Source organism: Mesoplodon mirus (genome assembly GCF_964341445.2).
Source record: "Mesoplodon mirus genome assembly, chromosome: 3".
Classification (NCBI taxonomy): Eukaryota; Metazoa; Chordata; class Mammalia; order Artiodactyla; family Ziphiidae; genus Mesoplodon; species Mesoplodon mirus.
Window position 1 is genome coordinate 52,878,692 of NC_138978.1, and position 144,179 is coordinate 53,022,870.

A 144,179-nucleotide genomic window follows, 5' to 3' on the forward strand; every position below is an offset into this window, starting at 1 on the left:
AATTCAATAAATTGGAGCTATTTTTATTATGTTTGGAGCTCTAGACACTGTGCTAAATGCTTTCAGTACATCATTTCCCTTAATCATCACGTCAACCTATAAGGTAGGATTTATCATCCCCATTTTGCAAATGAAGAAATGAGGGTTAGAGGGTTTAAGTGACTTGCCCATGTTACCAAGAGACAGAGATTTCACCGGGTATGATTATTTCTTTTTTTAAAAATCTTTTGACTAGATGATGTTGAGTGTACATTATCAGTAAAACGCTAATATGCCAAAAATGGTTAGGTATTAGGGACATAGCAGTAAATACACATATTTTCTTTGAGTTTAGTTTTAGAGGATACAGTCTTACAACTATCTGGATTATAAGAGATTAGATTGAATTTGTGCCTTGGATTTACTAGCATCATGTTTCTTACAACTAAGCTAACAAGCCAATAACATCTAAATCTTACAGGCACGTAAAAAGCACTAAAAGTAAGTTATGCAACTAAATGCAGGACATACAGAGGTCGTTTCCATGTACAACTTAAAGCATACATACACATATTACATTCCAATTGTTATTTAATTTCTCCTAAAACCCTGAGCTGAAATGTAACATTTCTCTTACATTTATTGATTCCATGGGTTAAAAAAAAATCTTTTTCATATGTACTATAAAGGTATTATCTCTATATTTTCTCTGCTCTTTCTGACATGATGTCAACTTGTATGGGGTTCTAGGAAGTCTGAACAATTAGACGTGATAATGGAAGAAAAAAAAATAGACTTAGGGTCTCCACTACACTATTTTCTTAGGAAACCTACAGGGAAATCTAATGGTGTGTTTTACTGTTTACCTGTAGGTGACATTCTCCAGATGTCTTTGCATGTCATGGAGTGCCTGTGACAGAACATCAATCACTAGGGAGAGGAAAGAACAACTGTATGGAGAACAGTTAATCTGAACCTCTGCCTTACAAGTGTTGTCTTGCGGGCAGATCAGGAAATTCCTTACAAGCAATCTATAGTGAGCCCCGAGAAACATAAATAGGCTCTGGACTTGTCTTCTTAACAACTAGGTCAATATTTTGTCTAAGAAAATGTAATTGTGTCAGGGCACACCGCAAATGAGAAGTCACAGGCTTTCACAGGCAGGGCGAGAGGTTCCACTCCTATCCTGCCTCACTCCAGGCTTTTGATGTGAAGTTAGACAGAAGGGTCTGAGAGGAGGACCCGGAAAATCGTCCTAGAGATAATATAAACGATCCTTGATTTTGTACTGAGATTTTTACCTGTATCAAAGTCATACATGAGGAAGCTAACAAACAACTGAGAATAGAGTTTGTTCTTTTTCTTTTGTTTTGTTTTGTTTTGTTTTTTGCGGTACGCGGGCCTCTCACTGTTGTGGCCTCTCCCGTTGCAGAGCACAGGCTCCGGACGCGCAGGCTCAGCGGCCATGGCTCACGGGCCCAGCCGCTCCACGGCATGTGGGATCTTCCCGGACCGGGGCACGAACCCGTGTTCCCTGCATCGGCAGGCGGACTCTCAACTGCTGCGCCACCAGGGAAGCCCTGTTCTTTTTCTTTTGATAGCTTAGTTTTTAGATACCGAGAGTGTGGAAGTGGACAGACTTGTAGTCAGACAGATCTAGCTTTGCTCTTTCTAGATGAGAGACATTGAGTATATCATTTAACCACTCCAAGCCTAATTCTCATCATAAAATGAAAATGCAGGCATACCTTGTTTTATTGTGCTTCACTTTATTGCAATTCACAGATATCGTGTTTTTTTACAAATTGAAGACTTGTGGCGATCCTGAGTCACAGTTTCCCAACAGCATTATTTTTTAAGTAAGGTATGTACATTGTTTTTTAGATATAATGCTATTGCACACTTAACAGACTACAGTGTAGTATAAACGTAACTTTATATGCACTGGGAAGCCAAAATATTTTTGACACTTGATTGTGATATTTGCTTTCTTTCAGTGGTCTGGAACCGAACCCACAGTATCTCTGAGGTATGCCTGTAATAAAACCTGCTTCACAGGGTTGTGTAATACATGGGCACAGCTCATAGTAGAAACTCAATAAAAGGTAGTTTATTTCCCTTTAATTCTAAGAAATGATTTATGTGATTTAATGCCTTGTAAGAAAAATGTCTTAGAAATATAACCTCAACATCACTGGACTTCACCAGCATGGGAGTACTAATAATACATAACTACTAATATATTTTTAAAACCTATTTCCACATTTAACTAACACAGTAATTCCTGGGTATCACTAGGGATGTGTCTTGTGCATCTCTCATCTTCATTCAGCCCTTTGTCGATGTCTGCTGCCCAGGAAGATCAACTTGGGGGCTGCGCCGCGCCCCTGCGTCTTCTGGTCCTCAGTGAGAATACGGTGGTTGTCTTCTCTGAGAACCCTAGCGATACCCAAACTAATACCGCCAGGAGGCCAAGTTGACCTGACTTCCTGTTAAGACGTCAATGCAACACAAGCACGCTATGTATGCAGAGATGATCCTCTCTCCCCATTTTCTCCCTTGGCCACTTGGATCACAAACAGCACCGCTTGTACCTCCCCATGAAAAAAGCTTCTTCAGCTTCTTAATCCCTCATCGGCCATAAGCAAGTACCAGGAATCTCTCTCTCTCGAGGTCCCCTATTCCATATAATCCCACCCTAATGCAAACCAATTTCTGCATATTTCAGACTGTCAGTTTCCCAGTTGATCATAACCACCCAGACTCTGAAATGCAGTTTAGGCTCAGCTGGAACCCTCTCGACAGTAACAATTACTGCACATTCTGATATTCGGATTTTTCATCCACTAGAGTTCTGCCCTCCAACTCAAAAGTACACAACAGAGTAAAATGTGTAATATGAATGTATTCTGTGACATTTTCCTCATTGAAGATATTTTTAAATAGATTAAAATGTATCAATATTTTATGAAAAATAAATACCTAGTATAAGAATTTAGATAATACCTGTAATATACATGATTTGACCCTGAGTATCCTTTTTTTCTAATTTCCAACAATATTTGTAAAAAAGTAACATGAAAATGATAAGGATTACTGCATTCTTCATATACCTGGTGTCTCATAAATTTTAATTCAACTGCCAGTTCTTTACTCAACTATACACGTTAATGGTATTTGCTTCTCGTTTTGAATGGGAAGAGTATCCATTTTTGGTTTAACAGTGATATTTAGGTCTTCTTTCTTTGCTTCTTCAAGAAAATTCTTCATGCTGAGTTTGAACAGTAATCGAGGGTCTGGTCCAGAAAGTGGTGGGCAATTACAGGTCTCTCTAATTTTGAGTGCCTATAAAGAAAGAATACAACACAGAATATATACACATATATAAATTAATTAAGGTCATTCCAGTAATTCCTAATATGCTCTATGTAAAACAATGAAATATAAGAATACATTCTGTATTTTTGCAATAAAAGGTAACTTAATTACAACATATGAAAGAGAACCATATATAAATTCATAGTAAATAGTTATATTTACATGATTTGTTCATATAATAAGATATCTGCAAAAAACAACTGTATTTGCAATGACTGCCCACTGTCCTGTTGGGGATAAATAAGCCTTCTTGGAAGTATCTCTATGATTTGTCAAACTCGAGCCAATCCTGAGAACATTATTCAGATTAGAGAATATCTGAAGACGCAGAGAGATTTTTTTCAAGAGAAAGAAAACAACAGAAAACAGATGTGAACATACTGAAAGAAGATATACATGACTGGGGTGGAAATGATGCTAACAACCTAGAAAAGTAAGCAAATCAAAATCATGACAACTTTTAACTCCAGGAAAAATAAAATGATGCAGGGAAAAGAAAAGTAAGCACAGTATACGACATGGCTCAGCTGTGATTAGTGTTTACAGTTTTTAAAAACTGCATATTTATCTAACCAAAATCACAACTTAACCATACTGGGAACAGGGAGAGCTAGGTACATCTGTGTGTATGCACAGGGTGTGACAGTGGTAAGGGAGAACTCAATTCTCATCCTCTCTGGGGGAAAAGAAATAGATAATACCTAAAACCGAAAAGTTAGGAAGTAGCGATATAAGCACGTTATACAGATAAGGTGGGAAATACCAAAAGAATCATTTAATAGAGTTGCAAATCGTTACCCTTGAAACTGAAGGCAGGATAGGGAGACTGCCGCTTTAAGTACTAGCCTTAGAGAACTATGTGCTTCTTCAAAGCGGGTACATGAATGACTTTAAGACATGAAAACTAAAATAGCAATTTTTTAAGAGAAAAAAGTCTTAATACCTAAGGGGTTTTAAAAGAAAGATGTTTAAGGGGAAAAGCTAGTTTAGGTTTTTACTACTTCTAAATGTTTGATTGATGCATGTTAAGGGAAGAAAAGCAGGGGAGGGGAGAGTCAGTGCTTGGGGAGTAGGAAAGTTTCAAAAATATAAGTTCTCACTGATAAAATAATGACTTGGAGCAGTGGGGAGAAGACCTAAAGGACAAGGACCTGAGGGAAGAGGTCGCATGGGTACCTAGAAGAAGAGAATTCCAAGAAGCAGCAGTGAGTGCCAGAACCTGAGAAGGGAGCATGGCTGGAGTGCTGTGGAGGAAGCCAGGGCAGCTGCAGCAGAGGCGGGAAGGAGGCAGGAGCAGACTGCGGGATCTCACAGGTCACACTACGGATTTTAGGTTTTCCTCTGAGTGGGCCTGCTCCTGATATTTGTGGGGTCCATGGCAAGAATGCAAATGGAGGCTCAGATACCATATATTTAAACATCTAAAATGACTACATAAAAAAATGTTCTATTCTACTTTGAGGAACAGACAATCAAAATGACTGTGACGGGGATGTTCCTGGTGGTCCAGTGGTTGAGAATCCGCGTTCCAATGCAGGGGACGCGGGTTCGATCCCTGGTTGGGGAACTAAGATCCCACATGCCACAGAGTCAACTAAGCCCGCGCACTGCAACTACAGAGCCCACGCCCCACCTAGAGAGAAGCCCGCATGCCACAACAAAAGATCCTGTGTGCTGCAACTAAGACCCAATGCAGCCAGAAATAAATAAATAAATAAATAAATAATATTTTTTTAAAAAAGTAGCTGTACCTTTTTAAAAAAAACAACTCTGACAGCCAAGTACAAAATTAGAATTCTTTAATTTCACGTGTAAGGTTGCAGGGAGCCTACCCCAGCCGCTGCCACTGGCCTGCTGCCTACTCCCTTCTCCTCCCACCCCTGGCTTACCTGGCACAGTGAGGGACCTTGTGTGCACGCGTCCAAAGGAAGAGGTCCATGCAGGCCCTGAAAGTGGGCTCCGAAGTGTTTGGGCGAGGAATTCCACTATCCCAAATAGCAGAGTGCCATGTGGTGAGGGCACAGGCTCTTAAAAGGGACTACTCCCTTAGCTCCCACGGGAGAGGGGGGCATGCAACCAGCGGCAAGCCAGAAAAGGGTCTTTTTAAATGCTCGAGGCCAGGGCAAGAGCTTGGGTCTAGGAGACCTTCGACCCTGAATGAGGCTATAAGTTACCAAAATAAACTGAAGAGGAAAAAGCATTAAAGTGAAATTCTTTGGTGATAGAGGCCTTGTCTGAAGTTTCTTTGTATCTCACAATACAGTAGATTGAATATGTATTGAGTGTTAAATAAATGTTTGCTAAAGTAAATTGAACTGAAAAAAGGAAGAAAATGTTTCCCAACTATAGCACTAAAGTAAAAAGAAATTCAGACCCTCAGCTAAATGGTGACCTACTGTCCAAACAAGGATACCTTTGGGAGTGAAAGGAAATGCTATTAAAATAAGATTTACACTGAGACATCAGGCATAAACTGAGACTGTCCTGTCAAAACTGGGACGTACAGTCTACTCTTGCTTTAACTCCTCTACAACCATGTTGATGTTCTTTTCCAAGTGAGAAGCCAACCTGTCACGGCTGCTACATCACATGCCTAAGGCCTTCACTGGTATCAGTAAAGGGCCAAGTGTGGAGTTCGGCAGGTAGTAGCTGGCACAGCTGAATTTAGCAATGAGAGATGCAAAGCAGCAAAAAAGAAAAGAGAGTGCCATATCCTACAATCTTTTATATTCAGTAAAAGCTCCTCTCTTTCCCTTAAATTATTTTATTCAGGACTTTTACATTCAACAAATATTTAGAACATCACACTGAGTAAGGTGCTAGGTACACACTGATTAGAACGAATAGTCATGATCCCTGCCCTCATGCAATTTACTTTGCGTTTCCCCATGACTGGGCATTTGAATTGCTTCCATAGTTTTGTTTTATGTGGCTTTTATAAATTACCCTGCTATGAAAACCTTTGTTTAAAAAAGAGATGTTATTTTTTAACCCCCATTTGGGTTTACTTGAGGGAGACCCCCTAAAATAGAATGATCTAATCAAAGAGTAAGAATAGAGTATAATTTTTGTTATATAGGACCAGACTGCTTTCACCAGAAAGGCTTTACCAACTTATAATGTCATCCGCGTACATACACAGCTGAGTTATTCATAATCAACAGAACATAAAATTTTATGATTTCTATCCAGATAACCACATAATTTCAAACCTCAGAATCCTTAGAAATCATCAGTTAAATTTTACAGAGAAGAAAATTGAGCCCTAAAGAGGTTAAGTGACTGGCAGGAAACAAAAAACTGCTTAGCGTTTGTTTATTCACTTGTAATTGCCAAAATTGGAAGCAACCAGGATGTCCTTTAGTAGGTTACTGCATAACCTGTGATGCAAGCAGACAATGAAATATTATTCAGCACTAATAAGAAATAGTGCTGGCTACTTTTATGGCTTTTACCAAGCCATAAAAAGACATGGAAGAACCTTAAATGTATGTTTTTAAGTGAAAAAAAAAAGCTAATCTGCAAAGGCTACATAGTCTATGACCCTAGTTACATACATGACATTCTGGAAAAGGCAAAACTACGGAGACACTAAAAAGATCCATGGTTGTCAGAGGCTGGGGTGAAGACAGGGAGGAACAGGCAGAGCAGAGTGCATTTTTAGGGCAATGAAACTACTCTATGTGGTACTATAATGATAAACACATGTCATTATACATTTGTCAAAACCCATCGAATGTACAACACTAAGAGTGAATCCTAATGTAAACTATGGACTTTGGGTCATAATAATGGGGCAATGTAGGTTCAACTACTGTAACAAATGTAGCACTCTGGTACAGGATTTTGATAGTGGGGGGAGCCTGTTTCCATATGGAAGCAAGAGGTAGATGGGAAATCTCTACCTTCCACCCAATTTTGCTATGAATCTAAAATTGCTCTTAAAAATAAAGTCTGTTTTTTAAAAAGCTGGCATGGAAGTACTGATAAAAAGGCTTAGAAAAAAGGGATTAGAACACACTTTTGTTGTTTTTAATACTTTTGCATTACATGTACTAATGTGGTTTTTTGTTTTTTGTTTTTGCACCACATTATATGTTTCTTGAGTAAATCTTTTACTGAATAAAATGCACTTTGGAGATGTCTGAGCTACATTTCCTTAATTGCTAGAAAAACTATACATACTTTATAAAGGTTTTCTGTTACTATTTGTTCATCTGTGAACTGTTTTTCTCCTCTACCTATCAAGCAGAATCCTGTTACAGACCATACATATTTCCATCAAATCTTCATCTGTTTTGCATAGTAAGATTTTATTGCATATGTTGGTAAAATATTCTTTTTTCACTTTCGTTTCCACATTAATTTTATTACATTTTGCCGTGTCAACATCTTTTATTTTTTATAAATTCAAATCTTAGTAAATATGCCTTCATCTCTTTTAAAGTAAGCAATGTTTTCCCACTCTACAGCTAGAATATGCCTTTCTATTTCCTTTGTTTTCTGTGTTTAACTTCATGCACTGCACATAATAGGTACTTAATAAATGCATGCTTAATTTTAAACATTTATAGAACACAAGCTATAAATAAATGGTTATGATAAATGTCATAAGAAAAACACTCTTAAGAGTTTACAGTCTAAGAGAAAATAGGAACACACTCTCATAATAAGAATATACAGTTCTAAGAATCCCATGGAAGATCTAGAGTTAAATATGGGATTACCAGCCTAAAGATTCCAACTAGGAGTAAAAGGAACTAACATTTACTGTTCATTTTCTATGTACCTTGCACTGTGCCAGGTATTTTACCTGTTATCTAAATTGGTATTATGATATGAACCACTTTTGAAATCTTGGGTTCAGTGTTGAATACTTATCATTAAAGTGTCTTATAAGGGAGGGAGGGAGGGAGGGAGGGAAGGAGGCAGGACCTTACCCCGCAAACATACAAGTACATACATAAAACATCCAGGACTTATTGCTATCCTAATATTACAGATGACGAAAGCTGAATGTTAGATTAGGTAGCTACCTCAAAGTTAGGTGAGTGGGTCAGATTAAAACCCCAAACTCCTTAGACCACTGCTATTTTTTCATTACTTCCTATAAACATCCTTTTTTCCATCATCGACTATTAATCTGCTGCATGCTAAACTTCTGAGAGAATGTAACTGTTATTCAACTGCATTGCCCAATTTTTCTATTTTTAACACAATATTTTATTACTTACCTTTCCTATTATTACCATCATGCAATAATTTAACAAATATTCGCTAAGTATCTCAGAAATGGTCTCAGGCCCTACGGATATAGCAGTGAAAAGGGGCCTTACATTCTGGGGGAGGAGATAGATAATAAGTAAACAACGGAACTTTAGTTAAGTACCCAAAGAAATTAAACAGTAAACTGCATTACAGAATGACTGCATGGAAGAGAGGCTATTGGAGATTGGGGGATGAGGAAAAGCCTCCCTAGGCACATAACGTTTGTGTAAAGAGCTGAGGGAAGAATGTTCCAGGCTGAGAAATCGACAAGTAGAGGGGTTGTAAGGAGGAAAGAGGCTTCACGTGAAATAGCTGGAATCAAGGAAAACCTGGGGAGAGTGGCACATGAAAAAGCTGGAGAGGCAGGCAGTGGCCAAATCACATGATTTAAAGACCAAGTAAGGAGTTTGGATTTTTATTCAAAGTTAAATGAGAAGCCACTGAAAGCATGGAAATGACATTAAAAAGAGCATTCTGGCTACTGTATTGAAAATACATTGTTAGGGATTGAGGTGAAAAGTGGAACAAGAAGATTAAAATAGGAGATGACTGCAGTTAACCTAGGGAAGAGATGATGGTGACTTTTACCAGGGCAGTAGCAATGCTGACGGAAAAGGGAATACATCCCTAATGCCTTGTGGAGGCAGTCAACAAAATTTTCTAGTTGTCAAGATACAGAGAGGAAGGGAAGAGAGAAATTAAAGATGAGTCCTAAATTTCCTCCTCTGTGTTAATAGCTTCTCTTTTATTATGCTACCCATGCATCTGAGGATAATTTACTTGCTCACTGTAAATCATTATTGTTAAGCAGTATTGTATCGTTGGCTGGTTAATGACACCAGTCCATAAATTCTTTTAAAGGCGTTGTTCTTATCAAATTGTCAAAACAAAATCTTTTTACTCACAAAATGATTAACATTTTGCTCATCAAATAATTAACAATGCCCCTTTTATTTTGAAGCTAGAATTAATTATTCACCAAATATTTGTTCTTTGAACTTAAAAAAAAATTCTCCAAAGTTAATCCCCATCAGGGCTAGGTGTCCTTTTCTCTACTTATTTGTTATGATTCTTTGGGTTTCTAATACAGTTGTTTTTATTTATTTGATTTAATTACACCTTACCACTTTCCTCAAAATTTAATTTGAGGAGGTTCATTCTAGTTATAATTTCTACTTCTAGCTGCATCCACTTTGGCAATACTCACAAACACACACACACTCATGCATGCATACACTTTATTTCTGATTTTGACCTGGCCCATTAACTAATATCCAACTAAAAATAACATTCTTTGAAATATTTTTGGTTCTCCTGTATGTTAATTATTGTAGCTCCTCTCCTGATCATATTTACATTTCATTCTTTGTCTAACTAACCAATGATTCTCGCTTTGACTAAATTTTCCAAAGAAACAACTATTGTAATTTTGCTTATTTCTGCTTAATTTTATTAATGGTATTTTCCCTATCTGGGGCACATTACTCTATTTCTTTGCTCTTCTTCTGTCTTATTAAAATAGACATTTAAATTGATAAAATTTCCTTTACACATCAGTTTGACAGCAACTGATGAAAACATAACTATATCTCTGCTCTTATTGTTTATGGATTTCTCTCTTGCCTTATACACAATTTTATTTTAACTTTCACCCATCTTTTAATTTTTGTTATGCTAATTTTAATGTACTGTGTTCTGACAATTTGAAGCCTAACATTTTTTATATTACATACACATATTTTTTGTCCAAAAAAGTTGTATGACCAATATTGCTATAAAAGATCTATGCACATTTAAGAAGAAAATATACATCTATTTCCAAGCATTTAGTCTCTAATGTCGGTTAAATCTTATTTTTGTCCTATTCAACTCATTTCTTTGTTAATTCCTTTACATGATCTGTGGTTTTCTAAGAACAGCAGGGTGCAAGCTATAATCACAATCATATATAAACAAACTAAACTATATATTTTATCTAATTCTCGATCGTCAGTGGATTCTGTAAAGAGCACTACTGCTACTGAGCACTTCACTGACATATTGTTTTATGTGTTTCATTTATTAAGGGATGTTCCACCTTAAAAGAAAGAAAAGTTGGCTTGGCTAGATACCATAGCAAAGCGTATTAGTTCCACTGGTTTCTGTTTGGTTGGTTGATCTTGTTTCTTTCCCCCTTAAACTCTTACAGTTCTCCAAAGTCTGAAAAGTAAGATCCAAAGTCATTCTTACTATTGTTTTTAAATTTTCTCTTTATACCTTGGCATCTTTAAGAGCCTATCTTTGCAATGACGATTAAACACTTGATAAATTTAACTACCTAGGGATGTTCATATCAGGCTTCTCATGCATGATGCTCTGGGATTCTTCTAAAAACCTATTTTGAGAAATGTTATCTAAATCAAAAAATGGATATAGAAACCAAAGTCAAAGAAATAAAGACATGAATGAATCCTTACCACTGTTACATGCAGTTTGGATTTCCTTGTGTCTTCAATATGCTTCCATTGTTTAGATACTTTTTAGCTTTGGATGTTTTAATTTGGTTGTGCTATGTTCCTCTATCTCCAAGCATCAATGAGTCTTTGTTCTGGAGCATCAATTCTTCTCTTTACAACCTCCAATGAAAGTTTTACAAGCTTCTCTGCTGTATTTGCAAGTTTAGCAATTTTTTGAAATGGATGTATCTTACATTTGTGAAGTCATTCTTCTTCTGTCACTTTCAATGTAGTTAAATCAGTCTTATCATGCCAGCTTCACGTGGTGCTGCTTCTGTAGTTTTCATCACCTAGGCTGTCCTCTCCAATGAAGTAACATTTTTAAATTAGACTGAGATTTGAGATTTGGTTTTGTTTTTAAGATTTTTCTACTCTTTGAAGCTTATCTTATTGGGGGAAAATGGGCATTTCACGGGCTTTGTTTTTTGGTCGTTATTGTTGGATTTAGTTTAGACGAGGGTCTTTGTGGTGGTATTAGTTAAGGACACTCAGACACTACTTAGTCTTTTAAATACAATTACCTATGATCAACTTTCCTTTCTTGCCAGCTCTTAAGCACTCATCATCATTCTGATTTTTTTAAAAAATCTGTCTTACCTACATCTTAAATCTATTCTTGAGTAGGAGAAAAATATGGCTGCAACATCTTTTATTCCGTTAGAGTTGACTTGGCTGGTCTGAGTTCTTCTTCACTGTTCTATATAGATTCCTCCTGAAGACACACATTTAGCTAAGCCTTTAGAGACAGAGGAGGATGATATTTCCTTAATCAAAAACACTTCTCAGTTTGCTAAAGAACTGGATCTTTTGCAGAGTGCCAAATCACCACTCCACAATCACTTGCTGGTCATAAGGGGGAAAACCACATTTCCAAAGGAGGCGTTAAGGCCATCACCATCCAACCCCCCAATCAAATGTGACATCACTAAACATGGAGCAGCCAGATTAAGAGAATCCTGATGCGAAGCAATATGAAGCACAGCTGCACAACCTATAAAATATTCTTGCCAAAAACGTAACTTTCATTTATAGGTATACAGAGAAACAAGTTGGTCAAAATCACAAAGAAGCAATCAGATAAATCTAGAATGTGGGACTAGATTTATTCAACACGTCAACATGTTTAAAAACAAACAAAACAGAGGGGAGGGGCACTGTTCTAAAGTCAGACTTAAGGGACATAGCAACCAGATGCAGTATATGGATATTGATGGATTATGATTTGAACAAAACAATCAGAAAACTATAGTTTGAGACAGAGAAATTTGAATATGCACAGGATACTTAATTTTGTTGAGGAGAATTACTTGATTTTCTTGGCTATGATAATGGTATGATTACGAAAGAAAATGATACTACTTTCTAAAATACATACTGAAGTAATTAGGAGGGAAAGCCCTCATGTCTAGAATTTGCATTAAAATACTTCTGGGCAAAGAAATAAGAGAAGAGGCAGATGAAGCAAGTGTATAAAAAGGTTGATACTACTGAATGTAAGTGAAAAACAGGGGTTTATTAAATTATTCAAATTATTCTCTATCTTTACATACGTTTTTAAATTTTTATTATCAATCGGTAAACTAAAACATTTTTCTTTAGAACAAAGCTCCTCCCTCTGTAGCTTCCCTTTTCCTCTGTCATTTTTGCATTTCTATAACTTCATTCTTGATGTTACATCTACATCTTTAGTTCTAAATGGCTCAAGAGAGGTTTAAATGTTTCTTCTGAAAAATGAAAGCAGTCTCTTTACACCCTCTCAATCTCCAGCTCTTTCCCTTGATTTCTGAAGGTTAAGCATATACTTTTCAAAAGATCTGAAATTTTAGCATCAATAGTCTCAATGCAAAAACTCACTAGGGACCGCCTGGAGGGGTGGGATGGGGAGGGTGGGAGGGAGGGAGATGCATGAGGGAAGGGATGTGGGAACAGATGTATATGTATGACTGATTCACTTTGTTGTAAAGCAGAAACTAATAAAAAAAAAAAAGAAAAAAAACTCACTAGAAACAAATTTAACAGAAAATAATGAGAATAGTAGGTTATCACTTTAAGAGACAGAAAATACAAGGATAATGTCTATGTGGCTACTTAAAAATAACAAAACAAAACTTCTGTTTATATATTAGTCTGACATGATGATTTGATTTGGTATCAACTTGAAAGGCTAATGGAAGACAACAGGAAATAAAAACAGAGAAAACTGTGAAAGAATTTGAAATGGGCATTAAAAGATCATTTGGTATCCTGTCAAATGCATCCTTTGGTATTATACTAGCCTTTCATGGCTTTAGAGAGATTTTACCACTCTGTAAGTTGTAGAAAACTTAAAACAATGTAAATGATACATGTCCACAGAAAAGGAAATGAACTATGTCTGGTGAAATGTAACTGATTATTGCCTTATGAATGCAGCAGTTTTGCACCTACTTGTACAATCATCTGAACTAGTTGTAAGATATTACTGGCTCCCTCATTAATAATAAGTTAAATAAAATCTCAGATGTGGTTCATTTTATATTTGTGTATGTCATGATTTTACCTTTAAATTTATTTTTTCTCCTCTAACTCACTTCCTTTCATAAACTGCAATGGAAATTGGAGTCTAATTTTTTAAGTGGTCTAATTAAGTAACTAAAACTTTGAATAGATATAAAAAATTAAAAATTAAGGCCACCTTGACACAGGTCAATTATCCTCTGGAATGATAAAATAATATGGAAAAGTTTTCAAATAAAATTTTACGATCAACCACTCCTAACATATGAGAATCAGGTATTAAGAAATGGCTGTATTTATTCCCAGTAACAATAGAAATATTTATAAAACAACTGCTGGTACATATCAGGATTCTTCTAGGTACTATATATCAAGTAAGACAGCAATTATTTATGCATAAAAATATAAACTATAATAATTAAGCTCAAAAAAGGAAAAAAGACAGGAAAAAAAATTAAAGCCAAAGAAGCCTCATAATTAGATTAAAAGCTTCCTTTGAAAATAGAAACCAAGACATTTCAAGGAAAAAAAATCACCTCAATTTTTAAACATATTTTTCTAAAAATATCATTACTTTTCTCCTCTTTCCCTATAAAAGCAAGTTTTTTCTAATAGTCCATTCATTTCAGCCTCAAGTAGATACACATCACATGCACCATAATATTTTTTTAAGGTTTTAGACAATGTTACTGTCAGGCTTCCTGGCTTTATATGATTCAGAGGCCAATTCAATTACAGTAGCTGCTATGATATTTGCCTTTTCCTCAACACTCTTCTTGTCAGACAAAATGAAATTCTGCAAGGTGAACAGTGTATGTTTGTGTACATTGGCCAACAACATTTCACTTCAATGTTAAACACACTCGTATTTTCTACTTATGAGATGTATAATATTAATGATTTATGCATTTACTTTGTCCAATTATAAATGTGTAAGAATGATTTACACATGAGTTAAAATCCCCAGCTTCCTGAAAGTTTAAAGAATTTGAAATAAAATGAGATTAAAATGAATTCATTTGTAGTCTGCCACTGATTCTCATGTCTAAATATTAAATGTAGTAACTTTGAAACTCAAGATTTAAAAAACAGTTTACAAATAAAGCTGACATTGAAAGTTCTAAGAACGTTAAAAAATAAATCCTATTCAAAATTATGATTACAATAACATAACCCAAGACAACTAGTAAGTCAAATGAATCATTTTTCCTACATATTCTGTTATTCTCCATCCCCTTCCTCCTCACCAAGGAAAGGATGGCATAGAGTTGGTGAGAGAAGAAATAATACAAAATTCAGTATAAATGCTTTCAATTGTAAGATAAATCTTTCAAGTAAATTTCTACCCTGGGTTATCATACAGTTTCTCTTATTCACACCTATTCATATTGTATAATGATACTTACAGAAGGAAAATTAAATAAGGTCTTTCGAGGACAACGTATGGTATATATATATATACATTTAAAATCTGAACACTGTAACTATAATTTCAAAACTGTCATACTATTAAACATCAACAGGTTGATATAACATCTGTTCTTCAGGTTTTCTCCCAAGTTGTTATGGTAACCGAATATGTGGAACATGTGTTTCCTAAATTTAACTGATTATTTCAAGTAAATAAAATCATAACATATCATATTCTTAACTACAAATAATATTCTTACTATAACCCTGTAGTTATCCTTTTTAAATGCTAGTGGATCGCAGGATTACATTTAACTAGGCATTTACACATGCTTTATCTCAGAATTCACATTGTTTTTAAAAAAGGACATTTATTTTTCTAATTTGGGGGCGTTTTCTTGATTTAGAAACAAAACAGGAAAGGAACTAGTCTATTTTCTGAACAATATACTATACTAAAATATTCCAAAATTATATGATTGTACTGCTTTGTAGGAGCCGTAGATCACATTCTTTTCAAACATAATTCAGATCCTGTTACTCCTCTAGTCCTCAGCTCAAAACCCTCCAGTGGTGTTCCATCTCTGACAAAAGCCACCCTTTTTTTTTTCTTTGCAGGGCTGTAGAGCCTGCACCCTCCACCTTCCCTTGCTTACCCCATCCAATTACACTGATTTCCTTGCTGGTCCTCAAATACCAGGCTCACTACTGCCTCAGGGACTTGTACTTACTATTCCCTCTGCCTGCAAGGTTCTTCCTCCTAGGAAGCTACATGGCTCACTATTTCACTTATTTCAAGTCTTCATTCAAATACCATCTTCCCAGAGAAACCTCCTCTGACCCAACCCGATTTCTTTTTTTCTTTTTTTAACATCTTTATTGGAGTATAATTTGCTTTACAATGGTGTGTTAGTTTCTGCTGTATAACAAAGTGAATCAGCTATGCATATACATATATCCCCATATCTCCTCCCTCTGCATCTCCCTCCCACCCTCCCTATCCTACCCCTCTAGGTGGTCACAAAGCACCGAGCTGATCTCCCTGTGCCATGCAGCTGCTTCCCACTAGCTATCTACTTTACATTTGGTAGTGTATTATATGTCCCTGTCACTCTCTCACTTCATCCCAGCTTACCCTTCCCACTCCCCATGTCCTCAAGTCCATTCTCTATGTCTGCGGTTTTTTTCTGTTTTTTTTTTGTTTTTTTAAACATCTTTATTGCAGTATAATTGCTTTACAATGGTGTTAGTTTCTGCTTTATAACGAAGTGAATCAGTTATATATATACATATGTTCCCATATCTCTTCCCCCTTGTGTCTCCCTCCCTCCCACCCTCCCTATCCCACCCTTCTAGGTGGTCACAAAGCACCGAGCTGAAAAAAAAAAAAAAGGTCATAGAGAACCTAGGGGTAAGACGGGAATAAAGACATGTCTGCGTGTTTATTCCTGTCCTGCCCCTATGTTCTTCAGAACTTTTTTTTTTTAGATTCCATATATATGTGTTAGCATATGGTATTTGTTTTTCTCTTTCTGACTTACTTCATTCTGTATGACAGACTCTAGGTCCATCCACCTCCCTACAAATAACACAATTTCGTTTCTTTTTATGGCTGAGTAATATTCCACTGCATATATGTGCCACATCTTCTTTATCCATTCATCTGTCGATGGACACCTAGGTTGCTTCCATGTCCTGGCTATTGTAAATAGATCTGCAATGAACATTGTGGTACATGACTCTTTTTGAATTATGGTTTTCTCAGGGTATATGCCCAGTAGTGGGATTGCTGGGTCGTATGGTAGTTCTATTTTTAGTTTTTTAAGGAACCTCCATACTGTTCTCCATAGTGGCTGTATTAATTTACATTCCTACCAACAGTGCAAGAGGATTCCGTTTTCTCCACACCCTCTCCAGCATTTATTGTTCGTAGATTTTTTGATGATGGCCATTCTGACCGGTGTGAGGTGATATCTCATTGTAGTTTTGATTTGCATTTCTCTAATGATTAGTGATGTTGAGCATCCTTTCATGTGTTTCTTGGCAATCTGTATACCTTTCATGTGTTTGTTGGCAATCTGTGTATCTTCCTTGGAGAAATGTCTAGTTAGGTCCTCTGCCCATTTTTGGATTGGGTTGTTTGTTTTTTGGATATTGAGCTGCATGAGCTGCTTGTATATTTTGGAGATTAATCCTTTGTCAGTTGCTTCATTTGCAAATATTTTCTCCCATTCTGAGGGTTGCCTTTTTGTCCTGTTTATGGTTTCCTTTGCTGTGCAAAAGCTTTGAAGTTTCATTAGGTCCCATTTGTTTATTTTTGTTTTTATTTCTATTTCTCTAGGAGGTGGGTCAAAAAGGATCTTGCTGTGATTCATGTCACAGAGTGTTCTACCTATGTTTTCCCCTAAGAGTTCTATAGTGTCTAGCCTTACATTTAGGTCTTTAATCCATTTTGAGTTTATTCTTGTGTAAGGTGTTAGGGAGTGTCCTAATTTCATTCTTTTACATGTTGCTGTCCAGTTTTCCCAGCAGCACTCATTGAAGAGGCTGTCTTTTCTCCACTGTGTATTCTTGCTTCCTTTATCAAAGATAAGGTGACCATATGTGCATGGGTTTATCTCTGGGTTTTCTATCCTGTTCCATTGATCTATATTTCTGTTTTTGTGCTAGTATCATACTGTCTTGATCACTGTAGCTCTGTAGTATAGTCTGAAGTCAGGGAGCCTGATTCCTCCAGCTCTGTTTTTCCCAACCCCATTTCAAACAGCTATTCCAGCACCATGACCACCTCTGCTCACACATTACCTATTTTCTACGGAATGTACTGTGTCCTCCCCAAATTCATATGTTGAAGCTCTAATTCCCAGTGTGATAGTATTTAGAGATGGGGCCTTTGGGAGGTAATGTTTAGATGAGGTCATAAGGGTGTGGCCCTCAGGATGGAATAGTGCCCTTATAAAAAGAAAAGACACTAGTGCAATCACTGTCTCCACCAAGTGGGACATAGGGAGAAGGCAGCTAGCTGTCTGAAAGCCATGAAGAGAGACCTCACCAGAAACCAAACAGGCCATAACCTTAATATTGGACTTCCAGCCCTCAGAATTGAGAAAAAGTGAATTTCTGTTGCTTAAGCCAGAATCCTGACCTTGTACTTCTAGCCTTCAAGCCTGTGAAGAAATGAATTTCTGTTGCTTAAGCTACCCAATCTATGGTATTTTGTTATGGCAGCCCAAGTATATTACACTACTCCTCCTCCTTTATCTTCCTCCCTAACACTTATTACTGACTAACATACAATATATTGGTGATTTATTCTGTACAGTACTAGTTTATTCTATTCATTGTCTGTCACCCTTTACTACAGAATAAGCTTCCTGAAGGCAGGGTGTTTTGTCTATTTTGTCACTGAACCTACAATTCCTACAATCTGGCAAATAACAAGTAATCAATAAATATTTGTTGAATGAATAAAATACAGATTTAAAACATTTCAAATGTTGATATGGTACGGTAAGAAATAATACATTTCTGTGATGATATTCAAGGAAAACATTAAAGAAATATTCAATCTTTAATAAGTTAAATTAAAAAAAAATCAAAGTTACCAAGATTTGTATTCTCAGAGGACCAAAGAATCTTTCCTGATTTTCTTGACCTTTTCTCCTCCTATGAACCTCATCTACTACAGGCTCTGTCTTCCTCTTACCAATTCAATGTGGAATCCACTTAATACTGCTAACTGTCTAGGATTATTTTCTTTGCTTATTTCCTAAGTGAACTCACTCTCACTGCTTCAACTATCACCTTTTTTTGGTGACTTTGAAATCCTCACCTCTGGCCTAGACACCTCTGTACTATGGTGCTCGATTCCCAACTGCCATAGAGGTATACATTACTTTAGGCATACTGTCAGGAATGTCGAAGGACATGAGCTTTAGGTAGAATATAACATTGTCCTCACTTAAGTAGGAAAAAACCTTAAATAAAATCTAACCCAAAACAGGTAGTCTTTAGTAGTATACAGACTCACATAATCCTATATATTGCCTGAGGAATCACTTTCTTCCATTACAGAAATTAGACCTATGATAGTAGGGAATTCCAATCTCTGAATTATGACTATGTGTTCTAATTAACAATATACTCACGCCTTAACTATCAGTTTCACTTCAACCACTGAATTATTCCCAATATTGTAGTAGAGCTTTATTACTTTCAAATTGAATTTAATCACTTGGGGGGAAAATATAAGAAATTATATGAGTTTTTCAAATTAAGTTTCTGAACTAGCATAGTTTATTTTTAGAAGAAAAATATCTCTCAATTTTTTTCTTTGCCATTGGCTTCCAAATAACATATCAGTTTCTCCAACCATTTTTCTTCATACTCACTAATCGATTGATTATTATTTTAAAGACTTTTCAAAGCACATTTTTTACTTCTTTAAAGATCCTTAGTTATCTGATAATGAAATGAAAACTTGGAATTTAGGACAGGCATCAGATAAAAGTTGGGTAGAACTTATTATCCATTTTAAGCGAACCATATATTTTTAGAATTTCACTAAGCAAAAATAAAAAAGAAAGGATATTCTAAGAGAAAACCATGTGGTTATTATGGCTTTAGAGATAGGTTAAGCCTCCCAGGGTAGTATGAGGTCCCTGGGTGTTGGATAGCACTAAGAAGACTCTCAGAGTCAGTGCTCTTCAATATAAACCAGTTACTAATGAAACATGTATTGTCCCAGTCCTATGTTGTCTTTTAAGACGAATAATTACTACACATTATATCAAGTAAATGTCACTGCTGTTTCTTTCTCACATATTTTTTCTTCAAATTAAGAGTATAAGTGAAATATATTTAGGATAGGTCTCAAGAAGCTATTTCTGGCTGTCCCCAGTGTTCATAAAAGGCACAAAGTATGCGCAAAATATCAACAAATCTTGTCATCATTCCTTTCAAAATAAATACAAAATCTGACCACTTCTCTCCTTCTCTTCTGCCTCCATAATCTCTTACCAGGATTATTGCAAGAGCCTATTAACTAGTCTTCCTGATTCCATCCTTGCCCCACTACAGCCCACACAGGAGCTCCAGTGATCACTATAAAACACTTGAGTCAGATCAAGTCCCTCCTCTGCTCAAAACCCTCGCTTAGCTTCCAATATCACTTGAAATAAGAGTCAAGTTCTTACAATAGTTTAGACGACCCTTTACCGCCTGGCCCCCGTACACCTCAATCATTCTCCCCTCCCTTACTACATTCAGCCCCAATGTCTTCCTTGCTATTCCCTGAACACACCAAGCATACTTTCACTTCAGGTTCTGTGATTTGCTGCTTCCTCAGCCTAAAAGATTCTCCTTCCACATACCCACAGGACTTGCTCCCCTGCTTCTTTCCAGATTCTGCTTAGTGAGGTCTTCCTTGACAAACGAACAATGACTAGTACACATTCTCTGCTTCCCAGCCTTCTCTCCTACCTTTAACCTGCTTTATTTTTCTGCAACGTGCTTATCGCTGCTTGACATACTGTATATATGTTTGTTTGCTTGTTTATTGTTTGCATTACCTAACTAGAATGTTAGTTCCAAGAAAACAGAGACTTTTTTGCTTCTTGCTCATTCCCCAGTCACAGAACACAGAATGGTAGATTAGCAATGAACATGAATAAATATTCATGAATGAACTAATGAATCTTATGGTAGTTTCTTATCCCAAATGAGATGCAGGCTATTCTTCCTTCAAAATGTATACCACTGTATTTCTACTTTTCTTATGATAATTCATATTCTTTACTATATTAAGAATCATTTTGTACTTATCTTAGCATCTGCAAATATCAAGACCACGTATTATTTCTTTTGTATCTTTCTTATAATAGGTAGCCAATGTTTCTTCATCTGAATTTGAAGACATATTTAAAGATAGTTTTATAATACATATGTATTTGTGGTGTTATCCTTTAGCAAATAAGCCCAAAACCAGTTCTTAAATTGGTAAAGAATATTCTGCTTTTATAACCAACCAGCAAATTTAATGCAAGTGAGACAGAAGAGAGCATGTAACCTGGCTTAAAGATGTCTGACATTCATTTTGTACCTATGTGGAAAGCACAGAAAACATTCTGACTGATGTTAAATCAAAAGGTTTTTAGAAGATAGTGAATACTACTTGGGATAAAGCTGCTTCAGCTTGATACATTAATGAATTCTACAAAAATAAAAGAGTAAAAGAAGGGCACATAGCACATGCTTTATTCTATCTTTTAAAAGAAATAACCAGAAAGCAAACTAATAAGGAAGGATTTTTTTTTTTCTCTAAGAAAACAAATTCCAGTGTCACTACTGGAATTAACACCCAGTTGACCCAAAATTTTTGCAGAACTCATTAACTGGTATGTTTAATGATAAGCTTAAATCACTAAGAAAAGATTATGATCAGTATGATGAAAAATATGCCTTCAGTTATAGACTTTCACCAATTTTTTTAAAGTTAAAAAGTATGATACTAAAATGGGTAAAGCTTCACCATCAAGAAAAGTCAACTAGGGGAGAGGGGGAAGATGGTGGAAGAGTAAGACGTGGAGATCACCTTCCTCCCCACAGATACATCAGAAATACATCTACACGTGGAACAACTCCTACAGAACACCCACTGAACGCTGGCACAAGACCTCGGAGCTCCCAAAAGGCAAGAAACTCCTCACGTACCTGGGTAGGGCAAAAGAAAAAAGAACAGAGACAAAAAGGATAGGGACGGGACCTGCACCAGTGGGAGGGAGCTGTGAAGGAGGAAAGGTTTCCACACACTAGGAAGCGCTTCCCGGGCGGAGACTGAGGGTGGCAGAGGGGGGAAGCTTCAGTGCCACGGAGAAGAGCGCAGCAACGGGTGCGGAAGGCAAAGTGGAGAGATTCCCGCACAGAGGATCAGTGCCGACCGGCAACACCAGCCCAAGAGGCTTGTCTGCTCACTCGCTGGGGTGAGCGGGGGCTGGGAGCTGAGGCTCGGGCTTCGGTAGGAGCTCAGGGAGAGGAGTGGCGGCATGAACACAGCCTGAAGGGGGTTAGTGCACCATGGCTAGCCGGAAGGGAGTCCGGGAAAAGTCTGGAGCTGCCGAAGAGACAAGAGACTTTTTCTTCCCTCTTTGTTTCCTGGTGCGTGAGGAGAGGGGATTAAGAGAGCTGCTTAAAGGAGCTCCAGAGACAGGCGCGTGCCGCGGCTATCAGCGCAGACCCCTGAGACGGGCATGGGACGCTAAGGCTGCTGCTGCCACCACCAAGAAGCCTGTGTGCGAACACAGGTCACTATCCACACCTCCCTTCTGGGGAGACTGTGCAGCCCGCCACTGCCGGGGTACCGTGATCCAGGGACAACTTTCCCGGGAGAACACACGGAGCGCCTCAAGCTGGTGCAACGTCATGCCGGCCTCTGCCGCAGCAGGTTCGCCCCGCACTCCATACCCCTCCTTCCCCCCGCCTGAGTGAGCCGGAGCCCCCGAATCAGCGGCTCCTTTAACCCCATCCTGTCTGAGCAAAGAACAGACGCCCTCCTGTGACCTACACGCAGAGGCAGGGCCAAATCCAAAGCTGAGCCACGGGAGCTGTGCGAACAAAGAAGAGAAAGGGAAATCTCTCCCAGCAGCCTCAGGAGCAGCGGATTAAATCTCCACAATCAACCTGATGTACCCTGCATCTGTGGAATACCTGAATAGACAGCGAATCATCCCAAATTGAGGAGGTGGACTTTGAGAGCAAGTTTTATTATGTTTTTCCCTTTTCCTCTTTTTGTGAGCATGTACGTGTATGCGTCTGTGTGAGATTTTGTCTGTAAAGCTTTGCTTTCACCATTTGTCCTAGGGTTCTGTCTGTCCGTTTGTTTGTTTGGTTGGTTGGTTTTTTTGGTTTTTTTTTTTGCAGTACGCGGGACTCTCACTGTTGTGGCCTCTCCCATTGTGGAGCAAAGGCTCCGGAAGCGCAGGCTCAGCGGCCATGGCCCACGGGCCCAGCCGCTCCGCAGCATTTGGGATCCTCCCAGACCAGGGCACGAACCCACGTCCCCTGCGTTGGCAGGCAGGCTCTCAGCCACTGCGCCACCAGGGAAGCCCTTGTTTTTGTTTTTTTACTTAAAAAATTTTTTTCTTCTTAATAATTATTTTTTATTTTAATCACTTTATTTTATTTTACTTTATTTTCTTTTATCCTCTTCCTTCCTTCCTTTCCTTCCTCCCTCCCTCTCTCTCTCTCTCTCTCTCTCTCTCTCTCTCTCTCTCTCTCTTTCTCTCTTTCTCCTTTTTCTCCCTTTTATTCTGAGGCGTGTGGATGAAAGGCTCTTGGTGCTGCAGCCAGGAGTCAGTGCTGTGCCTCTGAGGTGGGAGAGCCAACTTCAGGACACTGGTCCACAAGAGACCTCCCAGCTGCAGGTAATATCAAATGGCGAAAATCTCCCAGAGATCTCCATCTCAATACCAACACCCAGCTTCACTCAACGACCAGCAAGCTACAGTGCTGGACACCCTATGCCAAACAACGAGCAAGACAGGAACACAACCCCACCCATTAGCAGAGAGGCTGCCTAAAATCATAATAAGGCCACAGACACCCCAAAACACACCACCAGACGTGGTCCTGCCCACCAGAAAGACAAGATCCAGCCTCATCCACCAGAACACAGGCACTAGTCCCCTCCACCAGGAAGCCTACACAACCCACTGAACCAACTTTAGCCACTGGGGACAGACACCAAAAACAACGGGAACTACGAACCTGCAGCCTGCAAAAAGGAGACCCCAAACACAGTAAGATAAGCAAAATGAGAAGACAGAAAAACACACAGCAGATTAAGAAGCAAGATAAAAACCCACAAGACCTAACAAATGAAGAGGAAATAGGCAGTCTACCTGAAAAGGAATTCAGAATAATGATAGTAAAGATGACCCAAAATCTTGGAAATAGAATAGAGAAAATGCAAGAAACATTTAACAAGGACCTAGAAGAACTAAAGCGGAAACAAGCAACGATGAACAACACAATAAATGAAATTAAAAATACTCTAGAAGGGATCAATAGCAGAATAACTGAGGCAGAAGAACGGATAAGTGACCTGGAAGATAAAATAGTGGAAATAACTACTGCAGAGCAGAAAAAAGAAAAAAGAATGAAAAGAACTGCGGACAGTCTCAGAGACCTCTGGGACAACATTAAATGCACCGACATTTGAATTATAAGGGTCCCAGAAGAAGAAGAGAAAAAGAAAGGGACTGAGAAAATATTTGAAAAGATTATAGCTAAAAACTTCCCTAATATAGGAAAGGAAATAGTTAATTAAGTCCAGGAAGCACAGAGAGTTCCACACAGGATAAATCCAAGGATAAACATGCCAAGACACATATTAATCAAACTGTCAAAAATTAACTACAAAGAAAACATATTAAAAGCAGCAAGGGGAAAACAACAAATAACACACAAGGGAATCCCCATAAGTTAACAGCTGATCTTTCAGCAGAAACTCTGCATGCCAGAAGGGACTGGCAGGACATATTTAAAGTGATGAAGGAGAAAAACCTGCAACTAAGATTACTCTCCCCAGCAAGGATCTCATTCAGATTTGATAGAGAAATTAAAACCTTTACAGATAAGCAAAAACTGAGAGAGTTCAGCACCACCAAACCAGCTTTACAACAAATGCTAAAGGAACTTCTCTAGGCAAGAAACACAAGAGAAGGAAAAGACCTACAATAACAAACCCAAAACAATTAAGAAAATGGGGATAGGAACATACATATCGATAATTACCTTAAATGTAAATGGATTAAATGCTCCCACCAAAAGACACAGACTGGTTGAATGGATAAAAAACAAGACCCATATATATGCTGTCTACAAGAGACCCACTTCAGACCTAGGGACACATACAGACTGAAAGTGAGGGGATGGAAAAAGATATTCCATGCAGATGGAAATCAAAAGAAAGCTAGAGTAGCAATTCTCATATCAGACAAAATAGACTTTAAAATAAAGAGTATTACAAGAGACAAAAAAGGACACTACATAATGATCAAGGGATCGATCCAAGAAGAAGATACAACAATTGTCAATATTTATGCACCCAACACAGGAGCACCCCAATACATAAGGCAAATACTAACAGCCATAAAAGGGGAAATCGACAGTAACACATTCATAGTAGGGGACTTTAACACCCCACTAGCACCAATGGACAGATCATCCAAAATGAAAATAAATAAGGAAACACAAGCTTTAACATTAAACAAGATGAACTTAATTGATATTTATAGGACACTCCATCTAAAAACAACAGAATACACATTTTTCTCAAGTGCTCATGGAACATTCTCCAGGATAGATCATATCTTGGGTCACAAATCAAGCCTTGGTACATTTAAGAAAACTGAAATTGTATCAAGTATCTTTTCTGACCACAACGCTATAAGACTAGATATCAATTACAGGAAAAGATCTGTAAAAAATACAAACATATGGAGGCTAAACAATACACTACTTAATAACGAAGTGATCACTGAAGAAATCAAAGAGGAAATCAAAAAATACCTAGAAACAAATGACAATGGAGGCACAATGACCCAAAACCTATGGGATGCAGCAAAAGCAGTTCTAAGAAGGAAGTTTATAGCAATAAAATCCTACCTTAAGAAACAGGAAATATCTCAAATACACAACCTAAACTTGCACCTAAAGCAATTAGAGAAAGAAGAACAAAAAACCCCAAAGTTAGCAGAAGGAAACAAATCATAAAGATAGGATCAGAAATAAATGAAAAAGAAATGAGGGAAATGATAGCAAAGATCAATAAAACTAAAAGCTGGTTCTTTGAGAAGATAAACAAAATTGACAAACCATTAGCCAGACTCATCAAGAAAAAAAGGGAGAAGACTCAAATCAATAGAATTAGAAATGAAAAAGGAGAAGTAACAACTGACACTGCAGAAATACAAAAGATCAAGAGAGATTACTACACGCAACTCTATGCCAATAAAATGGACAACCGGGAAGAAATGGACAAATTCTTACAAATGCACAACCTGCCAAGACTGAACCAGGAAGAAATAGAAAATATAAACAGAGCAACCACAAGCACTGAAATTGAGAGTGTGATTAAAAATCTTCCGACCAAGCTTCCCTGGTGGCGCAGCGGTTGAGAGTCCGCCTACCGATGCAGGGGATATGAGTGCGTGCCCCGGTCCAGGAAGATCCCACATGCCGCAGAGTGGCTAGGCCCGTGAGCCATGGCGGCTGAGCCTGTGCATCCGGAGCCTGTGCTCCACAACGGGAGAGGCCACAACAGTGAGAGGCCCGCGTACCACAAAAAAAAAAAAAAAAAAAAAAAAAAAAACCAAAAAAAACAAAGAATACAAAAAAATACAAAAAGAAATACAAAAGATCATGAGAGATTACTACAGGCAACTCTATGCCAATAAAATGGAGAACCTGGAAGAAATGGACAAATTCTTAGAAATGCACAACCTGCCAAGACTGAATCAAGAAGAAATAGAAAATATGAACAGACCAATCACAAGCACTGAAATTGAAACTGTGATTAAAAATCTTCCAACAAACAAAAGCCCAGGACCAGATGGCTTCACAGGGGAATTCTATCAAACATTTAGAGAACAGCTAACACCTATCCTTCTCAAAGTCTTCCAAAATATAGCAGAGGGTGGAACACTCCCTCCCAAACTCATTCTATGAGGCCACCATCACCCTGATACCAAAAACAGACAAAGATGTCACAAAGAAAGAAAACTGCAGGCCAACATCACTGATGAACATAGATGCAAAAATCCTCAACAAAATACTAGCAAACGGAATCCAACAGCACATTAAAAGGATCATACACCATGATCAAGTGGGGTTTATTCCAGGAACGCAAGGATTCTTCAATATATGCAAATCAATCAACGTGATAAACAATATTAACAAATTGAAGGAGAAAAACCATATGATCATCTCAACAGATGCAGAGAAAGCTTTCAACAAAATTCAACACCCATTTATGATAAAAACGCTGCAGGAAGTAGGCAGAGAGGGAACTTTCCTCAACATAATAAAGGCCATATATGACAAACCCAAAGCCAACATCATCCTCAATGGTGAAAAACTGAATCCATTTCCACTAAGATCAGGAACAAGACAAGGTTGCCCACTCTCACCACTCTTATTCAACATAGTTTTGGAAGTTTCAGCCACAGCAATCAGAGAAGAAAAAGAAATAAAAGGAATCCAAATCGGAAAAGAAGAAGTAAAGCTGCCACTGGTTCCAGATGACATGATACTATACATAGAGAATCCTAAAGATGCTACCAGAAAACTACTACAGCTAATCTATGAATTTGGTAATGTAGCAGGATACAAAATTAATGCACAGAAATCTCTGGCATTCCTATACAATAGTGATGAAAAATCAGAAAATGAAATTAAGAAAACACTCCCATTTACCATTGCAACAAAAAGAATAAAATATCTAGGAATAAACCTACCTAAGGAGACAAAAGACCTGTATGCAGAAAATTATAAGACACTGATGAAAGAAATTAAAGATGATACAAATAGATGGAGAGATATACCATGCTCCTGGATTGGAAGAATCAATATTGTGAAAATGACTCTACTACCCAAAGCAATCTACAGATTCAATGCAATCCCTATCAAACTACCACTGCCATTTTTTACAGAACTAGAATAAAAAAATTCACAATTTGTATGGAAACACAAAAGACCCCGAATAGCCAAAGCAATCTTGAGAATGAAAAACGGAGCTGGAGGAATCAGGCTCCCTGACTTCAGACTATACTACAAAGCTACAGTAATGAAGACTGTATGGTACTGGCACAAAAACAGAAATATAGATCAATGGAACAGGACAGAAAGTCCAGAGATAAACCCACGCACATATGGTCACCTTATCTTTGATAAAGGAGGCAGGAATGTACAGTGGAGAAAGGACAGCCAGCCTCTTCAATAAGTGGTGCTGGGAAAACTGGATAGGGACATGTAAAAGTATGAGATTAGAACACTCCCTAACACCATACACAAAAATAAGCTCCAAATGGATTAAAGATCTAAATGTAAGGCCAGAAACAATCAAACTCTTAGAGGAAAACATAGGCAGAACACCCTATGACATAAATCACAGCAAGATCCTTTTTGACCCACCTCCTAGAGAAATGGAAATAAAAACAAAAATAAACAAATGGGACCTAATGAAACTTCAAAGCTTTTGCACAGCAAAGGAAACCATAAACAAGACCAAAAGACAACCCTCAGAATGGGAGAAAATACTTTCAAATGAAGCAACTGACAAAGGATTAATCTCCACAATTTACAAGCAGCTCATGCAGCTCAGTAACAAAAAAACAAACAACCCAATACAAAAATGGGCAGAAGACCTAAATAGAGATTTCCATTTAGATAGAAATACAGATATAAAGATTGCCAACAAACACATGAAAGAATGCTCAACATCATTAATCATTAGAGAAATGCAAATCAAAACTACAATGAGATATCATCTCACACCAGTCAGAATGGTCATCATGAAAAAATCTAGAAACAATAAATGCTGGAGAGGGTGTGGAGAAAAGGGAACCCTCTTGCACTGCTGGTGGGAATGTAAATTGATACAGCCACTATGGAAATCAGTATGGAGGTTCCTTAAAAAGCTACAAATGGAACTACCATGTGACCCAGAAATCCCACTACTGGGCACATACCCTGATAAAACCATAATTTAAAAAGAGTCATATACCAAAATGTTCATTGCAGCTCTATATACAATATCCAGGACATGGAAGCAAACTAAGTGTCCATCATCGGATGAATGGATAAAGAAGATGTGGCACATATATATATAATGGAATATTACTCAGCCATAAAAAGCAACAATACTGAGTTATTTGTAGTGAGGTGGATGGACCCAGAGTCTGTCATACAGAGTGAAGTAAGTCAGAAAGAGAAAAACAAATACCGTATGCTAACACATATATATGGAATCTAAAAAAAAAAAATGGTCATGAAGAACCTAGGGGCAAGATGGGAATAACTATGCAGACCTAATAGAGAGTGGACTTGAGGATACAGGGAGGGGGAAGGGTAAGCTGGGACAAAGTGAGAGAGTGGCATGGACATATATACACTACCAAACGTAAAATAGATAGCTAGTGGGAAGCAGGTGCATGGCACAGGGAGATCAGCTTGGTGGTTTGTGACCACCTAGAGGGGTGGGATAGGGAGGGTGGGAGGGAGGGAGATGCAAGAGGGAAGAGATATGGGAACATATGTATATGTATAACTGATTCAGTTTGTTATAAAGCAAAAACTAACACACCATTGTAAAGCAATTATACTCCAATAAAGATGTAAAAAAAAAAGAAGAAAAGTCAACTATACACACCAATTTATTCACTAAGACTTGCGGACTAGCAGGATTTTACTTTTCAGTCAAATCCTTTGAAAACTGACGGTAATCAAAATAGCTGATTATTTATTCTATCTTTTAAAAGAAATAACCAGAAAGCAAACTAATACAAAGGATTTTTTTTTCTAGTGCTCTTTTTCTAAGCACAAGAAGTAAAGTCTTAAAAATAAATGATACAGTAAAAATAATGTCTTGCCTTACGCAGTTTAGCTTACCTGAGGTATGAGTCTATCCAAGTGTTCGGCCCGATTTCCATGAGAAGGGTGTGTAGATAACCATTCTGGCAACTTGGGAAGACCATGGAGGCTTTCTGCAAATTCCATCTGTTGCCAAAACACTGAACTTGCTCTGACGTCCACACAAGCCTAAAATCAAAATTAATAAAAGCACAAAGTAAGCTTACTTATGAGGATATTATTTTAAATTTACCTTTATGTCATTACATGTTTTAAAAATATTTTCCATTATCATTTTAATAAAAGTAGAATACGCTCATTGCTTTAAAAAAAAAAAACTCAACCAATATGGTATTATAGAACTCAAAAAGAATCTTCCTCCCTTGCCCTTCACCCTACACAGCATTCAAAATAACCCCACTCCCAAAGATAACCCACTATTTTCATTCAGTATGATGCATATTAAGAACATGTATCAAGGGTAAAAATCTTCCACACGAATTTAAAAAATTTAGGTTTCATATAAAGATTTTAAAATCTAATCTGTTATTAAACTGTACTAAAGAAATTTTACTCTTCATCTATACCACTAGAATAATTAGGAAAAGACCTCAAATAAATATAAAGAAATGACAGTTTTGCCCATTTTTGAATCAGGGTTTTGTTGTTGTTGAGTTTAGAAGTTCTCTATATATTCAGATATTAATCCCTTATCATATATATGATTTGCAAATATTTCCTCCCATTCTGTGAGTTGTCTCTTTTTACTCTGTGGATGGTGTCTTTTGATACAATTTTTTTTTTCCATGAAGTCCAATTTGTCCATTTGTTCTTTGGTCAACTGCACCTTTGGAGTCACAGATAAGAAATCATTACCAAAACCAATGTTGTGAAGCTTCTGCCCTATGCTTTTTTCTAACAGTCTTATTGTTTTGGGTCTTACACTCAGGTCCTTAAAAAATTTTGAGTTAGTTTCTGTATATGGTGTTATGTAAGGGTCCAGATTCACTCTTTTGTATGTGGATATCCTGCTTTCCCAAGCACTATTTCCTGAAAAGACTGTCCTTTACCCATTATCCACCCTCAACAAAAAAATGATTTGACCATATGTGTGAGGGTTTATTTCTGGGTACCTATTCTATTCTATTAGTCTATATGCCTTTCATGCTAATACCACATTGTTTTGATTACTGCAAATTTGTAGTTAGTTTTGAAATCAGGACGTGTGAGCCTTCTAAGTTTTGTTCTTTGAAAAAGATTGTTTTGGTTATTCAGGTCCCTTAAGATTGCATATGAACTTTAGGATGGGTTTTGCTATTTCTGCAAAAAAGAAGTGATTGGAATTTTGATAGGGATTACATTGAATTTGTAGATTGGTTTAGGTACTGACACTTTAACAACATTAAGTTTACAATCCATAAACACAGGAAGTTGTTCCATTCATTTATGTCTTAAATTGTTTCAGAAATGTTTTTTAGTTTTCACCATACGAGCCTGTCACCTCCTTGGTTAATTCCCAAGTCTTTTATTCTTGTGGACGCTACTGTAAATGGAATTATTTTTGTAGTTTCCTTTTCAGATTGTTCACTGTTCATGTATAGAAATACAATTGATTTTTGTGTGCTGACTTTATATTCCGCTACTTTGCTAAATTCGTTTATTAGTTTAAACAACTTTTTTTGTAGAGTCTTTAGGATTTTCTACATACGTGATCATATCACCTCCAGAGATAATTTTACTTCTTCCTTTAAAATTTGGATGCTTTTTATTTCTTTTTCTTGCTGACTAGAAACTTCCAGTACTTTGTTGAATAGAAGTGAAAGTGCACATCCTTACCTCGTTCACTATCTTAAAGGAAAAGCTCTCAGTCTTTGCTGCTGTGGGCTTTTCATATATGGGTTTTATTGCAGTGATGGAGTTTCCTTCTTACCTCTATTTTGTTGCATGTTCCTTACCATGAAAGGGTGTTGAAGCATTTTGCCAAATGCTTTTTCTGTATCAATTAAGATAATCATGTGGCTTTTTTCCTTCATTTTGTTGATACAGCGTATCACTTTGATTAATTTTTATATGTTGAACCATTCTTGCATTCCAGGGATAAATCTCATTTGGCCATGGTGTATAATCCTTTTAATAGGCTGCTGAATTATATTTGCTAGTATTCTGTTGAGAGTTTTTACATCAATGTTCTTAAGGGATATTAGTCAGTAGGTTTCTTTTCTTGTAGTGTCTTTGTCTGGATTTGGTATTAGGATTATACTGGTTTCACAGAATGAGTTAGGAAGTGTTCCCTCCTCTTCAGTCTTATGGGAAAGTTTGAAAAGGACTGGTATTAATTCTTCTTTAAATGCTGGGTAGAATTCACCGGTGATGCTGTCAGATCCAGGACTTTGCTCTGCTGGAAGATTTTGATTACTTATTCTCAATCTAATTACTAGTCACCCTTACTACTGCTTTTACTGTGTCCTATAACTTTTGGTATATTATGTTTTCATTTTCATTCATCTCTAGTGTTTATTAACTTCCCTTGTGATTTCTTCTTTAAACTCATTGGTTGTTTAAAAGTATATTGTTTAGTGGAGGCTAAATAATATGCTACTAAACAACCAATGCATCACTGAAGAAATCAAAGAGGAAATAAAAAAATACCTGGAGACAAATGAAAATAAAAACACGAAGATCCGAAACCTATGAGGCACAGCAAAAGCAGCTCTAAAAGGAAAGTTTATAGTGATACACTCTTACCTCAGGAAACAAGAAAAGTCTCAAATAAATAACCTAAACTTACACCTAAAGAAACTAGAGAAAGAAGAATAAACAAAATCCAAAGTTAATGGAAAACTGATGAATTCATAAAAGTGCTAACAAAAGATCAAGATGAAAAAAAATTAATTACATGGGATTGAGTGAACTGATGAGGATGATTATAATTTTTGTGACTTTCTGTTTGGAAAAAAAAAAGAGACTGTCAAACGTTAAAATAAATAAATAAATAAATAAATAAATTTGAATTCTTAAAAAAAAAAAAACCAAAGTTAGTAGAAGGGAAGAAATCATAACCATCAGAGCAGAAATAAATAAAATAGAGACTAAAAAAAAAAAATAGAAAAGATCAATGAAACTAAGAACTGGTTCTTTGAAAAGATAAAATTGATAAACTTTTAGCCAGACTCATCAAGAAAAAAAGGGAGAGGACTCAAATCAATAAAATTACAAAGGAGAAAGGAGAAATTTACAACTGACACCGCAAAAATACAAGGGATCATAAGAGACTAGTACAAGCAACTATATGCCAATAAAATGGACAACCTGGAAGAAATGGACAAATTCTTGGAAAGGTACAACTTTCCAATAGTGAACCAGGAAGAATTAGAAAATATAAACAGACCAATCACAAGTAATGAAATTGAAACTGTAATTAAAGATCTTCCAACAAACAAAAGTGCAGGACCAGATGGCTTCACAGGTGAATTCTATGAAACATTTACAGAAGAGCTAACACCTATCCTCATATTCTTCCAAAAAACTGCAGAGGGAGGAGCACTCCCAAGCTCATTCTACGAGGCCACCATCACCCTGATACCAAAACCAAGGATATCACAAAGAAAGAAAATTACAGACCAATATCACTGATGAACATAGACACAAAAATCCTCAACAGAATACTAGCAAACTGAACCCAACAATTCATTAAAAGTATCATACACCATGATCAAGTGGAATTTATCCCAGGGATGCAAGGATTCTTCAATATATGCAAATCAATCAATGTGATACACCACATCAATAAATTGGAGAATAAAAACCATATGATCCCAACAGACACATGAAAGAATGCTCAACATCATTAATCATTAGAGAAATGCAAATCAAAACTACAATGAGATACCATCTCACACTGTTCAGAATGGCCATCATCAAAAAAATGTACAAACAATAAATGCTGGAGATGGTGTGGAGAAAAGGGAACCCTCTTGCACTCTTGGTGGGAATGTAAATTGATACAGCCACTATGGAGAACAGTATGGAGGTTCCTTAAAAAACTAAAAATAGAACTACCATATGACCCAGCAATCCCACTACTGGGCATATACCCTGAGAAAACCATAATTCAAAAAGAGGCATGTACCAAAATGTTCATTGCAGCTCTATTTACAATATCCAGGACATGGAAGCAACCGAGGTGTCCATCAACAGATGAATGGATAAAGAAGATGTGGCACATATATATAATGGAATATTACTCAGCCATAAAAAGGAACAAAACTGAGTTATTTGTAGTGAGGTGGATGGACCTAGAGACTGTCATGCAGAGTGAAGTAAGTCAGAAAGAGAAAAACAAATACCGTATGCTAACACATATATATGGAATCTAAAAAAAATGGTCATGAAGAACCTAGGGCAAGATGGGAATAACTATGCAGACCTAATAGAGAATGGACTTGAGGATACGGGGAGGGGGAAGGGTAAGCTGGGACAAAGTGAGAGAGTGGCATGGACATATATACACTACCAAACGTAAAATAGGTAGCTAGTGGGAAGCAGCCGCATAGCACAGGGAGATCAGCTCGGTGCTTTGTGACCACCTAGAGGGGTGGGATAAGGAGGGTGGGAGGGAGGGAGATGCAAGAGGGAAGAGATACGGGGACATATGTATATGTATAACTGATTCACTTTGTTATAAAGCAGAAACTAACAAACCATTGTAAAGCAATTATACTCCAATAAAGATGTTAAAAAAAAACCAAAACCCCATATAATCGTCTCAATAGATGCAGAAAATCTTTTGATAAAATTCACCCATTTATGATAAAAACTCTCCAGAAAGTGGGCATAGAGGGAACATACCTCAACATAATAAAGGCCATACATGACAAACCCACAGCTAACATTAGACTCAATGGTAAAAAGTTGAATGCATTTCCTCTAAGATCAGGAACAGGACACGGATGCCCATTCTTGCCCCTTTTATTCAACAGAGTTTTAGAAGTCCTAGCCATGGCAATCAGAGAAGAAAAAGAAATAAAAGGAATCCAAATTGGAAAAGAAGAAGTAAAACGGTCACTGTTTGCAGATGACATGATACTATACTTAGAAAATCCTAATTATGCCATCAGAAAACTACTAGAGCTCATCAATGAATTCAGTAAAGTTGTGGGATACAAGATTAATATATAGAAATTGGTTGCATTTCTATACACTAAAAATGAGCTATTAGAAAGAGAAATTAAGGAAACAATCCCATTTACCATCACAGCAAAAAGAATAAAATACCTAGGAATAAACCTACCTAAGGAGGCAAAAAACCTGTACTTGGAAACCTCTAAGACGCTGATATAAGTAACTGAAGATGACACAAACAGACGGAAAGATATACCTATTTTCTTGGATTGGAAGAATCAATGTTGTTAAAATGACAATACTATCCAAGGCAATCAACAGATTCCATGCAATCCCTATCAAATTACCAATGGCACTTTTCACAGAACTAGACAATTTTAAAATTTGTATAGAAACAAAAGAGCCCAAATAGCCAAAACAATCTTGAGAAGGAAGAACAGAGCTGGAGGAATCACACTTCCTGACTTCAAACTATACTACAAAGCTACAGGAATCAAAAACAGACATATAGATAAATGGAACAGGATAGAGAGCCCAGAAATAAATTCATGCATTTATGGTCAATTAACCTACGACAAAGGGGGCAAGAATATAAAATGGAGGAAAAACAATCTCTTCAATAAGTGGTGCTGGGAAAACTGGACAGCTACATGTAAAAGAATGAAATTAAAACATTCTCTAGGGGATTCCTGGTGGTCTAGTGGTTAGGGCTCGGCACTTTCACTGCCATGACCCAAGTGCAATCCCTGGTGGGGAAACTAAGATCCCGCAAGCCGAGTGGTGTGGTAAATGAAAAACAAACAAGCAAACAAGCCAAAAAAAAATCCCCATTCTCTAACACCATATACAAAAACTCAAAATGGATTAAAGACTTAAATGTAAGACCAGATACTATAAAACTCCTAGAGAAAAACATAGGCAGAACACTTTGACAGAAATCACAGCTATAGCTTTTTGGATCTGTGTCCTAAAGTAAATAAAAGCAAAAATAAACAAATGGGGCATAATTAAACTTAAAACCTTTTGCACAGCAAAGGAAACAACTGGCAAAACAAGACAATCTACTGAATGGGAGAAAATATTTGCAAATGATATGACTGATAAGGGATTAATATCCAACATATATAAACAGCTCATATAACTCGATATCAAAATATCAAACAAACTGATTAAAAAACGGGCAGAAGAACTGAGTGTATTTTTCCAAAGAGGAAATGTAGATGGCCAGCAAGCACATAAAGATACTCAACATCACTAATCATCAGGGAAATGCAAATCAAACCCACAATGAGTTATGACATCACACCTGTCAAAACAGCTATAATCAAAAAGAACACAAATAATAAATGTTGGTGGAGAAAAGGGAACCCTCCTACACTGTTGGTGGGAATGTAAATTGGTGTGGCCACTGTGGAAAACCTCTGCATGGCAGTTTCTCAAAAAACTAAATATAGAACTACCATATGACTCAGCAATTCCACTCCTGGGTATATATCTGAAAAAAAAAAACCCACTAATTCAAAAAGATACATGCACCCCAATGTTCAGAGCAGCATTATTTACAATTGCCAAGATAAGGAAACAACCTAAGTGTCCATCAACAGATGAATGGATAAAGAAGATGTGGTACATATATATAACGGAATACTACTCAGACATAAAAGTGATCGAAATAACGCCATTTGCAGCAACATAGAGGTAATTAGACATTATCATACTAAGTGAAGTAAGTCAGAAAGAGAAAGACAAATATCATATGATATCACTCATTGTGGAATATAAAATATGACACAGAGGAACCTATCTATGAAACAGAATCACAGATATAGAGAACAGACTGGTGGTTGACAAGGGGGAGGGGGTTGTGGGAGGAATGCAGTGGGAGGTTGGGGTTAGCTGATGCAAGCTTTTATATATAAAATGGATAACAACAAGGTCCTACTGTACAGCACAGAGAACTATTCTCAATATCCTATGATAAACCATAATGGAAAAGAACACAGAAAAAGAATGTATATATATATATGTTTAACTGAATCACTTTGCTGTACAGCAGTAATTAACACAACACTGTAAATCAACTACACTTTAATTTTAAAATAAGTAAATAAATAAATGCATTAGTCTCCTAATTACATAAAAAAAACAAGATTTGAAGTTACAAACCAAGGTTACAGTAATACTAACTTTTATACTAATAGTTGTTTTTTCCTTTAAATGTCTCTTAAATTACGTAGAAAACAAACAAAAAGTACAGTTACAAACCACTGTTACAATAATACTTTTACAACTGTCCATGTTTTTACCTTTATTAAGATCTTTATTTCTCCATACAGGTTTTGCTCTGTTTTGTTTTGTTTTGTTTTTTTGTTTGTTTTTTTGGCCATGCAGCATGTGGGATCTTAGTTCTCCAACCAGGGATCAAACCCGCGCCACCTGCCCTGGAAGTGTGGAATCTTAACCACTGGACCACCAAGGAAGTCCCTTCAGTCTATGAGTAACTATCTAGTATCCATTCATTTCACCTTGCAGGACTCTGTTGTACATTTCCTGCAGGGCAAGTCTAGTGGTCACAAACTCCCTCAACTTTTATTTAACTGGGAATGTTTTCATTTCTCCCTCATTTTTGAAGAACAGTTTTGCAGGATATAGGATTCTTGGTTCACAGGTATTTTTTCTTTTAGCACTTTAAACATACTGAGCCCTGTCTTCTGGTCTCCATAATTTCTGGTGAGAAATTTGCTGAAAATCTTATAAAGGATCCCTTGAATGTGATGATTTGCTTCTATCTTGCTGTTTTCAAGATCTGCTCTTTGTCTTTGCCTTTTTAAAGTTTGATTATAATGTACCTCAATGTGGGTCTCCCTGTTCATCTTCCTTGGAGTTCAATGAGCTACTTTGATGTTTATGTCTTTCTTCATTTTAGGTAAGTTTTCAGCCATTATTTCTTCAAATATTCTCTCTGCCCCTTTCTCTCTCTCTTCTCCTTCTGGGATTCCCACAAAGGGTATGTTGTCCACTTGATGGTTCCCACAAGTCCCTTAGGCTCTGTTTGCTTTTCTTCAATCTTCTTTCTTTCAGTTTCTCAGCCTTAATAATTTCTATTGTCTTATCTTCAAAGTTCACTGATTCTTCTGCCTGTTCCAATCTGCCTTTGAATCTGTCTTGTGAATTTTATATTTCCATTACTGTATTTTTCAGCTTCAGAATTCCTTGTTGGCTTCTTTATAGGTTTTCTATCTCTATATGGATATTTCCATTTTGCTGGTAATCACTTTCTTGACTTCCTCCACACCTTCCTTTAGTTCTTTGAGCATCTTTAGGACAATTATTTTAAAGTATTTGTCTAGTATACCTGCCATTAGGTTTTCTTAAGGGACAGTTTCTGTGGATCTATTATTTTATTTTGAATGGGCCATACTTTCCTGTTTCTTTGTATATCTTGTGCTTTTTGGAGAACACTGGACATTTGAATCTAATAATGTGGTAACTGGAAATCAGATTCTACCCCTTCCTTAGGGTTTGCTGGGCTTTTGTTGTTTTGTTACTGTTTCTTTGTTTGTTTTGCTGTAGGCTGTCACTGTGCTGGGGATCAGCCTGAGGTGTAAATTGAATGTCTTCTCAGGTTTTTTCTAGCATATGTGGTCACTTTCTAAATCTCCCCATGTATGTATTCGTTTTGAAATGCCCCAGTTTTCAGCGTCTGGCTCCCAAAAGAAAAAATAAAAAGGGAAAAAATGAAAGGGGGGAAGGGCACTGGACACTTAAATCCCCCGAAAGTCACTTCAGCCAGGAGGGGAAGGGCTTGCAATAATGGAGGGAGGTGCAACAATAATGGCTATCTACCTCTGCCACTGTGTGATTAAAAGCAGCATTCAGTGATCAGAGCACAGACCCCTGATATTTGGAGGACAGGGTCCTTTTTGGTCAGCTTCTCCCTAGGGAGGAAAAGAGTTAGACCACACTTCCAATGTTCCAACTTTTCCACGGCTGCCCGAAGACTGGCTTCTGTCTCACCTGACTCAGAGCACTAACAAGACCCAGCATACACTAGATGCCTGGTAACCAGTGAGAACCAAAATGACTGAGTGAACTAGCACACAAGCAGTCACCACAGCCCCTCCCCCCAGCTCAACACAGAGTGAGCAGGAAAAAAAAAAAAAAAGTCCCAGCTCCCAGCTTCTCCTTCTTGGCTCTCCTCCCTGGGGATAGGAGGTGAAACCCATATCTAATGTTCCAACATTTCTGGGAGCTGCCAGAGGGACTAGCAACTGTCACACCTATCTCAGAGCACTGACAGACTCTGGAATACTTTAGATGCCTGGGGAGCACTAAGACCAAAGACAGAGGTTTGGACTAGCCTGAATGTTTGAGAAGTTACCCAAAGTCTTCGGCTGGGCCGATTGGTAAGGATCTTCTCCTGTACGAGGCCAGTCTGTGAAGACTGGAAGAAGTGATAGTTTTTTCCACTGTGAAGATACCAATACAAAACATCAAGAAAGATGAAGAAACAGGGAAATAAGCCTCAAAAGAACAAGTTAAATCTCCAGAAACCAACACTAATGAAACAGATACATGATTTACCTGATAGAGAATTCAAACTGACCATCATAAAACTGCTCATCCAGATCAGGAGAAATGCATGAACTGCAATCAAGAGATAGAAAATATTAAAGAGTACCAAAGAGAAATCTTGGAGCTGAAGAACACTATAAATAACTGAAGAATTCACTAGAAGAGTTCAACATCAGACTATATCCAGAAAGGATCAGTGAACTCAAAGACAAGTCATTAGAAATCATCTAGTCAGAGAAGAGAACAAATAATAAAAGAGTGAAGAAAGCTTAAGGAATTTATGGGATATTATCCAGCAGCAGAACAATATATGCATTATAGGAGTCCCAGAAGGAGAGAGAGAGAAATGGGGCAGAAAGCTTATTTGAAAAAATAATAGCTGAAAATTTCCCACTTCTGGAGAAAAAAATAGATATCCAGATTCAGGAAGCCAAACACACTCTAGAAAAGATGAACTCCAAGAAATCAACACCTAGACACATTATATACCAATTTGTCAAAAGTCAAAGACAAAGAGATAAGTTTGAAAGCAGAAAGAGAAAGGTGAATCAATATGTAAAAGGGCACCCTATAAGACTGTCAGTGGCTTTATTCAGCACACATATTGCAGGCTAAAGGGAGTGGGGTTATATATTCAAAGTGCTGAAAGAAAAAAAATGCCAATGAAGAATACTATAGCAAAACTGTCCTTCAAAAATGAAGGATGGGGCTTCCCTGGTGGCGCAGTGGTTGAGAGTCCGCCTGCCAATGCGGGGGACATGGGTTCGTGCCCCGGTCCAGGAGGATCCCACATGCCACGGAGTGGCTGGGCCTGTGAGCCATGGCCACTGAGCCTGCGCATCTGGAGCCTGTGCTCCGCAACGGGAGAGGCCACAACAGTGAGGGGCCCGCATATCACACACACACAAAAAATGAAGGATGGGGCTTCCCTGGTGGTGCAGTGGTTGACTGAGAGTCCTCCTGCCGATGCAGGGGACGTGGGTTCGTGCCCCGGTCTGGGAACATCCCACATGCCACGGAGCGGCTAGGCCTGTCAGCCATGGCCGCTGAGCCTGCGCGTCCAGAGCCTGTGCTCCGCAACGGGAGAGGCCACAACAGTGAGAGGCCCGCATACTGCACAAAAAAAAAAAAAAAAAAAAAGAAGGATGAAGACTTTCTCAGACAAAAAAAGCTGAGGGAGTTCATCACCACTAGACCTGCCTTACAAGAAACACTAAAGAGAGTTCTTCAAGTTCAAGCAAAAGGACTATAAACAGTAATATGAAAGCAATGAAACTGTATAACTCACTGTAAAGGTAAATATATAGACAAATAAAGAATATTGTAATATTCTAATAGTAGTAGGTAAATCACTTTAATTCTTGAATAAAAGTCAGTAGTATTAAAAATAACTAAAAGAATATGTTAATGGATGTAAATATAAAAATATGTAAATTGTAACATCAATAACATAGTGTGTAGAGGAGAAAAAGTAAAATGTAGAGGTTTTGTACGCAAATGAAGTTAAGTTGTTATCAGCTTAAAATAGACTGTTACAACTAGAAGATGTTTTATGTAAGCCCTATCATGAAAACAAAGAAAATACCTGTGGAAAATATATAAAAGTAAAAGAGAAAGGATTCAAAGTATATCAATACAAAATATCAATGAAACATGAAGACTGCCAGGAAGGGAAAGGACAAAAGTTCTACAAGACAGACCGAAAACAACAAAATAGCAACAGAAAGTCTTTTCTTATCAGTAATTACTTTAAATGTAAATGCATTAAAGTCCTCACTCCAAAAATAAAGAATGAAAGAATGAAAAAACAAGATCCAAATATATGCTATCTACAAGAGACTCACTTTAGATATAAGGACACAGATAGGTTGAAAGTGAAGAGGAATACTAAGTGGGAAATTTATAGTAATAAACATCTACATTAAAAAACATCTCAAATAAGTAACCTAAGTTTACATCATAAGGAATTATGAAAAGAACAAACTAAGCCCAAAGTTAGCAGAAATTAGAATATAATAGAGATTATAATGGTAGAAATAAACAAAATAAAGAATAGAAAAGCAATAGAAAAAAAAAAAACAATGAACTAAGAGCTAACTGAATCAGTAATAAATAAATCTCACGACAAACAAAAGCACAGGACCAGATGGCTTCACTGGTGATTTCTACCAAACATTTAAAGAAGAATTAATGTGAATCCCTCCCAAATTCATCCGAAACATTAATGAGAAGGGAACACTCCTAAACTCATTTCACAAGGTCAGCATTGCCCTGATACCAAAGCCAGCCAAAGGCACTACGAAAATTATAGACAAAAATTCCAGAGGAACATATAGATGCAAAGCCTCTCAACGAAACACTAGCAAACGAAACTCAACAGCACATTAAAAGAATAGCATATCATGACCAAGTGGGATTTATGCCTGGGATGCAAGGGTGGTTCAACATACAAAAATCAATTAATGTTATATACTTCACTAATAGAATGAAGGATAAAAATAACATGATCATCTCAATAGGTACAGAAAAAGCATTTCAAAAAATTCAACATGCTTAATGAAAAAAATCAAGAAACTAGGAACAGAAGGAAAGTACCTTACCATAATAAAAGCTATATATGAAAAAAAACCCAGTGAACATCACATTCAACAGTGAAAAACTGAAAACCTTTCCCTAAGACCAAGAACAAGACAAAGATGGGTTCAACATGGTGGAGTAGAAGGATGCGCACTCACTCCCTCATGTGAGAGCACTGGAATCAAAACTAACTGTTGAACAGTCATCAACAGGAAGACACTGGAATTCACCAAAAAAGACATCTCACGTTCAAAGACAAAGGAAAAGCCACAATGAGACAGTAGGAGGGGCGCAATCACAGTAAAATCAAATCCCATAACTGCTGGGTGGGTGACTCACAAACTGGAGAACACTTATACCACAGAAGTCCACCCACTGGAGTGAAGGTTCTGAGCCCCACGTCAGGCTTCCCAACCTGGGGGTCCATCAACGGGAGGAGGAAATCCAAGAGAATCAGACTTTGAAGGCTAGCAGGATTTGATTGCAGGATTGAGGGAAACAGAGACTCCACTCTTGGAGGGCACACACAAAGTACTGTGTGCATCAGGACCCAGGCAGAAGGAGCAGTGACCCCACAGGAGACTGAACCAGACCAACCTGCTAGTGTTGGAGGGTCTCCTGCAGAGGCGGGGGGGGGCAGCTGTGACTCACCGTGGTGACAGGGACACTGGTAGCAGAACTTCTAGGAAGTACTCCTTGGCATGAGGCCTCCCAGAGTCCGCCATTAGCCCCACCAAAGAGCCTGTAGGCTCCAGTGATGGGTCGCCTCAGCCCCACCCAAAAGCAGACAAGCGGATTAAAGTTTTACTGAGCTCTGCCCACCGCAGCAACACCCAGCTCTACCCAGCACCAGTTCCTCCCATCAGGAAGCTTGCACAAGCCTCTTAGATAGCCTCGTCCACCAGAGGGCAGATAGCAGAAGCAAGAAGTACTACAATCCTGCAGCCTGTGTCATGAAAACCACAATTCACAGAAAGATAGACAAAATGAAAATGCAGAAGACTACGTACCAGATGAACGAACAAGATAAAACTCCAAAAAACAACTAAATGAAGTGGAAATAGGCAATGTTCCAGAAAAATAATTCAGAATAATGATAGTGAAGATAACCCAGGACCTTGGAGAAAGAATGGAGGCAAAGATCGAGAAGATACAAGGAATGTTTAACAAAGACCTAGAAGAATTAAAGAACAAAGACCTAGAAGAAGTAAAGAACAAACAAACAGAGATGAACAATGCAACAGCTGAAATGAAAAATACACTAGAAGGAAACAACAGCAGAATAACTGAGACAGAAGAACGGATAAGTGAGCTGGAAGACAGAGTGGTGGAAATCACTGCTGCAGAACAGAATAAAGAAAAAAGAATGAAAAGAAATGAAGACAGCCTAAGAGACCTTTGGGACAACATTAAACGCACCAATATTCGCATTATAGGGGTCCAAGAAGGAGAAGAGAGAGAGAAAGGACTCAGAAAATATTTGAAGAGATTAGAGTTGAAAACTTCCCTAACATAGGAAAGGAAATAGCCACCCAAGATCAGGAAGCACAGAGAGTCCCAGGCAGGATAAACCCAAGGAGAAACATGCTGAGACACACAGTAATCAAACTGACAAAAATTAAAAACAAAGAAAAATTATTAAAACTAACAAGGGAAAAATGAAAAATAACATACAAGGGAACTCCCACAAGGTTAACAGCTGCTTTCTCAGCAGAAATTACAAGCCAGAAGGGAGAGGAACGATATATTTAAAGTGATGAAAGGGAAGAACCTACAACCAAGATTTCTCCACACCCAGCAAAGATCTCATCCAGATTCAATGGAGAAATCAAAAGCTTTACAGACAAGCAAAACCTAAGGGAATTCACACCACCAAACCAGCTCTACAACAAATGCTAAAGGAACTTCTCTAACTTGGAAACATAAGACAAGAAAAGGACCTACAAAAAGAAACCCAAAACAATTAAGAAAATGGTCATAGGGGGCTTCCCTGGTGGCGCAGTGGTTAGGAATCCGCCTGCCAGTGCAGGCAACACGGGTTCGAGCCCTGGTCTGGGAGGATCCCACATGCCGCGGAGCAACTGGGCCCGTGAGCCACAACTGCTGAGTCTGCGCGTCTGGAGCCGGTGCTCTGCGGCAGGAGAGGCCGCGTTAGTGAGAGGCCCGCGTACCGCGACGAAGAGTGGCCCCCGCTTGCCACGGCTGGAGGGGGCCCTCGCACAGAGGCGAGGACCCAGCACAGCCAAAAATAAATAAATAAATTTATTAAAAAAAAAAGAAAGAAAGAAAATGGTCATAGGAACATACATCTCGATAATTACCTTAAATGTGAATGGATTAAATGAACCAACCAAAAGACACAGGCTTGCTGAATGTATACAAAAACAAGACCCCTATATATGCTGTCTACAAGAGACCCACTTCAGACCTAGGGACACATAAAGGCTGAAAGTGAGGGGATGGAAAAAGATATTCCATGCAAATGGAAATCCAAAAAAAGCAGGAGTAGCAATACTCATATCAGATAAAATGACTTTAAAATAAAGAATGTTACAAGAGACAAAGAAGGACACTACATAATGATCAAGGGATCAATCCAAGAAGAAGATATAACAATTATAAATATATGTGCACCCAACACAGGAGCACATCAATACATAAGGCAACTGCTAACAGCTGTAAAAGAGGAAATCGACAGTAACACAATAATAGTGGGGGACTTTAACACCACACTGACACCAATGGACAGATCATCCAGACAGAAAATTAATAAGGAAACACAAGCTTTAAATGACACAATAGACCAGATAGATTTAATTAATATTTATAGGACATTCCATCTAAAAACAGCAGATTACACTTTCTTCTCAAGTGCACACAGAACATTCTCCAGGATAGATCACATCTTGATTCACAAATCAAGCCTCGGTAAATTTAAGAAAACTGAAATCATATCAAGCATCTTTTCCGACCACAATGCTATGAGATTAGAAATCAATTACAGGGAAAAAACCATAAAAAACACAAGCACATGCAGGCTAAACAATACATTACTAAATAACCAAGTGATCACTGGAGAAATCAAAGAATACCTAGAGAGAAATGACAACAAAAACATGACAATCCAAAAACTATGGGATGCAGCAAAAGCAGTTCTAAGAGGGAAGTTTATAGCAATACAATCCTACCTCATGCAGCAAGAAAAATCTCAAATAAACAATCTAACCTTACACCTAAAGGAACTACAGAAAGAAAAACAAGGAAAACCCAAAGTTAGTAGAAGGAGCTAACACCCATCCTTCTCAAACTCTTCCAAAAAATTGCAGAGGAAGGAACACTCCCAAACTCATTCTACGAGGCCACCATCACCCTGATACCAAAACCAGAAAACGATACTACAGAAAAAGAAAATTACAGACCAATATCACTGATAAATATAGATGCAAAAATCCTCAACAAAATATTAGCAAACAGAATCAACAACATATTAAAAGGATCATACACCATGATCAAGTGGGGTTTATCCCAGGGATGCAAGGATTCTTCAATATATGCAAATCAATCAATGTGATACACCATATTAACAAACTGAAGAATAAAAACCATATGATCATCTCAATAGATGCAGAAAAAGCTTATGACAAAATTCAACACTTTTTGATTAAAGTTAGGATAAAAACTCTCTAGAAAGTGGGCATAGGGGGAACCTACCTCTACATCATAAAGGCCATATACGACAAACCCACAGCAAACATCATTCTCCATGGTAAAAAACTGAAAGCATTTCCTCTAAGATCAGGAACACGACAAGGATGTCCACGCTCACCACTATTATTCAACATAGTTTTGGAAGCCCTAGCCACGGCAATCAGAGAAGAAAAAGAAATAACAGGAATTCAAATTGGAAAAGAAGAAGTAAAACTGGCACTGTTTGCAGATGACATGATACTATACATAGAGAATCCTAAAGATGCCACCAGAAAACTACTAGAGCTAATCAATGAATTTTGTAAAGTTGCAGGATGCAGTTAATGCACAGAAATCACTTGCATTCCTATACAGTAACAAAAAAAGATCAGAAAGAGAAATTAAGGAAACAATCTCATTCACCATTGCAACAAAAAGAATAAAATACCTAGGAATAAACCTACCTAAGTAGGTAAAGGACCTGTACTCAGAACACTATAAGACACTGATGAAAGAAATCAAAGATGACACAAACAGATGGAGAAATATACCATGTTCTTGGATTGGAAGAATCAACATTGTGAAAATGACTATACTACCCAAAGCAATCTACAGATTCAATGCAATCCCTATCAAATTACCAATGGCATTTTTTACAGAACTAGAACAAAAAATCTTAAAATGTGTATGGAGACACAAAAGACCCCGAATAGCCAAAGCAATCTTGAGTGATAAAAACGGAGCTGGAGGAATCAGACTGCATGACTTCAGACTATACTACAAAGCTACAGTAAACAAAACAATATGGTACTGACACACAAAAAAAACATAGATCAATGGAACAAGATAGAAAGCCCACAGGTAAACCCACGCACCTATGGTCAACTAATCTATGACAAAGGAGGCAAGGATATACAATGGAGAAAAGATAGTCTCTTCAATAAGTGGTGCTGGGAAAACTGGACAGCTACATGTGACAGAATGAAATTAGAACACTCCTTAACATCATACACAAAAATAAACTCAAAATGGATTAGAGACCTAAATGTAAGACCAGACACTATAAAACTCTTAGAGGAAAATATAGGAAGAACACTCTGACATAAATCACAGCAAGATCTTTTGTGATTACACCTCCTAGAGAAATGGAAATAAAAACAAAAATAAACAAATGGGACCTAATGAAATTTAATATCTTTTGCACAGCAAAGGAAACCATAAACAAGATGAAAAGACAACCCTCAGAATGGGAGAAAATATTTGCAAATGAAACAATGGACAAAGGATTAATCTCCAAAATATATAAACAGCTCATGCAGCTCAATATTAAAAAAAAAAACCCAATCCAAAAATGGGCAGAAGACCTAAATAGACATTTCTCCAAAGAAGACATACAGACGGCCAAAAAACACATGAAAAGCTGCTCAACATCACTTACTATTAGAAAAATGCAAATCAAAACTACAGTGAGGTATCACCTCACACTGGTTAGAATGAGCATTATCAGAAAATCTACAAACAACAAATGCTGAAGAGGGTGTGGAGAAAAGGGAACCCTCTTGCACTCTTGGTGGGAATGTAAATTGATACAGCCACTATGGATGGAGAACAGTATGGAGGTTCCTTAAAAAACTAAAAACAGAATTACCACATGACCCAGCAATCCCACTACTGGGCATATACCCAGAGAAAACCATAATTCAAAAAGACACATGCACCCCAATGTTCACTTCAGCACTATTTACAATAGCCAGGTCATGGAAGCAACCTAAATGCCCACCGAAAGACGAATGGATAAAAAGATGTGGTACATATATACAATGGAATATTACTCAGCCATAAAAATTAATGAAGTTGGGTCATTTGTAGAGACATGGATGGATCTAGAGACTGTCATACAGAGTGAAGTTAGTCAAAAAGAGAAAAACAAATATCGTGTATTAATGCATAATATATGTGGAACCTAGAAAAATGGTACAGATGAACCAGTTTGCAGGGTAGAAATAGAGACACAGATGGAGAGAACAAACGTATGGACACCAAGGCGGGAAAGTGTGGGTGATAGAGGGGGGTGGGGGGATGAATTGTGAGATTGGGATTGACATATATACATTAATATGTATAAAATAGATAACTAATAAGAACCTGCTATATTAAAAATAAAATTTAAAAAAAACAATAAGTGAAATAAACCAGTCACAGAAGGACAAATACTATACAATTCCACTTATATGAATGCGGTATTTAAAACAGGCAAACTCACAGAAGCAGACGGTAGATGGTGGTTGCCAGGAGCTAGAGGTAAGGAGAAATGGGGAGTTGCTCTTCAACAGGTATAAATTTTCAGTTATGCAAGATAAATAAATTCTACAGAACTGCTTTACAACATCATGGCTATAGTTAACAGTAATGTATTATATACTTAAAAATTTGTTAGGAGGGTAGAGCTCATGTTAAATGTTCTTACCACAATAAAAAAAGAAAAAGAAGTGATAATTATAGATGAAAATACAAATATTTTTAAAATAAACATTTAGCCCATCACAAGCATAACTCGCTTTCCTCAGTAAAAATTATGGCAAAGTAAGGAATTTGTGTTTATCGAGTGTCTGTAAGTACATAAAGATAGAAAGAATGAGACTTTCTAGACAACATTTCCTTTTTAAAAGAGAACTAGTAATGGCCACAGCTATTCAAAGGAAACATAAAATATGTTTTAGTAAAATACATTGGTCCTGGAATACTTTTTGAGACATTATGCTGGGGTAATGGGAAGAGACTGGGTGTTAGAACCAGAAAGATTGGGTTCAAAATACCAGTTATTTATTTTATTTAAATAATAATCACTTACATGATACTATGTTACAGATATTAATTCATTATATTAACTCATATAATCGTAACAACCTCATGAAGTAAATCCTATAATTACACTCATTTTATAGATCAAAGAAACCAAGGCCCACAGAGGTCAAATAATTTGCTAAGGTAACACAGCTGGTAAGTGACAGAGCTACAATGTGAACCCAAGGAGACCGATTCCAGAGTGTGTGAACTTGGGCCAATAATTTAGTCTGCAGGAGTCTCAAATTTATCCGTAAAAATGAAATCAAAGCAGTGGATCATTGGGATTACATGTGGTAACTCCTGTAAAGTACCCAGCCCAGAATCTAGAACATAGTAGACAGTATTTTTACGCTTCTTTTCCCCTGGTGAGCAACCACAGGCCTATGGTTATTGCAGGATCCTCAAAATGTGATCAAAAGTGATGATGTCATGAATTTACAACTAAAGAAGGATCTAGTTTATTCAGCCTATAATATCAATATGCAAGAGAATGTGCATTAGGGGATATACTAATGGACAATTTGCTACTATTCAACTGAAAACTCATATTCATAAGAGTACAACAGTATAAGAGCTATTCTTATAATCTGAACACTTCCCAAGATCAAAACAATATTAGAGAAAAATATATGATTAGACCTAGACCTAGTACACCCTACCTGTAGCCAAAATTTTCATTAGAAGTACAAAGAAGAAAAGTGTCTGGAATTGTGCTCTCTCTATTCACCTAGACTCTCCAACCAAACTCCTGCCAGCCATCACCCTCTCCAAGAGGTAAGTTCTGACACTAGCAGTTCTGAATTTTTTTTTGGAATGGCATTAACACCCTACACTTGTCCCAGTCATTCTGGCATTCTCTCCTCTACTCCATGTAGACATGTAGTAAATAAAATAGCCATCTGAAATAATACCACAAAGGACTGTGGGAGAAGGGTAACTCGACTCCTAGATGTAGAAGGATACTCTGAGGCTATTTTAAAATTAGATTTAAAGGAACTAAAACGGATATAAAAATGGTCATCTTAGGGGCAATACTGCAGATGGCCAAAATTGTTCCTAGCAGGTTAAAGTATGATAAAAAGTTCCATTTCAGAAATAGAAGGGGAAAACTTTACTACATGTGAGCCCTTTGACAAGTTACTTGCTTTCTCTATCCCTCAGTTTCATATGTAAAAATGAACCTATACTTCACAGGGTTGCTATGAAGGTTAAAGGAGCATATTTAAAACACTCAGAACATGTGCAGCACATAAAGGAATGTTAACTATTATTATTATCATTGTTGTCAAAAGCATCATCAGTGTTATCAGCACTACTGTTACCACTGTCATCATCATCTACCAGGGAACTAGTTTATTCCAGTCTCTCACTTCAACAGGTTCATTTTTCCCAATACTGCTGATAGATGACATTGCCTGTTAAAGCTCACTTTACTTAATAACCCACTTCTTGTCTAACCAACATTTTTCTAGTCAATAATTAAAAAGAGCTCTTTTCCAACTAAATGTGATATAGTCTTGGGATGGTTACAGCTAAACCATCCTCAATATATGCCAATGTCTCTTATTAAAAAGAAAGAAAAAACTTTGACTTATCAGGACTATTTTATGTACCCTAACAAAGAGGAAAAATGAGACTGCCATTATTTTATAATTCATTTCATTTTAAAATTTTCTGCGTCTTTTTTGATTTCCAACATGTCATTTCAACGTCAACATAATTTTAATAAATTTTCATGTATTTATTTTTTTCTCTATCCTGAAGTTTTATCATAAGATTCAATACTAGTGCTGAAATCATAGCAACTAAAAAAATTAAACACAAAAGCTTGTCTCATTTCTCTAGGTGGAACAATTAGGTTCAAAATGAGATGTAATACATAATATTTGCATTATGAACGTTTACTTCATAACACACCTAGTAAGTGAAATGTTCTCATTTATTGTTTTTTCTTTCTTAAATGAATCACTGAAAAAGAACCTAAGATATTAACCCAAATAGAACACAAAGATAGTTTGCTATGAAGAAGGCTCAGATTACTAACCTGGAAAACTCGGAGACCTGAATTCTAGCCCTGGCTTTTGCTACTAACTAGCTGTATGTTATTAGACAAATCACTGCAACTCTTTGGACCCTAATTTCCTAATCTGTAAAAGGAGAAGGTGGATCAGATGATCTCCAATTTTTCTTCCTGCTCCAAAAGTCTGTGATTCTATAACCTATTATTTTACAGAAAATTTAGAATTTTGAATTTTCTCTTATTCCTACGATGAAAGTAGATTTTGCTTATTACCTATTTCCCTCACTAGATGGTGCTACCTGCATAGTTATTCAGGTTACTTGAAGAAATAACCCAGCTATGTATCTCAAGAGGGGCACTTACAAGCTTTTGGGGCTGGACTCCTCTCTCTGGAGAGCTCTTCAGGCCACCACAGTATATTTAATATACCTGCCCCCCCCATGCCCATTAAACACCAGTAATCCTACCTTGCAGTCACTGTGACAATCAATAACAATCATATACAGTGCCCTAAGAGGCTGTCCTCTAGCGTAGGACCACTAAAAGAAAATTAGTTTTCTTTCTTATCTTTAAGAAACAGATATTCAAAAAAAAAATAAATAAATATATATATATATATATATATATATATATATGATTTAGTTTTTTGTGAAATCAAATAAACAAAAGTCATTTCTGTAAATGACTGTAAAGTGTCAAATTCTCTTTACAGCGACAAATGAATACACACACAACAAAATCAAATACTTCACGGGACACCTTTTTGTCAGCTGATAACTGGACAGCTAGCTGTTATTCTGCACTTGGGACACCTCAGTCCTACCAGTTTTTATAACTATATTTTTCATTCTGATTATTTATGTAAGATAAAATATCTCATAAATGAAAAATTAAAACTACAACTATAAAAATGTAAAGATACAAAATAAACTCACAGCCAACAGCAGAGCAGATATAGACTATCTCTAGAGGAGGCAAGCTGTATATTTTGAAGGAGGACTCATGAGTAACTTGATTTTAATGAATTTTCCATATTGTTTAGCTCTTGGCCTTAAAATCTCATAAACCAATGGGACAGCACATGACCAACAGATCCATCTCTCAGGAACAGTTCCCATTAATCAAGTTCACAAGATTGACATAAAATAAGAATGTCAACTTACTAGTTTACAGCAGTAACTATAAATGCCCAAACTACAAGGGCACAGGGCATTTGTGTCCTCAAGTCAGCATGTTCTCTCGCTCGTAGGCATGGTACAAAGGAAGCCAGACTATAATCAGAAGGTTACCTAATAAGGATAGAATTAGGAATAAGAGAATTATGTGATCTGAATATTAAACGGCAAGAGGTCAAAGGAGTCTGATGCATCAGTGTCCAAAAAGAGGACACAAGTCACAAATAAGAATCAAATTAAGGATGTTCAAATTAACCTTTGAGGTAAATGTGATCATTATTGCTATTTTTCAGAGTAGAAAATAGACTTGAAGACGTTAAAGGATTTACCTACTCATGTCGAGGAGACAAGAGCTCAAACCACAGGTCTGACTCTGGAGTCCAAGGTCCCGACCGCCATGCTGGATAAGGTATAAAATCCTAAAATTGCTAACGAGAAGTCTCTACCTACTTTTCAGTTTTATCTCTTGACACTGGTGCTCTTGAATACTACCTACATTTTAGCCATACAGAATGTTCAACCCTTGGACTAGACCATCATTTCTGTTGCCTTAGAACATGCTGCCTGCCATGCCAAAAACACACCCATCAACATCTTCACCAGGCTAATTACCACTTGTGTAACTATTGTGTATCCCTACATTGTAGTAAATGATAGGCACACACTAAATATGTTGATCTAATAAATGAAAATTAACCCAATAGGTCAGAGAACAGCTATGTACATCACTTAAAGAGAGTGACATCTGGGCCTCAAAGATCTGTCTTCTAATTGCTTGTATTAACAAATAGGAAAGAGAATGTGCCAGTCAGAAGTAGGGGGTTATTCAGCCCAGAAACTGAAGAATCTGGTGGAAATGCTGGCCAAGGACCATCTAAGTCTCACCTTGAGAAAGTGAGCATCCTAGCTCACTGAACCTGCCTCTTATTTGCGGCATGGGGGAGAACAGAATGCAGGTGAGTATGATTGGAGTCAATGAAAGCTATAAGGAGGCTGTGCAGACACTGATAGCGGAAATGGAAACATAATAAGATACACTTTATAGAGAGAACAACCAGGACTTGGTGAAAGATTACATGCAAATGATAAAGAAGAGTTAAGTACTAAGGAGGACTCCAGATTTTTTCCAAAAGCAACTGAATAGAAGGTGGTATAATCTGGGGGAAAGGAAAACTAGAAGAGAAATAGGTGTGAGGAGAAATCAAGGATTTAACATTGAATATATCAGGTTTGAGATACTTCTGAAATAGAAAGAGGCAATAACAGCAGACATTTGAATATAAATAATTAGAAGATTCACGCTCTTAGGACTTTAACTGTATTAACTCTGTGATATAGGTCCTATTATTGTTCCTTTCATACTGATAAGGAAAACTGAAGTACAAAAGGGAAGGATAACTTGCCCAAGATCACAGAGCTAGTACTGTCTCTGGCAAAGCAGACTCTCAAGATTAGGAATTTTGGCCCCAGAGCTCACTCATTATCACTAGGCTATTATTGTTTCCACAGCAGCTGACCGACAGCCCCACGCTGCAGGAACTCCAGAACGGTTCAGCACTTGGCATCCAGGAGAGAAAGGTTGACATAAAAAGACTCAAGTAGAGAATTAAGTAAAAGTCTCCACAGTGAACGAGAAAACGTCCACCTCCCCTCCCGGCTCAACCTCTAAACAATTTATAAGATTCTTCTGCAAAAACACCTGAATAGCCACAGACAAAAGACATATATATATATATAGACATATATATACATATATATAAATTCCATATGGAAGTTCCCAAAGAAAGAGCTATAATCTTACAGTGAAGTCCACTATCCCAACTTTTGCATTCAGAGCTTCTGAAAAGTTTAGTGCCTTCTTATAAAATATGGACAGATAATCATGAATCACAAATATTGCGATTTACACTTCCATCCACCAAAGTAACTAGTACTGGACCTGTCCTCCCAACATGAATAACTATAAAATGGAATGAATCTAAAACGCACACGTTTTCAAGTACTAGACAACAGGCAGGACAGACTATGATCCTTGAGAAAAGAGAAAAACATGAGTGATTCCGAGATTTACCCCTGTTCTCTGCCTCGGGGCAGTTTCCTGACCACACCAGAGGGAGGTAGAACCCAAGCAGAGAATGGTGAGCTTGACTGAACTAAGGTATTAGAAGACAGGAGTTTAAAGCTGCAGAAGTTGCAGGAATTTGTGGGGCAAGCTGTCAGAAAGAGCTTGCCCCAGAAACTGGTGTGGAGTTTACTTGGAGATTCCTTAAACTGGATTTCATCAAAATTAAAAACGCTTGCTCTGCAGAAAAAAAAAAAATCTGTTAAGAAAAGATGACCCGCAGATGAAGCAAAACAATTTTCAAATCACATATCCAAGAAACGACTGTATCCAGAATATGTAAAGAACACTCTAAAGTCAATAGTAAGAAAACAATCAGACTAAATCTTTTATAACAAGAAACTAATAATGTCTAAACTTAATGAGTCAAGAAATTACAAAATAAACTCATTATGTAGAAATATAGAGGTAAATAGCAAAAAGAAGGTAAGGTGATTTTCACCTCTGGGGTATAAGGCAGGGGGCAATGAAGGCTGTTATTTCCCTTCATGAGTTTATAACACTAAATTACTTTCTATGCTATAATGAAATGTGGGCTACACAAATAGATATATTTTTTAAAGGGGAGTACGGTTAATAGTATCAAATGCTACTAAGGAGAAGAACATGATAAACGTGGCAAAGTAAGCATGGGATATGACAACATACAGGTAAACAAGCAGACCTTGAGAAGTGTAACTGTGGTAGAGGGATAGCAAACTGGAGCATGGATTTTGAAATCAAAGACACTCAAGTTTGAATCATGGCTTTACCATTTTGTACCTGAGAACAAGAAAGTAACATATCTGGGCTTCAGTTCCTTTATCTATACAATAGAGGTAATGATAACAACTACTTCATGGAGTTACTGTAAGGCTTAAATTAGGCAATGCATATAAAATACTAAGGAAAGTACTGGAACATAGTAAGTATTAAATGGCAGATAACGGTGTTATCTAAAATGGTGACAGAGTAAATGGTAGTATAAATATAATATTTGAGGTTTTCATACTATTTCTCCCTTTGGCAGGAAAGAAATACTTGTATTCAGAGATTGCATTTTTATATCCTAAGTGCTCCATATCAAAGATGTTATCTTATCACTATATATTCATGACTTTACATCTGTAGTAATATCATATTCTCCTTTGAACTAAATAAACCATAATACCAAAAGGTCACTAGTACCTAACACAATATTTAGTGTGTTTTAGAACACAAGATCATAGTTTCATCTATCAAGATATACTTTTTAAAAAAAATATGGCTTGCATTTATAAATAATCAAAGGAATATCAATATTTCTTTAATAACTTCTCTAATTTCATTCCTCTTTTTTAAAATAAAACAGGAAATTTAACTTACAAAGTCACCTCAAAACACAAAACTGGCATTTGATTACTCAAAGTTGTAATTTCCAAATCTGCCTGGATATCAGAATCACTTGGCACCTCCCAAACATTTTCAGATTCAGACCTTCATCATCTAACTACTGAATCAGAATTGTCAACGGGGAGCCTAGGATATGTATTTTTAAAATCTACTAATCAAAACATAATAAAAGGCCATCTGCAAAAGAAGAAATAAAGGAGCCAATGAAAATGAAGCATTATGTTCAACTTGACTGCTAAACAACAAAATTTAAGTCATAAAAGCAATGAGATTTCATTTTTTGTCCAAATTAACAAAAAGAGATTGAAAACAGTACTGAAGTGGGTATTAAAAAAAGGCATCCTGAGTTGTCACTGGTAAGATTTGCTATTAACATCTTGAAATAATTGGGAGTATCTTTTAAAATAAAAATTGAAATGCCAGTAATCCCACCCTATAGCTATTAAAGCCCAAGGAGCAGAAGGATATGTGTATAAGGTTGACGATTTCAGAATTATTTGCAATAAAAACAACCAAAAAAAAGACCAATAAATAACCCAAAAGTTCATTAATAGATACCTAATTAAATGAGTTATCCAAATTACAGAATATTAGGTAGCTATTCTAAAGACTAAGTTAGGGACTTCCTCTCCTAACAGTGATGGAGTCAAGTAGCTTATTATAGCAGACTGACATTCCTGTCCAAAAAGATTAGAAAATCTGGATAAAATATAAATAATATTTGTTCAAAGGTATTGAAGAGTTACCAAGTCAACCAAGACTAGAAAAGCCAAAATCCCAGAAAGAAGGAAAACTCACTGAGGTGAGTCTGATCTTCTGTTTCACAATGCCATCTAGCAACTCTATTCAATTTTAAGCAGTGAAGAGCAAGAAACTGAGAATACAAGCAGAAATCAAATGAAATCCAAGCAGAAGCAGAAGGAGGTGACTAAGAGTTTTTGACTGTCTATCAGGGTTAGAGAGCCAAAATTTAGAAGTCAAGATTGACAAGGCAGCCAAATTTGAGAAGTCAATATTTGAAAGTATGGAGACAGAGACAACAATTGATGCCAGTTCACCAAAGTAGCTGCACAGGGCACTTTTTAAAACAAAAAGTAGATGAAAAACTGAGTAAAGATTTCAACAGTCTTATGGCACTGTGAGAACAAAAACTGAAGTTCAGGAACCACTATAGAGAAGGAACTCAGTATATACTCCAAGCCTTCAATAGGCTTTGCTAGACAGTAATACCCTTATGAATGAAGGTGAACTAAAGGTAAATTGAAATTTATAAAGATTCAGCTCAGGCTCTGACTGACTGAAGTGATCTGCTCTATTCTAGTTGTCCACCAGACTACAAGGAGAATCCCCAATGACAGAAGAAATTACCACTCAGAGTCAACAGCACTGTTTATATAAAATGCCCAGTATTTAATAAAAAATAAGCAAGCATTAATTTACAAAATACACAAACAGCTTATACAGCTCAACATCAAAAAAACAAACAACCCAAACAAAAAAATGGGCAGAAGAGCTAAATAGACATTTCTCCAAAGAAGACATATAGATGGCCAAAATGCACATGAAAAGATGTTCAACATCACTAATTATTAGAGAAATGCAAATCAAAACCACAATAAGGTACCACCTCACACTGCTCAAAATGTCCATCATCAAAAATTCCACAAATAATAAATGCTGGAGAGGGTATAGAGAAAAGGGAACCCTCCTACACTGTTGGTGGGAATGTAAAGTGGTGCAGTCACTATGGAGAACAGTATGGAGGTTCCTTAAAAACTAAAAATAGAGTTACTATATGATTCAACAATCCCGCTCCTGGGCATATATCCAGAGATAACCATAATTCAAAAAGATACATGCACCCCAATGTTCATAGCAGCACTATTTACAATAGCCAAGACATGGAAGAAACCTAAATGCCCATCAGCAGATGAATGGATAAAGAAGATGTGGTGTATACACATACACACACATACACACACACACACACGAATATTACTCAGCCATAAAAAAGAATGAAATAATGCCATTTGCAGCAACATGGATGGACCTACAGATTATCATACTCAGTGAAGTCAGACCAAGAAAGACAAATAACATAGGATAACACTTATATATGGAGTCTAAAAAAATGATACAAATGAACTTATTTACAAAACAGAAACAGATTCACAGACACAAACTTATGGTTACCAAAGGGGAAGGAGAGGGATAAATTAGGGATTTGGGATTAACAGACACACATTACTATACATATAATAGATAAGCAACAAGGATCTACTGTATAGCACAGGGAACTATACTCAGTATCTTGTAATAACTTATAATGGAAAAGAATCTGAAAAAATACATATATTCCATATATACACTTCATTAAAAAAGACTTAATATAAAGTTATAATTAAAAAAAAAAATAAGCGAGCATACCAAGAACAAGACCAAAGGCAAAAACACACAACAGAAACAGATTCAGAGATAATAAAAATAAGTTAACAAACATGAATGTTTAAAGAAAATTGTGATTAACAGATTCAAGAAAATATTTAAAAAATTATGACAAAATGGAGACTTTTAACAAATAATTGAAATTTATAAAAGAGAATGAAATTAAAGCTCTAGATGGAAAAATATAACTGAAATTTAAAACTCAAAAATGAGTTTAATGGCAGAATGAACACAGCTGAAAATAAGATCAGTGAACCACAAGACAGGAGTGGAAAACATACATTCTGAAATGTAGAGAGATAAGGACAGAAAAATTAAAAAAAAAATGCAAGAGACAAATTAAAGTATAAAAATCCCAAAGCTACAGGGAAAAAGAGAAACATACTGCAAAAACAATATGTTAAAAAATAATGGCTGAGAATTTCCCACACTAGTGAAACATTATAAGCCACAGCAAGCACAATAAATACAAAGAAAAGCACACCTAGACACACAAACTATAAAAAAGCAAAGACAAAGAGTTTTAGCAGTCATGGAAAAAAAAGACCCACTGCCTTCAAAGGAACAAAAAAAAGACTGACAGCTAAAACCTGAACAGGAACAATAAGCTAGAGAAAATCGAAATGTCATCATTAACATACTGAAAGAAAATAACTGCAAATTAAAAATTTTATGCCCTGCAAAAGTATTATTTTAGGAAAGGTGAAATTTTGAGTAACACAAGAAAAGGGAAGCAAACGTGAACCCTCCAGCAGATAACAATTATAAAAACGTGATTTAAAATAACTATTTAAAGATAATGGCAACTGTACAAAAACAGAAGCCAGAAGAGAATTTAATCTTGAAAAACTTCAACAGAAGAGATAAGATAAGAATTCTTGCTTTCTGGCCTGAAGGTGTTGCCCAGCTCCCACTGACAAAGCTGCAGAAAATGGCCACAGGCTCACCTGCCAAAGTGCCAGGGATCATAGTTCAGGGACGTTAAAGCAGTGAGAAACCTAAAGGAGGAATTCCGACAATGAGGGAACTACAAAAGGAATGAGAAACTTTGTGTAAATTCCACCCAAATCCCTGACTGGCATCTAAACTACATTTAAGGCAGGGAGATACAAGGAGGGAGGATGGGAGTTGTAGGAAAGCAAGCAAAGACCAGACACAGAGGGACTCTTGAAAAATAAAACTGTGGGGGCAAAATCTGTAAGTCTGCTACCTTTTCTCTCTTTTTTTTTTTTTTAAACTCAGTGTACTCCTCAACCATGAGCAATTTTGATGACAAAAAGCTGAAGCCTTATGGGCTTCAAGTCAGTTAACAAAACTGGAAGCGAGTAGCACAAATGGAAATTAAGAGGAAATCCTCATAATCAAGAAAACAACATGAAGGGTGAACTTGGCTTAAATACATGACGACTGACAAATACACTATTGCAAAGTTTGTACATTTTGCCAGAAATTACTCACTATCAACCTGAAGTAGAGAAAGGACAGACAGCAGAAGCAAGAAGAACTACAATCTGGCAGCCTGTGGAACAAAAACCACATTCACAGAAAGACAGACAAGATGAAAAGGTAGATGGCTATGTACCAGATGAGGGAACAAGATAAAACCCCAGAAAATCAACTAAATAAAGTGCAGATAGGCAATCTTCCAGAAAAAGAATTCAGAATAATGATAGTGAAGATGATCCAGGACCTCAGAAAAAGAACGGAGGCAAAGATCGAGAAGATGCAAGAAATTTTTTTTTAACAAACACCTAGAAGAATTAAAGAACAAACAAACAGAGATGAAGAATACAATAACTGAAATGAAAACTACACTAGAAGGAATCAACAGCAGAATAACTGAGGCAGAAGAACGGAAAGTGACCTGGAAGACAGAATGGTGGAATTCACTGCTGTGGAACAGAATAAAGAAAAAAGAATGAAAAGAAATGAAGACAGCCTAATAGACCTCTGGGACAACATTAAATGCAACAACATTTGCATTATAGGGGTCCCAGAAGGAGAAGAGAGAGAGAAAGGACCCGAGAAAATATTTGAAGAGATTATAGTCGAAAACTTCCCTAACATGGGAAAGGAAATAGCTACCCAAGTCCAGGAAGCGCAGCGAGTCCCATACAGGATAAACCCTAGGTGAAACACACTGAGACACATAGTAATCAAATTGGCAAAAATTAAAGACAAAGAATAATTATTGAAAGCAGCAAGGGAAAAATGACAAATAACACACAAGGGAACTCCCATAACGTTAACAGCGGATTTCTCAGCAGAAACTCTACAAGCCAGAAGGGAGTGGCATGATATACTTAAAGTGATGAAAGGGAAGAACCTACAAACAAGATTACTCTACCAGGCAAGGAGCTCACTCAGATTCCATGGAGAAATCAAAAGCTTTACAGACAAGCAAAATCTAAGAGAATTCAGCACCACCAAACCAGCTCTACAACAAATGCTAAAGGAACTTCTCTAAGTGGGAAACACAAGACAAGAAAATGACCTACAAAAACAAACCCAAAACAATTAAGAAAATAGTCACAAGAACATACATACTGACAATTACCTTAAATGTGAACAGATTAAATGAACCAACCAAAAGAAACAGGCACACTGAATGGATACAAAAACAAGACCCCTATATATGCTGTGTACAAGAGACCCACTTCAGACCCAAGGACACATACAGACTGAAAATGAGGAGATGGAAAAAGATATGAAATTAGATATGAATTAGAAATGAATTACAGGGGAAAAAACGTAAACAATACAAACACATAGAGGCAAAACAATACCTTACTAAATAACCAAGAGATCACTGAAGAAATCAAAGAGGAAATCAAAAAATACCTAGAGACAAATGACAATGAAAACATGACGATCCAATACCTATGGGATGAAGCAAAAGCAGTTCTAAAAGGGAAGTTTACAGCTATACAAGCCTACCTCAAGAAACAAGAAAAATCTCAAGTACACAACCTAACCTTACACCTAAAGGAACTAGAGAAAGAAGAACAAACAAAACCCAAAGGTAGCAGAAGGAAAGAAATCATAAAGATCAGAGCAGAAATAAATGAAATAGAAACAAAGAAAACAGTAGCAAAGATCAGTAAAACTAAAAGCTGGTTCCTTGAGAAGATAAATAAAATTAATAAACCATTAGCCAGACTCATCAAGAAAAAGAGGGAGAGGACTCATATCAATAAAATTAGAAATGAAAAAGGAGAAGTTACAACAGACACCGCAGAAATACAAAGCATCCTAAGAGACTACTACAAGCAACTCTATGCCAATAAAATGGACAAACTGGAAGAAATGGACAAATTCTTAGAAAGGTATAACCTTCCAAGACTGAACCAGGAAGAAATAGAAAATATGAACAGACCAGTCACAAGTAACAAAATTGAAACTGTGATTAAAAATCTTCCAACAAACAAAAGTCCAGGACCAGACGGCTTCACAGGTGAATTCTATCAAACATTTAGAGAAGAGCTAACACCCATCCTTCTCAAACTCTTCCAAAAAATTGCAGAGGAAGGAACACTCCCAAACCTATTCTATGAGGCCACCATCACCCTGATACCAAAACCAGACAAACATCCTACAAAAAAGGAAAATTACAGACCAATATCACTGATGAATATAGATGCAAAAACCCTCAACAAAATACTAGCAAGAAGAATCCAACAACACAGTAAAAGGATCATACACCATGATCAAGTGGGATTTATCCCAGGGATGCAAGGATTCTTCAATATACACAAATGAATCAATGTGATACACCATATTAACAACTGAAGAATAAAAACTATATGATCATCTCAATAGATTCAGAAAAAGCTTTTGGGCTTCCCTGGTGGCGCAGTGGTTGAGAGCCCGCCTGCCGATGCAGGGGACGCCGGTTCGTGCCCCGGTCTGGGAGGGTCCCATATGCCGCGGAGCGGCTGGGCCCGTGAGCCATGGCCGCTGGGCCTGCGCGTCCGGAGCCTGTGCTCCGCAGCAGGAGAGGTCACAGCAGTGAGAGGCCCGCGTAAAGCAAAAAAAAAAAAAAAAAAAAAAAAAAGCTTTTGACAAAATTCAACACCCATTTATGATAAAAACTCTCCAGAAAGTGGGCATAGAGGGAACCTACCGCAACATAATAAAGGGCATATATGACAAACCCACAGCAAACATCATGCTCAATGGGGAAAAACTTAAAGCATTTCGTCTAAGATCAGGAACAAGACATGTATGTCCACTCTCACTGCTATTATTCAACATAGTTTTGGAAGTCTTAGTCTCAGCAATCAGAGAAGAAAAAGAAATAAAAGGAATACAAATTGGAAAAGAAGAAGTAAAACGGCCACTGTTTGCAGATGACATGATACTATACATAGATAATCCTAAAAATGCCACCAGAAAACTACTAGAGCTAATCAATGATTTTGGCAAAGTTGCAGGATACTAAATTAATGCACAGAAATCTCTTGCATTCCTATACACTAATGATGAAAAATCTGAAAGAGAAATTAAGGAAACACTCCCATTTACCACTGCAACAAAAAGAATAAAATACCTAGGAATAAACCTACCTAAGCAGGTAAAGGACCTGTATGCAGAAAACTATAAGACACTGATGAAAGATATTAAAGATGATACCAACAGAGGGAGAGATATACCATGTTCTTGGATTGGAAGAATCAATATTGTGAAAATGACTATACTACCCGAAGCATTCTACAGATTCAATGCAATCCCTATCAAATTACCAATGGCATTTTTTTACGGAACTAGAACAAAAAATCTTAAAATTTGTATGGAGACACAAAAGACCCCAAATAGCCCAAGCATTCTTGAGGGAAAAAAAATGGAGCTGGAGGAATCAGACTCCCTGACTTCAGACTACACTACAAAGCTTCAGTAATCAAGACAATATGGTACTGGCACAAAAACAGACACACAGATCAATGGAACAAGACAGAAAGCCCACAGGTAAACCCACGCACCTATGGTCAACTAATCTATGACAAAGGAGGCAAGGATAAACAATGGAGAAAAGACAGTCTCTTCAATAAGTGGTGCTGGGAAAACTGGACAGCTAAATGTAAAAGAATGAAATTAGAACACTCCCTAACACCATACACAAAAATAAACTCAAAATGGATCAGGGACCTAAATGTAAGACCAAACAGTATAAAACTCTTAGAGGAAAACATAGGAAGAACACTCTGACATAAATCACAGCAAGATCTTTTTTGATCCACCTCCTAGAGTAATAGAAATAAAAATAAACGAATGGGAACTAATGAAACTTCAAAGCTTTTGCACAGTAAAGGAAACCATAAACAAGACGAAAAGACATCCCTCAGAATAGGAGAAAATATTTGCCAATGCATCAATGGACAAAGGATTAATCTCCAAAATATATAAACAGCTCATGCAGCTCAATATTAAAAGAACGAACAACCCAATCCAAAAATGGGCAGAAGACCTAAATAGACATGTCTCCAAAGAAGACATACAGATGGCCAAGAAGCACATGAAAAGCTGCTCAACATCACTAACTATTAGAGAAATGCAAATCAAAACTACAATGAGGTATCACCTCACAGCAGTTAGAATGGGCTTCATCAGAAAATCTACAAACAACAAATGCTGGAAAGGGTGTGGAGAAAAGGGAACCCTCTTGCACTGTTGGTGGGAATGTAAACTGATACAGCCACTATGGAAAACAGTATGGAGGTTCCTTAAAAACCTAAAAATAGAATTACCATATGATCCAGCAATCCCACTACTGGGCATATACCCAGAGAAAACCACATTCAAAAAGACACATGCACTCCAATGTTCACTACAGCACTATTTACAATAGCCAGGTCATGGAAGCAACCTAAATGCCCATTGACAGACAAATGCACAAAGAAGATGTGGTACATATATACAATGGAATATTACTCAGCCATAAAAAGGAACGAAATTGGGTCACTTGTTGAGACGTCGATGGATCTAGAGACTGTCATAAAGAGTGAAGTAAGTCAGAAAGAGAAAAACAAATATCGTATATTAACACATGTATGTGGAACCCAGAAAAATGGTACAGATGAACTGGTTTGCAGGGCAGAAATTGAGACACAGATGTAGAGAACAAACGTATGGACACCAAGGGGGGAAAGCCGCAGGGGGTCAGGGGGTGTGGTGAATTGGGCAATTGAGATTGACATGTATTCACTGATGTGTATCAAATTGATGACTAATAAGAACCTGCTGTGTATATATATATAAAAAAAAACCTGAAGTAGATTTCAAAAGGCTAAAGATGCATATTGTAATCCCACAAGGAACCATTAAAAATAATGCAAAGTGTTATATCTAAAAAGCCAATGAATGGAATACTAAAAAGTATGATTAACTCAAAGAAGGAAGAAAAGGAGGAACAGAGCAACCGAAAAATAGATAAAACAAATAGCAATATGGCATACCTAAATACAAGCATATCAATAATTACATTAAATATAAATGGACTATACACTTCCAACTAAAGGCACAGATTGTCAAACAATAAAAAAGCAAGAACCTAGTTTATGCCATCTATAAGAGATGCATTTTAAATACAAAAACTGAAATAGTTTGAAAACAAATGGGCAGAAAAAGATATTCCAAGTGAACAATAACACCTAAGAAAGCTGGAGGGTCTATATTAATGTCAAGCAAAATAATGTCAAACAAAATTAATTCCAGGATATATGCCCAGGAGTAGGATTGCTGAATCATATGGTAATTCTATTTTTAGTTTTCTGAGAAACCTCAATACTGTGTTCCACACTGGCTGCACCAACTTACATTCCCACCAACAGTGTAGGAGGGTTCCTTTTTCTCCACACCGTCTCCAGCATTTGTTATTCGTAGACTTTTTAACGATGACCATTCTGACCAGCGTGAGGTGGTACCTCACTCTAGTTTTGATTTGTATTTCTCTAATAATTAGCAATGTTATGCATCTTTTCATGTGCCTATTGGCCATTTGTATGTCTTTTTTGGAGACATGTCTCTTTAGGTCTTCTGAGCATTTTTCGATTGGGGCATATATCCAGACAAAACTATAATTCAAAAACATACATGCATCCCTATGTTCACAGCAGCACTATTCACAATAACCAAGACACGGAAACAACCTAAATGTCCATTGACAGATGACTGGATAAAGAAGATGTGGTACATATATACAATGGAATAGTACTCAGCCATAAAAAAGAATGAAATAATGCCATTTGCAGCAACATTAATGCAACTAGAGATTATCATACTAAGTGAAGTAAGTCAGAAAGAGAAAGACAAATACCATATGATATCACTTATACGTGGAATCTAAAATGTGACACAAACCTATCTATGAAACAGAAACAGAAAAAGGGACATAGAGATGAGACTAGTGGTTGCCAAGGGGGAGGGAGGTGGGAGAGGGATTGTGAGTTTGGGATTAGCAGATGCAAACTGGTATATACAGAATAGATAAACAACAGGGTCCTACTGTGTATCACAGGGAACTATATTCAATATCCTGTGATAAACCATAATGGAAAAGAACATGAAAAATAAGGGACTTCCCTGGTGGTGCAGTGGTTAAGACTGCACGTTGCCAATGCAGGGGGCCCGGGTTGGATCTCTGGTCAGGGAACTAGATCCCACATGCATGCCACAACTAAGAGTTCGCATGCCACAACTAAGCAGCCCATGTGCCGCAACTAAGGAGCCTGCAAGTCACAACTAAGAGCCAGCACAACCAAATAAATAAATAAATTTAAAAAAAAAAGAATATGGGGCTTCCCTGGTGGCGCAGTGGTTGAGAGTCCGCCTGCCGATGCAGGCGACACGGGTTCATGCCCCGGTCCGGGAAGATCCCACATGCCGTGGAGCGGCTGGGCCCGCGTTGGCTGGGCCCGAGTTGTTGAGCCTGCGCTCAGCAACAGGAGAGGCCACAACGGTGAGAGGCCCACGTATCACAAAAAAAAAAAAAAAAAAAGAATATGGAAAAGAATGCATATATATGTATAACCGAGTCACTGCTGTACAGCAGTAATTAACACAACATTGTAATTCAACTATACTTCAATAAAAAATAAATTAGGGCTTCCCTGGTGGCGCAGTGTTTGAGAGTCCACCTGCCGATGCAGGGGACACGGGTTCGTGCCCTGGTCCGGGAGGATCCCACATGCCACAGAGCAGTTGGGCCCGTGAGCCATGGCCATTGAGCCTGCACATCCGGAGCCTGTGCTCCGCAACAGGAGAGGCCACAACAGTGAGAGGCCCGCGTACCGCAAAAAAAATATATAAAAAAAATAAAATTAATTAATTTAAAAAAATTAATGCCAAACAAAAAATACTTCAGAGTATTGCTAGAGACAAATAAAAAAATACTTCACAATAATGAACCAGTTCAATAAGAGGATAAAATAATCCCACATGTGTATGTACCTAATAGAGAGCTTCAAAATTCAGGAAGCAGAAACTAACAGAACAGAAAGAAAAAACAGACAAATCCACAGTCACAGTTAAAGATTTCAAAACTCTTTACTCAATAGCAAGTAGACAAAAAATCAGAAGATATAGAAGATTTGAATGACTCTATAAACTACCTTAACTTAATTGATATTTATAGAGTATACACTCAGCAAATATTGAATACACATTTTTTCAAGTGATGGAACAGGCACCAAAAGAGACCAAATGATACACCATAAAACAAGTCCTAACAGAGTTGAAAAAATTAAATTCTCACAGAGTATATTCTCTGACCATGAAATAATTAATTAGAAGTAAACATTTAGACAAACTCCAAATACCTGGATATTAAATGACTCACTTCTGAACAACACATGGATGAAAGAAGAAATCACAATGGAAATTTTAGAAAATTTTCTGACTGAACTGAAAATAAAAATACAACATATCAAAATCTGTGTAACTGAAAATAAAAATACAACATATCAAAATCTGTGTCTAGCTAAAACAATGCAGAGTGGGAAACTTAGAGCTTTAAATGCTATTCTAAACAAGAAGAAAGTCTAAAACCAATGATCTAAGCACCTACATTAGAAAACTAGAGAAAGAGTAAATTAAACACAAAGTAGAAAAATTAGATTTCATAAAAATTTTAAATTTTTATTGTTCAAAACACACTATAAAAAAATAAAGCAAGTCACAGAATAAGAGAAAATATTTGTACAAATATTTGACAAAGGACTTATATCCAGCATATGTATAAAGAACTCTTACAATGTAAGAATAAGAAGCCAACTCAATTTAAAACTGAGTAAAATATATAAAAAGACAGTTAACAAAATAAGATACATGAATGGCCAGTACACACATGAACATATCTTCCACAGCATTAGCCATTAAGAAATACAAATTAAAAATATAAACAAACTAAAAACATCCAAAATAGGGCAAGGACGAGAAAAAACTATGTGTTACTAATAAGAGACACATACATAAGAACACAGAAAACTTGAAAATAAAAGAATGGAGTAAGGTATGACAGGCAAGCACTAACCAAAAGAAAGCTGTCACGACAATACTAATAAAGGAAAAAGAGAACTTCAGGCAAGAAGCATTACTAGAGACAAAGAGGGATTACATATTGATAAAAGGATCAAGCTACCAGTAAACTCTAATAATCCTATATGAGTATGCTAAAAATAGTATTAAAATATAAAAAGTAAAAATTAATAGAACTAAAAGGAAAAAGAAAAATTCAGAATCACGAGAGACTACCCTCTCTTGGTAACTAGAAAAAAAAAAGGAGAGAAAAAAATTCAGCAAGGATATAGATGATCTGAAACAACAGATTTAACAAACTTGACAAAATTGACATATGTAGAACACTGCATCCACAATGGCGGAATCCACTTTCAAGTGCATACCATTTTAACAAACTTGGTAACATGCTGAGCCATAAAGCAAAACTGAACAAATTTGAAAGAATTCACCATTCAGTATATTCTCCCATCAGACTGTAATTAAGCTAGACATCAAAAACAAAAGGTAAATGTTTAGAAATCAAGGAATGTTTAGAAACTAAGGAAACCAACAAATGTTTAGAAACTAAGGAATATACTTCTAAACGACCCCATGGGTCAAAGAAGAAATTACAATGAAAACAAGAATATATTTTAAACTGAAGAAAACAAAAACATATCAACACTTGCAATATGACAAGATATTATGAAAAGAAAACGGCTAGGCATAAATGTATACATTAGAAAAGAAAATGACAAATCAATGACATAAAATCAATGACATAAGTATCTATCTTAAGAAGTTAGGAAGAACAGCAGATAAAGCTCAAAGCAGAAGGAAATAATAAAGATAACAACAGTAACTGAAACAATAGAAAACAAACACAGAATAGAGAAAATAAGGAAAGCCAAAACATCTTTTTGAAAAAATTAATGAACGTAATAAAATCTAGCAAAAAGACAAAGCATATATCACCAATACTCGGAACAAAGGGGACATTTTTTAAATATATCTGTAGAATGCAGAAATCCTTGAGACATTAAAGATATAAGAAGAGTATATCAAAACAACTTTATACCAATAATACTGAAAGTTTAAACAAAACCTAAGTTCCTAGAAAAACAAAACTTATGAAAACTGACACAAAAATATAAAAATCTGAAGAGTAGTTCTACATCTATTAAAGAGTAGTTCCACATCTACTGAATCCATGATTAAATGCCCTTCCACAAAGAAATGTGTAGGCCCATATGGCTTTATCCAAACATTGAAAAAATAAATATCACTATTCTTACACAAACTCTTACAAAGAAGAAGGAACACTACCCAACGCATTTTATGAGATCAGCATGTTGATACCAAAACCTGACAAGACATTACAAGAAAATTCCAAGCCACTACCTCCTATGAACACAGAAACATTCTAAACTAAACATTAGCAGACCAACTCTAGCAATACATTAAAAGGTTAATATAATTGACAAAATTGGTTTATTTCAAAAATAAAAAATTGTCATTTTTTAAACAAAAATTATTGTAATTTGCCACATTAACAGATTAAAGGAGAAAAACTATATAATCATCAATAAGTGCAGAAAAGCTATTTGAAAAACTTAATATTCATAATTTTAAAAAATCTCAGCATATTAGAAATAGACTGGAAACTCTTATCTGACAAAAGTCAGGTTTAAAAAAAGCTTACAACAAACATCAGAATTAATGGTGAAATACTGAATGCTTTTCCACTAAGATCACGAAGAAACAAAGGTGCCCACCATCAACACTGTGCTGAAGTTTCTGGCCATTGCAATTAGGTTAAAGAAAAAAAAAAGGAAGTACACAGAATGGAAAGGAAGCAATAAAGCTGTCATTATTCCCAGACGACATAACTATGTATATGTAAAAATCTAAAAGAATCTATACACTATTAGAATTAAGTGAATTTATTTAGCAAGGTTGCTGGATACAAAGTCAATGATAAAAAACAACCTGTACTTCTATATATAGGCAAATTTATTTTTTCAATGACATTGTTTATAACAACATCAAAAATGTCAAACACTTAGCAATAAATCTAACAAAAGATGTATAAGTCCTATACACACAAAAAATTTTCAAAACATCACTGAAAGAAATTAAAGAACATCTAAATAAATGGACAAATATACCATCCATGGTTTGGAAGACCCAATACTGTTGACACTAGTCAGCTGTCCCCATATTGATCTATATTTGATGCACACAATTCCAATCAAAATCCCAGGCATGTTTTTGTACAGGTATGTGATTTGACAAGCTGATTCTGAAATTTATATGAAAAAGCAAAGGACCAAGAATAGCCAAGTCAATATTGCAGTACAACATTGGAGGACAGAAATCAAGATATCAAGATATCAGATATCGAGACTTATTACACAGCTACAATGACAATGTGGTATTGGCTCAAAGATAAATAACAGGCCAATGCAATACAACAGGGAGTCCAGAAACAGACTTACATATAGCCTCCCACATTGATGACAAAGAGACACTGAAGTACAGTGGAGAAAAGATAAACTCTTCAATAAATAGGGCTGAGTCTATTAGATATCCACATGGGAAAAAAATTATCTTGACCTCCTCCTTATATTTAACAAAACAATAAAACTTCTTGGAAATAAAACAGGAACAATTTACTGAAATAAGCAAAGATTTCTTAATCAGGACACCGAATGCACTTACCAAAGGGAAAATTTCACAGACTGTAATACATTAAAATTAGGAAATTCTTGATAGAGTCAATCTGTGGCCCATCATTTGGGAACCTCTTAATCTATGCAGTCTGATAATTCACTTAATTCTACTCATGTAACATTCAAAGAACACTGGTTTTGTGAATGAGTAATATCTTGATTTATGAAATTAAATCCATAAAACTCATAATGAGAAATTCAGATAATAGTAATTTTCAATAGTTAGGACTTTTAATAACTACTGAAAACTCAACAAAGAATTAAATAAAATTTGAATTTAATATGTGAAGTGGCATTGTTTTCACTCATTTTTAAAAATGCAGTTTTACTTTTAATGTTAAATCCTACTAATAATACGCAGTTATCACAGGTGATTAAAAACAGCAGCCAGGCATGAAGTGCCCTGTTAGGTAGATATGAACAAAGCCCATGTAAACCAGAGTAAAGGCCCAGAGCTGCTCTCTGTGGCTAGCAAAAACAAGCCATCTGCTGCAACAAAAATAATCTGAAAGATACAGAGTAATAAGCCTGCTCTTCTATCATTTATTTAAATGGTGAAAATTCAGGTTGCTTAGCCAGGAATACAGTTACAGTAAGGTAAACCTTTCTCCAAGTGGGGAAAAACAGCTACACATCATCTTACTTACTCAAAAAGCCTCCTTAGATCAGCAAACTAAGGGAAAGGAGTAAAATAAAGATAGCAATAGCTTCCAGAGGGCACAGACTTAAAAAGGTATTAATGAAAAATTATATATAGTCCAACTTTCATTCTATGCCCATGCCAAACCTCATTAAGATGATACACATTTATCTTTTACTATGTGAAGGACACTGTGTATTCTCAACTACTCAATATTTTACCTTTGCAGCAAGTTGTAGTCCAATTTTGTCAGCTTCAGCCTCCAGTGTTCTACTATATGGTCTATCAAATATAAACTAAGAAGAAATAAGAAAGAAAAGTTCCATTAAGGCTATTTCATAACAAAAGGAGCAAAAAATGAGATTTAAAAAATTAATTTCATGAAGTACCTAGGATATAGCTTTTATGCTCTCCATGATTAACATTTAAAGAACACCATGGTATAAAACAAAGTGCAGCCTTTATTTCCTCCATCAGAGATTAATATTTTTAAAACATGGAAAGAATAGGAAAAAAACCATGCCTGCAAACTTCTGGAGAGTCCACAGTATCGTATAGTGGACTTGTATTTTTCCAATTATAATCTCTACTTACTATGTAGAGGATTCCCTAAGAAAGTTTATTGATGCAGGATTTTTAATATGACCAAGGAACATTGTGATCTTGCAGTTTTAAAAGAAAATTGAAAAACTATAGCTATATAATAGCCAGTGACACTACTAGAGGATTTATTTCAGTTAGAAAATTAACCATATAGCAGAATGTTCTTTCTTTGACATATTATCTTAATTTCCTCTTTGTTTTCTAAGTATCGATTAGTTAGGAAAATGAACTTTTCTTCCAACTTCAATAAAAGAATACAAATAGATATTATAACTGTAATTTTCCTAATTACTTGTATTTATGTGAATGCCTTCCAGTTAAATACTAATTTTCAGTAAGTACTAAAACTTTGTAGAAGATGGATCAATAGGCAGGACTTTTGAGACAAGAGCTATTAATTGGGGAAGCAATTTTTCAGAGGTAGTTGCATGTCAGTAATGGCTAGAAATAGTAAAATCAATCTAATCCATTGTATATGACCATTAGATATGAACTGCTTCCTTCTCGATCACGTCTGTTTTAGGTTGCTGAACTATATTATATAGTGTCTGCACTTTCCATAAGCAGTCTGCAGGTGTCCCAACGAATCTGCTGGTAGTATAACCAATTAAAAACATTGGCTTTAAAAGGAAAGAAACGTGTTCAAGCCCAAATGCTGATGTGTATTAACTATTAGTTCTGGGCTAATTTTTTAACGCCTCTAAGCCCAATAGCATGATATGTAAAATGGAGCAGTAACAGTACCAAACTCCTAGAGTTGCAGAGAGGATAAAATGAGCAAATAATAATAATAATAATAATAATAATAATAACTCCCATTTGTTAGAGTCCTTCCTTGGTACCAGGCACTGTGCTAAATGCTTTCAATCAGTGGTTCTCAACTGGACGTGATATTGTCCCTCAGGGACATCTGGAAATGTCTGGAGATATTTTTGATTGTCACAACTGGGGTTGGGAAGAGAGGGGGGAGTGCTACTGGCATCTAGTGGGTAGAGGCCAGATGTGTAGAGGCATCTAGACGTGTAGAAGTCACTGCACATTCTGCAACGTAGAGGACAATCCCCCACAACAAAGAATTATCTTGTCAATTCTCTGTCAATTCAAAATGTCAATAGTGCCTGTATTGAGAAATGTTGCTTTAAATGTATAATTAAACCCGCAATAATGCTTTGAGTTAGCCACTACTATTATCCAAACTTACAGCTAAAGAAACTGAAACCTATAATAAGTGAAGTGACCTGCTGAAGTTCTATAAAATTTAGGTCCAATAGAGATTAAATTCAAACACAGATCCATCTGATCAGAGCCTGTATTCTTAACCCCTGTACAAAATTAATCTACAGTGTTTATCCTAGTGCCTACAATACAGTAAGTACTCAATAAATGTTAGCTGCTATAATCATTATTAATAGCTCTCAAAACCCTACCTGGTAGGGCTCTATGAGGGCTGCTACATTGTACCCAGACAGTTAAGTGAGGGCCCCCTACTTCTTTCTTCCTCTCTTCCTTTCTCTGACAAAAAAATGTCAGCAATTCCCCCTCAAGAACTTCACTATGAGCATTCCCCTCTGCTCTCCAATCACAATAAGCAAGCTTCTAGAGAAAGAAATATTTCCTTGTCACCAAAATTACTGGGAGGGGGTCCTGATTTAGGGAAAAAGAGTTCAAACAGAAGTAATCCTTACTTCACTTTCAGTTTAATTATTAAAGAATTATACTCAAATAGCAGGATCATCAAGTATTTCAAGGGAGAAATAGCTTCCAGTTATCTTTCTTATGACTTAATCTCCTGATTCCATTACAGAAAGAGCTATTTATTGATACTTGGGGGGGAAACTACATTACCTTCTTTGACTTCCCAGCACATCAATGATAAAAATAAAATTCAAAATATGAGATTCTATAATCTAAGCAATAATCTTTCTTTCTTTTTCCATTTAAGAACCTTTATTTCAATATAAATGAAACCAAATGATATGCTAACATTGAATAAAAGACTTAGTTATTCAATTTCTAAAGCAATTTGTCTCAAAGAATTTTACACATTGGATTTAAACAGCACCCAGATGGCACTCTGATGGGTGCTCCACAAATCACTGAATAAACAAATAACAGATTGTTCCTAAATAACCAAACCTCCCAGGACAAGAAGAAATATCTGATGAAAGACATAAAATAAAATAGCTAATCATAGTTAAACAAAGCAAATATTAAGATTGCAAGACCTCCTTTCAGTAGTGTACTGTTTTGAACAAGATGGAGGACTCAACAAGTTTTATCAGATGACTATCATTATGCATAAGTACTAAAAACAAAAGTTAACAAACACCTATTAAGACTGTCCTTTCAGTATTTTCCAGGCAACATTAATTTAACTGGGAGTGAGGAGATGAGGGTAGTCAAGCAGCTTCTGCCAACCCTGCACCCATAAAAGTTTACAGGTTTTAAGAGTTCCCCATTAAAATGCAAATATTTGGGGGAAGGGAGAGTCATCCAGTGAGTATACCACTGTTACTAGGAGACAAAAGGGGAACATCTGAAGGTAAAGCAACAGAAGGGTTGTGACTGGGTTTCTCTCTGTAAGAACAATAACTATGCAAAAAAAAAAAAAAAAAAAAAAGCTAGCCAAAAGTTGCCAAGCCCTTCTAACCCATCCATCTCCATCATATAAGAGATGTAATATTTTCTAATTTGAATGCTCACTGTTAAGAATATCCCCTAAGGCCTTCCCTGGTGGCACAGTGGTTAACAATCTGCCTGCCAATGCAGGGGACACAGGTTCAAGCCCTGGTCCGGGAAGATCCCACATGCCACGGAGCAACTAAGCCTGTGCGCCACAACTACTGAGCCTGCGCTCTAGAGCCCGCGAGCCACAACTACTGAAGCCCATGCGCCTAGAGCCCGTAGTCCACAACAAGAGAAGCCACTACAATGAGAAGCCCACGCACCGCAATGAAGAGTAGCCTCCACTCGCCGCAACCAGAGAAAAGCCTGTGCATAGCAACGAAGACCCAATGCAGCCAGAAACAATAAATACATTAAATTAAATAACAAAATAAATAAATTAAAAAAAGAATAGCCCCTAAAAATAAGAAGATGTAAGACACTAAAAACTAGCACCCGTTTTTTGTGGTAAGATTCATGATAAGGTATGAAAACATTTCTGGTACTTTTTCCTTTACAGGAATATTAAAATGTCCTCACCACAGGCCATTGCAAATTCAACTTATTGTCTCAGACTTACCTCCTGCAATTTAGACTGAATCCACTGGCCCAAAATTGCCAAACTATCTCGAGGACAAATGGCCCAAATCATTGTGAGAAAAATCAGACCTAGGAAATCCAGGAAATGAACCAAGCTAGCCTTTTCTGCCTGAGAAAAATCAAAATAATGAAAATTACACTTAATAAATTCAGATAGTACATGCTTACATTTTCTAGTTCATCGTGTGTAATCACATTAAATAATTACATGTGTTTAACTGAACTTCGCCAAGTAAGACTGCAAATTCTTTTTCTTCTGTGTGCTTTATCCTTTCCCAGTCTGTTTTTCCCATCTCTTGTTTACATACTTATGCATTCATTTATTCATTCAACTAATATCTACTTGAGCCACTACCACCATTCAGATACAATGACAGGTTCATTAACCTACAGTGTCTTATATTAACAAGCATAATAATCTTGTAAAATAGGTACAATTGTTCCCTATTTTATAAACTAAGATGAAGAGAGATTAAAAGAGTTGCCCAAATTCACAAAGCAATTAGTAAAAGAACAAGGAATCAAACCCAGGAAGTTACAGTTTCTAATACAGTCGCTAAATCTTCTTTAAAAATCAAATAGATGTGTTTATTATGCTTATACTTTTAGACAGAGACCAAACACTACCTAACATATGAAGCAGTTAAAACAAGGAACAATTCAGGAAAATATTAGAAATTTATTTTTTAAATAAAAGTCTTTTGACTTCATGACCTAATATGTGAAGAGTCATGCAAGTCTGCAACTTTATCAGCCTAGTATTTCCCACCAGGAAATTTAGTTATATGATTTTTTGTATTTACTTATAGCAGTAACCAAAAAATGTTTTACTTAAAATAGTTGTTTGGAGGAGTAATATCTAGAAATAAGTTTAATGCACTGGACTGTTCATTGTTCCTCACTAAAGTTGCTGAATAAATGGTATTGTAGTGCTGATACTGATAATATAGGAATCATTACTTGAATGTACGAAACATGGTTAACAACTAAAAGTAATCGCCTAGAATACTTCTGAACATAATCTGCCCTCACAAAGCATTCTTTGCTTCAGTAAAAACATGAAAAAACAATAAAAAACTCATGAAAAACAATTATGGAATTATTTTAGCACTAAATGATGAAGTCGTTATAGAAGAGAAAACCCTTGTAATTAATTATTAAAGAATATAATTGTTATTACATAATCTTAGAAAACTAAAAATTTTTTAAAATTTGTATTTGTGAAATAATGAAAACAACATAAAATGGAGACTCCTAAAAGAGAAAACATAGTATTGACAGTGTCTAAGACCTCTAACAAAGAAATATTAATAACTACTTCCTATTTTTAAGACCATTTGCTTTTTATGTCTCGTCTAATTATTGCTCTTGCACTGACAGAGATGACATTATGCTGAATAAGGCACTGACCCAGATGCCAGAAAAATTAATGTACTGAAATGAACACCTTTTAAAAATTAAAAACAGCCAAAGTTCATTGATTTTGCAGTTTTGAAGCCATTTCTGGAAAGATATAACCTATTTCAACTGCTTAGATTTATTCTTGTATGCATCCGTTTATGGAAAAAATTTTTTTCTATTTTCCTGTAACTCAGAAGAAATAAAGGAGATAATTACTATTTGCGCTCTAGAATAGCACAGCTTTGGCCCACCTCATCTTACTGATACTCTAAGGAAAAGACAGAATTTGAGATGACATTTAGAGGGATTAATAACATTATCATTTCCACTTGAAGTTAATATTACTTGCATTTCTGATATACTCACAATCTTTCCACTATTTACCTTTGTGTTTTCAATTAAAAAATATACCTCTCTCTAATCATGTAAACAAATGAGCCATGCACAATTTTTAATGAATAAAAATAAAAATATGAGTAAACAAATAGATTATTTTTCTAGATTCATACCAAGTCAAACAGATGTATATTCACAAGGGTATAAATTGACCTGACTTCTATGATCTATGAGAAAAGTGCTGTCAACAGCCGGGTAACTGTGGGAAAAGGAAGCAGTGCCAGACTTGCAAACAGAAAACCTTGATTAAAGTTCCAATTCCACCAGTTTGTCACGTTAGTCATGTTATTTAGGGTCTTTTTAAACATTAGAGACCTCGTATATAATACAGCAGCAGTCCCCAACCTTTTTGGCACCAGGGACCGGTTTCATGAAAAACAATTTTTCCACGGACAGGGTGGGGGGATGGTTCAGGGGGTAATGCGAGTGATGGGGAGCGGCAGATGAAGCTTCGCTCACCCGCCTGCCGCTCACCTCCTGCTGTGTGGCCCAGTACCAGTCAACGGCCCGGGGGTTGAGGACCCCTGTAATATAGGGATATTAAATACCTACCTCATGAGGATAGTATTAAAATTATGAATGAGAAGGTATTAAAAAACTCAGTAAACTGTAAAATGGCAAGGTATCATTATTATTACTCTGCATTAATTATACATGGCATATCATTCTAGACATTCTCAAAGATGCTCTAAGCTATCCTCTGAGAATGAATAAAAAAGTAAGAAAACATTTACCACTTGAATAGTAATATCACTTTCCTACAGTTGATTTTCTGACTAGATTCTAAGTACGTTAATAATTATGGAAAGTTTAAAATCTAATTTGAAATAATTACAGGTTGAGAATAATCACTTCTTAGCAAAAAAGACAGATGATAAAAATAGTATTTAACAGAAACACTAATTATTCAGTATCAAACACTAAAGATGATAAAAATTCTCAAAATTAGCCAATCATACTTTCTCAGGTAACAGAATAAGTCAATTATTAAAAGCTAAAATTCCATCATAAAAAATGACTGAAAAGATTCAGTTCTCTAAAAGATTTAACTTGCTAATTTCAAAGGAGGGTTTCAACAACTGAACATTCATTTTAGGTACTCACGGCATGCTCAAGTACTGCATGTGCTATTTCATGGCCCAGAAGGAAGGACAGCTGATGAATATCAGTCACACTATTTAAAAGTCCAGTGAAGATAAACACTTGTCCATTCTGCACCATAATGAAAATAATGTAAGGAATTAGAACAACATAAAAAACAAGGACGTTAAATTTAACAATTAAAAATTAGGCTGGGTAACATTTACTTACTGGAAGCACAAAGGCATTTATATCTGGGGAATCAACCACGTGAACTACCCAATTGATCTCAGAGATGCCTGGAATATCTTTATTGCATTCAATTAAATGATGAACCACTTCTTTAACAGCCATGTATCGGGTGTCTTTCTCAGTTAGCATATCATTTTTAAATTCTTCCATCCACTGAAAGATTAAAAAGAAAAGTAGTCTCTAAGAGAGTGTTAGCTCTACAAAATGTTTATATTGCTTTAAGGAGTGTTATATGGCACTTATTGCTGAACACTTTAATTTTTAATTATGTAAAAATATGCACACATGAAATACTCAAAAAAATTCAAATTTGAATTATTTATGCAAAGGCAATCTGGTTTCTCACAAAGAGAATAAATTCTAATAACTAAGATTTTTCATATAAATTGGTTGAAATAAAAATGCACTCATCTTTTCTATTAGCCTATAAACAAATGCTTAAATATTATTTCTAATTTCCTAAATATTTTAGAAAACAAAACATTTCCTAGAGAACAGAAAGATTTCATATAAGAAAGTAAAATACAAAAGAAAATTACTTTCATAACATACTGAATAGAAAAACACCCTATACTTAATAAGAAAGTTAAACTTCCACCAAAAAAGGACACTTCATTAATTTTAAAGTATTTTAGCCAGACAGACTGAAATTACTAAAATTTTAGAACTAATGGGCATATCATTTTCTCTATATTATGCTAATTAAGACTAACCACCATATGAAGACACTTTTTCTGAAGCTATATTCATGAGACTCTTTCAAGTGTACTTCGAAAAGTGAGGATGTTCTGAAAATATTAAATTTGCATAAAATGTATAATTTCTTTCATATATGAATCAAGAAGTCTGTAACCTTCCTCCTTGAGATGCATTAAAAACATGATTTTATAGAATATGAATTTAAAAGTCTTTATATAGCATTTTTTAAAAGCACAAGTCACCAATGTAAACTGTCTGAAACAAAGAAACACACAGAAGTAAATACAACAAAATTATATGTAATTATAGTACTTTATAATAATCCCATAAGAGCATGTGTTTGAATTTTCGTAACAAGCAGGTATTACATTTGTAGGCTAAAAAATAAGAAAAAAAAATGTACATGTATATAATTTTTTAAAGTTTCTTACTGATATAAATGGTAGAAGATAACACTAATTTAACACTAGGCCTTTCTCAATCTTAACAGAACACTTTCCTCAAACTTGCTTCTAACTAGACTATTCTAAGAAACATCTCAAATCTCTGTATAAACTGTATAGAAGAGATTGGTCTTATCTTTATTAAGAACAATCTTTTTAGTAAAAAACCATTGTTATTTCCTTTTTTATGGTAACTTTCCATTAACAAACTCAGAAGCTCAATTGAAATAAAAATATATAAAAATCTAACCATGACAATGCTGTCAAGTGAGGTTATAAATTCAACAAATATTAATTGAGCATATACAGGCACACCTCAGAGACACTGTGAGTTCAATTCCAGTTCTCGATATCTTTATTGAGATATTCACCACAAAGTGAATATCTTAATAAAGCGAGTCACATGAATTTTTGGTTTCCCAGTACATATTGTGTGCAACAGCATTATGTCTAAAAAAACAATGTACATATCTTAAAGAACACTTTATAGCTAAAGAATGCTATCCATCATCTAAGCCTTGAGGAAGTCATAATCTTTTTTTCCTAACACATATAATAATGAAAAGGCTTGAAATATTGCAAGAATTACCGAAAAGTGACATAGAAATACAAAGTAAGCAAATGCTGTTGGAAAAATGGCACCGATAGACTTGCTTGACACAGGGTTGCCAAAAACCTCCAATTTTTAAAAATGCAACATCTCCAAAGTGTAATAAAGCAAAGAACAATAGGATGAGGTTTGTCTATACTGCTTATGTGCCAAGCATGAGAGATAGAAGGATGATCCGTCCTCAAGGAACTCACTAGTGGTATAAAATGTTTAACTACTTGAGTGACTATACTTTCCAAGGAGGTAAGACTTCTGAATTCCAACTTTATTTTGCATTCAAAAAATATAATAAATAGCCAAAATGATGTGTGGGGGCGGGGGGGAATATCTTATTCTACTTTATTTTCAAGGTACAAAAATTCAAATTACAGATCTATTTATTCAAAAAATATATACTAAGCACTACTTTGTACACTGTGCCAGTACTTAAGATGAAATGATAAACAGAATAGACAGGGTCTCTGACCCCCTGGAGCTAGTCTAGAAAGGGAGACAGATCAACAAATAAATAATTATGCAAATAATTATGGTGTTACCCTCACGATAAGTGTTTTAAAAGGACAGTATGCAAAGAGAAAAGTAGGAGACCTAGCCCCAATATAGACAAGCACAGAGCATAGCTACAAATGACTAATTCATAACACAGTCTGTATGAAGGATACCCCCTAGAGCCTAACATAGCCACCCTGCCTAACCCAGTCAGGATAATCAAGGAAGACTTTCCTGAGAAAGTGACATTTAAGGTGACATGTGATGAGCAGGAGTTAGCTGGGTGATCCAGAGGAAAGGCAATGTAAGCAGTAGGAATACTAAGCATGAGAGGTCTGAGGCCTTTTGGAAAAAATGCTAATTTGCTATCAAAGATTAAAATTAAAAACTAGTGCATCTTTCATATTTAAGAAACTTTCCTCCTTTGAGTATTACATCAAGCAATGTAGTTAAAAACAATTCTTTCTACTTACTGCTTCATATTCCAGTTCTGATAAAAGTCTGAAATGTTCTTTCCCCAGTAATAGAAGCTTGCTCCTTCCTGTGACTGGACTCACTTCCAGGTGTGTAAAATAAAATACTACAAAAAGCAATCCAAAACTACTCAAACCAAGGAATAACTTCCATTTATTCTTCCTTACACTTTCTTTAAATAGTTCCTTCTTGTTAGGAGGAAGTGCCTGCCACCATTTCCTTATGCCCCTGGAGCAAAAAGAAAAATTCAAAGTTCTGATAATAGAATCAGTACATATCACCAAAACTTAATGCTTATGCTAAAATTCTGTCATCAAATACTCGAATTTTTATATTTTTCTGTATAGATGTTTTTTTCAGTTTTTAAAAATTCTTAGCTAAATGATGAAAAAGTAATCAATTATATGGAGCTATAGTTAAAAATTCTAATGCTCATTTGAATTTTCTTCAGTTATTTTAAAGGTAAACGCTAAATGAGAAGCTGTTTTACTATAACTACCATTAACATTTATTGACTGTTCAGCACATTCAAGGTACTCTTCTAATGCTATACGTATATCATCTCATTTAATCTTCATAATAATCCTGTTACAGAAGAGAAAATTGAGACTTAAGAGAAGTTAAACAATTTATACAAGGCTGTAGAGTTAATGAGGAAAATGAGGCAAGGAAGGCAATATAATAGGGATGAACTGCTCAGATAAACATCTGAAGGTGTTATAGTACAACAGATCTATACCTTTAACCACCACTGCCCCCCACTGCTCGTCAGACATCCAACACAATCTGCCAGTACTTCAGTAAGGTACAAGGGAAACTATCTCAGCACTGACTTTAGAAACAAATATTGCTCAGTAGCAGAAACTCTACTAACCCCTCAAGAACATGACAAAGGAGAGGTAATAAAAAGAGCATAAGCACTGTAAACACGGAAATGAGAGATTTTATAGATAACATCTGGGGAGGTCCAATTCTACCAGGCAACAATAGACTCTCTGCTGCTTATTAGGGTTCATGGACATTTTGACAACCAGTAATGTTTTCAGCACTGGAACAGAACTTTTTCCCTATGAGTTCATCTGTGAAATTACAACAAGAATTTAAAATATATACATCATCCTCTTGACAAAATTTATTTTATAAAATAACTTCTTTGAGTTATCTTAATCTTGTTAAGTGACACACCTAAAATGTCTTTAAAGTGTTTCAACCTAAAAAGATTCAGATCAAACTATGAAGTATACTTATTTCCCATTTAAAAGTTTATGACATTACCATTTAAAATGTATGAAAACATATCCTCAAATAAAATTTTAGGTGACTTACAATAGTAATATCAACAAAAGGTTAAAAATAAATAAATAATTTAAAAGGATGAAAAAGAGTTATTGGCCCAAGAGCTTGGGCTGAGTTGTGACAAAGATTCTCTCCTCCCCCAAACTCTGCTCAGACTCCCCTGAACTCTTTTTCAAGTAGGCCTTGTCTTTTGGACTACTGTGTTCATCTCTGCATTGTCCAATTTTAGCAAGAATCCTGCTAGGTCAATTAAGTCAGAATCCCTCATCCTCCATATCTGATCACGACACCCAATCTGCCCTTATCATTCATCATCTCCCAGGTGAAATCTGATCACCCTCACCTGCCTTCAGCAATAACTCTAGTAGGTCAGTTTGGGTGGAATCCCCACTTGCTCCTGATGTTTCCTCTCTGTAGTTTTCCATCTACCGACCCCCCGCCCTGCCCACATAGCCCATGGTGTATTCAGAGCTGACTCTGGTTCTATACTGAGGTCTCTTTTCTCCTACTGCAGAAGTTCTGAATAAAATGTTTTTACTTCTTTAACTATTGTCTAGCTCTGGCTTTCTTTGATAGTCGTTACTTAAATTGAGAGCTAAATTAGCTGTGTATTTTCTGAGTGCCAAAGCCTAGTCATAAAGAACACAATAAATTACGGAGTACAGGTCCTTGATTTTTGATAAAAAGAAAACTGGGTTGGTTAGTATGGAAGTAAGAAGGCTAGACGGCACTTCATAGTTATCAAACATAAGAAAAGTTTATAAGGAGACAATACTTAACTTTACCTTTCTTCAATCTTCATGGAGCAAATAAGAGAAAACAGAATTATGAGGGGGAGTTTTAAATTAAATATGAAGTATTACTTAGCTGAAAAAAAACATTAAGTATTATAAAGGATCACAAAGAGAAAATAAAGATTTGTCGGAAACAGAATAGAAAAATAAATAAATAAATAATAAATACTAATTAAGAGTTAACGTGGCTAGGAATGAGTCCTTTCTTAAGTAAGCAAAGTTCTTCAGTTTCATGATCCATTGTCTCAAATTCCATGAACTAAAAAGGACTGCTTGTAAGTACAGTTCTTATACGTGAGTTATAACAAACATTTCTGATTCTTGTAATCATAAATGTAAGACCTTTTAAATAGTGTCTATATAAAATATACAAGAATAATTTTTAAAGATCACCTTTCTGTACTGTAATATGCAATAAATGATTTTAAGATTATTAAGGCATACATAAAAAAACTGAGTAGAACCAGCTGTTTAGAAACTGAATTCTGAGCTAATTATGGGAGGGAAATCTATCAAGTTTTCTTTAAAAATGAGTTTTACAGATACTTTTTAATATAAGAGTTTATATTTTAAAGAGCATTTTACCTGCCCACAATGATAGCCAGTAGCTTCTGCACTGGTTTAAGAATCATCAACAAGAGAGGAACCGGAGCAGCTTGAAGCCGTGGAGAAGTATGGAAACTCCTGATGTCTCTTGTGGGTAAACAGTTTAAAGGGATGCACCACTGAAAGAGCAGGAACTACTAGAACGTCTTTCATCAGTAGCTGTCTTGAAAAAGAGTTATTCCATGCAGTACATTTTTGGGTAATCATCCAAATTTCCTTACTTCTGGTGCTCAAGAGGCAGCCAGTTCTTTTGTTATTAAAAGTCCTACAGACTTTTAATTTTTCAGGCAAAAATGTCCATCTATCACCCTGATTTACTCCCAAGCCCAGAGACTTATTTACTATATTGTTAATTTTCACTTGATGACAGTCCAGTGAGGTTACAGCTTGTGTGTTACATTTTCTCCAGCTGGTCAGTAAATTAAATCGGAAGAAAACACATTTTCTAGCAGCAAACTGCAGTCCACAGATGAAGCTCATCTTTGTTTTGCTTGATTATCTGGAACACAAAATATAAACTATAAATATCTAAGCAAAATACTTATTACCAAACTGGGAATATAACACTTATGAAAAAGGTGTTCTTCCTTTAACACATTTCCTACTAAATTACCTTGGGTTTCAACTCATTGCCCCCTGCAGCAACTCCTCTTAACAATAAAAACCAAAGAGGTTTTACTAACTTTTAACTCAACAACATGTACTTTCAAAATTTGGATTTTTTTCTTCGTTTCATTTTTTAATTTTAGTTGGGGGAGTCTATTTTTATTTTAACAGCTAAATTATTTGGGGAATAAGAAATGGATTAAACAAAAACAGCACTAAGTTTCAGCAATTGGCAGTAATGGGGGAAAGGAGTATTTAATGGAATAGTAAAGTCTAACATAAAATGCAATTTTAAAAATACAGATTTGTGGGACTTCCCTGGTGGTCCAGTGGTAAAGAATCCGCCTTACAATGCAGGGGAAGCAGGTTCAATCCCTGCTCCAGGAACTAAGACCCCACGTGCCGTGGGGTAACTAAGCCCGCACGCCACAACTACTGAGCTCGTGTGTCTAAACTAGAGCCCACTGTGCCACAATTACAGAGCCCACGTGCCCTGGAGCCCAATCACCACAGCTAGAAAGAGAAAACCCGCACGCCACAACTAGAGAGAAGCCCGCATACTGCAACAAAAGATCCTGCACACCTCAACAAAGACCCTGTATGCCGCAACTAAGACCTGACGCGGCCAAAAAAATAAATTAAATAAATAAATATTTTTTAAAAAACCTAAAAAAATATATGCAAAAATAAACTTAAAAAAAATACAAATTTGTTCCTTTCAAATATAATACTGGCACTTCTGATTCGGGTCAATACAGAGTAAAAGGGACTTATCCTGTCACTGAAAATAACTAAAAACACAGACAGAATATGAAGACCTAAATAGACATTATTCCAAAGAAGACACACAGATGGCCAACAGGCATGTGAAAAGATGCTTGACATCGCTAATTATTACAGAAATGCAAATCAAAACCACAATGAAGTATCACCTCACACTGGTCAGAATGGCCATCACCAAAAAGTCTACGAATAATAAATGCTGGAGAGGGTGTGGAGAAAAGGGCACCCTCCTACACTGTTGGTGGGAATGTAAACTGATACAGCCACTATGGGAAACAGTATGGAGCTTCCTTAAATAGAGCTACCATATGATCCAGCAATCCCACTCCTTGGTACATATTCATAAAAGACGAAAACCCTAATTCAAAAAACTACATGCACCCCAATGTTCATAGCAGCACTATTTGCAACAGGCAAGCCATGGAAACAACCCAAGTGCCCATCAACACAATGGAATGTTACTCAGCCATAAAACAGAATGAAATACTGCCATTTGCAGCAAGATGGATGGACCCAGAGAATATCATACTTAGTGAAATAAGTCAAATATTATATAACATCATGTATATTTAGAATCCAAAAAAATAACACAAATGAGTCTACATACAAAACAGAAACAAATTCACAGACATAGGAAACAAACTTATGGTTGCTGGGGAAAGGGAGGGGGGAGGGATAAATTAGGCGTATGGGATTAACAGTTACAGACTGCCATACATAAAAGAGGTAAGCAACAAGGACTTTCTGTATAGGCAAGGAATTATATTCAACATCTTGTAATAACCTATAATGGAAAATAATCTGAAATATATATATACTCACACACACAACTGAATCACTTTGCTGTACACCTAAAACTAACACAATATTGTAAATCAACTTCAATTAAAAAGAAAAAAGACACAATAAGTAAAACAATGGCTTCAACATACTGAACATCAGGCAACGAAGAACAGTCATCCCTGAGAAATGGGAAACAAATCAGGCGAGCCCTACAACTGCCCCAGCCTTCTGCCTGGAGAGAGTTTCTAGGCCACTATGCAAAGAGGGGAAACCTAGTGCAGCCCAATGGTCCTCCTAAATTAAAGAGATGAAGCTGGGAATTCAAGGTTATTAAACTAGTTATACATATTGCATATGTTTAAGAAGTTAAAGGAAAGTTTGGGCATGTTATGTAGAGACATGGAATACATTTTTTTCAAAAGATCGACACTGAATTTCTAGATTTGAAAACTATAATGTCTTAGATAAAAATTACACTGGATGAGACTAACATCAAATTAGACATTGTATAAATAAAGACTTACAAATTGACGTACCAATAAAAAACTATCCAAAATGAAATGCAGAGAGAAAACAGACTTTAAGAAATGCATACAGCATCACTGAGGTGTGGGATAACTCAAGTGACCTGATATATGTGTAAATGGAGTCCCTGAAAAGTGGAGAGGAATAGTAGAGAGAAAAAAAAAAAAAAAAACTTGAAAAAATAATGACCGTCTCTCTCTCTCTCTCTCTCTCTCTCTCTCTCTCTTACTCCTCTTCCTCTTCCTCTTTCTCTGCTATGTGAGGACACAAAAAGAAAGCAACCATCTGCAAGCCAAGAAGAAAGCTCTCACCAGAGCCCAAACACGCTGGCACCTTGACCCCAGACTTCCAGCCTCTAGAACTTACGCGGGCCTCTCACTGCCGTGGTCTCTCCCACTGTGGAGCACAGACTCCAGACACGCAGGCCCAGCAACCATGGCTCACGGGCCCAGCCACTCTGTGGCACATGGGACCCTCCCAGATGGGGCACGAACCAGCGTCCCCTGCATCGGCAGGCGGACTATCAACCACTGTGTCACCAGGGAAGACCTGAATGTGTATCTTGATGGTTGAATATGTTTTAACCTTGCACAATGTCTATACTAACAATGTATGGGTTTTTTGATAAATAAATATTTTTTTAAAAAAAAGAAAAAATAATGACCAAAATTTTCCAAATTTGATGAAAACTGTAAACCCACAAATCCAAGAAGTTTAACAAACCACATACACAGGAAACACAAAAGAAACTACTTTAAGGTATATCAAATTTCTTAAAACCAATGAAAGAGAAAATCTTAAATTTGACACCTTGGATTAAATGGATACATTCCTTGAAAAATACAAACTACCAGAGCTCACTCAAGAAGAAATAAACAACCTGAAGAGCCCTATACCCAAATTTTAAATTGAATTTATAGTGAAAAACCTTCCCACGAAGAAAGCTCCAGAACCAGAAGGCTTCACTGGGGAATTCTACCAAACATTTAAAGAAGAAATAATAATAATTCTATATAAACTCTTCCAAGAAATTAAAAAGGAATAGTTTGCAACTCCTTCCATAAGACCAGCACTACCCTGATATCAAAGACAGAAAAAAAAAAAATTACAAGAAGACTACAGAATAATATCCCTCATGAACACAGATACAAAAATTCTTAATAATATTTCAGGAAATCTAATTCAAAAATATATTAAAAAGACAATACCTCATGACCAAGTGAGGTTTGTCTCAGGAATGCAAGGTTGAATAAAAATTCAAAAATCAATCAATGTAATTCACCCTAACTGCAGAAAGAAACACTACATGACCATCTCAAAAGACACAGAAAAAGCAATGGATAAAATCCAACAACCAACCCTGATAAAAACGCAGTAACTAGGACATCTACAGGAACCTATAGGCAACAGTATGTTTATTGGTGAAAGATTATACTTTCCTCCTCAGATCAGGAGCAAGGCAAAGATGTCTGCTCCCACCACTTCTATTCAACATTATACTGGAGATGCTAGCCAGTGCAACAGAATTAAATAAATAGATACATAACTAACTAGATAAATGCCATCCAGATAATAAAGAAGTAAAATGATCTTTATTCCTAAATAACATGACTGTCTATCCAGGAAATCCAAAGAAATCTACAAAAAAAAAACTATTAGAATGAGTTTAAGGTGGCAGAATACAAGAGTAATACACAAAAACACTAGCAAGTGAGAGAAGCCAGGCTCATACACAGAAAAAAAAAAGTACACAGGAAAGAACACTACTCTCTCTCCAAAAATCATGCTCTATGATTTCAGCTTTATAATATAAACTGTAGAAAATGCAGACTACGGGCTTCCCTGGTGGCGCAGTGGTTGAGAGTCTGCCTGCCAATGCAGGGGACACGGGTTCGTGCCCCGGTCAGGGAGGATCCCACATGCCGCGGAGCGGCTGGGCCCGTGAGCCATGGCCGCTGGGCCTGCGCGTCCGGAGCCTGTGCTCTGCAACGGGAGAGGCCACAACAGTGAGAGGCCCGCGTACCGCAAAAAAAAAAAAAAAAAGAAAAGAAAATGCAGACTAATTTATACTTATAGAGAAATCAGAGGATGGAAAACTAAAGAGGGGCAAGAGGCGGGACTACAAAGTTTGGGGGGGGCAACTAAAATGTTCACTATTGTGATTGTGTTGTTGGTTTCATAGATATACACGTAAGTCAAAACATGTACAGTTTAAATATGTCCAATTTATTGTATATCAACTATACATTAAGCTATTTTTTTAAAAGGTACTAAAAAGAGACAACCAAATGCAATGTGTGAACTCTGATTAGATCCTAATTTGAAAGAAAAAAATTTGTTTTAGAAGACAACTGGAACTATTGGGGTAATTTGAATATGAATTTGCTTTTAGGTTATTTTAGATAAGTATTGCTTATTTTCTTAGGTGATAAAGATGTGGTTATGTAGGTGAATATCTTATACCTGAAATGCTTGCTGAACTCTCTTTTCATGATGAATAAAACTTTCAAATTTTATAATAAAAATACATTCAGACATACACACAGGACATAAAGGCAATATAGAAAAATGCTAACAATCTTTGTATCTAAGTGGTGGTTATATATGTGCTCATTAATTTTTTTTTCAGTTTTTAGTGTTTCAAATCTTCATAATAAAAGTTGCTGGGAAAAATACATAAATCTAACTCAGTCTAGGCTAATACCATATTATCTGGAAAGATGCTTCAGAACATCAATTTTCATAAATAGTATTATCTATACATCAAATTATTTGAAAATTACTCAAATTTTTTACATACTCAGTAATGCTTAAAACATGCTAGTATATACAAATATAAATAAATCTAAAGGAATACACACCAAACCATTCACAGTGGTTATTTGGGGTGGCAGGATGATGGTTGTAAGGGATTATTTCCATCTTATATATTTCCATGTTGTTTAAACTTTTACAGGATGTGTTATTACTTTTGTAAGCCCCAAATCAATAAAGGCAACTATATTTGTAATTACCATTGGTTTCCATGGGCTTCAATAAACTCCCGCATATTGCAGACCAAGCCCCTCATAATACCACCTCCCACTGTTTCTCCAGGCACCTTCCCTACCCCTCCTTCACCCATTCCGAAGCTCCAGACCTACTGATTTACTTACACCTCTCAGAAAAGAAAAGCTCTCATCTGTCTGTGCACATCTATTTACACTGCTTACCTCTGTTCACACGTCAAGCAAACTCCTGCTCACAGCTCACAACTAATGTGAAATTTAAAGTATTCTGACACAGATGTTAGCAAAAGCCCCAAACACTAAATGTAGTACATATATAAGCAAAAGCGCTATCATTTGTATCACCTACAAGTGTCACGTGAAACAGAAATAGTGCCTGATATTTTGTAATCCCTGCTGTATCCTAAAGAAAGGATAAAGAATGGGAGAAGAAAACTATTTATACATTTTCAAAGATCCAATCACTAGACTACACAGAGCAGAAGAAAGAATCAGGGCTGACACATCCTCTTCAAAGAACTGTAGCAGGTCAACAAACATAGCTGGCAGACTTCCAGGATTACTAAATTAATGATGCGAGAAAATTGAACAATTTGGATTGTTAGCCTCTACGAACATTTCAGATCCTTAATTCTTTAAGTACCATCTCAGAATGAGCAAGTACAGCGCTCACTGGCACTCACAGCTGAAGCCTGGAAGACAGTTTTAACAACTCTTCTGAAAGTGACTATTTCTTCCCTAGTTTCTATGGAAACAGCTGTCAGATTGGCAAAAATAGAACACGTACTTTAAAATAATCATTCAAGCAAAGTACACACATGATGGAAGGCTTAAAAAAATAATAATAAATTGGAAGGCAACAGAATTGGTTCTTAAGCTTCCAAATGCCAGACTGCACCCCTTCACCACAGCTGAGAATGATGGATATGAACCCAAATGCTTTTAGTGAGGGTTACATGGCATTGGTCAGAGTCACTATGGTTGTTCAATCCCTGAATTCCCAATGAAGTATTTTCATCTCCCCGGACTAAAATTTCTCAGAGCACCGCATGGCACAACACAACTGTTGTTCCACTTTACGCAGGCAAGTGACATTATTTAAGGAGCACAAAAAGTGAATTTGTAGACAAGTTCATGAAGAAATTATTTAAATACCCTAAAACTGTTGAGACAGGGAATTTCCTATTTTTCACTGCGGGGTTTGGGTAGGAAAACTTTTACTTTCTCTGCTTTAAGAGGGAACAGGTAAAAGAAATGGTTTGAGTTTCAAGATGCCCAAAGCAGCTGGAAACGGTTTTCTACGGGTGAAGATGTCACTGCGACGCACACGATACTGCGGTAAAAAGAACCACAACTTTTTTAAAAGGGCCGCTAATGAGAAGGCTGGGAGGAAAGAGAGCTTATCTTCCCGGAAGATGCAGCCAGCTGCCTATTTGCAACTCCCGCGCTGCCAGGGTAGCACCCTCGGGTCCCCACAGTTCACACCAGGACGGGATCAGGCGGGAAAAGGAGACTTTCCTGCCACGTCCTCCTTTCCCACTCGCCCTCTCCCCCGACTCCACACGCCGCCCCCGCGCTTCACTCCAGCCCGGCTCCCCGTCGTCCCTCCTCCACCCCAGGCCTCGCCACCCCAACCCAACCGGGCCCCCAAGGGGCCCCGCTCCTCACCCCAGCGCCCCTCCAAGCTCCCCCCACCCCAACTCCCGGACTCTGCCCCCTCCCCTGGGCCCGGCCCACTCTTAATAGCTGTGCAAAGGCGTCCCCCACCAAACGGTGGCGAAAGCGAAGGTTCCTCTGACCCGACCTATGCGCAAGCGTACGCCACGCCAAAGAAGCTCGGCCTCTTCACTTCCTGCACTCGTCTCGGACATGGACGCCTTTGGCTCCGCCCACACCGGGCAGTCAATACACCCGCCCAGAGTCTTCCTCCCAGAGGGCCCCGATCCCGTGTGAACTGTGGCGCTCTAGCGCTCCCGCGTGGCCGGAGGAGGGACGTGGCTGCAGGCAAAGCAGCTCGCCTGGAAACATCTTCACTTGCTCAGGTCTTGGAACCTGACTTGTGTCCCTCTGATGAGTGATCCAGGCAAGGCTGTGCCCGCTGTAGATTCTAAGGCAGTGCTGACCAAAAGGAAGGAGATTCGAGGGCTGCCAAAAGGCTGAGGTTTCTTGGTTCAGAAGTTGCACTGATAGAAGTAGTCTTTGGGCTATGAAAACTCTGTTTTCATGTGGCACATTCTAAGGAAGATGAAGAATAACCTGAAGCATCTGGAAGATAGTTGAAAATAGCTGGCTACAAAGTGATGTGTATAGTACACTTCATTCATTCCACCAAAAAGCATTTATTGGGCACCAAGTGCCTTCTAAGTGCCAGGAAAACAGAGAACAAGACAGACCCTACTTTCTTGGAGCTTATATCACCACAGTGAAGAATGAGACAACAAGCAAGTAAACAAGTAAATAAATAAGATATCAGATAGTGACATGATCCCATAATTTCAAAGTCAGTTTGTTATATTTATATTCTATGCACAATGAAGAACATCCTAAAGGATATAAACACTATTTTTAGGTATCACTTTTAGAGCATTTTAAAGTAATTTTTTCTTTTATCTTGCTTGTCTATATTTTGTAATTTGCCTTTTGCTTTAAAGGAACTATGTTGGCATATCTCTGACCACTAGTTCCCTAAACACTGAAGGGGCAGTTCCCTGAATCTTCATGGGCTTATCTCCCACCCTCTGAAGTGCATGTTTCTTACCAAGGTTTCCAATACACTAGCCACCTCTTGCTCATCCTGCCTGATTAGCATGATGTCATCAATGAAACAGGTGTGACATTCTGTGTGTTGACCAGGTGGTCCAGATCCTGTACTATGATGGATCACAGAGCTGACACAACAGCTGTGATCAGGGCTATCACATGATTAGGTCTACAGTAGTTTGTAAGCCATCCTTCTGGTTTCTGAAGGGGCCAGACAGGCAAACTAAATGGAAATGTGGCAGGGACGGCCATCCTTTGGGTTGTTCATGTGGCATTAACTCCACCATCATCCCCTGCTTCCCCTTGGATGAAATACAGGTTTTGATTTACTATCTCGACTTGATAGGGAGGGGACAGTTTCAGAGGCTTTCACTTGGTCTTCCCCACATGAGAACTCAAGGCCAAAGACCTAATGTGGGGCTTGCTTCAGCTTCCCAATATATATACTCCCAGTTGTGCCCTCAGAGTCTGGGGAAATGACCACTGGGTGGGTCTATGGGCCCAGGGACCCATTGTAAGCTGGATGTTATCCAGGACTCCGCTTATTACCTGACTCCTAGAAGTCCCCAGTCTTAGAGAGAGGACTTGATAACACTTAGATTTCTGAGTAACAAGATCCTTTCAGACCCTGGGAAATGTCTGGGTATTCCTCTTTCCCCAGTATATAGTTAGCTGAGAAAATGGTCATAGGCCATGGAGCAATCATTACTGTAAATACTTGTTTCAGTGTTTTAGGGTTCTTCTTCCTAGGGACCCAGCCACCTCTTTTGTCAATGGGTTCTGTGGTCTGGGTCTGAAAATTGACTCAGATGTGAGAATTAAGCAAAGAACATGACTTTTTATTGGGGTAACAACTCTGAGCCTCCTGTTCCTCCATTCTTTTTTTTAAATTTTATTTTATTTTATTTTATTTTATTGGCTGCATTGGGTCTTTGTTGCTGTGCACGGCCTTTCTCTGGTTGCAGCGAGTGGGGGCTACTCTTTGTTGTGGTGTGCGGGCTTCTCACTGCAGTGGCTTCTCTTGTTGCAGGGCATGGGCTTTAGCTGCGTGGACTTCAGTAGTTGTGGCACGCGGTCTCAGTAGTTGTGGCACACGAGCTCTAGAGCGCAGGCTCAGTAATTGTGGTGCACAGGCTTAGTTGCTCCGCAGCATGTGGGATCTTCCTGGGCCAGGGCTCGAACCCGTGTCCCCTGCATTGGCAGGTGGATTCTTAACCACTGCACCACCAGAGAAACCCTGTTCCTCCATTCTTATGTTTTTCTGGTCGTAGATGTTAAGCAGAACCCAGTTGGCTGCCCATCTATTTTTTCCCCTAGGGACACCTTGTATTATTAAATACCTTCACAACCTGGATCAAACCCACTAAGGCTGCCCCCTTGACCTTGCCAGCTGTTATAGTAATTACAGCCCCCAGACTTCTGGTGGTTAAAGCCACCACCTGGCTTCTGTTACTTCAGGATGCTATCATCCTCCTGGATATTATCAAGCCCAGCCCTGTGATTGCTTCTCTTACCATCATCCCTAGCTGGTACTCCTCTCGTCAGCACCTTCCTACCTGTCTTTGTATACTATCTGTCTTTTGGGCCTCCAATGGAACATAATCCTCTGTCTGGTCTTCTGGCTCCACAAAATAAATCATTCCAGCAAGCCCACTTCCCTTGGGCTTTTCTTTCCTTCTTCTAGAGTCTGCCAGAGCAATTCAGATGGCTTCCTCTCTGGAGATTTCCCTTGGATGAAGACACCTGCCTCATCCAAGAATATGCCTTCTCTCCAGGGACAGTGCACATCCAATGACTGGTTAATCTGGGGGGACAAAGGCCTGACCCTTGGATTTTAATTGAGGACAACCCTGCAGGGCCATCCCAGGTCTCCATGCGACTGGCGGAGAAGCCCCACTTCTTCTGCCCAGCCCTCTTTCCCTTCCTCTCCAGCAACTCTGCACACAAAGAATTCTTTCAGAATCTGTTTCTGGGGAACCCAACCTAAGGCAACTCAGTTTTCTCCAGAAGTAGAAGCTGCTTTGATACAGAAAGACTTTCCATCTCACCTCCTAAAGGAAGTACTGGAAACCGAATACTGAATTAAAGGACAGACTAACTGAAGAATTATGAGGGATGAATTGTTTTAGCACCAGGCGTAGACATAAGCTCAACAGACAAGAGGACTCTGCTGATCTAGATTCGGGCTGAGAGCCAGGTGAGATAAGCACAGGATTTGATGAGGGTCACATATTTGATTGTCTGCAAGGCATGGGCAGTCTTGACTTAAAGCGGCCTTTCCGTTTTCTTGAATACGTACTAGGCCTGACTGTTCCAGATGTTGGAGATGGCTGGCTCTGCATCTGAAATGCCCCCCCACATAGACAGTTGCTGCATCTTCATTTGCATATTCCACTCCAACAAAAATTAGCTTCGTATTTTCTTCATCCACATTTGACTTTTTTACTTTCCTCTCTTTTTTTTTTTTTTTTTTTTTTCTTTTTTGCGGTACGCGGGCCTCACTGTTGTGGCCTCTCCCGTTGTGGAGCACAGGCTCCGGACGTGCAGGCTCCGGACGCACAGGCTCAGCGGCCATGGCTCACGGGCCCAGCCGCTCCGCGGCATGTGGGATCCTCCCGGACCGGGGCACGAACCCGTGTCCCCTGCATTGGGAGGCGGACTCTCAACCACTGCGCCACCAGGGAAGCCCTCCTCTCCTTTTTTACCTTCTTCTTCCCACATAGCATGAACAGGCAGGCCATTTCATTTTTTAAATTTATAACTTATAATTTTTTCTCTCTTTTTTTTTTTTTGGCTGTGACACGTGGCATACAGTATCCTAGTTCCCCAAGCAGGGATTGAACCCCTGCCCCCTGCAGTGGAAGCAGGGAGTCTTAACCACTGGACCACCAGGGAAGTCCCTTTTCTTTTTCTTTCTTTCTTTTTCTTTTGCCCAAATAGAATTGTCACACCAAATTCCAGTGTGTTATTTTTATACATTGCCACGCGGATTGTCATTGCACTAGCTTGCTGACTGGTCTCCCTACCTCTGTCTCATTCCCCTTGTATAAACAGTAGCCAACCAGACCCACTTCCTGAAGTTGGGGGCCAAGAGGGCTCAGTATGGCTCAGCAAGCTCCAGGCTGGGCCCAAGAGGAAGCCACAGCTTGGACACGTCCTTGCTCACTCTCCAGAGGTTAGTTCTCCAGAGATCCCAGCTGAGCACTTTTCTAAGAGTCAGTGCAAACTACTATTTCTTTACTGCACAAGTAAAATAACACCACAAGCAAATAAGAACCTGCTGTATAAAAAAAAAAAAAAAAAAAAAGTACCCTTAACCTCACTACCCAGAGATAATCACTGTTAACATTTTGATACGTAACCTTCTTGAAAAGCAAAATTAAAATGACTTTAGGACTTCCCTGGTGGTGCAGTGGTTAGGAATCCACCTGCCAATGCAGGGGACGTGGGTTCGAACCCTGGCCTGGGAAAATCCCACATGCCACAGAGCAACTAAGACCGTGAGCCACAAGCACTGAACCTGCCCTCTGGAGCCTGCGAGCCACAACTGAAGCCCACGTGCCTAGAGCCCGTGCTCCACAACAAGAGAAGTCACCATGATGAGAAGCCCGCACACTGCAACGGAGAGTAGCCCCCTCTCACCACAACTAGAGAAAGCCCGTGCGCAGCCAAAAATAGATAAATAAATAAAATAATTTTTTAAAAAGAAGCAATGTTTTAAAAAAAAAAAGAATTAAAAAAATAAAATAAAATTACTTTAAATACTTAAAACTTTGATAGGATAAAAATTTCTTACTGTTGTTTTAATGTGCATTCCTTTGATTCCTAACAATGTAAGCAATTTTTTATGCTTATCTGCTCTTTCGATTTCTTCTTTAGCAAATTGCTTGTTCATGCCTTAACCCATTTTTCTATAAAAAATTCATTTTTATCTTATTGACTGGTAAAAATATTTTATATATTTAAGAATTGTCTGTCGTTCACGTAGCAAACATTTCCCCTGCTTAACAGTTGCCTTTCAACTTTAATTCATGTCTGCATATATAAATAATTTTTAAAATTGTGGTATAGACAAATCTATCCATCTTTTCATTTTGGTTTTTGCCTTTGAGGTCATATTTATAGTCTGTCTTAATCCCAAAATTATGTATTTACCAATATTTTCCTCTAGTATCAATATTTAACGATCTTGTTCTTAAATCTTTAGTCTACTAGGAATTTATTTTGGTGCAAAATAGAATAGAAAAATATAACCTAAAATATTTTCTGAATGATTAGGCCGGTGGAGCTTTTACAAAAGACACATGCATATGCCCTTCCCATGGTGAGGACACCAAGGTAACTACTGTCCCAACAATTTATTGAACAGCCCATCCTTTCCTGACTCAGTTGAAGTGTTGCTTTTGTGACATACTAAATTCTCATAAATACCCACATCTTTTCCTTTGTCTGTCTGTTCTGGCACTAGTATAAGATTCTAATTATTCTAACTTCACAATATAGATTTTATTTTCAAATATTTTCTGGCTCTTCTTATACATTTCACCTTTAAGATGAACTTTAGAAATTTTTTCAAGTCCTCCCCCACCAAAAATGCATTGAGATTTTGATTTTGTTATTGCTGTTGTTTTTAAACTTAGATTAATTTTGAAGAAATTTATATCTTTGCAATGTTGACTCTATCAGTCCAGGAAGCTGGCATATGTCTCCATTTATCCAGGTTTTCTTTTATGTCCCTCCATAAAGTTTTACAGTTTTCTTATATGAGTCAAAGCAGTATATTTTCTAAAGGAACTATAAAAGTTGACTTGTCATCTTAAAATTACAGAATCTCAGAACTGGAAGAGACTTAAAAATCATCTCAGCATCCTACTCAATCTGTAGCTGAGTTTGCCTCTCAAACAAGCAAAGATATGGGGTGTATTTTGGCGAGTTTTTTTGACATGATGACATCATATTATATGTATTTTCTGTGACTTCAGTTTATCACTTGAACAGCAAGTCTTGGAGAAATTTCTATATCAATGTATATAGATAACTTAATTCACTTTAATCACTGCATAGTGTTCTATGGAAATGCTATTGCATCACTTAATTTATTATTCCCCTGTTTTGGACATTTAAACTATTTCTGTTGTTTTGTTCTTACAAAGAACTCAGCTTACAACATTGCACCCTAACTAAAAGTTCTCAAAATTCTAGAGCACACAACCAGTGCCTGCAAAGGCCCCCTCCTCCAGGTGGCACAATGCCTGTTCAAAGAAAGGCTTTTCTTTGGCTTTCCAGTGTCCTTCAGTTCTGTTCAATAAACATTTAATGAATGGGTGTTGTATAGTAAGCCCTGGAGTTTTGTAATACCCCAATTTCAACACAATAAAATTCATTACTTCAAAAAAATACTTGCTGAGTGTACACTATGTGCCAGGCACTGTGTAGGTGTGAGGGCTCCAGGGAAAATTAACAATCCCCAGCCATTCTTCTGAACTCCAACAATTCCCAAAATAAAAGAGGGGTCATTACAACATGGTACCCATTTATTTCTAAGCCCTGGATAATTATTTACCCATTAGACCAAGAGACCAGGCAGCAGATTCTCAAATAATTTGGATAATCCCTTAAACGTGTTGTGAGATGTCCATGCTTATATTCCTATGCTCTTGCACATGCTGTCCTTTCTATGTGGAATGTTGTCTAATTTGGGTTTCCCTCAGAAGGATACCCTGAGACAAGGAATCAAATGTAAGTAACTTATTTGGGAGATGATGCCAGGAAGCACCAGCTAAGGAGCAGAGAAGTGAGACAGGAAAAGGAAGGAAGCCAATAAATGATGCATTAACCAACTTGTTACAGACGGGGTCAAATGGAGTGGAGTCTCTCTGAAGAGTGTGGGAAGACTATGTAACACACAGAGTTTTCCTAACTGGAGGAGAAAGTTGCCTGGCTATTTAACTACGAACTCCAGCCAGTCATTGGTTGAGTGCTGTCCTGGGGGTGATTAATTCTCTGCACTTCCGGCATCTTGCATATGCTTCTGAGGGATCCAAAAGCCTCAAGAAGAGGAATGCAGGGCTTCCCTGTTGGCGCAGTGGTTGAGAATCTGCCTGCTAATGCAGGGGACACGGGTTCAAACCCTGGTCTGGGAAGATCCCACATGCCACAGAGCAACTACGCCCGTGAGCCACAACTACTGAGCCTGCGCGTCTGGAGCCTGTGCTCCGCAACAACAGAGGCCGCGATAGTGAGAGGCCCGCGCACCGCAATGAAGAGTGGACCCCGCTTGCCACAACTAGAGAAAGCCCTCGCACAGAAATGAAGACCCAACACAGAAATAAATAAATAAATAAATAAATAAATAAATAACCATTTGAAGCCTTTTTTCTAAAAAAAAAAGAGGAATGCAGATGCTGGCTGTTGCAAGTAGAACCAGCGTGTGCAGAGTTATGGGCCAGACACCAACATCCAGGGAGATATGTGTGGGCACCACTGGCATCTACTACAAATGCCTTTTCTACTGTCACCTGGCTAATTCGTTCTTCAAAACACAGGGCAGAAATCACACCCTCCGGCAAGTCCTGCATGCATCTGCAGCAGGCCTGGTGAGTTGCCTCACTTTTCTGTGTACCAGCAGCACTTCATGCTTATGTTTTTCCTACTAAGAGATTGTTAAGTGGTGGCTCTGAGACCCAAGCTGGCTCCTGACTCCAAATCCCAGGATGAAACCACTAACACGCTCCCATACAAGTGAGCCCCTTGACTTGTAGATGCATAACTCCAGTCTCTGCCTCGGTCTTTTTTTTTTTTTTTTTTGAATTTTAGAATTTTATTTATTTTTTTATACAGCAGGTTCTTACTATCTGCCTCTGTCTTCATATCACCATCTTCTCTGTGTTTCTGTGTCCTCTCTTCTTATAAGGACACCAGTTATTGGATTTAGGGCCCACCCTAAGTCAGGATGATCTCCTCTCAAGATCCTTAGCTTAGTTAAGATCTACAAAAACTATTTCCAATGGGAATTTGAAGGAAAAAAAGTTCTTCTGTGTGGATCTTAAATTAATAAACTACGAGACTGGAGCTGCTGGTGGCCCTATTGCCCTAAATGAAGAAGAAGTTGTCCTAGAAAATGAAAGTCAAGCCATGAGCAGAATAAAGATATAAAGAGAGAAACAGAAACCTGACATTATTTGAGCCCTTGGACCCAGCCATGCCTAAAGCTAATACCTCTCCTTCACTTTCCAGTTACATGAGTCAGCAAATTCCTTTTGCTTAACTAGTTTGAGTTTAGCTGCTAACAAACACTTGCACCTGAAATCGTTCTTAATGATACAATCAAGTATTACATATCTGCTTTCCTCCTTGATTGATCCATTTCCCCTTCTCTTCTTCTTATACCTGACAAATTCCTATTTATCCTCAGGTCTCAGTTTAAACTTTCTCAAGTAGACCTTCCCTAAACTGATCCCCACCTCCACCCCAGATTACATCAGCTTTACCTGATGGATGTTCTCATAGCCCAGCATTCCCTTATCATAACACTTATCTCACATGATTGTATTTGCCTGTTTAGTTTATTCCCCTATCCCAACACTACCTCTGTGTGAAATGTAAGATCTTTGAGAACAGAAAAAAATTCTGTTTATTGCTCTATTCTGGTTTCTAGCATAGTGATGAAAAGTAGTAGATGACTAATGTCTGTTCATTCACAACTTTGAATCTTCATTTGTTTTTCAAAGTGTGGTAAAGTAGGCTATGACCAAATATAAGTTATGGCTGCTGTATGTGTGTGTGTGTGTGTGTGTGTGTGTGTGTGTGTGGCTACTGGACAATTGTAATATGTCCTGATTAATTTTTAGTAGAGAGACTGGTAATTACTTTTACCTAGGGATTTCTTAATAAAACTATAATAATAATTTTTTGAAAACACCCAGGCTGATCAAAGGGAATAATTTGAAGAGGATAATTATACTCATGGAGGATGAAGATTATTGCTTTAATAGTATTAAGCAGTCTGATGAGACTAAAAAAGGAAGAACTCAGTTTGCCAGTTACTTAGGCATTTTCTGAAGATCTGGATTTAAATCTAAATAATACATCACCTTGAATTGTCCTTCTTTTAAATAACATTTTCCCCCTCATTATTGAAGCAAATTATAAGCATCATAGAAAATTTGGAAAATATGTAAAAGTATATTTGGAGAAAATGGAAAGCCCCAGTATCCCCACTGATGAATCTTTGTGTTTTATTTTTGTGTGTATCTGTAACCAGGTGTCAGTTCAGATCCTGGCTCTTGCCCCCAGGGACACTCCTGGCCTTACCTTCTCAGGGTCCCTCCTCCGGGATTCCTGATTTCACTTACCATGGGTGTCCCCTTTTTATCCCACAGAAACAAAGAGATGCCTTTTCCTTGACTTCCACACGTGCATAGCCGACTTATCCTGAAAATCTGGGGGTAAAGACAAGGAGGAAATTTACATCACAGTTCCGTATTCATCCTTCATTCGTCTTAGTCAAATCACACACTGGTGGTCTGGATGGAGTTGAATAGTATCCCCCCAAAATATGTGCCCACCTGGAACCTATAAATGTGACCTTATTTGGAAATAAGTTCTTCTCAGATGCAATCAAGTTAAGATGAGGTCATACTAAACTACAGTGCATCCCAATCCAATGACTGGTGTCTTATAAGAAGAGGGAAATTTGGACATAGACACACACAGAGGAAAGACAGCCATAGGAAGGAGAGATTGGAACTATCTGCCACAGGCCAAGGAGCGCCAAGAAGCTAGATGATGCAAGGAATGATGCTTCCTTAGAGCCTCAGAGAGCATGTGGCCCTGCTCATGCCTTGATTTTAGACTTCTAGCCCCTAGAACTGTGAGAAATTACTTTCTATTATTTTTCAGCCACTACATTTGTTGTGCATAGTTATGGCGGCGCCAGGAAGATAATACAGGGGTCAACCCCACGCTGAATGATCTCTCCTCCTTGCCTCTCCATCCTCTCCTCACCCTCATCCCCCAGCTTCTACCCAACTCCCAAAAAATATCCTCCCACTTCTTAATACAAATCAGTTTGGGTTCTTTCTCCTGTTCCCCAAGCAAGGGGCCTCCCTTTGTAAATCCAAAGGCTTATCCTTTGCTTCACCAAATGGGCGGTGGCCAAGGAGGGATTCCCTTTCTCCCACCCCAGTAGATTGTTCAAAGAAAACCAAGTGGAATAATGATTGATTTCTACACTGATAAAAACTATACCACTGCACTTGAAGATTAAAAACAGAAAGAAGAAAAAAAGGAAAACAAAAGCAGTTATGGTCAGTTTGGATTTAAAACAGCCGATTTTGCATTGAAATTACAAATGTGTTCCCATTTTTCTTTGTAAAAATGGAGTGGGGTCATTGTGTCACTTTGGTACTATTCCCCCTGCCCTTCACTTAACAATATATTGTGAGCACTTTCCCATATTAAAAAGTCCTCAAAAATTAAACCATAATTTATACAGATCCATAATCCCTTATCCACAAATTCAGAATGCTCTGAAAACTGAAAGCTGTTTTGAAAGTTTGGTGCCAACCCATTTGATGGCAAAACTGACCTGAAGTGGCCTACAGCTACTTATGGTCTATTTATACCAATTAGTGTGGCTACTAATAAGTTTCATGGCAGAAATCTGGATGTGTTGATGATGTTGCTCCAGACCCTATTGAGAGTGCTAAATAATACATGCACGATTATGACCAGACCTAGGAGGACCACTGCAAAGGATCCCAGCACCAAGAAGTTTGCAACAACCAGCCATATGCTCTCCCCTTTTAGTATAAAAGAAGCCTGAATTCTAACTCAGCCGTGTGGCTGACCGGGTCTTTGTGCTCTGGCCAGGTGTCAGGTCTGTGCCTCTGAGATGGGAGAGCCGAATTCAGGACACTGAACCACCAGAGACCTCCTGGCCCCATGTAATATCAAATGGCAAAAGCTCTCCCAGAGATCCCCATCTCAACGCTAAGACCCAGCTCCACTCAATGACCAGCAAGCTAGAGTACTGGACACCCTATGCCAAACAGCTAGCAAGACAGGAACACAACCCCACCAATTAGCAGAGAGGCTGCCTAAAATCATAATAATGTCACAGACACCCCAAAACACACCACCAGACGCAGTCATGCCCACCAGAAAGACAAGATCCAGCCTCATCCACCAGAACACAGGCACAAGTCCCCTCCACCAGAAAGCCTACAAAACCCACTGAACCAACCTTAGCCACTGGGGACAGACACCAAAAACAATGGGAACTACGAACCTGCAGCCTGTGAAAAGGAGACCCCAAACACAGTAAGTTAAGGAAAATGAGAAGACAGAGAAACACACAGCAGATGAAAGAGCAAGGTAAAAACCCACCAGACGAAACAAATGAAGAGGAAATAGGCAGTCTACCTGAAAAAGAATTCAGGGTAATGATAGTAAAGATGACCCAAAATCTTGGAAATAGAATGGAGAACATACAAGAAACATTTAACAAGGACCTAGAACTAAAGAGCAAACAAACAATGATGAGCAACACAATAAATGAAATTTTTAAATCTCTAGAAGGAATCAATAGCAGAATAACTGAGGCAGAAGAACGGATAAGTGACCTGGAAGATAAAATAGTGGAAATAACTACTGCAGAGCAGAATAAAGAAAAAAGAATGAAAAGAATTCAGGACAGTCTCAGAGGCTTCTGGGACAACATTAAATGCACCAACATTCTAATTATAGGGGTCTCAGAAAAAGAAGAGAAAAAGAAAGGGACTGATAAATTATTTGAAGAGATATAGTTGAAAACTTCCCTAATATAGGAAAGGAAACAGTCAATCAAGTCCAGGAAGTGCAGAGAGTCCCATACAGGAAAAATCCAAGGAGAAACACGCCAAAGCACATATTAATCAGCACATATTTAATTCAGGTTGAAAAGGAAACTTCAGGTTGAAAATTCAGGTTGGGTAAATCTATTTTCCTCTCTGGGCCTCAGTTTCTTCATCCATAGAATGGAGTCTTGGACTAAATGATCCTTTTTCCAGCTCTGACGTTCTGTGATTCTATTTGAAAAACAGTGAAGCCAAAACTATGTAAGCAGGGAGAAATTACATGATTTAAAGAATTGCTCCAGGAATTCCCTGGCAGTCCAGTGGTTAGGACTTGGTGATCTCACTGCCGAGGGCCTGGGTTCAATCCCTGGTCAGGGAACTAAGATCACATAAGCTGCAAGGTGTGGCCAAAAAAAAAAAAAATTGCTCCAGTTAAGGAAATAGCAAGAGTGGAGAAAGCCCCGTGTGACCGAAACAAGGAAATCAGATGAGCCTCCCACAGGGCTCAGAAGACAAGTTGTGACATGCTAGGTGAGTCACACCTGCTCTTTACATTCCTTCCAAGGGCAGCCCCAGGCCTGTGCCCAAAACAGTAAATGTTAATTTGGGGGGCAGGGCTGGAAATCTGGAGGTGGAGACTAAACCCCTGCAGATAGCCAGTTCTGGATAATATAATCCTGTGATTGGCAGAGGCAAGCTGAGTTTCAGAACAGAGCATGAGGGGCTCTTCCTTGAATAAGAAAGGTGTCTCAACCTGTTTGGTATCTGGGGTAGCAACCTGGGCTAGAAAGCCGAAGCAAAGGTTCTAAACTCTGGCTTTGGCACATGGAGGATGTGTGATCATGTTACTCAGCCTATTTGGACCTCAGTTTTCTGACATGTGAAATGGATATAATCTATAGGAGAGGAAAAAATTTAAGATATACTGAACTCTAAGTGCCCAGATCATTCTAGGCACTCCTATCAATTACCTTCATTTAATTTTTTGTAATAGACAGAGATTTGTAGTTTTCAACAGATGAGGAAACTGGGGAGAGTTAAGTGACTTATTGCCCAGTACAGCAGGATTTGAACTCAGGTTTGTCAACACTTGGGTTATTACCAGTAAACCAACGCCTCAGAGGTGATACATGTGAAAGTGCTTTTAGAACCATGAAGTGCAATAAAGTGCAAGGACTCATAGTCCAGAATTAATGCAGAAATTTAGAAATTATCCAGAAGTGACATTCTGATAAAGGAATGGGCTTTCTCAGGACTTTTTTCCTTTGTTCAGCTGCCCACTCAATCCTTAATCTGTTTATTTTCTGGGCAGTCAAGTGATTGTTTTTTGTTTTTTATGTTTTGGCCACGTCTTAGTTCCCTGACCAGGGATTGAACCCATGACCCCTGCACTGGAAGCATGGAGTCCTAACCACTGGACTGCCTGAGAAGTCCTAAGTGATAGTTTTTTGAAGTGACTCTTGAAACAATGGCAGTGTGATGTAATGAAAAGAGCACTGGACGAGGGATCAAGAGACTGTCTAGTTTCAGCTGTGCCACAGAAACATTAATCTTGAGAAGTCACTAACCCTTTCATTCATAAGATGAGAGGCTAGGTTAGAGGTGATTGCCAAGGTCCCTTTAGCTAAGGAATTTCAGTGACCAGTGACCTGGGTGGGTGGTGGGGGGGAAGGGGGTTGCCTGAGAGTGGTTTCACTCTGTTAAGTTTCCCATTCTAACCTCAGGCACTTAAGCTGTCCTTTCCACTTTGGGGAAGCCAACCCACATCAGCCTTCTCCCCTTGTTAAGCCCCATTTTAGCCTGAGAGGATGTTTGGAGCCTGATGGGCATTTCTCCCTAGCAGGAATGCTTATAGAGTTAGAGACTCTGGCAATCATAAGGTATCACTCCACCAGCACACACCAGCCACAGCCTCAAGCTGCCAAGGCAGCAGCTGAGAGCTCCCTCGCCCCAATTCATACTGGTGCTTCATTCTTGAGTGGTCGGCATAGACCACCCAGTGGAAGTGGGAGGAGGAATGTGGGAAGGATTCCAGGGAAGAAACTGATATCCTGGATCTAGCTATTTGGAGTTGGATATACCAACCACGCTGTCCTTTGTGCACGCCCATTGTCGCAGCAATTTCCCAGGAATTGCAGTAATTTGTTTACCTGTAGGCTACCCCACAGCGACCTTCTAACACACCCCGCTTCACATAAATGAGTGAAAACAAGGAGATAAATGTGAAGGAGACAAGATATTTTGCAGCTAAAATGAAGTAAAAGTTTTTAAAGCACATTACTAGTAGAATCTTAGGAAAACAGACTGTGTGCATATGCACACACAGCCAGAGCATAAACCCTCTACAGACTGGCTATGACTAATGTAAGAAAGTCATTTAACTCAGAGCCGCAATACTTTGGGATTAAGTCAATTGCCAAGGACTCAATGGGAATAGCACAGCTACTTCCAAGTATGGCAGGGATTCAAAGGAGATATAGCTCCTGAAACAAAGGTAGAGTTTTCCTTCTCCAGGGGAGAATTCTCATTTAGAGGTAACCTAAGGTTGGTCCCCTTTCCCAACAACAGCAGCTAGTTCTAGCTTCCTCCCTCAGACCCACCCTCCTGCAGGGGGTTTCCAAACAATCTTATTTAGAAAGACCTGTGTTTACACTTGCCAGTTCAGAAACACCAGAGTGGCTATAGGAAATGACCCATCCTGCTAAAAAGTGTTAGAATTTGAAATAAGAAATCTGAGTAGTGGGAAATTAGAGGAGACCAAAGTGATATAAATCTGGAGCAAGTTTTCACAAACTCCCTCTTTTTGGTTTGTGTCTTTTTCATATTTTATTACATTCTTTTTTTTTATTTTAAAAATCACAACATTATTATCAAAGACAACCTATATACAAACATTTTACAAAAGAAACATTACTAGTATCAGCTGTAATAAGGGCAAGTTGAAGAACAGATGCTGAGTTTCTGGGCCAAAGTCTGCCGGCAAACAAAGACATCTAAAATGTGTTCAGGCAGCTGAAACAGGCTTCTTTCCCGATGACAAGCATGTGTGGTCGGTAATATCAATACAAACGATGGTAAATGAGGATACTACACGGGGCCAAGTAGCGAACTCCTCATCAGGAAAGTCACAATACAAGTGGAGCTAATCAAATAACTTAAATCCAAGACAGTAAAAGCGCTGTTTCCCATCTAAACGCAGTTAGCCTTCAGCATTGATTTTGCATCACTTGTAAAGGATGCTGAGTTGTCATACAAACACTTGACCCGTATACATAACCCTATGCCAAACTTCCCTTAACTCTTCGAGTCAGGTTTTTGGTTGGACCGAAAGGGGAGGAATTTTAGAAATGCTTCCTTCAGGACAGAAGTCAGAAAGAGGTGACCCCCGAGAACAGGATCTATTAAATTTGGTGGCGGCGGGGGGAGGTAGGAATTTGGGGGGAGAAAGGCCTCCTTGGGGCCAAGAATCAAGAAGCGTGACTCACTTGGGTCTGGGACCTTGCTGAAATCCGATACCCCACCCCACCCCAGCCCCGTCGGTACCTACGAGCTCGGTTCCTTTCTCATCTCCCCCAGTTCCTTGATCTCCACCTTCTTGTACTTTCCCACCTTCCTCCGGTTGGTGATCACCAGGACGGCCACGCCGGCGACCAGGGCCACCACGACCACCACGATGACGGCGATGAGGCCGCTGGTGAGGCGCTTCATGGAGAACTGGGGGGACTTCTCATCCAGGTAGTAGATGAGCGTCCGCTCCAGCAGCAGGGGCTCTCCGCGCACGCGCACGTCGAAATCGCTGTGGCCGGGGAACAGCGACTCGCCCTTGACGTCTCTCTCGAAGTAGTAGGCGGCGTCGGCGATGTCCACTTCGCCGGCGACCTTCTGCGACGTGTTCTGCTGCAGCTCGATCTGGATGGTGGGGTGCTCGTAGTGCACGGCCGCCACGAACTTGGGGTGCAGCAGGTAACGCTCCCTGAAAAGCCGCCGCAGCTCGGCATCCAGGTCCGAGTGGTTGAAGGCGCGGACGGCCGGGCGGCGGCGCAGGTCGATGAGGATGTGGTGGGTGCGCACCAGCTCGTCGCAGCGCAGGCTCAGGTCGCCCTTGTCCGTGCGGCGCACGCCTACCGAGTTCACGCACCAGCACACGGACGTCTGGTTGCACTGGCGCGCCTTGAAGCGGCCCTGCTGGTCGCAGTCCGGGTCGTACAGGCCGTCGTTGTCCACGAGCGCGTGCTCGCTTGGCTGCACCAGCGCGCGGCCGCTCTTCGGGGCGCTCACGCGCGCCTTGAGCAGCAGGCACTTGGAAGTTAGCGTGGAGCAGTCGACCTCCAGGCCCGAGCCGAGCACGCGGCACCGGCAGCGGCCGTCCGGGCCACTCCGGTCGCACACGGTCATCTTGTTGGTGGGGCACGTGCAGTTGTCCTGCGCGGCCGCGTGGCCGATCACCGCCGCCAGCAGCAGGAGCGGCGGCAGCAGCGACGGCCACGGCAGCGCGAGGCCCGGACCCCGGGCCATGGTGGGGCGGAGGAGCGCGGACGGGGCGCGGGCTGGCGAGGGCTGGGGACTGCGCTGGGTTCCGGCTCCGCCGTCTGAGAAGGTCTCCAGGCGTCTGCCGCCGGCCTCTCCCTCCCGCTCTTATACTCCACGGGACCTGCCCGGCTGGTTCGGCCGCCGACTCACCCGCTGGTATTTGGGTGACACACCCCACCGCCCCCCATCCCCGTCTCCGTCCCACGGAAGGCCCAGCCCGCCCTGCGCAGCCCGCGGTAGGATCAGGGGAGCGGAGGCTGTCCCGTCTCCTCTGGACCGAAAGCCCGGGAAAGGAAAACCGATACTCAACTGAGGGCTGAGAGGACCGGGCTGCGAGGACCCGCCCCCGGCCCACCCGGCCCCACCTGCGGAGCGACCCGCCCTAGGCGCGGCCTCCAGCCGAGGACCTTGGGCGTCCCGGCCGCTCTCCCGGGCTGGAATTCTCAGAAGTTGTACTGAGAGGTATGGTGTGGGACTGTCACTCTTTTGTCCCCCTCCCCCGCTTTTCTCTCTCCCTTTCCCAGCCCTTGTCCCTGCTTTAAGTTCTTTCACTTCCTCGCCTCTTTCCCTACTTCCCGTAATAGCACACATTTATATAGTTTACAGTTTGCAAATATTATCTCATCCTCACATCAGGGCCCGACAGGTATGCACTCTCTATCAGACCCATTTTAAAAGTGGTGTGGTTAAACTTTAAAGTCGCCCAGCCATAAGTTTCCTCAGATTCCTCGGAGGCGCCTTTGGGACTCTGCCTGGCTGTTCCGAGACCTTAAACAAATGCTTATGGAAACGGAGTGGTCCAAAATCTGAAGAAAGGTTAGGGAGTAGTTCTGTTACCATAGCATGGGTAAAACCCAGGTGGCCTGGTGGCCAATGTATTAGAAGTTCTGTTAAACACTGTTTTCCCCTCTCCTTCACACACGCAAACCCGGAATATTTACGCATGTACTCAGTATAGGGAGATGAAAAGGAACAAATTCTTTCAAAGAATTAGCAAGGCTATAAGGAGTTCTTTGTACAATTAGATTCTAAAAGAGCAAGTCATCGCTTTCTTTCACTATGTCCCATATAGTAGCTGAACCACTGCAAACAATGAAAGGCTAGAGCCTGTGGGAAATTGCTTGACTGCCTCTGTGTGGCTACTTCCATGGGATGGAGGAGTTGCCATCTCTTTTTTTGACTCATCGAGAAAGTCCAGGGTTTCAAAGCTGTGGTAAAATTAACAATAAATAGCAAGCTATAATTATTCCTGGCTTCTCTGGTGAAAGCACATTTTATATGTTCAGCATTTAAAGAACACCAGCAGTGGTTCAAGGGTGTTGTTTCACAGCTGAAAGCCAGCCAGGCCTCTACCCCATTAATTTTCTAGCAATTCCTGAGGCAGGTAGGTGGATATATATCATTCTGCCTTTACAGGCAGAGAAAGCAGAGACATGTGGGGGGCAATTTCTTACCCACAAGCACCAGGCCTTGTGGGAACCCTCCTCTGCTGTCTACCCACACTGTCTCTGTTCAGGTTCTTGAACCAGGAGCCTAGTCAGTTTTCCCCTCTCCAACACACAGTCCACCCTGAATGAGAGAAGGCCCTCTAAATCACAAATCTGTGCCCATCTCCTCTCTGCTGAGAACATTTCAGGCACAGAGTTGGAGGGGCCCTTGGCTCTTAGGATAAAATTCATACTTGTTAAGTTAGCACACAAGATCGTATGTGATCTTGGGCATACTTCTTAAGTTATATTACTTAACTTCTCTGTGCCTTAGTTTCCTACCCTCATCTGTAAATAAAATGAGATAATAAAAGTACCTACCTAACAAGGTAGGTGTTAGAATCCATGTAAATGAACCTAAATAAACTGCTTAGAACAGTATCTGCACTTGGTAAGCGTAGGTAGGTGTTAACTGTTTTGGTCACCACCATCAGCACCATCTTTATCTGGCTTCATCTTGCCTCTCCAGTCTTCGTCATGTTTTCAAACCTTTGTAAAGTCATCTACCTGGACTCTCCCCTTCTTCACCTATTTAGTGCATAATTTCGTGCTTTTTACTCAGCTCTTGGGTCACCTCCAGGAAGCCTTCCCTGATTTGTCCTCCTATTTCACTCAGGGCAATGCCCCTTCTCTGTGCTTTCCTAATTCCTATGACACCAGAATGACAACACCAACTTTTCTGGGCTTCTGGCCTCCCCTCTAAACTGGAGATAATAGTAATAATAATAGTAATTCTCTATTTCATAAGTCATTCTGAGAATCAAATGTAAATAGATGAGATGGTAGATGCCAAATCTTTGTAAAGTGTAAGACACTGTAAAAATAATACGTTGCCTTTTTAGTTTTTAAATATCTATCCTATCTTCTCACTCTTCCAGCTACTGACTAGGTAGCCACAGTCCTCTATAGCTGAGAGCCACCTGCTTGATATTCCAATGGGTCCTAGGCTGGCAAAAGGAAAGCTGATGGGGAAGGGGTCTCAGGGCTGAGGGACGTATACAGTGGTGTCTACTTAGCTAGGACAGCCCCAGTGCCTGGGCCTTACTTGGGCTTGTGCTCTGCGGTCTCCAAACCTCTGGATTTTCTAGCCATGTTACGTGTTGGGAAGAAGGGGATAAAAGGAACCCATCCTCAATATCTTCTGTGGAAGATGGAGAGAAGCAAAGATGACCTCCCCTCCCCCCCCACACACACTTTCTTAAATTTTGTGGTTCTGGCAGACTTTCTCCAACAGGCACACAGATACCAAGATGAGTTTATTAAGAGTAGCCCCAGCTCTGATTCTCCCTTCTCCCTTTATCAGTTTCCTGCCTAGGTCTGCAAAATATCACGTGTTTTTGTGGGGTTTTTAAAAATTTTTAAATATTTAACAAAAGCATGCCACGAACTCAGGCTTCTCAACTGTATATCAAGGGCAGGCACCACATCTGAGCACTGTAGCCCCAGCACCAGCATATATTAGGCATTCAGAAATATTTATTGGCTTAACATTGAGTTGTGCCCAAAGTGTTGTAGTATCAATATACGCTCCTAGGAGTGTTCAAGTTGACCATTTCAATAGTTCCCTTCTAGTGCAATTCTCATCACCTACCCCAGCCACGAACCTCTATCCCCACCATAACCCACCTTTCAAACACCCAGTTTCAAGGAAGACTGGGTAATGATACATGAGTGTTATTTTTGCTCTTATGCATGATCCTAGATTTTATTAGCTGTAGGGAGGAAGGATGTAGTCTGATGAAGGTTAGAGCAGACAGGGATTCTGGAGGCAAGCAGTGTAGTATGGCTGAAAGAAAATGAGCTTTGGATCTAGTAATACTTTGCCTCAAATTCTGGTTTTATATCACTTCACTGCCTGTGTGTTACTTCATCTTCCTGAGTCTCAATGTCCTTAATTATAAAATGGGGATAATAAGGCCTACATTTCCCCAACATCTGTGAAAAGGATGATTTCTCACCTTGTTCTTAAGAACATGCTTTTCTCGCATTGAACTTCATACTTCATCTATTCTTGTGCTCTGTTTTCGAAACTGGTGTTGATTATCTGATTTTCCTTGGTATCAGACCAATACCATCACATCAGTTTTATATTTAAGGAGGTGATTCACAGAAACAAAATGCAAAAATAAAAGTGCATTTGATTAATAAAAATAAAATACTTACCATCATAATTATTTTAATGATTCAAGATAAAGAATATAAAATACCCAACAGAGTGTTTAGCATATACTAAATGGAATTAATCTTAGCTGTCATTATCAGCCATCTCAGGAATGTGAGGTTGTTTTGAGATCATAAAAGCACAAAGCTGGTTATTGTGCGGATTGCTGACCATATGGTCCAAGGGGCTGGGTGTTAGGGAGGGTAGCTGCCCAAGAACACTTATCATTCCCCCGCCCCCACTGGATACAGGAATATGGAGAATATCTAGAGGCAGATAGTGGTTTAGCATTTCTACTCCCATTGTCTGTTGGAATACCTACAACACCCTTGGGTGTAGGCAGAGAAGATATTATTATCCCTATTTTACTGATGTAGAAACAGAGACCTGTGGAGGGGAAGAGAAGGACTCGTTCATGGTCACAGGTTTATAAGTGGAGAGGCCAAGCCTAGAATCCAGGTCTCCTGACTGCAGATATACATATAAATTAATTAAGACAGAAGAGGATTGAAGGAATGGAGAGGTGAGACTCTCGTCTCATGTTCCTTGGGCTGTCTTTTACTATGTTTCTTTCCCTTAATTGTACGAATGCTTTTTAGAAAGTTCTGGTTCCGTGAAGAGCACAAAATAACTAATTGTGTAAGGTGCACCAGTGAGCTCACATCTGAAAACGCTAGGACTTAACGCCACTAACCACTAGGTCCTCTCACATTGGAGTGGAAGTGGTCCCTGATGTCTCCGCTTTGCTGAAACAACAGCCTACATTAGAAGTCTGCCTGGCTATGGGCAGGATCTTCACCTTGGTTTCCTTTTCTGTAGAAGAGGGGTAATGGTTACCTCTTAGGGACGTTGGGGGGATTCAGTGGTGTAATGTCTGTGAAGCTGCCTTGTGCCATGTTGGCAAGAGCACTCACTCTTCTTTCTGGCCTGGCCAGGGTCAGCTTCAGGCTCTGTAAGGAGCAGCCATTGAGACAGTGGACAGTGCTTGAAGGCTGGTGAGGGTTTCCCTTCTTCCTCAGAGGGAGTTTGTTTGGAGCCCCGGAGGAATCAGGTGATCCTTCAGCCAGAATGTAGAAAATGCAGAGAGAGAAGGTGGCTGTGGTGATCATTGGCTCGGGATAGAGGGCAGAGGCCCCAAGAAACAAACCACAGAAAGAATGGGAAGTCAGCCCAGGGGCTGGGGACAAGGGTGCAGAGAATCAAATCGACAAGAGGTACAGGACTCTATCTTCAATGGTTCGTTTCTTTAAAAATGCGACTCAAGTGTTACAAACTATTAGAATTCAAAAGAACCAGGCGACGGGAACACTCTCTGTATTTCCTTGTTTGCTATTACGAAAATGTTGATAATAAAAAATTTTAAATCAAGTTCATCCCTCAGATTAAGTTTTAGAGGAAGTCTGTGGGGTGACGTTTCTGGTTTTACTTCTACCTTTTTTTTTTTCCATTACCATAGTTTCTCTTAATACAAACTAGCATTTATTGATCACCAACATTGTGCTGGGCACTTTATAAATAAATTCCATATAATCCCCCCAACAACTCTACAAAATAAATATTCTCGTCCTCATTCATCTGATCAGGAAGCTGAGGTTTAAGATCACTCAGTGAGGAATCAGCAGAAGAGGGATGTGAACCCAGGTCTGGTGACGCAATCATCTGCACTTTTCCATGGCACAGTTTGGTCTCTTGCTGAAAAGCGTTGAATGAGTGATAGTAGTTTAAAGAGGTCGGGGTGGCAGACGGTGTGTTTTGGGACCTGGCTGCCTAGGGAACGGAAAGTCTGATCTTTTCACTTTCCTGGCAAGACAGCATGTGTCTCTCTTTGCGCTTGCTCATTTTGGTGGGACTTCTTTTTATAGGAGAGGTTGGCTGTGACGTCTATGGTTGTGCTTGGGTTTTGCAGTTCCTCAGACTACAGTCTCACCTGAAAGTCTGTGTCATGGTCCTTTCAGTATCTTCTGCCCATGATCTTCTCTTCATGATCTTGTCATGATCTCCTTGCCATGAATTGCAAACCGTAAGTGGCTCCCCTCTCATTCTGGTCTCTTCCTGTAGGGGTAATTGGCTTCTTTCCCCAGGGCTTTATGACTGGGGAAAAGCTAATAAAATACCCAGTAACTTTGTAGTTAATCTCACTGGCTTGGACTTCCCTGGTGGCGCAGTGGTTAAGAATCCGCCTGCCAATGCAGGGGACACGGGTTCTATCCCTGGTCCGGGAAGACCCCACATGCCTCAGAGCAACTAAGACCACGAGCCACAGCTACTGAGCCTGTGCGCCACAACTACTGAAGCCCACATGCTCTAGGGCCCGCGTGCTGCAACTGAAATCCGCGCACCTAGAGCCCGTGCTCTGCAACAAGAGAAGCCACCGCAATGAGAAGCCCACGCACCTCAATGAAGAGTAGCCCCCGCTCGTGATGACTAGAGAAAGCCCGTGTGCAGCAACGAAGACCCAACGCAGCCAAAAAAAGAAAAAGGTTAAAATCATCATCATCATCATCACCTCACTGGCTCTTGGGCCCATCAGTTTCCAGAGAGATTTGGCAACAAATGAGGAGAGATTGGGAAATCTTATCACAACATTCCCCAGGCAGCCACGTTTCTTGAACCCCACGTTTATGAGTCATGGTGTTTCCTTTCCTTGAGCCAGCCAGGTGATGTATGATACCCCATAGAGGGGAGTGAAGGTGTGTGCTGTTTCTTAGCACTTCTCGCTGTTTCAAAGGTGAGGGCAGGTGGTGAGAGCACCCCACACTAACCTGCTCCTCTGGGCAGTCCTGGTCCAAGTGATGCTCCTTAGAATTATCGAAAAGGATCTCAGAGGTCATTTATCCCAGTCTCCCACCCAAAGAGAGGAATCTTTTCTCCAAATCCTAAACAGGTGCTTGAGCATTACCTGGGCTGATGAATCATCCATTCTTCCCCGCAAGACAACTCACTCTAGACCTGAACAGCTTCATGAGAAAGTTCATCATAATATTTAGGAAAGTTCTGTGCCTCTGTAATTTTTACAAACTGATCCGAATTTCCATTCTCGGAGCACTAAATAGTAAGGTTTTCACCCTCCGCTCAATGGTTCCTCAGGTATATATTTGAAGCAGCTCTCCTGTCCCCTCAGTTCTCTTCCTGTTTCCTTCCGCCTCTTCCCTTGCCTTTGTCTCGGTGAGACATCACTATTCCCTCTTCCTTCCTCCTGTGCCAACCTCACACCCTGGGTTGTGGCGTTTCCACCAGTGCCCCTGTTCAGCAAATGATGTGTGTAATTGGGAGGCTGCCAGCAGAGGATCTCCAGGAAGCTGTGGAGGAGGGCTTGTTCCTGTTGTCTCACCTCTCTACTCCTTGCCCAGGAAGGTAGGTGTAATCCAAACTGTCCCTTACCCGGCTACCAATTTCCTCTCTTCTAGAAACACATGGTTTCTGGGCAATGTTTATAATATCTGCAATTTATTGAGAGCCTATCATGGGTCAGCTTCTGAACATGTGTTATCTTTATCCTTGCAACATCTAGGTTCTGTTATTCTCACTTACGAAAACTCAGGAAAAAGGGCACTTGCCCAAGAATACATACACAGTAAATGGCAGAGCTGGAATTCACATTCATCGTGCCTGGTTCTGAGATTATGCTCTTTCTGTTACACCATGCTGTTACAGACTATGTGCATTTCCCAAACTCACAAGTTTTCAACTCCACCACACTTAGTGTACAAGTTCAGACTACATCCCAACCTCTTGTTCTTCTACAGTTGCCAAATCAGGGCATCAAAGTCATCTCTCCTCCGTTGTTTGCACTTCTGCTCTTCCCTGCCTTTTAAAAATTTTTAATTGACATATAGTTGACATACAATATTATGTTAGTTTCACCTATATTACATAATGATTTTACATTTGCATACATTGTGAAATGATCACCATGATAGGTCTAGTAACCATCTGCCCCCATACAAAGTTATTATAGTATTATTTATTATACATCCCCATGACTTATTATATAACTAGTGGTTTGTACCTCTTAATCCCATTTACCTATTTCATCCACCTGCCCCCCACCCCCTTTCTGGCAACCATTTGTTTATTCTCTGATTCTATGAGTCTGTTTTCATTTTGTTTTGTGCTTTGTTTTATTTTTTTTAGATTCCACATATAAGTGAGATTATGCAGTATTTGTCTTTGTGTGACTTATTTCACTTAGTATAATACTCTTCAGGTCCATCTATGTTGTTGCACATGGCAAGATTTCATTCTTTTTTATGGCTGAATAATATTCTACTATATATATACCCATATATATATAAAACATATCTTCCTTATCCATTTGTCTATTGATGGGCACTTAGGTTGCTTCTATATCTTGGTGATAGGGATAGAATAGGCTAGTTATATAGGTAGTTGTATAAGTCCCAGTAGGGGACTATAGATAGAGAGGGAATCCTAGGAAACTTTGGGAGACCACTGTAAGTAAATGATCATTCAAGAAAGCTATTGGAACGTCGTGGAACGAAGCAGGCTTGCTTAACTTTATAAAGCCATAAGTAAAAGCACGAGCTATGTCCCAGGCCATTAGGTGGAAGAAAAATGTCACCACCCTTCTACTGATTTGAATAAGAGCTATGATAATCCTAGTCTGACCTCATAGGGTCAGACACTCTCCTGCCTGATAAGAAAGAGGAACTAGTGATGTAAGCCTCATGTCTACTTGAAGAAGACAGTTTTTTCCCCTCCCCCTTTCCTTTGACTATAAAATTGTAGCTCACTTAATCTTCAGGGCAGAGCTCCCTCGCCTGCCCGATTACATCCCTTACAAGCGTCCTACATTAATAAATCTACTTCTTGCCTATCACTTTGCCTCTCACTGAATTCCTTCTGTGCTGAGACAAAAAGAACCTGAACCTCAGTAAGTCCAGACACCAAGTGAGTGATTCTAATTAAAAGACCATGGGTTCAAGTCCCAATCTGAGTTTTGGCCGGGTTTGAGTCCCAGCACTTGGGTTCAAGTCCCGATCTGAGGGGCAGTTTCACTGGCTATTGTAAATAATGCAATGAACATTGGAATACATATATCTTTTTAAATTAGTGTTTTTGTTTTTACGGGTAAATGCCCAGAAGTGAAACTGCTGGATTATATGGCAGTTCTATTTTTAATTTTTTGAGGTAACTCCATACGGCTTTCCATAGTGGCTATACCAATTGATAATCCTACCAAAAGTGCACAAGGGTTCTCTTTTCTTCATATCCTTGCCAACACTTGTCATCTTTTTGATGATGTCCATTCTGACAGGTGTGAAGTGGTATCTCATTGTGGTTTTGATTTGAATTTCCCTGATGTGGAATATCTTTTCATGTGTCTGTTTGCCATCTGTACGTCTTCTTTAGAAAAATGTCTATTCAGGTTCTCTACCCAGTTTTTAATTACTTTTTTTGTTTGGGTTTTTTTTTGTCTTTTTGATGTTGAGTTGCTTTGTATATTTTGGGTATTAACCCCTTATCAGGGGATACATCATTTGCAAATATCTTCTCCCAAGTGCCAGGTGTGTGCTGAGGGGTTTGTGCTCCACTACTGCTCTCAGCAGTTTTGAGCCATTAGACTCACACTGGGGACAGACGTAGTGGCGAGGAGGAGTGGGACAGAGGAAAAGTTCAGAAGTCTAGGGAGAATGTGCAGGCCAGGCGGGAGAGAGGAGAACTCGTTGTTCTCTAATGTGGGAACAAAGGGCCAGAAAGCCCTCATTGTTCCTATGGCCTGAATAGGATGCAAGAAATTGGACTCATTTCTTTGAATTCATGTGGGAAGTCCTGACTCCATCAGCGAACCTTCAGCCATAACCTTTCAAACCATGACTGGACTGATGGGGAAATGAGGACTGCCCTCCTGTTCTCCCATTAGCTGCCCTCAGCAGCTTCTCCAAGAACATGGAGGCTACTGATTAGGAGGCAACCAGGAGCCAACAGAACCAACCCGCTCAGCACCCTGCACCACCTTTCCCTACCCATGTGACTGGTCTCCCGTACATCCAGCCAGCCAGTCAGCCAGACATCATTAAGTCACTCCAAACCCTTTCTGAGTGCCCACCATGTACCATCTCTGTACCAGGCTGAGAGGATGAAAGACAAATAACACCTAAGCCCTGTCTCTCAGGGGCGCACAGTCCACACAGCAGTGGCTCCCTAGTGGGGTCTCAATACAAATACGTTGGATAAATACCATAGAAACATATTAATAATTACAATAAAGAGTTATAAAGCGCTGTTCCTGTCCTCCCCCACTAATATGGCTTATGTACCTAGAGTTGCAGAATACAGCAGTAGAAAAACCTAACTTGCTCTTAAGTTTGTATGTTTTTCTCATTTTTGTCGATGATGAGTATGTAACGCTTTAGGGATGTGGAGAAAAATATAACCCAATAGAAAACATTTGCCTTAAAAAGGCAACTGAAATATTTGGGCAGAAAAGACAACTGAAGAGATAATATGTAAGGCAGAAAGATGACAACCCAACCTAGTAACATCAAAGAATGCTGTTAAAGTTAGAGATGTTAGAATGTTAGATGTTAGAATGTTAAAGTTAGAGATGACTTTCCAAGAAAACTAGTCCAGTAGTTCCAATCTATTTTGAGTTATGGAATCCATTTCTGAGGAAAGTGATGGATTCTCTCCTCAAATAAATGCAACTGTGCACAAACACTAAACTTTGTAGTTTCCAGTGGAGGTCGTGGAGTCCCTGAAGTTTATCCATCTCAAGGATCCTCCCACTCCCAATTTAGAATCTCTGATAGAGTTCAGTGCCTTCACCTTATTTAACAGAGACAGTGGAATGATTTCTTCAAGGTCACACAGCCAGTTAGTGAAAACATGAGGCAGTTTGGTTTTAAGAAGGAACTTAGAAACCGGCTGTCTGAGTTCAAATCCTGATTTCACTGCTTGGAAAGGGAATGTTGCCTGCCATTCCACAAAACAACGAATGTTTGCCCCTGCAGGCCCCTTTCTCGAATCAAGCCACCAGCTACTGTGGCCATCCCACACACACCCACAGTGCACCCTGAGGGGAATTCAGGAAGGAAAGAAAACAGCATTTTGTGCCCTAAATACTGGCCCTAGATAGTTAAGATGCATATCTAAGGAATACTTTCCATGAGCCCAGACTCTTACATCTTCCCATACACAGAAAAGCACTAAAATCATTAACTCGAGGTGTCTGCTTTATTATTATTATTTTATTTATTTATTTATTTATTTATTTTGCGGTATGCGGGCCTCTCACTGTTGTACTGTTGTGGCCTCTCCCGTTGTGGAGCACAGGCTCCGGACGCGCAGGCTCAGCGGCCATGGCTCACGAGCCCAGCTGCTCCGCGGCATGTGGGATCTTTCCAGACCGGGGCACGAACCCGTGTCCCCTGCATTGGCAGGCGGATTCTCAACCACTGCGCCACCAGGGAAGCCCTATTATTATTATTATTATTATTATTTTGGTCACTGTGTGGTATGCAGGATCTTAGTTCCCCGACTGGGGATCAAACCCATGCCTCCTGCAGTGGAAGCTTGGAGTCCTAACCACTGGACGGCCAGGGAATTCCCAGGTGCCTGCTTTTTGTGATTAGAGTAATCTTTTGATGTTCAGCTACATGGTTCTGTGTTTTGTTTTCAGCAAAAACTGCTATATATCCTGGCTCCTCCCTTTCCTCTTTGAAGCAGTTCCTCAGAGCTATCTGAGAGGCTGTCTCCCAGGCTATAGTCCTCAGTAAGGTCCCTAAATAAAACATAACTCTCAACTTTTAGGTTCCCTCTATGCCCACTTTCTGGAGAGTTTTTAACATAAATTGGTGTTGAATTTTGCCAAAAGCTTTTTCTGCATCTATTGAGATGATCATATTCTTTTTCTTCTTCAATTTGTTAATGTGGTGTATCATATTGATTGATTTGTGTATATTGAAGAATCCTTGCATCCCTGGGATAAATCCCACTTGATCATGGTGTATGATCCTTTTAATGTGTTCTTGGATTCTGTTTCCTCGTATTTTGTTGAGGATTTTTGCATCTATATTCATCAGTGATATTGCTCTGTAATTTTCTTTTTTTGTAGTATCTTTGTCTTGTTTTGGTATCAGGGTGATGGTGGTCTCATAGAATGTGTTTGGGAGTGTTCCTTCCTCTGCTATTTTCTGGAAAAGTTTGAGAAGGATTGGTGTTAGCTCTTCTCTAAATGTTTGGTAGAATTCACCTGTGAAGCCATCTGGTCCTGGACTTTTGTTTGTTGGAAGATTTTCAATCACAGTTCCAATTTCATTACTTGTGATTGGTCTGTTCATATTTTCTATTTCTTCCTGGTTCAGTCTTGGAAGGTTATACCTTTCTAAGAATTTGTCGATTTCTTCCATTTTGCCCATTTTATTGGCATAGAGTTGCTTGTAGTAGTCTCTTAGGATGGTTTGTATTTCTGCAGTGTCTGTTGTAACTTCTCCTTTTTCGTTTCTAATTTTATTGAGATGAGTACTCTCCCTCTTTTTCTTGATGAGTCTGGCTAATGGTTTATCAATTTTATTTATCTTCTCAAAGAACCGGCTTTTAGTGTTTTTGATCTTTGCTATTGTTTTCCTTGTTTCTATTTCATTTATTTCTGCTCTGATCTTTATGATTTCTTTCCTTCTGCTAACTTTGAGTTTTGTTTGTTCTTCTTTCTCTAGTTCCTTTAGGTGTAAGGTTAGATTGTTTATTTGAGATTTTTCTTGTTTCTTGAGATAGGCTTATATAGCTCTAAACTTCCCTCTTAGAACTGCTTTTGCTGCATCCCATAGGTTTTGGATCCTCGTGCTTTCATTGTCATTTGTCTCTAGGTATTTTTTGATTTCCTCTTTGATTTCTTCAGTGATGTCTTGGTTATTTAGTAACGTATTGTTTAGCCTCCATGTGTTTGTGTTTTTTACGTTTTTTTCCCTGTAATTCATTTCTAATCTCATAGCGTTGTGGTCAGAAAAGATGCTTGATATGATTTCAATTTTCTTAAATTTACTGAGGCTTGGCTTGTGACCCAAGATCTGATCAATCCTGGAGAATGTTCCATGCACACTTGAGAAGAAAGTGTAATCTGCTGTTTTTGGATGGAATGTCCTATAAATATTAATTAAATCTATCTGGTCCATTGTGTCATTTAAAGCTTCTGTGTCCTTATTTATTTTCCTTTTGGATGATCTGTCCATTGGTGTGAGGTGTTAAAAGTCCCCCACTATTATTGTGTTACTGTTGATTTCCTCTTTTTCAGCTGTTAGCAGTTGCCTTATGTATTGAGGTGCTCCTATGTTGGGTGCATATATATTTATAATTGTTATATCTTCTTCTTGGATTGATCCTTGGATCATTATGTAGTGTCCTTCCTTGTCTCTTGTAACATTCTTTATTTTAAAGTCTATTTTATCTGATATGAGTATTGCTACTGCAGCTTTCTTTTGATTTCTATTTGCATGGAATATCTTTTTCCATCCCCTCACTTTCAGTCTGTATGTGTCCCTAGGTCTGAAGTGGGTCTCTTGTAGACAGCATATATATGGGTCTTGTTTTTTTTTTTTTTTTTTTTTTTTATTTATTTATTTTCGCTGTGTTGGGTCTCCGTTTCTGTGCGAGGGCTTTCTCTAGTTGTGGCAAACGGGGGCCACTCTTCATCGCGGTGCATGGGCCTCTCACTATCTCAGCCTCTCTTGTTGCCGAGCACAGGTTCCAGATGCGCAGGCTCAGTAGTTGTGGCTCACGGGCCTAGTTGCTCCGCGGCATGTGGGATCCTCCCAGACCAGGGCTCGAACCCGTGTCCCCTGCATTAGCAGGCAGATTCTCAACCACTGCGCCACCAGGGAAGATGGGTCTTGTTTTTGTATCCATTCAGCGAGCCTGTGTCTTTTGGTTGGAGCATTTAATCCATTCACGTCTAAAGTAATTATCGATATGTATGTTCCTATGACCATTTTCTTAATTGTTTTGGGTTTGTTTGTGTAGGTCATTTTCTTGTCTTGTGTTTCCAACTTAGAGAAGTTCCTTTAGCATTTGTTGTAGAGCTCATTTGGAGGTGCTGAATTCTCTTAGATTTTGCTTGTCTGTAAAGCTTTTGATTTCTCCATTGAATCTGAATGAGATCCTTGCTGGGTAGAGTAATCTTGGTTTTAGGTTCTTCCCTTTCATCACTTTAAGTATATCATGCCACTCCCTTCTGGCTTGTAGAGCTTCTGCTGAGAAATCAGCTGTTAACCTTATGAGAGTTCCCTTGTATGTTATTTGTCATTTTTCCCTTGCTGCTTTCAATACTTTTTCTTTGTCTTGAGTTTTTGCCAGTTTGATTACTATGTGTCTCAGCGTGTTTCTCCTTGGGTTTATCCTGTATGTGACTCGCTGCACTTCCTGGACTTTGGTGGCTATTTCCTTTCCTTTGGTGGCTATTTCCTTTTTTAGGGAATTTTTCAACTATAATCTCTTCAAATATTTTCTCAGGTCCTTCCTCTCTCTCTTCTCTTTCTGGGAACCCTATAATGCGAATGTTGTTGCATTTAATGTTGTCCCAGAGGTCTCTTGGGCTGTCTTCATTTCTTTTCATTCTTTTTTCTTTATTCTGTTCTGCAGCAGTGAATTCCACGATTCTGTCTTCCAGGTCACTTATCCGTTCTTCTGCCTCAGTTATTCTGCTATTGATTCCTTCTAGTGTAGTTTTCATTTCAGTTATTGTATTGTTCATCTCTGTTTGTTTGTTCTTTTATTCTACTAGGTCTTTGTTAAACATTTCTTTCATCTTCTCGATCTTTGCCTCCATTCTTTTTCCGAGGTCCTGGATCATCTTCACTATCATTATTCTGAATTCTTTTTCTGAAAGGTTGCCTATCTCCACTTCACTTAGTTGTTTTCTGGGGTTTTATCTTGTTCCTTCATCTGGTACATAGCCCTCTGCCTTTTCATCTTGTCTATCTTTCTGTGACTGTGGTTTTTGTTCCACAAGCTGCAGGATTGTAGTTCTTCTTACTTCCGCTGTCTGCCCTCTTGGGTCTATTTGACTTTGAAGTACATGCTTTTAAATAGTAAAGGTTGCCTCAGCCCCTGAACTGGGACTCCTATTGCCAAGTGCATGGCTGGCAGGCTGCCTGCTGGAGCAGGACTGGGCAGGCTGCTTAATAAGGGTACCGACCTGGGGAAGGAATGAGGTACATTCCAGGTGGCTGAGGCAAGGCAGTACATGCATCACTTCAAAGGCTCCACTGTCTTGGAAAAAAAATAGCAGGGTTGGATATCTTTGCCAAATAAAAAAACTAAGTACACAAAAGAGCTATGAGGACTGAGCAAAGGAACCCAACAATTCAGGGCCAGTGGCCTAAAGAGAACCAATCACCTCGAATCCCATAAGGCGGGGCCCCCAGGCAGAAGCCAAGGGCATCGCCCTCCAAGGGCTCATTCACAATCTACCCTTTTGCATTTCCACCCCTAAACTCCAGAGAGAGGATCAAATGGCGTTTCCTTCAGGCTATCACCCCTCTGTGTATGTGCCTTAAGCATTTATCACATTATTAATTCATCTATTTTAGAAAATTGTTTGAGCATTGACTTTGTTCTAGGCACTGTTCTAGGAGTGTTGAATATGGTGTGTTCGTTTCCTCTTGGGACCTTACAATCTGGTGAGGAAAGCAGACGTTAAACTGGAAATGAACGTTATGACAGTGGAGTACAGGATGCTGTCGGAACTAACTTCCTCCTCTTTTCCTTCCCTCTGTCCCTCTCTTCCCTTCCTTCCGCACATGCTTATTAAGCACCTACTATGTGCCAGGTCTGGTCTTGGTGCTGAGGGTAAAGCAGTGGGCAAGAGAGAAAAGATCCCTGCCCTCCTGGGACTTACATTCTAGTGATAATTGGGGGATCTAACCCAGGACAGGAGCTACCTGTGAAAGAATATTTAAGCCATACTGAAGAATGGAATTTATTTGGTTGGTAAAAAAGAACCAAAAACACTAGTCCCCCCTTATCCATGGTTTCACTTTCTGTGGTTTCAGTTACCTGTGGTCAACTGTGGTCTGAATATATTACATGAAAACTTTCAGAAATACACAATTCATAAGTTTTGAATTGCTCACTGTTCTGAATAACATGATGAAATCTTGTACTCTCCTGTTCTGTTCCTCCTGGGATGTGAATCATTTCTTTGTCCAGTGTATGCCACCCATCAGACTTAGTAGTCATCCCTGTTATCAGATTGACTGTCACAGTATCTCAGTGCTTGTGTTCAAGTGACCCTTTTTTTACTTAATAATGGCCCCAAAGCACAAGAGTTGTGCTGCTGGAGATTCGGCTCCGCCAAAGAGAAGCCATAAAGTGCTTCCATTAATTGAAAAGGTGACAGTTCTCAAGTTAATAAGGGAAGAAAAAAATCATATGCTGAGTTTGCTAAGATCTATGGTAAGAACCAATCTTCTACCTATAAAATTGTGAAGAAGGAAAAAGAAATTTGTGATAGTTTTGCTGTCGCACCTCAAACTACAAGGGTTACAGCCACAGTGCATGATAAGTACTTCGTTAAGTTGGAAAAGACATTAAGTTTAACAATGAGATATTTTTGAGACAGAGAGAGAGGCCACATTTACATAACTTTTATTACAGTATATTGCAATAATTATTCTATTTTATTATTGTTGTTGTTAATCTCTTACTGTGCCTAATTTGTACATTAAACTTATCATAGACATGTATGTATAGGAAAAAACATAGTATATATAGGATTCGGTACTAAGCAGTGGTTCAGGCTTCCACTGGGTTCTTGGAACAGATCTCTCGAGCCTAAGGGGATTACTACTGTATTGACTTTAGGCCAGGGAATGGTCTGAGCAGATTTGATTTTCAGAAAAATCACACTGGAAAACAATAGGGGGGAATGAATGGAAGGGATGAGTCTGGAGGCAGGATGGTCAGGCTGGAGGCTACTGGGATACCACAGGGGAGATGTGCAGGTGCCCTAGACCAAACAGGGCTAATGAGAAGGAAAGAGAGTTCCACAGCTCACACAGTACAGGGCTAGCCAGTGACACTGGTGCCTGGGGCAGTATGACAAAGCAGCACCTCTTCGAACTAATAATTTTTTTTTTTTTTTTTTTTTTTTTTTTTTTTGCGTTACGCGGGCCTCTCACTGTTGTGGCCTCTCCCCTTGCGGAGAGCAGGCTCCGGACGCACAGGCTCAGCGGCCATGGCTCACGGGCCTAGCCGCTCCGCGGCATGTGGGATCCTCCCGGACCGGGGCACGAACCCGTGTCCCCTGCATCTGCAGGCGAACTCTCAACCACTGCGCCACCAGGGAAGCCCCCGAACTAATAATTTTTAAATGGACACATCTCTTTAGTGGGCATGGAAAGAAACAAAGTATCCATTATTAAAAATTGTATGTCTATTTCTTTACCTTTATTATGTGTATCAAAGATAACATTTCAGATCCTCTGGAACCGTTTTTTATTTCACAACTTCTCCATCACTTACGGCTGGGTAACAAAGTGAGTCACCATGTGAGAGATCCAGCTACTCTGCTGGGATCACAAGCAAAGGCCCTAAGACTACACAGAGAGGGAGAGGTGCCAGCTGAACCCAACCACTAGCTGTCCCCAGGGTGCCAATCATATGAGTGATGACATCCTAGGACCCTCAGACCAACCTAGCTTTCAGCCAAATACCACTGAGTGGCCCTAGCTGAAGCCATGTGAAGCTGAAGTGTCTCCCAGCTGAGCCCTACCTGAATTCATGACCTGTAAATTGTGAGACATAGTAAAATGATTATACCTTCAAGCACTAAGTTTGAGGTCATTTTTTGTGTAGCAGTAGATAAACAGAACAGCCCTACGTATTGACACTCAAGGACCCTAAAAGTAGGTAAGCCCCAACACCATCTGAAAGCCTCTTCATATGACACATACAAAAGCCACAGACTGAGTCTCCAATATCTATTCCACCCCAGCTGATGGGTCTAAGAAAACCATGGTAACACCATCTTCCTTCCTAGGTAGATATGGGGAGTCCCCTGAGTCATGAGGAGAGGCTCTTCTTGGAGATGCCAGTAGAGAATCTTTCATGGGTATTTAGCCTCTTTTTCTCCCTTACTGGATGGGAAAGAAGACATGTGTCCTGTTTGCCATTGGCAGCCACCATATGAACACAAGGGATACCAGACTTAAGATGAGGCTGATGCTATGGAGGACAGAGGGGAGAGATGGAAAGAACCTAGGACCAAAATGGCATCATCAGATCTCTGATAATCCAACCCTGAAGCCCACACTACTGTTGGACATCTGCTGTGTGAATTAACTCATTTGTTTCCAGCTTAAGCCAGTTTGTGCATGATTTGTTGCTTGTGTTTCTTGCATCTTCTAGATCTTTGCCTTCATTCTTTTTCTGAGGTTCTGGATCATCTTCACTCTTATTATTCTGAATTCTTTTTCTGGAAGGTTGCCTATCTCCACTTCATTTAGTTGTTTTTCTGAGGTTTTATCTTGTTCCTTCATCTGGTGAAAAGTCCTCTGCCTTTTCATCTTGTCTATCTTTCTGTGAATGTGGTTTTTGTTCCACAGGCTGCAGGATTGTAGTTCTTCTTGCTTCTGCTGTCTGCCCTCTGGTGGATGAGGCTACCTAAGAGGCTTGTTTCCAACTTCCTGATGGGAGGGACTGGTGGGTAGAGCTGGGTGTTTTTCTGGTGAGCAGAGCTCAGTAAAACTCTAATCCGCTTGTCTGCTGATGGGTGGGGCTGGGTTCCCTCCCTGTTAGTTGTTTGGCCTGAGGTGACCCAACACTGGAGCCTACCCAGCTCTTTGGTGGGGCTAATGGTGGACTATGGGAGGGCTCACACCAAGGAGTACTTTCTAGAACTTCTGCTGCCAGTGTTCTTGTCCCCACGGTGAGCCACAGCCACCCTCCATCTCTGCAGGAGACCCTCCAACACTAGCAGGTAAGTCTGCTTCGGTCTCCTATGGGGTCACTGCTCCTTCCCCTGGGTCCTCATGTGCTCACTCCAAGAATGGAGTCTCTGTTTCCCCCAGTCCTGTCAAAATCCTGCAATCAAATCCCACTAGCCTTCAAAGTCTGATTCTCTAGGAATTCCTCCTCCTGTTGCTGGACCCCCAGGTTGGGAAGCCTGACGTGGGGCTCAGAACCTTCACTACAGTTGGTGGACTTCCGTGGTATAAGTATTCTTTAATTTGCGAGTCACCCACCCAGCAGTTATGGGATTTGATTTTATTGTGATTGCGCCTCTCCTACTGTCTCATTGAAGCTTCTCCTTTGTCTTTGGATGTGGGGCATCTTTTTGGTGAGTTCCAATGTCTTCCTGTCGATGATTGTTCAGCAGTTAGTTGTGATTCCAGTGCTCTTGCAAGAGGGAGTGAGCGCACGTCCTTCTACTCCGCCATCTTGAACCAATCTATAAATGAATATTAATAGCAATAATTATATGAAAGATAATGAATATTATTGAGGAGTTACAATATGCCAAGCATTGTTTTAAATGTTATTTAATTCCCACAACAATTCCATGTAGCTAGAGATATTTTAAACTCCATTTTATAGAGTGGAAGCTGAGACAGGGAAAAATTAGCTTAATTTTTCTAGGTCACACAGCCGCAAGTGGTGGAATTGGAATTCAAACTGAGAAAGTCTGACTTCAGAGCGCTGTCTCTCAATGACTATTCTAAACCAAGAAAATAATAGCACTGGCTTTGTAGATTTGTTAGTAAGGAACGAGGATTCATAGGTGGGCTGTACTGGGGGTGAAGGGATCAATCATGAGATCAAGGAAGAATGAGGCACCAGTGAACTCTCAGCATCTTACATGCCCATGGCCACAGTTCATTGATGTTTTATAAGTAGCTATATTACATATTTACACACACACATATATTATGGATTTCTTATTAATACTTCTTTCCTGTGTGACCTCAATCTAGCAAACTGTAATTCTTCTGACTATGGTAGTGTATATTGGAGGAAGTGTGACCTAGACAACAGGTGCCAAAACCAAGCTCCAGAGCACATGGCTCCCCCTTGACTAGCTCATCCTCCCCTGGGCTTTCTTCCCCCTGGTCTATCACTGAACTCACTGCACTAGCAATTTCAATGGTAAAGTCAGTTTTTTGGAGCAAGAGACTGAGGGGCTGGAAGTTCTGAAGTGGGCTCTGCATTCATCTGAGACAAGACTTTGGTCCATCCAATGTCACTGGTCCCTCTGTGTAGGAGAAAGGAGCTTCCAACAGACTGATGTTATGCCAGAACCTTACTATCACCATGCCAAACACATAGCTGCCAGGCAGGCTCTTTCTTCAGGAAGTAACACTTTTCAGTATTATGGCTAGGCTTTCACACATATCCAGTCCTTACAGGCGAACAAGTTGTCTAGTCAAATCCTTGGAGAAGCGAGCCTGTATCCCTAATAGACCTGTTCAGAACAGGAGCTGCATGGGAAATGTTCCTTCTCTGAGATGCAGTTTGTTCTGAGGACTGGGCAATGGACAACTTCTGACAAAGACTATTCCTGCATCTTTTAAGCTCCTGAGCATCTCATTATCTCCAGCCTCCTCAAAGTCAAGTGCTCCAGGGACCATGTTCCTTATTGGAGACAGATGCCAGTGAATGGGAAGTGCTGTTCTCTTAGGAGAATCTGGTTCCATTCAAGGCTGCTGAAGAAAATCATTTAGAGTGTGGTGGATTTTTCCAGATGCTATCCATGCCTGCCATGTTTTGGGGTTTTTTTAAAGGAAAGAGGTCTTTCTTTCTTTCTGGCTGTGTTAGGTCTTCGTTACTGCGTGCAGGCTTTCTCTAGTTGCAGCAAGTGGGGGCTGCTGCTCTTCGTTGTGGTGCGCGGGCTTCTCACTGTGGTGGCTTCTCTTGTTGTGGATCATGGGCTCTAGGCACTCAGGCTTCAGTAGTTGTGGCACGTGGGCTCAATAGTTGTGGCTCGAGGGCTCAAGAGCACAGGCTCAGTAGTTTTGGTGCATGGGCTTAGTTGCTCTGCAGCATGTGGGATCTTCCTGGACCAGGGGTTGAATCCGTGTCCCCTGCATTGGCAGGTGGATTCTTAACCACACTGCTCCACCAGGGAAGTCCCCATATATATATTTTTTAAATCACCTTTTTTTTTCTAGTTGTCTTTTTTTTTTTGATGTGGACCACTATTTTTAAACTCTTTTATTGAATTTGTTACAATATTGCTTCTGTTTTATGTTTTGGTTTTTTGGCTGCGAGGCATGTGACATCTTAGCTCCCTGACCAAGGACTGAACCCACACCTCCTGCATTGGAAGACGAAGTCTTAACCATTGGACCACCAGTGGGAGTCCCAGGCCTCCCATATTTTATACTTACCAGTGTAACCACTCCTGCAAAACAAATTATAAGACTGACACCCCCTCCCACATCAGAGGAACTCTCCTCCAACTGATGTCTGTACTTGCCTTATTACAAGCTGTTCCACAGTAATTATCTCCATCCTCTCCTTTGTGTATTCATTTATTCATTCATTCAGTAAATTCATTCATTTCATATAAAGAGACTGAAATGTGCCATTCAGCGGGAAAGCTACTGAGGATACTAAGGTAAACAAGATAGATATGGTGTCAGCCATCATGGAGCTTAGCAGGGAAGATGGACAAGTTATTGGAGTAGAAGTATGGTGAATGTACAATTTGTAATGGAAAATCACAAAGCAATATGGATATTTTCAGCAAGAGGTTGAGATGAGATGGGGCATCTAAATAGACTGGGGGTCAGGGAATGCCTTCTTAAGCAAGTGAAGTCTAACTCACAATCTGAAAGATGAGTAATACTGGGAGAAGAACAGAGTGTTTCAGGCTATGGCAGATGTGGTCCATCAGCAGGCAACATCTACTCTAACCTCCTTCTAGTGTATATAGACTGGAAAGCAAAAAACGCATTTTCCAGGATACTTTGAAGTACAAGTTCTGGATGTGAATTAGTCCCATCAGTCAGATGCACTCATGCAAGATTTGGATGATGGAAGGTTGCCTTGCTTCCCTGCTTCTGGAGCTTCTGCTGGCAAGTAAACAAGAGGTCTGGCTTTCCTGAGGCACCTCTTGATTGTGGTGGCTTTCTTGTCAGTCTTGCTTCTAGATTGTGACTCTTTGCTGATTCAGGTGGCTTCCTGATCCTGGCAGATAGCACTACAGGGCAGCTTCCCACTTTGGCTGCCACCAGCCTGATGGCAGTAGAGGCGGAAATTCCTCTTGGTGGCCAGAGCTGCCCGTGGCTCTTGAGGTCATTCTTTGAGTTTTATTTTCCAGGTTTGCCATTGCTTCTGAAGCCATTTAATACCTTATAATAAATCCTCTTCTGCTTAATCTAACCAGAGTGGCTTTTCATTTCTGCAACTGAGCCCTAAACAATTTACAGACCCTAAGAACCACATATGGGAATGTCTACTAGGAAGAAAATGGGTAGAATTCCAAGGATGTCCAGTATGGCTGGGGTGGAGCCATTCAAGGGAAAAAGGACTGGAGGGCAAGAAACTGCTAGATCATGGAATGCCTTTTGATTTGTGTTGAAAACCTTTACTGAAGGGCAACTGAAGTGTTGTAAGCAGTTTAACCCCAAGACCATTTGTAGTGTTCAATGACACTGCCTACGAAGTGGAGACAGTTTGAGGGGTGGATGCACAGACCTGAAGTGGAATCTATTGTCTTGGTCCTGGATTTAAAATAGACCTCATACATCAATACGCAGTTCCAAGCCGAAATATTGGTAGTTAAAATAAGAGATTCTTAAATTTATTTTTGTGCAAATTAAATCTTTTTTACTCCTTCTTCTATTCTATTCCAAATAGAGTGTGACCACTATTCTGACCATCAGTGTATAATATTTCTTGGCTATCTTGTTGTGTCCTTCAACAGAAAGTCATAGCCATTGTCATGAGGCCTCTTCATGTAGTTTGTTCTCTCTCCTCTCTCCCTCCCTCTCTCCCTTCCTGCTCTCTTTCCCCATGTACCCCTAGTGCAGTAACTGCTCTCTCCCCTTGTCTCTTCATCCCTAGAGTGGTGATGTCTCTGGAGCTGTAATTAGCTCTGGGGTTCTGCGCTAGCCCTGTTCCCTCCTGGTTTTCCTACATCCTTCCCAAATCTTTGTAAATTGTCCTTTTATTAAGCTCTCCTCAGATTACCTAATTTGGTATGCCATCTGTTTCCTACTGGGACCCTAACAAATACACTGGGTCATTTGTCTTCCAGGATTTCTCTACATCCCAGGTTTGCTGATCATCTCTTTGTGATGTCATCCTCCATATTTCCTGTCAACTTGTAGTTAGACCTAGAGGCTTGATGAGATTCAGATTCACGTGTTTTGTTTTGGGGGTTTTGTGGGGGGAGGTGATGAGGCAATACTATTTCGTAGGTGGCTGCTTTACACTTCGTATAGCATCACATTAGGAGCCACATATTGCCTGGCTGTTCAACTTCTACTGATGTTAAGATTGATCCATGGGTTTAGGTGTTTGTCTTATTGATCCTTTATGAGGTTCCCCAACAATTTTTCACTTTATGATTTTTTGCAGCCATGGATGATTGTTGACTAGGTCCATTATTTCATTAGGGAGTTGTAAAATTATGACTTTCTAATACAGTCCTTCCTTCTACATTGATTTGCTGAGATTCTTCAATAAAGAAGATCTTTTCCTCATCAACCAAGGAACTACTTTTAAGATGTTCTCTTTGGTTTTTTGCCGGTTCATGACCATGTGACTAGATGTCCTTCACTCCCCCTTCTTTAACAGCCAGAGAACACCTAAAACTTCCAGGCTGGCATTTCCAGGCCATTGCAGGTGTTCAGTGAGTACTTTCTGTCTGTTTCCTTTGTTTGGACATTCTTCCTCATCACACTGTCTCTGATACCTCAGTCTCAGATACAAGCCTCTATGCCTTTAACCATTGTATCAGTTAAGACTTATATTGACTGCACAGAAAAAATCTCAACCAAGTTTTTCAGTTAGGAGTTTTACACACACACACACACACACAAGTCTAGAGTTGCTAATTCAGTGCCTCAATGTCAGGACCAAGGACTTCACAATTTTCTTGACACCTCTCTAATGGTTGTAAGATGGCTACTATTGCTCCAGCCACTACATCTACATTCCAGACAAGAAGTGGAAGGGAGGAAAAAAAGAAGCGGCAGCACTCATTTCAGGAATGTGAATCTTTTGTTTACATCTCACTGGTGACAACTGTCAAATGGCCATCTTGATATGAGAGGCTAGGAAATGTATATGTATATCTTAGTTGTGCACTTTACTACCCTAAACAAAATTGCAGTTGTGGTAGGGGAGCACTGACTTTGGGTTGACAATCAGCAAAGTTTGCCCCCTCCTCCTCTTCCCTTTGCCTGGGATGAGCTTCCCACATTTCCACCGTATTAGGATGCCAATGAAATGTTACTTCTTCCAGGAAGCCATCCCAGATATTTCAGTAGGAATTTTCTTTTAATTCCTCAGTTTGATAAGCAATATCTTGGATGCCTAGTAGATGCTCTGTCTGACTGGGAGCTACAGATAGAGGTGAGTAAGATAACATTGCTGTCCTGAGCTCAGTTTTTTTTTGGTGTCTAAAAAGCAAACTCAGATTATTGTTAATGGGTACAGAGTTTCTGTTTGGGGTGATAAAAAAAAGTTTTGGAAAAAAGAACATGGGGTTGGTTGCACAATAATGTGAATATAATTAATGCAACCGAATTGCACACTTCAAAATGGATAAAATGGTAAACTTTATGTTACCTAATTCATACACACACACACACACACACACACACACACACACACCAGACTGAGAAGCCAAAAATGTCAGCACAGTGCAGCAGATGCAAAGACAGAAGGAGGAACAGGGTATTGGGGTGCACAGGCTCATCTGTCTACAATGCCTAGCCATCAAGTCCTGGCTCTGTCTCCGTGTCTGGAGGGTCTCCTGGGAAGCAGATGCTGAGATGCAGTTGGGACCAAGAGGTTTCTGGAGGAGTAACCTGGGGAAAGGAAAGGGAGTGAGCAGGACTGGGCAGAGGAAGCTGCTAGACTGTGAAGCAGATTGGCACCGTCTCTGTTAGCCCAAAGTGGAGCACTGGAGGAGAGAGTCCATTAGCAGAATCCCACTTTGGGTGGAACTGCTGAGGCCCTCGTGCCACCATCTTGCTCTGTCACTGGCTGGGGCCACACTGAGAAGAGCTAAGAGCTCCATAAAGAATGAACAGAGGCTGTCAGCTTATCACCTCCTCGCAGCTGGACAAGGAATCCTTTCTTGAAGGAGGAAAAATGTAGCCCATCTCTATCTGCCACCAGCAGCTATGAACTATGTGATCTTGTGGTATTTATAACTTCTGTGCCTCAGTCTTTTCATTTGAAAAATAAGTATTATAATAATCATAGCAACCCCACCAGGTTGCTGGGACAATTACATGAGCTAATTAATGAATAGTGCTTAGAACAGGGTCCAGTTCATAGTAGGTGCTCATTAGTCGTTGACTATTATCAATATTTCCATACTAATATAGAATGTACATTATGAAATAAAAAAGAAAAATGAATTACAAAGGATATGCTGTAATAAATATAAGTAGAAGTTCTGGTATCTTCTGGACCTCAGTTGACTGAGATTTAGGCTGGAGATACAAGTTTGGGAGTTATCATAAGGATGGTGGTGCTGTTCATGGGAACAGACAAGATCACTTGGAGGGAGAAGAGAGAGCCAGACTCCTCCTCCTTTCTCCCCTCCCAAATCCAATCAAGCTTTGGTTCCACTTCTCTATCTTTGGACCCCACTCCTTCTCTTCATCTCCAGTTTTGCCACACCTGCTCTGTCATCAACTCTCACCTGCATGACTACACCAGCCACCTTGATTGGTTTTCCAGGCCCTCATTCTGCTCCCTCGTTCCTATTCTACTCTCCTGTTCTTCTAGTCCATCCTCCAAAATGCCCACAAATCATTTTTCCAAAACCCTCATCTGATCATGTCAATTCAGTGCTTCCACTGCACTCAAGATAGATCCCAACTCTCTTGGCTGCATAAAGCTCTATTTTGGCTAGGCCTTTTGTGTTTGGCCTCCAGCCTACCCATCTGGCTCAATCCTTTACCATCTCTACTTTCTACTTTATAGTCTAATCATACCAAATTATGTGTAAGTCCCCGAATGCTCCCTACTCTCTCATGCCTTGAAACCCCAGTGGCTTTTCTTCACATTCAGAACAAATCCAGATGCCTAATCGTGGCCTGCAAGGCTCTGTGTGAACTGGCCCTGGATACCTTCCCAGCCTAATTTCCTACTGCTCTTCCCCTCCCTCTCTGCTCCAGCCACTTTGAACTACTGTCTGTTCCTTAATTTGTCAAGGAAACTCCAGACTCAGGGCTTCTGCACTTGTTCCCTCTGCCTCAAATGTTATTCCTCTAGATGTCACGTTTAAGGCTCTGATTTCATTTGGAGCTCCATTCAGATCTCACCTCATCAGGGTCCTCCCCTCAGCCTATTCCTACTCTGATCCCTTTCTCACTTCCCACTAGAGCCTCCCTCTATCTCCTTATTCAACTCATTTGTTCTTCATTGCATTTATCGCTATCTGATATTATATTACATATTTATTCTGTTGGGGTTTTTTTCTCTCTTTCTCCTTTGACTAGAATATGAGTTCCACAAAAGGAGGAATCTCATTTGTTTTTTCCCCTGCTGTAGCCCCATTGCTTAGATCTGTTTTTTTTGTTTGTTTGTTTGGTTTTTTTTTGCAGTACACGGGCCTCTCACTGTTGTGGTCTCTCCCGTTGCAGAGCACAGGCTCCGGACGCGCAGGCTCAACGGCCATGGCTCACGGGCCCAACCACTCCGCGGCATGTGGGATCTTCCCAGACCGGGGCACGAACCCGTGTCCCCTGCATCGGCAGGCGGACTCTCAACCACTGCGCCACCAGGGAAGCCCATTAGATCTGTTTTTTAATTTAGTAGGCACCCAATAAACATTAATTAAATGAATGAACGAATGAATGAACACAGAAAGGAATGTCACCATTCCTATCCGTCTTTTTCCACATGGTGAACTCCCACTCATCCTAAAGACTCAGGTCAGGCACCAACTCCTCCAGCAAGTCTTCCCTAATTGTCCACCCAGACTGGGCTGAGCACCCTTCGCTTTTCTTCTGGGCTGGCCTCTATTACAGCACTTCTTACCCTGAACTGAGACCTTGGGCAGTGGTTCCCACCCCAACCTCTAAGCTTCTTGAGATCAGAAAAATCTTATTCACCTATCTCTCAGTGCCTGACAGAAAGTAAGTGCTCAGCAAATGTTTGTGGGATGAATAAAAGAATGAATGAATGAAAGAATGATAGCAGAAAATTAAAAATCTGTACACAAAGCTGATGTGCAAAATAACATCCTTTTCTTTGACAATAACTGATATTATTTTGCTCTTGCACCCACACTGCTAATGATAGTGGAAATAATCCTTAAACTTGCCAATTAAAGGCAAATCAGTTTGTTTTGGATTTACTTTTTCTGCCAAATCCAGTCATGTTGGAGTCGTTCATTTAAACTCAAGCCTTTTAACAATACTGCTTCTCTCCTCATTCAAAAAGCCCACCCCACCTTTCCTTCTTTCCCAAGATGGTGTCTGGGTGCCGACATGAGTTTAATACATCTCCATGGTCATGGAGGTGGCAGGGAAGAGAGTACACATGGGGAGGGACCCTGGTCCAAGAGCTCATGTAATTCTCTGTGTAATCCAGAGGGCTGGTGGGTTTGGGCACTCTGAGTGGATGACTATTCAGGCGTTCAGAACACCTGTGATCTTCTGGATGTCATCCAACCATTTATGGCCCCTGGTGCTGAAGGCTTTGTCCCTGCTTTACTCTGTAGTTGTTAGAGTCCTGTTCTCTGTGGCATCAAGCTCCTGACCCCAGCCCTGGGATCCAGGAATGCCCTGTTTCTCTACCTCCCTCAAGCTAGTGTGCAGCCTCTGTGACATTGCCCTTAGACACCACCTTGTCTATTACTGCTTATATATCCATAGCTGTGTTGGACATGGCACCATGCTGAACCTGAGACTTGGAATTTCCTGGAGTTAGACCCTGAGAAGCAAGGCACAAACTATTCCACACTGTTGTCCCTAAGCCTCTCTCACAAAACAGCTTTTACTTCAGAGAGTTCAGCCTTAGGGATGGGCTTTCTTCTTCTCCCTCTGTGTCTATTGCCCCAAACTCTGAGGCCAGAAGAGGTTTCCATTACCCATTTGTTTCTGGACAGATATCCCTTTATTTCTAGTTTCTTTTTTTTTTTTTTTTTTTTGGTACTCTATAGCCTTTTATGTTCCAGGTGGTTTCATCTCTCATCTTACTTGGGCAATAAGCAGCACCGCCCAACCATATGGTGTAGGAATGTGGGCGATTCAAGAGAAAAGAAATGACACTGGAGATAGTCTATTCAGATGACGGATAGATGGATGGTTGGATAGTAGATGACCTGTACCATATCATCAGCTCTTTATATACAGAGTTAAGGACTCCAAGCCAGATCTTCTGACTGCTCTTTCCATTATGTCTTTTGTATTGAAAATCCAGTTCTCCAACTTCCCAACTTTCCCAAATTCCATTCACCCTGGAAAGCTTTCTCAGAGGATAATTATGTGCCTTGGGAACACTGAGCTGTTCAGATGTAAGGATACACTTTCCAAGGTGCACAGAGCAGTAGTTTGTCCTCTGGGTTTCCCAGTGCCCAATGGTCTGTAGAGCCAGTTAATTAAAAGCCATATTGCAATTACAGAAAATGACAAGGCAGCAGCTTGATCAGATTTTTACTGTGGAATTCTATTCTCTACATTTTTGCCCAAAAGTTCTGTTTTTATAATTAATGCCCTCTCTTCTGAAATCTTGATACCTGAATCCAAATGCTCAGTCAACACTAGGATGTCTACTTGCCATGTCAGAATTAACATGTCCAAACTGAACTCCTGATTTCCAGCCTCATTCATACTCCTCTCCTAGCCTTCTCCATCTGGCAGTACATTCTTCCAAATCTTGGGATCATCCATGATTCTACTGTTTCTCTCATACCTCACATTTACTAGACCAGCAAATTGCATCTCCTTTATCTCCAGAACCACCTGAGCTTCTCATCACCTCTGTGAAAATTAATAAAGGGAAACCTCACTAAAATGGAGTCAGGAGGCCAGAAGGAGGAGGTCTCACACACGTACCACTTGATATCAATACAGAACCCAACAGGAAGAGACATATCTTGCATCTCCGACAGGAAGTGACACTGCTTTACTCCTGCCAGCAGGAATATGAAAGATTTTCTCCTTGCCTGGCATAGCTCAGCCAATGAGACTGTCACTACTCAGCCAATGAAAAACCACTATACTTCAAACTCCCAGTTTCCTCCAAAAGACTTTTTGTTTATAACAGCCCCTCCCATCTTCCCCTTCTCCTCTATAAAATAAAAGAATTTCCTCTCCTTTGCTTTACTGGACTTGCATGTCATTTGACAGTTGCATGTCATCAGTTGCAGTTCTTTTCTGTTCCCAAATAAACCAGTTTTGCTGGTAAAATAACTGGCTGTTTTATTGTTTTAGGTTAACACCTCCAAATCTACTACCTTTCTCCAAACTACCATTACCTTTGCCTGGACTATTTCAAAATCTTCTAATTGGTCTCTCTGTTCCCATTTTTGCCCAGTGTATCAGGTAGTATCGAAGGGGAACAGTTTGTCACCGCAAAATATGCCTCTTTGGCATAAGGATTATTTTAGGCTGGTTATCCTTAAATTGCAGACAGAGGAGAAGCTCTGAAAACCAAGTAAAAGTCAGCCATTTTGTAAAAGGCGTCTACATTTACAGGGGAGGTCTCCATTTGTAAGGGCGTCTCCCTTTCTGTACCTGGAAGAGCAGGTTGACTCTAAATCACTAAAAACTCTTTTTTTTTTTTTTTTTTGCGGTACGCGGGCCTCTCACTGTTGTGGCCTCTCCCGTTGCGGAGCACAGGCTCAGGACGTGCAGGCTCAGCGGCCATGGCTCACGGGCCCAGCCACTCCGCGGCATGTGGGATCTTCCTGGACCGGGGCACGAACCCATGTCCCCTGCATCGGCAGGCGGACTCTCAGCCACTGCGCCACCAGGGAAGCCCTAGAAACTCTTTATCAATGGAGAAGGTAAGAACTGAAGTCTGCATAACAACCATATCCTTGTTTATTGTGCCTTTCCTGGTAACCTCCCATAACTGGTCTCCCCCTTCCCCTTAACATATTTTGCCTGTAGCTGAGGATGGTATTTAAGATGATGGCTTGGGCCATTTCAGTGAGTTTTTACTGTTTTCCTGTGTCTTTCCCATGTATACAGGAAGTATATGCATTATTAAACTTTCTTTTTTCTCTTTCTTCTGTTGATCTATCTTTCATTACAGGTGGTGTTTCAGCCAAGAACCTAAAAGGGTAGAGAGAAAATTATTTTTTTCCTCCCCCATAGTTTATACATGTAAGTTTATACATGTATCATAAGACATATGGTTAGTATATACATAAGCACATATACTATATAGCTGGTATATGCATATATATTTAGTTACTGTAACAGAGACCCAAATAAACAGTGGCTTAAACAAGCCAGGGCTTTGTTTCTCACTCACGTAGCCACCTGGGTGGAAGCGGTCCAGGGCTTGTGTGGCAGCCTCATGGTGCCAGGCTCCTTGTTTTTGTGGCCCACCCTCCATGGGGCATTTTCTTTGACCCGACATGGCTCACTGCCCTGTTCACACTCAGTTCCTCCAGTTGGGAGGAAGAAATGGAGAAGGGGAGGACACACCCCTTTTCTTTAACTGGGTGACCCACACATTGTGCCCACTTCCATTTAAACGCATCAGTCAGAATTTAGTCAAACAGTCACACATAGCTACCTGGGAGTCTGGGAAACATAGGCTTTGTTCTGCACAGCCAGGCGTCCAGCTAAAATCAGGGCTCTGTTGCTGCAGAAGGAAGGTTGAGTGGATATTGGGGTTTCTGTCATACACATACCCCTATGGTCTGTTTTCCCTACAGCAGCCAAAGTGAACATGGTAGAGCAGCAATCAGGGCATGCCACTCAGTGAATGATGTCATGGCACTCAATAAGTATTTTAGTGGCTCATTTAATAAATCCCAATCGGGCCTGGAATCAGAATCTGTACTAGTTGGAAGGGACCTCACTATATTCAGCACAATGGTTTCCAAAATTATTTTAGACCAAAGAGTGTATATATATATATATATATATTTAGAGGAAGTCTCATGAGGAAACTTGTAGGTAAAATGGATTAAAAGTCGTGGTGCTCTGGTTAAAATCAGGGGCAGCACAGAGATCTGTGTGCTTTCCCTTTTCTATCTCAACCCAAACCCTGTTGCAGATGCAAACTGACATCTCCAAAGCTCTTTGGACCACAGTTTAAAAACAACTGATTCCAGGAAAACACTATTTTCCAGATGAGGAAACGGAGGCCCAGGGAACAACAGGAATTGCTGCTGAGTGTCTCTGTGTCTGGCACAGAGCTGAGTGCTTCACACTTAAGCTCACTTCACCCAAGTCTGCTAGTGAGTGACAGCTGAGGCCGGAGGCCAGAGGCCAAGCCTGCTAGTTTCTTCAGGGCTCCTCAGCTGGAGTGATGAGAGATCCCTGCGCGCAGAGGAAAGCCTGACTCGGGACTGGCCGCTCTCCTGGGAGCACTGGGGTTTGTGCAGGCTAACAGGGCCAGAAGATTGATACTAGCCATAACCTCATGCCTTCTTGTTTTTTTTTTTTTTTTTCTTTTTTGGCCATACCACGTGGCATGTGGGACCTTAGTTCGGGGACCAGGGATGGAACCCACACTCCGAGCAGTGAAAGCACAGAGTCTTAACCACTGGACCGCCAGGGAAGTCCCCACTCATGCCCTCTTTTTAAAAAATATGTACTATACTCATGTCTCAGTACCTCCAAACTGGTGGTGCGGTTTTCTTTTGGGGGGAAGAGGTGAAGAGACAGGAGGCTTGGGAGGGCTTCTTATCTTGATCTAAACTAGCTCTGAAAACTTGGTCAAGTCTCTTGTTGACTTTGCTAATAAAACCCACTTTAAAGAGTTGCTGTAAAGCTCAGAATGAGATGGGGTCTGCGGACAGCAGTAGAGCAACAGAAGGGGTCATTTTTGCTGCGCGGACAGCAGCTGTGAAGGAATGTTGGGATAAGCTAGAGGCAGTGTAGGACAGGACTTCTCAAATGTAAAGGCATTCAAATCACCTGGGAATCTCGCTGAAAGGCAAACTCTGGCCAGGAGGCCAGGGGCAGGGCCTGAGATTCCTCCTTTTTAACAAACTTCCAGGTGAGGTTGAAGCTAATGCTGGTGACACTTTAAGTAACAAGCATATGGAAAAAAGACCCCACGAGGGCAGGGGTCAGGCCAGCCTGAGTCCCAGCCCCTCATCCACACCCCACACCCCCAGCTGTGGGCCTCAGACAGGGCCAAGCGCTCTTCATAAATGAGCAAATAGTTGGGGCTTCCCTGGTGGCGCAGTGGTTGAGAGTCCGCCTGCCGATGCAGGGGACGCGGGTTCGTGCCCCGGTCCGCGAGGATCCCGCGTGCCGCGGAGCGGCTGGGCCCGTGAGCCATGGCCGCTGAGCCTGCGCGTCTGGAGCCTGTGCTCCACAACGGGAGAGGCCACAACAGTGAGAGGCCCACGTACCACAAAAAAAAAAAAAAAAAGAGCAAATAGTTGCTCATTTATACCAGCTTTGCACCCAGACCTCCAACAACCAGAATTCACCTCCTTCCTCCTTGTGGGACAGAAGACAGGACACCCTTGGTATAGAGAGGGTGCCAGCAGAGTGGGTAAGTGATTGCTTCCCTCACCCTTTCTCCTTAGTCCTCCTCCACCAGCCCCAGATCCTACTCAGCTCCTCCTGTCGCCTGTTTGGTCTGGTTCTGTTTCAGTACCCTCCCTTCCCTTCTCTGAAGAGCAGAGCTAATGCTTGCCTTTCAGGTCTGCTGGGAGGACTAAGGACCACATCCCCGGTGTTCCAGGAAGAATTCCAAACCACCTCAGCCACTCCATCGCATGCCCCTCTCCCAGTCTAGGGTCTGTCCTTTGCTCTCTATCACAGGACCCCAGTGTCATCCCTGCTAAGAGAACCCTCCTTCCCCCTTCGGCATCCCTTCCAGGCTCAGACATGGGCAAGGCACCTGGCTGGGCCAAACAAGCACAGAGAGAGGAACCAAGCTCCCAAAGAGGCGAGATAAACCGTCAGCCTGTTTCCTGCCTAAGGCACGGGCCATCACTCACCCAAATCCTTAACCTGGTGCCTTGTGTGCCAGCTGGAAAGCTCACCCCCTTCTCCTGTGTCTGTCCATCTCTGTGATGGGGGTGTTATTATTTCCCTTGGTAGGTGAGTAAACTGAGGCCTTGGCCCAGAAACCCACAGCCGGAAAGTGGCAAGATCCAAACCCAGACCCTGGAGATTTTACTTCCGTCCTAGAAATGAGTTTTTGCTTTAGGGGATGCAGTCTGTCCTGTGGTTTGGGGTAATTTGTGGATTTGCTTACGTGTTCTACCTGAGGCAGGAATGGTCTGAGAATCTGGAAGCAAACCGAGGCTTTGGAGGACAGATCCTGGTTTGAATCTCAGCCCTGAGCTGGTGACCTTGGCCTAAATTACCTCCTCTACAAAACTGAGTTAAAAAAAAAACAAACAACCTACCACATAGGGTTGCTGTGAGGATTAGATGTGTTGATGTACTTATCCCAGAGCCTAGCACATAATAAGCACCTAACCAATCTCAACCGTAATTATTAATAATACAGTTGAATCCAGGCTCTCTCTACCACTTCCTTGATTTGCAGTTTCGGGTAAGTACTTAGCCAATATGAACCTTGGGTTCGTGTTTTGTAAAATGGGAATAATACCTACCTCTCTCTGCCTTTGTATAGATTGAACAATCTAACATAAGCAAAGAGGTCTAGGAAAATGATTGATACCCCGGCTGCCCCTTCTCAGTCTCCTTCTCTGTATGCAGTTTCCCCATGGCTAAACCTCACATCTCCTCTATCTCATCTATACCCTCTCTAAATAACATCTGATAAGTCCAGATTCACGTCTCCTGCTCACACCTTTTCCTTGAGCTTCAGACTTATTTATCCATCTTACTTGATATGTGCACTTAGTTATCTAACAAGCCTATCAAAACTGGTGGAAATAGAACTACTGAAAATTTGTACCTGTCTGCATTCTTCCCAAGTCTTCCCCACCTAGTAGATGGCACCACCATTTTCTCAGTTGCTCAAGCCCAAAGTCACAGGTCATTCTTAGTATCTCTCTTTTTCTCACGTGACTCTGGTCCACACCTACCCCTTAAACCCATCTCCTATGATTCTTCACCTTACTCATCCTATTCCAGCCACATAGGTCTTCTTTTTGCTACTCCTAGAACACACCAAGCTTGTGTACACCTCAGGACCTTTGCACCTATTCCCGCTCCTGCTTAGAATGGTATTCTGCCTGATCTCACATGGCCCACTCCCTGACTTCCTCCTCAGAGGATTCTTGCCCAACTCCCCTAAAAGAAAAAATAGAGCTCTCTGCCCATGCCACTCTCTATTCCTTCGGCCACCTTTCACATTCCCTTAATAACACTTTCCACAACCTCAAGTTGTATTTCATGTGTATTTGTTTATTAGTTTTCCAGTCATTTCTCCCAATGACAATGTAAGCTTTGTGAAGGCTGGAACTTTGTCTTGTTCACCATCAGATCCCCAGTCACTGGAACAATACATGGCCCAGAGAAGATACTTCAGTGTTTTTCAGATGAATGAATATGTGGGCAAATAAGGTAATGAATGAAAAGAGGCAGAGCTGTTAGGAACTGGAGAGATAGTCCAGGTGAGAAATAATGAGGGGCTAAATCAGGTCAGTTTAGAAGGGTTGGAGAAGGGAGGGAAGGTGAGGGAAATTAAGACAACCTAGGAGGAATCATCAGAATCAAGTTGTCTGGCTTGGATGACTGGGTGTTGCTGCCATATTCTTAAACAAAAAGCTGTCTTGCAGGCAGTTGGGCTCATTCATCCATTCATTTATGTGTTTATCTGGTCCAACCACCTGTTCCACATATAAGATATCTGAGAACCAAGTTGATGAGAGGATTTTCCTAGATTCACACAGCAAATTGCTTCAATTTGAGAGTTCATTTTTAAAAAAATTACACCTCTGCTAGGGAATCCGGTTTTCTTGATTTTGCCATCACTCCAAAGAATAAAGTTTCAAAGGATTCAGCATGTGAATGTCAGTTAAGACACTGCTCAGAGATCTCCCAATTCCTGGTGGTGGATTTTCCTTATTACTTTCCATAGATTCGACCTTGCCATCCCCATAGAGGTGAGGCCAAGCTTTCTCCTCCCGGCTTTGCTGCTGCCTGATCTCAGTTTCTTCCCCAGGAGCAAAAGGGCTATTGAGGCTGTGGGTGTGTTACTAAGTGTATCTGGACAATGGTGGCCCAGAACTTTGGAGAAGCAAAGGCTCTGTGAATTACTATTATTAGTCCTTCTTCAGAAGTGTGAAGAAAGGGATGCTATCTCACTGAAGATGTGTGGGCTGCACCAGGTAGATTGTCAGAGATGATGACATAAGCACTATGTAGAAGAGATCCTTAGCAAGTGGAAAGTCTATTTCTTTACAATGCAGTTTACAAAGTGTTTTAAAATATAGCGTGGGACTTCCCTGGTGGTGCAGTGTGGTTAAGAATCCACCTGCCAATGCAGGGGACACGGGTTCAAACTCTGGTCCAGGAAGATCCTACGTGCCATGGAGCAACAAAGCCTGTGCACCACAACTACTGAGCCTGTGCTCTAGAGCCTGTGAGCCACACTACTGAGCCCGCACACCTAGAACCCGTGCTCCTCAACAAGAGAAGCCACCACAATGAGAAGCCCACGCACCGCAACAGAGCCTCCGTTTGCTGCAACTAGAGAAAGCCTGCGTGCAGAAACGAAGACCCAACGCAGACAAAAAATAAATAAATCAATAAATAAATTTATAAAAAATTTAAAAAAATAATAAAATATAGCATGCATTGGAGCTTCACAACTATGCTTTGAAGCAGATGTTATTATTCCAAATTTACAGTAAAAGAAACTGAAGGTCAGAGATATTAAATAACTTTCCTAAGTGTCACACCTAAAAATTTACAGAGCAGAATTCAAACCTGTGTCTTCTGATTTCTTACCTTGGACACTTTCCTCTAGGACAGCAGATTCCAAACATCAGAGCTGGGCTATCTAAATAGGAATCACTTGTGGAGTGTGTTAAAAATACAGATTTCTGGGCTCCTCTCCTAAAAGGTCCTGATTCAGTAGGTTTTTGAAGCCCCCGAATAAATGTATTTATTAAACACCTATCTTAGTTAGCTTGGGCTACTATAGGAAAATACTATAGACTGGATAGCTTAAACAACATTTATTTCTCACAGTTCTGGAGGCTAGGAAGTCCAAGATCAAGGTGGTGGCAGATTTGGTTCCTGGTGAGGGCCAGCTTCCTTGTATATATGGCCTTTCCTCTGTGCATGTATGTGGTGAGAGAGATATCTCTTTCTCTTCTTATAAAGGCACTAATCCCATCATGAGGCTCCCACCCTTATGACCTCATCTAAACCTAATTACCTCCTATGGGTCCCACCCTCAAATACCATCACACTGCAGGTTAGACTTCAACATATGAATTTGGGAAGGAGGAACACAAATATTCAGCCCATAATAACACCCTATAAAATCTCCTGTGCAGCCAGGATTGATAACCAATTCCCTACTATGTATAGTAAACTATGCTGGTATAGTGAACTATAACAAAGTACAAAATAGTATAGGGAACAAATTTGACATAGTTTCTACCCTATAAAAATTTTAGGGTGGGATAGGGAGGGTGGGAGGGAGGGAGACGCAAGAGGGAAGGGATATGGGAACAGATGTATATGTATGACTGATTCACTTTGTTATAAACCAGAAACTATAAAAAAAATTTTAGTCACTTAGGTGAGATAAATATACTCAATAATCATAAAACAAAATAGATATTTAAATTGATAAACATATGGATAGAATAAAAGGAGGTGGTTAGAAAGTTAAAATACCTGATTTTGATAGGGACAACAGGGAAATTTCCTGCAAGAAAATGACATTTAAGAAGAGATCCAAAAGGATGAGATGGGTTAGCTAGGCCAAGGGGGAGGTAGGGATTGTTTCAGGCAGAGAGAAAAGCATAGGCCCATAGCCTGAAGTAGAAAGAATATAGTGTGTTGCAGAAATTGGAAAAAGACAAGTGTCAGGGAAGACTGATGAGCAAAGGGAGTGAGGCAAGGCAGTTGTGGTGGGTGGAGGCTAGGTAATTCACGGCTTTGTGGACCGTAGCAAGAGATTTAGACTTTTAAGTATGATGGGAAGCCAACTGAGGGTTTCCTGTAGGAAAATATCAATCTAATTTGCATTTTCAGACTATTTGTGTGAAGAATGAGGGTGGGAAGAAGGATAAGAGGGGATTCAGGGAGGCTTGTTAGGTAGTTACAGTGGAAATCCAGGTGAGAGAAAATGATGGTTTAGACCAGGTTGGTTAAGTTCATGTGGAGGCAAGTAGATGGATTTGATTTAAGAATTATTTTGATGGGAGAGTGAACCTGGTTTAGGCAATACATGAGGAGTAGTTATTAAGACTGGTCCCAGGTTTTTGTCTTGAGTAATTGGAGTAAATGAGTGGGTTGAGGACTATTTGTTGAGCTTGACCAATGGGGAGAAGGAGGTTATTTAGGGACATAGAAAGATTGAGTTTAGTTTCTGACATACTAAGT

General features: G+C 39.3%; 2 protein-coding genes across 2 annotated transcripts; both read right to left on the bottom strand.

Annotated features, from left to right (window-relative positions):
- Positions 1-1,744: 1,744 nt before the first annotated feature.
- On the bottom strand, positions 1,745-82,991 carry OMA1 (OMA1 zinc metallopeptidase). Its single transcript, XM_082612656.1, has 8 exons — positions 82,845-82,991; positions 80,169-80,397; positions 77,434-77,607; positions 77,227-77,334; positions 74,306-74,434; positions 70,680-70,754; positions 29,694-29,843; positions 1,745-3,324 (listed from the first exon to the last, which is right to left on the bottom strand). Exons 1-8 carry the CDS (start codon positions 82,889-82,891, stop codon positions 3,130-3,132), a joined length of 1,107 nt encoding a protein of 368 aa, XP_082468782.1. The 5' UTR covers positions 82,892-82,991; the 3' UTR covers positions 1,745-3,129.
- A 21,925-nt stretch (positions 82,992-104,916) lies between these two features.
- TACSTD2 (tumor associated calcium signal transducer 2) lies at positions 104,917-106,807 on the bottom strand. The gene has a single exon (XM_082614455.1). It carries the CDS (start codon positions 106,681-106,683, stop codon positions 105,712-105,714), a length of 972 nt encoding a protein of 323 aa, XP_082470581.1. The 5' UTR covers positions 106,684-106,807; the 3' UTR covers positions 104,917-105,711.
- Between the last annotated feature and the right edge of the window lie 37,372 nt (positions 106,808-144,179).

Coding starts and splice junctions, on each gene's coding strand:
- OMA1 (XM_082612656.1), bottom strand. CDS start 82,891: ATGATTCTTAAACCAGTGCAGAAGCTACTGGCTATCATTGTGGGCAG. Junction 80,398..82,844: donor CTGGCTATCATTGTGGGCAG/GTAAAATGCTCT, acceptor TTTTTGCTCCAG/GGGCATAAGGAAATGGTGGC. Junction 77,335..77,433: donor TAAATGCCTTTGTGCTTCCA/GTAAGTAAATGT, acceptor ATTATGGTGCAG/AATGGACAAGTGTTTATCTT.
- TACSTD2 (XM_082614455.1), bottom strand. CDS start 106,683: ATGGCCCGGGGTCCGGGCCTCGCGCTGCCGTGGCCGTCGCTGCTGCCG.